Below are 131,974 nucleotides of genomic sequence, written 5' to 3'. Positions count from 1 at the left end.
TTACAGTGGAAGACACCATGTATTGGAGACGACAGTACCATGGAATGATCACCAAGAGCAGCAGCAGCAGTGGAGTGGATCAACCTGAGCTTAGAGTGCTACAGAGGGCAGAGCTGAAGTGACTCCAGCCCTTTGGAAGAGTCCAGAAGATCACCTGTGGATCCCAGACAATAAAACAAGAAGCTGTAACATTGAAGCTGCCTTGGAGACTCCAAGACCTTCAGACCATAGGATATCTCCCGAGGAATGCTGCTAGCAGGGAGTGGAAAAGAAGTTTGTTGCAGTCAACAAAGATGAAAAAGGAGTTGGAGATCTGAAGACTGCTTTGACATCAGACATGGTGATGCAGACTTTGGAGTTTGCCCAGTTGGTTTCCTATCTTGATTGGGGGATTACAGTTAAGTGATTGGATGGATTTCAGAAGAGACTTTTACTTTAGACTTTTGACATTGTTGGTACTGCTATAGATTCTGGAGATTTTAGAAGTTGGATTAAATGTACTTTTTAAATTATGCTATGGCTAGATATGGCTCTCATAGACTCACGGGTTTGAACAAGCCTATGGGGACCAGGAAGTGGAATTCGATGGTTTATATATGCTTGGCCCAGGGAGTGGCACTATTTGGAGGTATGGTCTTGTTGGAGGAGGTATGGCCTTGTTTTAATAGGCATATCATTTTGGACATGGGCTCTAAGACCCTACTCCTAGCTGCCTAGAAGTCAGTATTCTGCTAGCAGCCTTCAGATGAATATGTAGAACTCTCAGCTCCTCTTGAACCATGCCTGCCTGGATGCTGCCATGTTCTGCTTTGATGATAATGAACTGAACCACTGAACCTGTAAGTCAGCCCTAATTAAATGTGTACTTTATAAAAAAAAAAAAAAAAAAAAAAAGGAAAATGTCTGGTTCTGTGGGAGACTCTGTCTCTAGTGAGTAAGGTGGAGAGGAGCAAAGCAGCTTCCCACTTCCTCCTGGTTCCCTCTGCATGCATGGCCACCTGAGCATTTATGCCCATACAACACACACAAGCACATGCACACAAATACATACAACATACATGCACACACATATGCACACACTCACACACGTGTATACATATGCACACGTGTACACACATATTCATACACACACATCCTTTTAAATGAATGCTTGAATTTCAACCCATTTCCTGGTAAGAACTGAAGAACCACTTGTTCCTGAGGCTTGGGGAAGATCCCAGATACCACAGAACTACAAATGAGCAGTCAGAGATGAAAGAGAAGATAGCTACATCTTATGAAAACAGGCTTGACATGCTTCGTAATGACACCCTTGTACCAGGGGATCTGAGATTCAGCAAGAAGCAACATAACTTTTGAAGTGTTCTTTTTGGAGTTACAATACCTAAATTTGGAAAAATAATTTTGACTAGTCAGGCCCCAAATAGTATAAGTAGCTTTTTGTTTTGTTACTGGGGATAGAACTCAGGGCCTGGGACATACTGGGCAATCACTCTACCCCCTAAGCTATTATAATTCTCCACTTTTTTATTGTTTATATCAGTATATACTTGTATTTTATTTTTGTAGTATTGGCAACTCAACCCAGGATCTTGTACATGCTTAGTCAGTGCTCTCTCACTGAACTACATCTCCAGCAAAACTGATCGGCAAATGGGAACCCGAGGGCCTTCTGGACTCTGAGATTAGCATAGGCCTCTAAATTGAAAGTGCCCAGGATCTGTAGGACGCCCTTCTCATCAAGGCTGTGGCCAGTGAAGCAGGCCTAGGCAGCTGTCTAGCCCGTGAACTTAGGCTCACATTCACGGCTTCTGGTCTGCTCTCAATTCCTGTTACATCTGCAGTTCTTTTCCTGAAGGGCCATACTGGACTTCAGACCCCACCATACAGCAGAGACAGCTTTAGAGGGACCATGTGTTGGATAATGCACAATTTGCATTATCCTATTTTGTAACCATCAGGACTTGAGTTCAAATCCTCAGCTGGATAATTGGTTAATGCCGGGTCTGTTAAATCGGATTGGACCCTGACGAACAGTCATGAGTGAGGGAAACCTGTAGCAGAGATGGAAAGAACCACGGGACAGAAAGGATGAATCTGAGCCATTTTGACGATTTAAGAAATCAAGTCTTAGCCAGGCGTGGTGGCGCACGCCTTTAATCCCAGCACTCGGGAGGCAGAGGCAGGCGGATTTCTGAGTTCGAGGCCAGCCTGGTCTACAAAGTGAGTTCCAGGACAGCCAGGGCTACACAGAGAAACCCTGTCTCGAAAAACCAAAAAAAAAAAAAAAAAAAAAAAAAGAAATCAAGTCTTGATGAGCAAACAAACATGGTTGTGAAAGGAGGGAGGGGCTGAGAATGACCTGGAATGTCCTAGGGTCTGTGACTGTGTCAAGGCCTTTCGTTATCAATGCCAGAATGATATGAAAGATTGCTGTCTGGACCAGCTGTGTCCAGTTTTTGATGTCTTAGCCAATGGACTGAAGAAGCACATACAGATTGTATAGTGTCAAGGGACATTTATTTAGATTAAGGAAAGAGATGCTGTGGATTAGATTTGGTGCACGTGAGCAAGGGGCTCCCCAAGGGCGCCAGGTTACTGTTTGGGTACTCAGATGTCTAGGAGAAGCTGCTGGCTGAGGGTGTAGCCAGGATGGTTCTCTGTTCCAGCTGAAGACTTGGGTTATGTAAGCAGCTCTACTGAACATGTTCCTTTCCTATGATGCATGTGGTATTAATCACGTGTGTGCTGATGTATAATCATAGGTATAGATTCCTCTAAAAGTTCATTCAGAGGGCACAGTCTGCCATATTGCAAACATACCCAAAACAAGCATTACTGACTTTACTTGTCAGCCAGCCCCAGCAGTCAGACAGGTTCCAACACAGGAGATAAGGATCATGCAGAGAGGAGTAATGGATGGACTCGTCAGAGACCGTGGCTGGGAGATTCCTGCATCTCTAACTGACTAGCAACCAGGATGTTTCTTTATTGATATCGATTCCACAAAAGAGGCAAACTTAAGATTTCAGAAGAAATAGGCATCATGTCATTTTGTCCCTGGGCAACAGTTACAAGTACAGAGAAAATAGGTATTATCAATCTCAAATCATTCTCGTCTGTGTGAACATTTATGACATATGACATGCTATTCTTCAGTGAGACATTAAACAGATAGAAAAATATCTGAGCCAGTCTAGGCAAGTCCCCAAGCCCAGAACAATGCACAGTGGTTAAAGCTGTTGAATTAGCCTGGCTTAAAAGCTTGGAAGCTCTCCCAGGCTGCAGGCTGGCCCTCTCTGTTCATCTGTTTTCTAGTTCAAAGACCTCACTGTAACTTTCTGTGAGCCAGTCTCCTTATAATTGGCAAATTCTCATTTTTATATTAATTTTATATCATCTATATATATTATTAAAGGTTGTTTTAATCAAATGAATTTTGTTACTAAGTTTTTATTTCCTGGGAGCAGTGTCTTGTAGACTGCATATACGAGGAAGCATGTAATCTGATCTGTTGCCAAATCTATATATTATATAATTTATATATCTAGATGATAATATATATGCAATAACAATTAGTGAAAAAAAGAAGCCTTGAATTTGAAGGAGAGTGGGAGAGGTATGTGGGAGACTTTGAAGGGTGTAATATTATAATTAAATTATAATCTTTAGTTTTTAAAATTATGTGTGTGTGTGTGTGTGTGTGTGTGTGTGTATCTACATGGAGGACAGAGGGTTCTTTGGAACTAGAATTACAGGCAGTTTTGACACCTGATGTGAGTGCTAGAATTTGAACTCTAGCCTTCTGGTTAGAGCAGTAAGCACTCATCACTGCTGAGCCATCTCTCCAGCCCATATTTGTCATATATTTTTTGAAAACAAGGATGTAGATGTCCTAATTAGGGTTACTATTGCTGTGATGAAACACCATGACTAAAAGCAACCTGGGGAGGAAAGGATTTATTTGGCTTACACTTCCATATTATCGGTCATCATAGAAGGAAGTCAGGGCAGGAACTCTAACTGGGCAGGAACCTGGAGGCAGGAGCTGATGCAGATGCTATGGAGGAGTGCTGCTTCTTGGCTTACTACTCCCCATGGCTGGCTCAGTCTGCTTTCTTACAGAACCCAGGACCACCACACCAGGGATGGTACCTCCCACAGTGGTCTGGGCTTTCCCTTAACAATCACTAATTAAGAAAATACCTAATTAAAAAAAAAGAAAGAAAATATTCTACAGATTGCCTATAGCCCAATCTTTTGAAGGCAATTTCTCAATTGGGGCTCCCTCTCCCTTCTCTAATGCTAAATTGAAATAAAACTAGCATTTAGAAAATTGTTTTTAAAACACATGAAAATAGATTTTGTTCTTTAAAAGGCTGGGGAGGAATAGGGGTGGTGGCCTGAAGGGAATTCAGGGTCGAGGAAAGTGTAACTTTTGGGGATTGTCTGAAAGTATTTACACTACTGGTGCAAAGAGTAAGACTAAGAGGAGAGAGAGAGAGAGAGAGAGAGAGAGAGAGAGAGAGAGAGAGAGAGAGAGAGAGAGAGAGAGAGAGAACAAGCACTGTGGTAAGATGCTGTGGTCAGTTATGAGCCATATATGACAGTGGTCCCTTAAGATGGAGTAGAACAGAGCATTTCTCATCACTCAGAGCCACAACAAAGGCTGGAGCAGCATAACATTCCATCTCCCATGTTTTGCTGATGCTGCTGAGCAGAGTGTCAGAACTGCCAATCTCAGTGATTGCCCCAGCAACGATTCCATACTTTGCCCTTGATAATGATAGCAAACAAGAGTGAGTTTGTGAGTTTACTACGTACACTTGGCTTTTGTCTTCATTCTAGAGTCTAGTCCTTCTGATTCTTAGAGAAATTTACTATCAAAACAGTATGCATGGTGCCCCAGTTGCAGCCACATACATCTTAAGTTTATTATGTCTCTAGACCATATCAAGAGGCCCGTCTGGGAACTGCTGGGATGTTTACTCTATGAATCCCCCCCCCCACTCCCAGCTTTTTTTATTTCCAATTTGGACTTGGTAGAATGGCCCTGACAAAGGAGGGTGGTGATATAAAGAAGGGTCCTTCTGCAATCAGTGATGTGGTAAGCTAAGAAACACTCCCAGCATTCACAAAGGTTCCATGTAATGAGTGTCGAGAAGTATTTCCCAGGCCAGGTATGCTGATCTTTTAGTACCAACACTCAGGAGGCAGGCGTACCTCTGTGAGTTAAAGGCCAGATGGTCTACCTAGTGAGTCCAGGTTAGCCACGGCTACCTAGAGAGACCCTCTAGACATTTGCCAGTAAGAAATTAGGTGCATTGGTGCCAACTTCAGTCAAGTATCTCCGAGTTTGTTTCAGGTTTTACCCATGTATGTTTGTCCAGAAAACATGACAATAACGATTCAATGAGCATTCACTATTCTTTTCGTGCTGACTAGTTTTTATGTCAACTCAGCATGAGCTAGAGTCATTCTGGAGGAGGAAACCTCAGTTGAGAAAATGCCCCAGCCAGATTGGGGTGGAAGGGTCAGGCTCACTTTGGGCAGAGCCAGCCTTGGGCTGGTGGTCCTTGAAGCCATAATAAAGTAGGCTGAGTAAGCTCTGGGGAGCAGGCAGGTATGTGGCAGCACTCTTCCATGGCCTTTGTATCAGCTCCCATCTCCAGCTTCCTGCCCTACCTGAGTCACTGCCCTGACTTTCCACAAGGATGGACTGGGATGTAGAAGTTTTAAGCAAAATAAATTCAATTTCTCTTTATGTTGCTTTTGGTCATGGTGTTTTATCTCAGCAATAGAAACCCTAACTAAGACACTTTGTAAGCTACAGCCCCATCACCATATTCTCTCTCTCTCTCTCTCTCTCTCTCTCTCTCTCTCTCTCTCTCTCTCTCTCTCTCTCTCTCACACACACACACACACACACCAATGTGGATGAGAACTCCCGAGTGCCAGATAAAGTTACAAAACTGCAAAGAAGGAAGAAATGAAGGAAGTCTGATAATGTGCTTGCTGCTCGGAACTATTACTGCTGCTACTTGATACACAACTATAATTAGGGAAGGTGCAGGTGGAGGGTGTAACCCGAGGCAGGTAAGACTTACTCAGAACTTCGAAGAAGGTGAGAAGGGGCGATTTGCAAATCTACTGGAGGGAGTTCTTAGCTGATAGCATTTTATTTGGAACTGAGATAATCATCTTTTGAGAGTCAAGACAGGCCTGTGATCAGGGACCTGAGAGGGGCAAACATAGATTAGCCTTTAGAAGGACAGGGAGATGAAGAGAGTGCTGCTCGAGCCTTCCTATGACCCCATCTAAGTACACAGAGCATCATCAGTTCATTAGGAAGGGGGGTAGAAAAATATTTCAGTGAGCTCCTCAGGCTGGAAGCAGGGAGAAGAGAAAGTGGAGGAAAGGTCAAGAGTTGCAGAGGATGCTTGCAGAGATACGTGAGTATCTCTGAAGTAAGTGATGGGACAGGAGCTCACAGACAAGGAAGGGAAACAGGAGGTGTCTAATAGACTGGATAGTGTGGACAGAGAGGGACTGGTCCTCACAGGGAGGCTGAAAAACAAGCCAAGTTGATAAACATTAATGAGAGATGGACAAGAGATGGGTGGGGAAGAAAGAAAGAAATGAAGGCAGTGCGAGGTGAGGTAACCTTTGTACCAGGATAAAGACATCTCCACATGAGGGTGGGACAGAGGGCAAATAACAAGGGAGTGGATAATTATTTCTAATAATAACAATTAGAAATAAAGCAGAGGTAAAGAGAAGGTGGTGAGGTTCAGAGGACGGCTGTGGGCAGGGCATGGCAGGGCAGGGAGCTGGGTGTGGAAGGAGAGTGGTCAAGGCTGCTGGCGAGCTCAGAAGAGTCCCTGAGGATCAGGGTAACTGAAGTGAGGATAAGAATGGCAGCCTAAGGTCAGTGACATAAGACCATTTCCCAGAATGCCTCTCTAGCCCCCAGGGAGCATGCACAGACCTGCTTCCTTCCTTCAGCAGGTGGAGGTGGAAGGAGTCTTGTTTTACTGTAGTGCATTCCAACAACTAAAAACACAAAGCCTTTCTAGAAGAACAAGGAGAAAACAGTAGGAAGATGAATTAAAAGGGACCAGACCAGCTACTTCATGAGCACACAGAGAAACAAAACTAAGGAGTTTGTGCCATCAAACAGCTCCAAAGGAAGAAAGCTTTTCCAGTTGGATGTAGGGGAGGCTTTCTGACCAGGGAGTACGTAAGATGGTCTATGTTAATGATTCTCAGCCTTTCTAATGCTGTGATCCTTTAATACAGTTCCTCATGTTGTGTGACCCCCAAACAATAAAATGGATGCTGCTGGAGGGCGGGGTGAGCAGGGCACAGGAAGCTGCATGGAGACCATGCCTTGCAATGTGTTTAGAGGACTCTCTTGGCTAAATTTGTTAAAGCTCAGTATGTGCTGGAAATAGAATAAAAAGGGGAACAGATCAGATTCTGTAGCAACTGGAAGAGCAGGAAGAGGAGCATAGACTTTATTCATACATTAAACGTTGTCAATTATGTAGTCATCAATCAAAGTTGGTTTCGCTTCTTTTCAGCACTGAGGATAGCACTTGACCTTGCTCAAGCTGGCAGCTCTTCTATCACCGAGCTACATCTCTAGCTTGAAGATACTCTATTTCACATTGCTAACATATGCACGACAGTTTATTATATACTTGTTTATCAATAATTTATATGCTGTTATAGGTTGCACCTATAACATGTCTTTCAAAGGCATGTGCTAAAGGCCAGGTCACCAGATGGCATTTATTTAGAGCATTGCTTCTCAACAGGTCACAAATCCTCAAGGGGGTTGAATGACCCTTTCAGAGGAGTCACCTGAAAAACATCATCATTTACATTACAGTTTATAACAGTAGCAAAATTACAGTTATGAAGTAGCAACAAAAATAATTTTGTGGTTGGGGTCACCACAGCTGTATGAAAGGGTCAGAGCATGAGGGAGTTTGAGAATCAGTGATTTAGAGGAAATTGGTATCTGTGATGACAACATCTTGTCTCTGTTGAATTAGCTTCCTGATCCTTGTCACCACTGTCTAGACCCTCTGGTCTCTCCCTCTCTGCTGTTAGCACCTAGCCTGCATACCTGCCCTCAACTCTCACACTGACTTTGTTTAGGTAATTGGGTGAGAGTTTACCAGCACACATAGCAGCTCCTAGTTTTTAACTGTTTGACTGTCTGGATTCCAGGAACTAGCCATCAACTCCACATGAGATTGCCCATAGTCTCTGAACAGTTGTCTTCCTCCCAAACCCATTTTCCCCCTTTGCCTGTGATTTTGGGCCACTTTAAAAAAAGAACTCTCAGGCCAGTTCCATCTCTGCTAATCTTTAATGCAAATCTAACTGGAACCAGCAGATATCAATAGCCCACTGCCCTGGCTGTCTCTCTCTCAACGTGACCCAGCTGAATGGCTGAGGTAGAGACCAAGTGGCCTGTGACCTGGAAGTATTATTGGCTAGCCCTTTACAAAAAGATGATCCCTGCCTTTGACATATAAAATAAAATAAAATAGTTTTTCTTCAGAAGTGGTGCAGGAGGGTTGGAAACAGCTCAGTGGGACAGTGCTTGCCTAGCATGTGTGAAGCCCAGAGTTCAATACCAGCCAGCTCTGCACAAATAAACAACAATCAAAACAGCAATGCGCGAGATTATAGAAAATTTAGCAAACAAAAGCAAAAACCCTCATATTCCGTAATCCAGACATAAGAGTTTAGCATTTCCTTTTCTATTACCTAGTCATTTTTTAATGTCTTCATATGTTCGTATAAGTTATTTTTAGAAAATCAGGATCATGCTATTGTACAATCTTCCCTTTCATTGCAATGCACTGTAAATATTTAACTGAGTGAATTGTTACTTCTTAAATTTTAAGATTTGTTTATTTTTATTTTATGTGTATGAGTGTTTTGCCGCCGTGTATGTCCATATCTATAGAGGACAGAAGAGGACATCAGATACCCTGAGACTGGAATTTCAGACAGGTGTGAGCCTTGTAGATGCTGAGAACTTAACCAGGGGCATCAGGAAGAGCAAACAGCGCTCTTTTGTTATTTTTAACAACATGATTTTACACTTCTGTGAAGTATTCCTTGGAAGTGATACAACATTAGCTTGCTAGATAGCTTATATACAATAAGTTATAAACAATTTATATTTGTAATTTTTATTCTTTGAAGTAATACTATGATGAACATTGTGGACACTCTTAGTTTTAGCAGGCCATGTAAAAGGAGGTCTGGAGTCATCAGTTCCTGACTGAATATTCTACACACATGCACATACACATGCATATACATGCTTGCACACACACATACATATACTAAGAGTTATAGTAATCTTTACAACCCAGTGCACTATGTCACATATTCTTAGTAGCTCTTAGATCCAGGTAGAGAAAATAGTATATTCCATCACCAATAACATTTTATAGAACTGATGTTTTGAGTCAGGCATAGTGGATTGTATGTTTGTAATCCCAGCACTTGGAAACTGAGCCTGCTCTATGTAACAGGACCTTGCCTCAACAAAGCCAAAACTGACGTTGAGTGATGTATGACATAGGTTGATCATTCGTTTTGAATTTTTAAAAGTTTTTACACTTTACTCGTGATTACTAAAATTTGAACTAAGTGGGTCATTTTCTCTATTGGTGATTGATGTGACAGGGCCCAGCCCACTGTGGATGGTGCCACCTCCAGGAAGATGGTCCTGAGTTGTACAGTAAACAAACCAGACGAGCCTCAAGGATGGAGCCAGTAAGCAGCACCCCTCCATGACCTCTGCTTTAGTTCCTATCTTGAGTTCTTGCCCTGGCTTCCCTCAATGGTGGTGATCAGGACTTGTAAGCCAGATAAAACATTCCTTTCCAAGTTGCTTTTGGTCATAATGTCTATCCCAGAAAAAGAAAGCAACCTCTAACACATCCGTCCCTGTAAGGTGATTGGCAGTGGCAGTACAAATATTTAGAAATATGCCTGAAACTCGGTGAAGAAGTAACTATACGTGTCAGCCAAACAGGAAAACATTGAGGAAAGAAACTTTGAACTAGGGCTAAGGTAACAGAGCAGCATTTCCTCCCTGGGTCCTGGGTCCCCTGGTCTACCCTAGTTTGTGAGGGCATAGCTCCAGGCCTTGCCACTTTTCATAAGGCCAAGCCAAATCCAACAGCAAGATCTGGGGCTGCAACTCCAAATTTGTACCTGACTGCCGCTCACATTCATTTTTCCCTCAGAAGGCTGTCATCCTAGCCTAACCCTTGGCTTCAACCTACTTTGCAGCAAGTAACTGTGTAGCTGCTCCTTTAATGATGAGACATTGATTAATCATTGTCAGGGCTGTTTTGAACATTTCAGAATGTTTGCCAGCTCCAGCATCTGACCTCTCAATGTCAATGGCATCCCCAAGGAAATGTCATCACTTCCAAGTGACTCTCAGGGGTGTGATGTGGTTCTGCTCCACGGCACCTCATCCCATCCTCAGGGTGAGGGACATGCCCTATAAGTGACTTTTTATTTTTAATTTATTTATATTTTATGTGTATGAGTATTTGTTTCCCTGCATATATTTATGAATACCACATGTGTGCCTCATACCCACAGAAGCCAGAAGAGAATGTTGGATCTCTTGGAACTGGAAAAACAGACCAGTGCTAGGAACTGAACTCAGGGCCTTTGCAAGAACAGCAAATGTTCCTTGCTGCTAAGCCATCTCTCCAGATACCCCGGTCCTCAATTCTTCCATGCAAATCAGTCCACCTCACGACTCTCATTTACACCCCCTGGGGATATCAGGGCCACTTGTAGCCTGGCTTGTTTTCATCTCCAGCCTCTCCCTTGTTCTTAACCACATCAATCTATGCCTTGCCACAACACCACAAGTGCCTGCTGTTCTGACCTACAATGCTCCTTCCTCTGCTGTGCCGGCTGGTCTTCCATCAGGATGGAAAGCTGTTGATGGCCATGTTGGAGGGAGTGAAAGCAAGGCGAGAGAGGAGTGTGGCTATCAGGTAGGGCGAGGCTTGAAGATATCTTTTGAACTCCTGGATCCAGCTGCTTCTTAGGTAAGAACAGCTCAATAAATGTCATTCTTGTAATTCGGGTTGTGCACTTGCTACCCACCCTGGGGACCTCCAACACCCAGGCTACTTTCTTGCAGCCACCCCTGTGTGCAGCAAGAGCAGAAAACAGATACATCTTTTGCAGTCCTGAGAGAAAAGAGCCTCTTTGGAATCCTCTGGGGAGCTTCCTCAAGGGCAAACTAGAATTCCCATGATAGAGCCCTGCTAACACCTGCCTATCATGTCTCTCTCCCACGCCTTCCTGTTTCCCTAACAATACTCTGAATCATTTTTCTTAAAAGAGAAACCATTCTTCCTGTTGTTTACTTCTTTGGGCCATATTTGATCTCTTGTTCCCTTCATAATCCGCTTGATAGAGAGGATCTTATCTGCCCTCTATTTCCTCCTCATGACCTTTGTCATTCAGGTTATCCCTCCTAGTGCAAACACACCAGCCAACAGCCACCATAACCTCCCAGTCATCAGCTAAACAGTGGCTTTTCTCAGTCCGTATCCTGTCTGCCCTCCTTACAGCAAGCATCCAGCACAGCTGCCCACGGCCTCCTCTTATATCTGAATGCTGTGACCCCCGTGCTTTTCTTTCTTTTCTGGACCTTTTATTTCTGTAATGTTGACAAACCATCAAGGCAGTTAAGTGGCAATGCCTGACTTGCTTGCTCTTTTAGGGTCAGTGTAGCTGCTGGATTTGTGATTGGTCTTACATATCAATACCCTTCCTGGAAAAGACCAGGAGCGAGGTATCAGAATGGCGTAATGCAAACACAGCTGGCACTGCTAGGACCCAGCCTACTCTGGGGACTATATCCATCGTGCCATCTGGGTACCTGAGAACATCTACAGTCATTGACAGGTCACCTTCCCAGACTCCCTTCTGTAAGTGTTCTGAAACCAGGCCTTTTAATTTGGCTTTGAAGGGAGTGAGCTGGAAAGGTCAAGCCCACTTTATATGATTTCTGCCTTTCTGTGGGTTCTGAAGTTATTTGGTTTGCCAGGTTATCTAGGCTCGGGTTATTTGGCTTGCAAGGCAATCACCTTGTCGCCAACCCCATTAAGAGGTACTTTGAGCATGCATAATGAATAAAGCCAGTGAAAAGGAGACTCCTGTGTTAATCACTGGTCCCTCCTTCCCTGATTGTTAGGAAAAGCCAGAAGTCTCTTTGTTTTTCCAACACCTAGGCACTGCCCCCCCCCTTCCCCTTAGCAATAGTTCTGGTCCTCCATCTGTGGGTAGAATTGTTTTCTCATCTCCCATGACTTCAAGCACATCTCACCCCTTCCTGGTTGTTGCGACACAGAAGGTGCCTTTCTCCTGCACCCCTTCTGTTTCTCTGCTCACGCAGACTTTGGTAAAGTGACACTGGTGCGCTTGTTGCACTGACCACACACAGGGAGACAGGAAGGATGTAGACAAGGAACATGACCACGTTTTTGGCTCACAGCCTTCTTATTTGAGAAAGCTCGTATGGGCATTTTTATTTATGGCTAGATTGAAGATTGGCAAGAGCACCTTTCAGAGTCGTGGTTGCAACGGTTTTATATGAGGTCAGTGGGAAGGCAGAGAAACAATGGCAGCCATTTGTCACCCCACCAGTGCCAGTGTTGCTGCTGGCTTTATGCCTTTCATCAAATTTGACCATTACCTCTCTGCCCCTGTTCTCTGAGGAATGAAGAGACCTGGAATTCGAGTTGTGATGTGGTATTGCTTTGTCAGTGGACAAGCCTCCCCCCACCCCCCAGCTTCAGTGGTGGCTATGTCCTGTCTGCCAAAACCTTACTTCCCCGAATCAAGCCTAGATCTTGAAGTGTCTGATCCTCCCTGGGCACATGGGGGGCGCTGGACCAGCAGCACCAGGCTGGCCCACCCTAGGAGGATGAAGAGCTTCTCCCGAGGCCGACTCCACCGAGGCCACAGGAGAGAAGGCGTGGCGTAGGTCGTGGTAAGTTCGGTGGTCTGAAAGTCCTAGTGGAACTGCCACAGGTCCCACCACCACAGATGCAGGTGGGTCAGCTGGTAGGGCTGCATTCGCTGTGGGTACGGGTCCTACTGCGTTGGCATTGGCTGGCTGGGGCTGCGGGGACACAGGTGGAGAGAGGACCATTTCAGTAGGCAAGATGGTTTTCCATGACAGGAATCCCCATGAGTGTGGGTTACAGTTCCTTGCAGTAATGCTTTTTAGCTGGAAAGAGTCTAGCTAAGGAGAATGGGTAAGATGCTAAGGATGATGACAGGAAGAGCGGTAACTGGCCTATGGAGCGCTAGTCTCACCTGCATTACCTCAGTCCCAGTAGATTTCCACAAACATAGTCCAGTGTACAAGCTCCCCACCCGTAGAGAACCTTCACTCTCTGCCATGTATACTTGGGAACTGCTGGGCAGCCAGCCCATTTGGTCTCTGTAACCAGGAAGAGTACTCCCACCCTCCACAAATAGCAAGGTAGCTTTGCCAGCTACACATGGGGATTGTTTTGCCCTGCAGCCACCGGAGGTTGGGAGGGAAAACATAACTGAAATGTCCTTCGCCTAGCTGATGGGTCCACATACTGCACTGTTAAACAATCCACTCCGAGGCTTAGGGCCAGACAGCAAGTGTCCCATGATAACTAGTCCACTGCAGATGTGTTAAGGGGACACTGTTTTGAAGAACGTCTGTGAAGTTACCTGTGTTTGAAATAACTTGCAGGCCACTGAAACTTCTTCCCCACCAAGATTATGCATGAGACTTGCCTTGCAGAAGCCACGTTGCTGTTTCCAGAAAGACAGAGGTTATTTTAAATGATTCAAAATATGGACCTCCCCGGGGTTTTCAATGATAGTATAATAATATTGAAACAAAGAAACTTCTAATTTTTTTTAAAATTTATCCCCTTTAAGTTTATAATTTCTGGGCAACCCTCTCTTGAGACGTTATACCCATGTAATAAAAGTAAGTCTCTTTTCCTCTCTCTCTCTCTCTCTCTCTCTCTCTCTCTCTCTCTCTCTCTCTCTCCCTCTCCCTCTCCCTCTCCCTCTCCCTCTCCCTCTCCCTCTCCCTCTCCCTCTCCATACACATACACACTTTAAGCTATCACTTTCCTTTCTTTCTTCTTTCTTTCTTTCTTTCTTTCTTTCTTTCTTTCTTTCTTCCTTCCTTCCTTCCTTCCTTCCTTCCTTCCTTCCTTCCTTCCTTCCTTTCTTTCTTTCTTTCTTTCTTTCTTTCTTTCTTTCTTTCTTTCTTTCTTTCTTTCTTTCTTTCAAGACAGGTTTCCCTTGTGTAGACCTGGCTGTCCTGGAACTCACTCTGTAGGCCAGGCCAGCCTTGAATTCAGAGATCCGCCTGCCTCTGTCTCCTGAGTGCTGGGATTAAAGGCATGTGCCACCGCTGCCCAGCTAGCTATCACTTTATTAATCGAATCTTATATCTTATTTTTAAAAACCCTTACTTTGTATTAACTAAAACTTCTGGACTTTGCTAATAAAACATATGGTGTGTCATTCCACATATCACAGTGACTATCCAGAAATGCTATGCGATCAAGAACATGTTCCTGGAATCCGTGAGATGGCGGTAACACGGGGAGAGAGACACTGCTAATACATCTTCAACATGAATTGATGTCATTGTGAAGATGAGTTTGGTGCCCCTGTGTCATCATCGCCTTATTCTGGAGACGTTTTCTCACATCTGTCATTATCCTGCTCCATTTTCTGTTCACGTAACCAGTGGCCTTCTCTGGCTAACACTGGGATCCTTTCTCAGAGTCTGACCACAGATATCTAGGATAGCTCATCTTTACAGGTAAACTTTGGTCAAACCCCTTCTGTTCCTCACTTTAAGCTAAATCTCTACAAATGGATACATCTGGGTTAAAGACTCGGTGTATCCAGGTATCAGACACGTCTAGAAAGTCTGCTCTTCCCGTTCCCAGCAGCCAGGGTGCACTGGGAACTGCACACGGACTTATCTGATTTCATGTGCTTCTCAGAGGTGAGAGAGTTTAGTGTCTATACTTAAAGAGGGAGGTGAGGCACCAGAGAAAAGCCTGGCACAGCCTAGCCCCATAGCAAGTGGACATTTTTTAAAATAAAGATTTGATTTTATTATTCCTAATTATGTGTATGGGTCTCTCTCTGTCTGTGTCTGTGTGTGTGTGTGTGTGTGTGTGTGTGTGTGTGTGTGTGTGTGCACGCGTGTGCGCAAAGGCCATAGGTATCAGAGCTGGAGTTAAAAGTGAACCAGCTGGCACAGGCACTGGGAACTGACCTTGGTCCCTTTGCATGAACAAAGAAAGAAGTGTGTGCTCTTAACTGATGAGCCATTTCTCCAGCTTCACAAGGGGACATTTTATACTTTTTGTTTGGTTGGTTTTTACTTTCTTCAGCCCCAAGATATAAACTGCAAAAAGATACTTTGTTCCACAACCAGATTTGCCTGGTGGCGGGAGCCTTAGGGTCTGACCCACTCACCTTCTCTGGCAGCAGGTTGCATTTGGCTGGATCTGTGACTTCCTTTGCAGTACAGTCAGTGGCAGCTATCACAAACTCCACCAGAGTAGACACTGGGAGAGGCTGAGAATGAAAATGAGAACACGTGGGAAAGACGGTCTGGAACAAGACGGGCAAGAAGAGGTGGGACAGAGGGAGGGAGGGGGTAAGGAGAGGTGGGATAGAGGGAGGGAGAGGGGGAAGGAGAGGTGGGATGGAGGGAGGAAGTGACAGAGAGGGGGAGGGAGGGGGAGGGAGCAAAGGAGAGGAGGAAGGAAGGTGGGAGGGAGGGAGAGGGGAAGCTATGGTCTGGCACAGTTTGAGAGAACACAAATCCACGCGGACTATGTGTGGCCCTGGACAATTGGAAGGATTGCGTTCTGACCATGGGCTGCAGACTTAGGATCTGAGTCCTCTTAAAGTATTGGCAAGAGATCATTGTCCATCGCACGGGGCAGAGGTTAAGTTTTCAGAGAGGAAACGGGAAGCCATAAGGCTAACTTTAGTCAGGCAGGGACGGAAACCCAGCATCTCCTGGCCCTCAACCTTCAGAATCCAATGTTCCAGTCATTCCAGGCTAGAAGTGGGAAGTGAAAAGATGCCCCCACCCCAGTTTCCCACACCAGGATCAAAATGGAAGTCACTGTGCTTTCTTCCTCCTGACGCTGGGAGCCTTGCAAGCACAGCGCCTGGTGCAGTATGGGATGGGAACTGTCCCAGGAATTACAGAATCACCACCTACACTAACATATTTGTAAGTATGTCTTGATTTATTTCCACTGACAGCTTCCTTAAACATCCCAAGTCTGTTGCACTCAAATAGTTGCTTTGGCTATACAATTAGATAGATGGTCCCCTCCCAACCTCAACACCTGGATTTGAAAGGCCAATTAGAAACCTTCCAGTATTTGCCCATACCTTTGTTATTATTGATTCCCAGACTGCAGCAGATGTTACTGGCAGGGTGTAAACGTGTGGCACCGGTGAATGTATTGTGTCTGAACAGAGAGCCCTGCTATTAAGTGTTAGGTAAAGCCAGGAGGCCAGGGTGTTACCTGCCTTCTGCCTGTGGCTGACCTATGTTGAACTGGCTCAGTTTGGGACAGGGTTGCTGAGAGTTTAGGGCTCCATAAAGTCCTAGAACCCCTGCCAGTTCTTCCAACCAATGCTCCCTTTTCTTCTGGTTATCACCCCCACACATGTCCCAAGGGCCACCAAATCGCCCAAATCTATCAAAAGAGTGTTAAGTTTTTACCACATTTTGAGCCCGGGAAATTTCCACCAGTTTAAAATAGGTTCCATTATTCTGTGTGTTGAAGGCAGCCAGGGCAGTGTTGACGGTGTGGACCACGTTGGTATCGTTGAACCGAGTCAGGAGTGGGCACTGTGGGCACAACTTACGCACGTCCTCTGCAGAGTCTGGGGGGAAGATAGCAGGGTCTCAACTGCAGCTCTCCAGTGTACTCACAACAGCTTGCTTATTTAGAAAGGGCTCCTCGTGCTCCAATGTAGCAAGACTTCTCTAAACCTTCAAGCAGCTGTATGAAGGTCACCAAGTCACAGCCACGGGGATAATGTTCGCCCATAAGAACGAGCTCCTTTAAAAGATGGCGTTAGAATCCCCAGGACCCGGAATCCTCACAGAGGAAGTGAGACCTATTTGAGTTCAAAACTATTCTGATTCCTTTCTCATTCTACGAGATAAAAACAAGAGGAAGTGTTTTCTGACCTGGGGTGGAATGACACTGGGTGTGCATCACCCTGAACTGGCCGTCTTGTTTCAGGATGTGAAAGTCACAGTCTCCCTCCACCGCCTAGGAAAGAAATCAGATGCTGGCATTCTGAAGCAGTACATATACTCTGGCTGCTCATTCAAGGACTGTCTTGGCAGGGCTCTGGGAAGTAACCTGCCCAAGGCAACCTTCACAGGTGTTATTGAAACATCGTAATTTGCTCTCCCGGAGGGCTTCAAGAAGAAAAGCCCAAGTGTTGTGAAAATCAGCCTCGGTTGGGGAAGGCACCATCTAGCCCACAGCGGGTTTTAGACTTTGCTCTCTGGCTAGCCAAGATGGCTGCTGGGAGTTGGAGAAAGCCAAACCTGCTCTTAGCTGAACTGTGGCGGCTGGGCACCACCCACCCACCCACCACAAGGCAGCACTCACGTGCTCAGTCAGCTGCCTCACAGAACAGTTTGCCAGCGGGGTGGGGTCCAAAGCATGGCAAGTGGTCTCCAGTGTGTCAACTTCCATCTCATACATCTCTCCGAAGGGCCGCTGCAGAAGGGAGAGGTGAGCAAAGACTCCGCTGATCCAATGCATGGCACCTAGTGTGAACACTAGCCCTGTGGTGGGGCTTGGCTGAGGGGTGGGAGGACTAAGGAGACGCCAGCCCTACCCCTTCCAGCTATGCAACGCTGCAGTGGTTTTTTTTCTTCTTTTTGTTTTGTTTTGGCTTTTTAGTCTTCCACTATAGATGGAGCTGGTGTGAAATGGGGAGGGGGGAGGGGGAGGGTGGGGGAGGAGGGGGCGGTGCTCGGACAGCTGTCCCAGCCATAGTCCTTATTCTGAGCTCTCTTTACAAAGAAGTGACTCTGAGGGCTAGCTTTTATTTTTGAACAGTTTATTATCTTTGCTATCTTTCACTCTGCTTCATTCTTTCTTCTCTCTAGTTGCCCACTTTTCTCCCTTTCTTTGGGTGTTTTGTGTCCTTAAAGGTTTCTCTTGCTCCTCCCTTGGCTCTTTATCTTCTACCTGCCTGGGTCCTGGATGCACAGAGAGTCCTATCTCCTGCTTGCCGCCTTTCTGTTCTGAGGCTAGGAAACTGTCACCACTAGGATGGAAGCATTTTGGGAAGCTTGCAGGACCCTGTGAGGAGTTCAGTGCTTCACCTGTCTATGTATTCCCCTTTCACACCTTGAAATGCCCCAAAGTTTGAAAACTCTCAACCCAATTTAGTTCACTGTTCATTTTCACTCTCCGGAGACCTCAGAACTACCATGGGTAGATGCACTGGGTTTATGTGCAGGGGTTTCTTGATCCACTCGGGCATCCCACAATGAGCAGCTCGCAATCAGCACGTAGCACGTGCGAGTGCTTGCTCACGGCTTTCCCTCCAGCGTGTAAACTAGGCAGAGAGCCGGCCATTATGTCTTTTGCCAACTGCCCTTAAAACTCACCCAGGAAAACCCTGGTTTCAAATCAGCTGTCCCATTGTAAAGCTGGTTGTCAGTCCTCACTCTGAGCATCCTGATGTTTACCTTGTTTTCCTCCTAAATCCTAAGCCTCTATGACACAAACTTGCTCTTCTCATCTTTATGTTAAGCTGAACCGTATGGAGTTTCCAACTTTGCATGTTAAAAGCAGACAAATAGTCAGTGACACATGCCTATGATTCCAGGAGCCAGGAGGCAGAGGCAGGTGGATCTCTGTGTGTTTGAGGCCAGCCTGGTCTACATAGTAAGTTCCAGGACAGTCAGGGCTACAAAGAGAAACCTTTCTATCTCAAAAAGAAGAAGGAAGGAAGGAAGGAAGGAAGGAAGGAAGGAAGGAAGGAAGGAAGGAAGGAAGAGAAAGAGAGAGAAGAGAAAGAAAGAAGAGAAAGGAAGGAATGAAAAGAAAGAGAGAGAAGAGAAAGAAAGAAGAGGAAGGAAGGAAGGAAGGAAGGGAGGGAGGGAGGGAGGGAGGGAGGGAGGGAGGGAAGGGAGGGAGGGAGGGAGGGAGGAAGGAAGGAAGGGAGGGAGGGAGGGAGGAAGGAAGGAAGGAAGGAAGGAAGGGAAAGAAAGAGAGAGTGAAGAGAAAGAAAGAAGAGAAAGGAAGGAAGGAAGAAGAAAGAAGAGAAAGAGAGAAGAGAAAGAAAGGAAGACAGACAGACAGACAGACAGAGGAAAAGAAAAGCAGACAAGTACTGGTGGTTTCATAGTTTCAGTCTGTTAGCATATGGTATCTGTTGTCCAAGGAGAACATGGCTATCAGGTAGGTCTGGAATGAAGGAAGGGAGGATTTAATGAAACAATCTGCATTAAATGGCCATCACACATGGTCACTGATCAAATGCTGCTTTCCTTTTCATCAGAGATAAATGTAATCCAAGAAAGAGAAGTGATTTACAAATTAGCAAATAGGAGCCCAGGTTCTCCCAGCAAGTCCTACCTTCTGCCTGTGGTCTGTGAACTATGCCTCGGGGTCCCTTCCTCTTCCCGTGGGAGCATCCTCTGTGAGATACACGGCTTCAATACTGATGTGGCCTCTCCTGCTCTCTCTTTCCCAATCTCTGCTGCCATTTCATCTCCACTGGGAGATGCTAGCCTTTGAGGCACTGGGTGAGATCCCCTACCCAGCTACGTTCAGCTCACTCCTGGTAGGCTCACTTACCCGAGACCACACCTTGACTTTGTCGATCTGATTCAAGACCTGTTTGAATCCCTGAAGAAGGTGATTATTGAGGTAGTCCACGGCGAACAAAGCTACTTGCTCTGCTTCTGGGTCATCACAAGCCAGTTCTCTAAAACCCAGCCCTGTACCTTGTGGAGCTGATTGGCAGCCCCAGAGCTGAGCAAAACAAAGGAGCAAGACCAGGGACTTCATGGTTGCTCCAGAGAGGCCCTGGAAAATGGGTAAATGTCAGGAGCAGCCCGGATAATCAGTTTGGAGAGCTAGACCAATAGAGGGGCAGAGGGCCTAATTTATCTGACAGAGCCTGCCGAAGGAATTGCGTAAAGGCGTGGGACGATTTCTGTTCTGGCTCCAAATAATCCTTGCAAACAGCAGCTCTGGAAAAGCAAATAAGTTAGGACATCATCTATCCCCAAGAGATCTGCCAAAGTCAATGCTGCTGTGGGCAAAGATATTCCAAAGTCTGCTTGGAACATGGTGATAACAGCAGAGAGAGGAGGTGGCTGAGGGATGAAATGGATATGGCCAGCACAGAGCGCAGCTGCAGTGGCGGTGGGGGTGGGGGCGAGGGTCATCCACGTGAATATGAGCATGCCATGGCACCCTGAATATGAGCAGGCTAGGGCTATAGCATGCTCTGGGTAAATCTTCTAACATTGGCCATTGATCTCCCTCAAGAAGAGTCATAGAAGAAGAAGAAGAAGAGAGTCCACACATGTAGCAAAGATACCGTGAGCCATGGGAGATGCTCAAGTCAGTAAGAATGGAATGGGAAGGATTATAGCATCGAGGGGTGTGACCGGTGTAGCTGTTTGCCTCTTCTTTTCCCTCACCCTCACCCCTGCAGACCTCACCACCAAGCCCTACAGGGAACACCTGCACAGGCAGGCACTGCTTTGTGTCTTCTGTGTGGCCATTCAGCATCAGTAGAACTCTGGTCCCAGCCAAGGCACAAGTGCAACACCATGGAGTTCTGGCCTCTGAGCCATCATTTGACCCAGTTCTGGGTTGGACTCCAGCATTTCAGGTTGAGGTACTACAAGAGCAATTATGAACAAAGGTTTGCTCTGCACTCTTTGCAATCTCAACAAGAGGATAGTGTGCCTGTGGTCCCAGATATGATCTTCAGGAAGTGTGTGCAGGACACTGACAGGTTTCAGAAATGTCATGTAAGGACCGGGAACCAAGAAGCCTTCACACAAAGACCATACTTCAAATACCACGAAGTCGCCATTACATTTGGATGGATTTGTCCTGTGGTTTTTAACATTGCTTCAGAGGGGAAAAAATACTTGTTACAAAAGAAGAGAAGAGAGAACTTCTGATGGAAATCTTAATGGCACCAACTTTGTAGGCGATGACTTGGTTGTGGGTAGAGAGGGAGGGTGACAGGGCAGAGACAGTGGTAGCAGGGCTCATTTTGCATTTGCTTCCAGCCACATGCACATGTACAGACCTGAATGGGAACGCCCAGTTCTCTTGGAGAGGGGCCATAACGCTCAGAGACCTCTAGCTAGTCATTTAGTTTTCTATTAACCAATTTAATGTAAAGGCATGACATAGGAACTCTTTGGGAGAGCTAAGCTTTTCTTCGAAAGTACTAAATCTGGACATTAATGAATATTTGGAAAGACAGGAATGCTTTGTAAGTTATACGCTCAGGCACGTGAACCTCAATTTTACTCTCCACAGAGAGTATTTAAAATTGAAGTGCTGACTTAAGCCTTCTTTTGCGAATACCTAATCTACTCTTTCACATAACTCCAATTCAGATCCTTGGGTTGAAGCCTGCCCTACTAAGTGTAGCTTGTCCCCAATGGGGTTAGAACAAGCCACAAATGAAAAGGGATCCTTTATGGAAACGCCTCATTAGTCAAAGGTGGGAAGGTGTGTACACCTCCCCTTGGTTTGTAAGAGCCTGCTCCGGAATCCTCTGCCAGGAAACCTGACAGCTGTACCTGTGAGCAGCATGCTCTCTTCCTTGTCTCTGCTTTAGTCCTCCCTTCAGCTCCAGGTCCCTCTGGCTCCCGATCCCAGCCAGGAGAGTCTTTCAGGCCTTCTTCCAACACCTTCTTGAAACCTGGGGAGACGGAGCTGCTTTGTCCATATGAGGAATGGGGAGTTTGGGAAAGTAGCTTTCACACCCATCTGCTTGGGCACCCCTGAAGCAATGGTCTGCCAGCCAGCCAGCCAGCCACTCGGGAGCATCTCCCAGTGCTACACCTGTCTGCCTGGGGAGAGATGTAAATGCTATCAAAATGGAATTTCACATGGGGAAAAAAACCAAGATAGCAGTGTAACAAACAGCGGCATTTAAGCTAGCAGTTGGCTGTCTCTCACCCAGCGACGTGATGAGAGAGAGATAGCAGTTGCTCTTAACCGCACACCTCATTTCTCTGTACCAAATAGAAGTGTGTAGCTGTTTCCTTTTCCATTTAGCACTATCGTGTGAATATTGCTTCATGTGATTGAAAAGGCTTAAAAACACTTCTGTAAGGACTCTGTGCACCTCTGTTATTGTATTGACTTGTGTGCACTTTCCCTGAGCGCTCATGTCATGATGGGGGTAACAGTGCTGTACGCACACGGATCTCCATGCAGTGTGGCAAAGCTTGCTGAGAGGAACAAGTTCCCAATCTCGGGAGCACTTCCTAAGGCAGGGCACTAGGCAGCACTAGGGGTGGCACAAGCCTCAGGGCAGAAGCTAGGAATGGCATCAGGGCCTCCCTCCCCAGGTCGCCAGGGACTCTTTAGACTAGGTGATATGTTTGGCTCATTCGAACAAACAGTGTTTGATATTTAGACCAGGCCTGGTAACACAAGTCTGCTAATCCTAATTGTAGCTACTGAGGAGGCTGAGGCAGGAGGATCACAAATTCAAGATCAGCCTGGGCTACAGAGTAAGTTAAATGCCAGGCTGGTCAGCTTAATTGTGATTCTCAGAGAAAAAAAGAGGAAAGCTGGGCACATAGGTCGGTGATAGAGCATTTGCTTAGCGTGGTCAATCACCAGTATCCTGGGTTCAGTCTCCAGTTGATAGAAAGGAGATGGGAGGGCTGGAGAGATGGCTCAGCAGTTAAGAGAAGGAGAGGGGCATGGGGATGGGAAGAGGGGGAGAGGGAGGAGAAGGGAGGAGAAAGGAGGAGAAGGGAGGAGAAGGGAGGGAGGGAGGAAAGGGAGGGAGGAGAGGGTGGATGAGTGGATGAGAATTCACTATTTACAGCTGTGAATGTAACCTCGGACAAAAAAGATTAACCCCAGTTCTCAGCCCAGCTGTTCATAGGTCAGTTCTCTCTGTGGCCCTGCCAGTGGGGGTGGAGCTCAGCACAGAGGAGAGCGCTAGAATAATAAGTGAGGCAGCAGCAGGGGCGATGGTTAGTAACATAGCTTCTCACACACAGGATCGTGAGTACGTGAATGTGTGAGTAGTGCCAGCAAAGTCCAGAAGCCCAATTGGCTGCCTTGGCTGCCATGGGGAAGAAGCAGCCCCAGTGTTGGGCTAATCAGAGGCCAGCTACCGCACTCTGCCCTTTATGCTTCCCATAGGAGCAAAGCTGCATGAAGGCAGACATTTAGCTTCTGATAACCCACTGTTTCTTCACTCCCATGTTCAAAGAAAAACATTTTGGGATGGTCTACAATCTGCAAAGTTAGGTGCCTGAACACAGAGGAAGGAGGAGACATTATCCATCCGGAAGGCAGGCTCTCTCTCTCTCTCTCTCTCTCTCTCTCTCTCTCTCTCTCTCCCACCCCAGACCCCATTGTACTAGTATCATTAACATCTGATCCATTAGGAACCATAGATTGTATAATATTGTCATGTATTGTGTAAATCATCCCAACATCTGCAGACGCAGAGTGGGTTTTATTTCTTTAGCATAAAATGTCAACCAACAGAAGGCCAGTTAGCCCTGTCCTTCTGTCACGTATCTTAGGAAGGTAATTCAGCACTGGTTGATCCAGAAGGTGCTGCCCAGTTATCAGGAAGAACTACAGTTGGATGACATGGGCCTGACCACACAGGCAAACATTAAAACAGTGACCTGGTTCTAATGGTCACAGCTCGGTTTTGTGGATCTAAATCCAAAAGGCTACATTTGAGGGCACATGTAAAGGGGAAGAGCAGAGGCAGACTGGAGTGAGGCCAGGAAGAGATGAAGGTGCCAGGCTTACAGAGGAGCCACCCCTGGGTGCCAGGCTTATAGAGGAGCTACCCCTGGGCTTGCTTGCCCTTCAGTCCTGAGCCTAAGCTCTTCCTTCCTGTCTGGCTTATAGTGACGAGGCAGGGTATACACCCAGAATGGCAAGGAAAACCCTTGAGAAGTCAACAGATCTTTCTTCTTTTTCTCTCTTCGTTCTTCGTTTTCAAGGGACAGACCGTGTCACTGCTGCCACCGCTGGCCACCACTGCTACTGTTTTTATCATTTGGGCTCCTGAGACGGGCTCTAGGAACATCATGGTTCATGCGGCTGGTTTTACCCGATCCCAGAAGAAATAATGGAAGTCTTCCATCCTCTTTCACTTGAGAGAAGGATTTCTATTACATGCGACTCAGTGTGGCCTTGCTACCTAACACATGCTCCATCTCAGAGAAGAGGAAACCAGTTTAGGGTCAAAGGCATGAGGTGTGTGGCCACTGCAGCTGGATCTCACCTCCGCAGGCTGGCAGGATTCTCTTCCTCCTGGTCTAGGAACAGGAGAGTCACACCTTTCCCACCCTCCCTTCTTTACAGGCGAGAAGCGGAGGCTCCTAAAGGTTCTAGAACTTGACCTCTCTAACACATCAAGAAATCAGAGCCTGGATTTGACCCAATCCAGTTGCTTCTCTATTAATCCTGAAGTAGAAGAATATAGAGCCCAGGGGAAGCTGGGGAATTGGCTTCCGGCCACTACTGATCAGCTAGCAACTTCTTAGCAGTAAAACAAACAAAACTAAAACAAAAACAACAACAACAAACCATGGTTTGTGGGGAGGGGAGGCTAAAGGTATATAAAGTGTAATGAGTTTGATTAACAGTGAATAAAAGCTTACAGTGAGTCTGCCTGCATAATTTCAGTAAGTGAAAAATACTCAGAAACCATTTTTTTTTCCTAAAAACACCCTCTATAGACTTTAGTGATGACTTGGATGGCGTTGACATTATCTCAGCCGTCCATGGGATCAGACGGCAAACAAGAGGTAAATCATTAGACGATTTCTAGTTCCATGTTTTTCAGGGAAAGTCTGACCAGTAAAGAGTATCACACCCCCGTCTCCTGCTGGCTTCTCCATCACCCTTTGCCAACTTCAAGGTGAGTGTCACTCTTCAATAGAAGAGAGGTGAGAATGAGCCATGTTGTGTGCTTGCTGGGGTTTGGGCATGAAGGCTTTCAGAAGAGCCATGGCCTCACCCTTGAAGGTTATCCGGGGCCACTGGCACCAAGTGACTCATGGCATCTGTTAAGTTTGGACATTCAATAATCCATCCTGTGGACAGTCTAGGTTACAAGTGGGTGTGTTCAGCAGTGAGTTGATAGTAAAGAGCCTGTGAATCTTTGCACTGATAAGTAGAAAATATTCTCTAGACAAGCCACGCTAGATGGTCCCCTTTCTTCCAGTTGCTCCCTGCTGTGTGTGACAGCCTGGCTCTCTGCTGCCTGCTGTGAGCACACAGAAAGGTTTCTGCCCTCAGCCTGAAATCCAGAAACACACAGCCCTGGGGTGGGCAGAGTTCTCTCCCATATTCAACCTTGTAACCACAGAACCTGCCTCCTGCCCGGCGAGCCCCACAAAGGGCCTGCAGAACAGCCACCGTCTCAAGATTTCCTCTGGTGCCTGGCGTTCACTTGAGAGTCAGATACAAGAACTTGACTCCCACCCTGGCAGCCTGTTCTATTGTTAATGCTAGCAGTGAAGGAGCGTTTTCTTTTTCCACCAGCCTGATTTAAAACCTCACCAGGGGTCCTAGGCTTTCCCCCTCAGCAGTTATGCCGACTAACTGCCTGGTCTCTACACTGGACTCTAAGACAGCCATGTTATAACTGCTCTGCCTTCTAGCTTCCTTCCGTTATCTCTCTTCCTTCAGTTACTGCTCAACTAAATCCATGTTGAGGCGATCTCATCATGTGATTGAGTTGGCAAGATGGACCCCAATGGCTAAATAGTGAGATAAGTCATCTTGTGCTCAGAAGTCAATTAGTTACATAGTTGAGTGAGCATGACTTGTGTAGCATATATGTAATTCAATAATTAATGGATGGAAGCTGGTCAGTTACCATTACAGAAGGTGTTTTTCTGGTTCCCAGAGATTTCTCTGGACTCTCAAAAGGATTACCAATGAAGTCAAAACATAGACATTCCTATTTATGTATTGCCTTGATTAGGTGTCTTGAACATGTGCAGGGGGAACACTGACTTCAATGAAAGTACCGTAAGATGGGACACACCTCTCATTGCTCTTAAATCCAGCAAGGCTCTAGGCCAGTAGCATTTTTCTTTCTTGCTGTCTGATCTCTTGACTACACTTGGGGAGGTGGGTCATCGTTTGTGGCATTTGTTCTTATCAAAAATTCAACAGCAACAGGACACCAGAGAGTCAGCTTGTAGTGAAGGTACAGATCATGGGGCCAAGGTGGCTTTCTTTGTGTGCTGAAATTTGAACCCAGGAGCCCAGTCATTTGATGGCAGCTAAGTGGCAGGCTGCACCCCAGGAGCTGAATCCTGATACTTAGGCAGAGGCAGGAACTGGGAGGTGTGGCTGAACAGGATGTAGAGAGGTTAGCAGCGTGGGAGGCGGGGCTTTAGGGCAGCTGAGTGTGATTATGACTCTCCAAGAGGAGCCAAATGGCACACCAAAGTCTCAGTGCTTCTGCCACTATTTGTCAACTTAGTGAACTTAAATCTTGCAAAGCCCTCGTTTCTCCATCAGTTAAATATGGGCACTAAAACCAGGCTAGTAAAGATAACTCTTGGAGTTCAGGAGATAACATCAGCTCACTGTGTCCACTGTGAAGACCAGCACAGGGTTGGCTACCAGTAAAGAGTAGTTCTTAATGGTCCTAATGCTCCGGCTTGGAGAGTCCACAGAGGAAGTGTGGGGAATGAATGCCAAAGAAGAAGAGGTGCCCTTTGACTTCAGTTAGCCCATGTCAGAAACAGTATGGCCCGATGGCATCTGGCAATGGGAGAAACCTGAGGAAGACAGTGGTGTGTGTGTGTGAGTGTGTGTGTGTGTGTGTGGGTGTGGGTGTGTGTATGTGAAAACAGTAGGTTTTCTTCTTGAGAAAGTCAGCAGGACAAGGTTCAAATTTGTGTGCAGTAGGCAGTAGGTGTGAGTGACTGTTGGGACTTAGAAGACCAGAAAAGCAGGTATAAAGTGCTGGAGCCCAAAAACAAGGCCCCAAGGGGGCAGTCTGCATCGTCTATGAGGGGTTCCAATGAGTACTAAAAAGATGCTTTGCCTGTTGACACTCTGTGTCCCCTTGGAATCTCTAAGTGCATTCAGAGATGGCTTCCCAGGAATTGCCCGTGCTTGGGCACCAGGTCCTGCGCTTAGAAGCAACCTGTGCTTGGTGGAATGCTGCATGGTAGATGTCTCAAAATTTTAAACATTTTTTTTTTCGAACAAGGGAACCTGGGTTCTTCATTTTCATTGAGTCACACAAAGCACGGAGTAGCCCTGTATGGCTTTTTGAGGGGTAGCTCTTTTTCTCAAGGGCTTTCTTAGTCCTTTCTTCCAGATGCTCATCTGCTAGGTACAGGCCCAATTAATAAATTAATTCTGACCATGTTATAAAACTCTACCTCCAAAACAAATGCTGATGGCAGGGGGGGTATGGGGGGCTGCATTTTAAAAGCCAATGGGTTCTTAATGAAAAAATAATGGTTACTGAAATAAAAATAATTACATAAGGGCTGGAAATATAGCTCAGTTGTAGAGTTGTAGAGTGCGTGATGCCCTATGTCCTGTCCCCACACTATAAAAAATTATGTAAGTTAAAGAACAGATCAGATACAGAGCAATAGGCAAGAGCCCCATCCTTTGACTCGCTGCCCCTGCTTCTTTTTATACCAACAGTTCTGGGTGGAGATTTGCACTAAGCAGATGAGGTGGAACTTTGACCCAGGTCTGTACCCTCTGCCTCTCACTGACACAGCTCTACTTCTTGTCAAGGTGATGCATTTCCCACACAAAAACCCTAGTGATCCAGCGGACAGTGCGCATGTCTGCACATCTGCACATACACAGTATCTGAAATCACACCTAGAGACTGGCAAGTCATCTTTCTTTAGAAAAATCTCACAATCTCTATTTTCAATACCTCTATCCTAATATTTGCATTTTAAGTGCTGTTTTCTATTAAGCACCATAATTTCTGGTTAGTACTAGAAATGACTGTGCCCTTTGAGTTTTGTGCTTTCTATTTGACCTGCATTTCCACTTTATTTACTCAACAAATTTTGTCTCCTGACTCGTCAATATTTGAGCTTTTCCTCCTACAGAGGCAGTGGCAGAGATAGTTAGATGTTTTCTAGACCCTTGGGTCTCCACCTTGTCTGTTCTCGGTAGCTAATGATCCACGGTAGTCACATTTTCACTTTCATATGAGTGAGTTTATTAACTACACAGCAAGCAGGTGCCAAAGAAGAAAACTGTGAGCAGCCAAGAGAAAGCTGAGCATCCAATCAGACAACCACACCATCAGCAGAAACTGACTGGGGAAGCCCCGGGAACTAAAACAGGCGGCCGGAGCTTTTGATGGCTAGAGGGTCCCAGGCAGAACATCCTCTCCTGTACAATACTTCCAAGTAAAAGCACAGACAGCCACAAGTAGAGACAACATCATCACTGGGTGCATCCAGCAGAAACCAACTGGGCAAGCTCAGAGAGGCTTCCAGGCTTCCTGGTTGAGCTTTCTCTCCATGGGTGAGCTTCCTGTGGCTGAACTTGTGGTTTCTAAGCTCTTGCCTGCTCCAGGTGCTTTCCAATCAGGGATTCAACAATAGTAACCTCTGTTGGGAGTAGTTCTCAGGGCGCAGCTATTTTGCTGTATTTTCTTCTCTGTTATAGGAACTAAGAGGACCAGCCTACCCCCTAGATAAGGAGTCTAGAGATAAACATTTTGAGATAAACATGTTTGGGTCTGAAATGGGAGAGGGTGCGGCCCTGCTTCCAAATAGTACATGACAATGTAATGTATGTCACACTCACCCCAGGCAGCATGGCTGCTTTTCTGGGGATTGATGGAACAGACCACCTAATGGAAGGATGAGGGGCTGTGGTGGTTTGAATGAGAATGGTTCCCATTCATAGGCTCATAAATTTGGATGCTTGATCATCAGGGAGAGGCACTACTTGGGAGAGATTGGAAGGTGTGGTCTTGTTGGAGTAGGTGTGGCCTTGTTGGAGGAGGTGTGTCACAGGGGTGAAGCCAGGCCCAGTGCCTGTGAATCCGGATGTAGAATTCTCATGCACATCTCCAGAAGGCTCTCCTTTTGGGGAGAACGTGTTTGTTTGAGATAGAGCCTAGACCAAAAGGCTTAGCTTGGTTCAGGAGCCCCTGTGATCAACTGGAAGAAACACCACAGTGCCTGTCACTTGGATTTGTCTCCTGATATAAATATTTGAGTTCTGTTATAAGAACTGAAGGGGACTTCAGAAGTCCAAACACCTTTATTTTGATGTTCACCACAATCTTGGGACAAAGGAAAACAAAGGCACTATCCTACAATTTTTATAATGCTGTATGGTCCTGGTATTCAGGACCTTAGCAGGGACAGGAGCAAGCAAAGAGTCAGGATGATGCCTAGGGCAAAGGCCAGAAGGGCTCAGGGTAGGCAGCATGCCCTGCAACATGCAATGGCTGTCCAGCACCAGGCAGTAGTGTCCAGAGGCAGGCAGCTGTGCCCTGAAGTGGGTTAGTGCCCAGTTACAGGCAACAGTGCCACAGCCAAGCAGTGGTATTCACTGCAGGCAGCAGGACCCTCAAGCAGAAAGTGTCCCTCAAGAGAATGTGATATCCAAGGCAGGCAACAGTACCCTGTTGGCAGGAGACAGCTGCAATGTGCAGAGGTAGGCCAAGGTACTTTGAAGAGAGGAAGCAGGGATCTCAGCAGAAGCCTGTCGTCAAGAATCAGGCAGTAGTTCTCAGGGATTTGAATGCTTTGACTGATTAGAGAAGGGAGCAGTCCCAAAAGCCTGGCAGAGATCGCCATTATCAGACAACCATCCCTGGGCGCAGACAGTGGCATCCATTCAGTGGCATCCTGGGATAAGCAGTGATACCCACAGGGAGGGGGTAGTCTCTAAACTTAGGCATAAGTATCTTGAAGGAGGACACAGAGTCAGGGGTGGACAGCTCTCTGCAGGGTCAGATAGCAATGCCCAGCAACAAGGGACACCAATTCAATTTCTTGGGGGGCCGGGGAGGAGCGCAGTACTCACATGGTCCCTGTGTCACGAGATAACTCTTACACAGTATTTAGCTAAAGAAGTTTGGGAACACCACGTCTCAGAGGGGACAGGAAATGGTTGTCGAGGGCACTGAAACCCAGAAACTACACAAAACAAGTGGGTGACGGCGTTATCTCTTGTAGACCGTCCAAAGCCAACAGTTCAAGGCTAATTTACTTTATGATGCAATGGAATGCAAGTCCACAGTCAGCTTGTTATCCGGGTGTCCTTAAACACCAGTCTGGGGGAGAAGCTACTGACAAGGGAACCTCAGCAGGAAATGAGGGGTACAGGCGACCCTGAGTGGGTGCAGAGAGGCTCAGCCCTCCCCCCCCCATTCAGATCAGCACTCTCCTTTACTGTGAGTAATGTTTCCTCAGTTCAACATGAGATGTCACTTCACCGTATCGGCTGTCCCTGCATTTTGGTCCCCTGCACCTTGTCAGAGCAGAGGTTTATCTCAGAAGCATTCCCAAGCGTATGCTCCCCTCTGTCCGTATCAGGTGAGTTCCCAGTCTCCCTCCACGGTGAAAGCATCTATAGCCACCATGGGGGAGAACACCCCTCCCACAGACCCCCCCCACATGCTTTTCCTTTACAGGCCACAGCATCTTGGGGTTCAGAAAATGGCACCAGGAAACCTGATAACCCACTAATGGGTAATCCTGTTTGTTATGCCCTAACGAAAGCCAGCTGCCAAGCCCGGTTCCTGTGGCTCTTGGTCTCCAGTCAAGAAAAATAGAAATATACTCTGCTAGGCTCTGGGTCAACTCGTGCCAAGGTTTGACTAGACTCAGTCATTTTAAGTGACTCTGCTCCCCCAACCCTCACACGGGGGCAGGGGGGTAAGGAGTCAGAGAGGAAAGAATGGAGATGGGGAGGTGGGAGAGAAGGAGACAGACAGACAGAGACACAGGTGGGGGAAGAGACAGAGAAACGGACAGATGCAAGTGCATACAGACACACACAGACACAAAGATACAGACACAGAGAGAGAGACACACACACAGACACAGAGAGACACACAGACACAGAGAGACACACAGATACAGACTCAGAGACAGATGCACACAGACACAGACACACAGAGACACACAGAGAGACAGACAAAGACACACACACAGAGACACACAGAGACACACACAGAGACAGACAAAGACACACACACACAGAGACAGACACACACACACAGAGGCTGATGCTGGTTGTCAGACCTGAATTTTTCACTATTATCTCAACTGCTCATTTTTTCCTCAATAAAAGGCATTTTGTCAACTATTTAAATAAGAGTGGTTTAAAGCTGATGCCATTCTTATACTTTATGTTCTGATTAGATGTGTAAACAGGCAGGGGTGGGGGAGATTATTTTTCAGTACCCATGTGACCTGTTGGAGCAGCCTGATTGGCACAGGACCTGCTTTTCATGAATGAAGTAGCTAGGATCTGTCTCGGGGCTATGTGTATGTACACACACACACTGATGACATTGTCAGAGAAGAATGTGTGTGGAGGAAGAAGCAGAGGAGGGAGAAAGCAGAGAAGCCACACTCCAGGGCCAAGGTGATGACCCAATGCCAGTGGGAACAGCATCCCCTGACCCAGCGCTATCCTCAGCAAGAACTGGCCTCATGGGTTGGACAGTTCTCACCGCACGCACTCCACGAGCTGTGTGCTGGGAAGGTAGTGGAGTCCAGACACTAGCAGCGGAGGGCATGGTGCAGTAAGGCTGCCCTCCACCACTCACTTGTTGGCCTCTGGGCATCCTTAGTTTCCCAGAGCCTCCTGGTGATTCACTCAGCAGCAACTTAGAAGTCTCAGTGGACCACTAGAATGTAATGTTTCACGTTAACTCCCCCCATCAAGAAAGGTGTTCTTAGCTGTTTTTTATACTACAGTTCTAAAACTGGCTGTGCAAGAGAGTTCACGTGCTCACCTTGATGTATCCCCCCACCTCTGCACCAAAGACTGTGGGCTTTTCATCTACTAGAAAAAAACACAGAGAGCCCCAACCTAAATCAAGAGGAAGGGCAGGCAGACACACATAAACCTGGCTAGCAATTCCAAAGGGGAACTGGCTTAACAAACACTGGAATGGACTCCAAAGCCAGACAGGAAGGTTTCTATCTGTGACTGTGTTTGACAGAGTTTGTCAGCACCTGTCCCCATATTCTCCCCTCAGCCTCCCTTCCCTGCCTCTCAGAGGTTGGTCCTCATGGTTTAGGAGACGCTTCACGCTTCCGGAGTCTCAGCTCCATTTCCCCCTCTGTGAGCTCTGTGGCTTTCCCTGGTGCTGCTCTGACATCCTACAGCTTTAGTTTCTCCTTGTCCCCCCACCTCCTGTGAGCACCAGGGATTTTTCTTTTCTTTTCAAAGATGGCCCCAGTAATGCTTGCAACTTTACATACTTGTAACTTTAATTTTTTCAAACCTTATTTTTAATGATGGTTCTTACAAACGCTTTAACCTTTAACCTCCCTTGTAGCCCACCACCTGCCAGAGGTAGTGGAAAAGAAAGGATATGGGGGAAGTGGACCTGTTTCAGAAAGGTTCCCTGGAGCAACTCCTGTCTGCATTGTCTGGAAATCGGCAGTTCAGTTCACAGGTTGGCAGCAGCAGCTCAGCCCACTCACAAACACTTCATAGATACACCAGCAGTCCAGTTCGGCAGAGTAGTGCCACCAACAACAGTGACATGACCTAGCAGAGACAGCCAGGCCCCTGCCTCAGCCCGAGCCAGCGGGAGGGACCCAGAGGGGCCCCAGGAGAAGTTCTCAGCTGTGTCTCTCTCAGGAAAATGAAGATCAGCGAAGACTCGAGACTCACAAGCGTTGCTCAGCTAGCTGTACCAGCGAGCCAAGATCTCTCTCCATCACACCATGGAGTCCTATTTATACCCTTCCACCTGTCCTCCATGGGTCTTGTCTCAACATGGGAATCCAATCAGTGGGAATCTGCAGAAGTGACAAGAAACTGCAGCACACCACCAGAAGTTTTTTAGTACATTTCTCTCTATGGTGTCCGGACAAATGCAGTGTAAGGCAGACCAATACCTTTGTGTCATTAGCAAAGAATCCTTCATCACATGTTCTTTCATGTGCCTGTTTTAGTAGAACATCCTCTCTCCTGTGTCGGCTTCAGTGAAACGTTCTGAGTCCGCCTTAGCCTTTCACACCTGTGTCCACTTTAAGGAAACGTCCCCTCAAGTGTTGGCCTGAGTGAATCACCATCCAAAGGACTTTCCAAAGAACTCTCATTTCCACTTCACACATTCTTTCAAGATTTGAAGGCTTTTGTTGTTGTTTTTATCAAAAGATCAAGGAAAGCTTCTCTCTTGTGGATGAGCCGTACGGCTGCCTTATGGGCAGAAATGTCGCAGAGGAGGTGCTGAGAGGCTGTGAGGCCAGATCATGAAGAGACCCCCCACCCTGGTCTCTCTTCCTTGGGGGGCATGTGTCTTAAGGCTGTGATTCACAGGAGCTCTGTCCTCCTAGAATCAGCTGTCAGACATATGAGACAAGGCCTTTAAACAACTCCAGTCCCGGCCTCTGAGCTGTCACAGTGACATCAAGTAGAACCAGGCATCTCCAGCAAGTCCAGCTATAATGTGGCCTTGTGGGGAAAATAAAATGTTGCTATTTGAGCCACAATGTTGAATAATTGGTTCCACAGTAATAACAACGGGACACAACCCTTCTAGTCTCATCTGCCTGTCTCACATCACCCTAGGACATCCTGACCTCTCTTCTACAGCAGCTGCTGAGCAGAGAGGAAGTCCTCTGTTCCTAGCAGACTCAACATTCCCTTACCGAACCACAAACCCCTGGGGGATTTAGTTTATTATAATGTGAGGCTTTACAGCGTTTTGTACTACCCATGATGTTAGACCCTTTATTCATTTAGGTAGCTTGTTATCTACTCTGATCACACATGTGGGACAAGCTTGCCGGTGTCATCAGTTCAGGTGATGACGGATGGGTGGTCAAGCCATGCCTCCTCACTGATGTTGCTTCCCTGTTCTGAAACATCATGTTTCATGTAGCCAGCTTACCTGGTTAGCATCAATGTGCTCTGGCTTTCCCTGAGCTCTTCAAACTGGCAAGAGTTATGAGAGCTCCAGGGCTTCCCACACAGCAGGCATTTGGCACGGAAGCTCTTTTCCTGTGATACTCCGTGCCAATAGAAATAGCGGATCCGAACACAGCCCCTTTGTGCCAGCAGATTCTGCCTTCCATGTCGGCTGACCTTATCTTATCTCAGCAGATGCCACCATAATTAGCAAAGTAGGAATCCAACCACATGCCTTCCAGGAATACCCGAGGATGGATCTTCAAATACTTTACTACAGAAAACTTGTCTACCCTTCCCTGTTCTCCCAGTTTAATGATGCAGCTCAAAAGACGAAGCCAACACTTTAATAGTTTTGTTCTTGTTTACACAATCCAGCACTTGGCAGTGGTCCCCAGGCCTGGCATCCATCTCTGTCTCAGAAGTTGTCTTTGATATATATTTTGTTAAAGATTTATTTATTTATTATATGTAAGTACACTGTAGCTGTCTTCAGACACATCAGAAGAAGGCATTGGATCTCATTACAGATGGTTGTGAGCCACCATGTGGTCACTGGGATTTGAACTCAGGACCTTTGGAAGAGCAGTCAGTGCTCTTAACCATTGAGCCATCTCTCCAGCCCTACTGTTTTCATATTTGGTAGAATCAAGCTCCAAATACAAACTCAGCCTATGTTGGGCCTGCCAGCAAGATGGCTCAATAAGTGAAAGGTCTTAGGACCTGGGCTAGATCCCTGGGACCCACACTGTGGAAGGAGAGAACAGACTCCAATAGATTGTCCTATGACTTCCCCACATGTACCATGGTACCCATACATGCACACAGTATATAAACACAGAAATATATAAATAAATGTAACAACAACAAAGCCAAGCCTGCCCTCCTGGAATCTGCCCTCTCTGCATTAGCATTCCAGCCTAAGGGAAGAGTAGGTACGGTTAAGGGGCATTATTTATTTGACTTTGCACTTTGATTGTTATTCGTTTTACAAAATAACTTGATTTTTATTGGCAACCATCAGAATATGGCTTTTAAAACTATCTGTAGCTGCAGGGCTGATTTTAGAGTTCATGCCATTATTTTAGCGCCACCTAGGGACAAAGTTGTTTACTGCAGTGGAAAGAAATGGGGGAGGAGATGCCCAAAACTAAACCTCCCAAACCTTTATAAACAGAGATACAAAGTTACTTCTTTTTGTTTATCTATCCTAAGAAAGGTACTCCAGTTGCCAATGTCTAACTGTTGAATAATTCTAGGAGGTGGGCATTGTTATTAAAACCACCGACAATGGAGAGGCACTGTGATAAAACTGGAAAGTGGACATACTGAATGTGAGTTTGGATGTATACTTTCCCACTGTGGCATGAAAAATTCCCAACTTACTTTCTTTCGTCTTCTGTCAAAACAAACAGTGTTAGAAACTCCCCAGACAGAATGAATACCAGGAAGGAGAAGGACTCTTGGGGAAGCAGTGATGGATAAGACTGCAGCAATGTTTGAAAGCAAAGCATATCTATGGACAAGATGCGGTGTGCTCCGGGTAGTAAGGCCTTCGGCAAAGCGTGTTGGGAAGGATGCTAAACACGTCTGTAGCTTGGAGACACTGTGAAGATGGGGCTGAAAGACGAGATGGCCAGTCCCTCCCATCATCAGAAACACGAAGTTCTAACCCCAAGGCTCCCTGAGGGGAAGCAGCTTCTCGAAGCAGCTTCTCACTGGATCTAAAAGAGCCTCTCCACACACCCCTGAGGGCATGACTGACTTGGCTGGGTGGAACTGGCTTGTTTTTATGGAACCGCTCTACTGCTTGTCAATCTGGAGAATTTCACTGACAAAATCCATGACTTGGTTTCAGTTCTTTGGCAGCAATTTGTTCAGTTTAGGATGAAAAGCTGCCTCAGCAAACAGTGTTCAGATTACAGTGCAGGGGCAGAGACAAGGTTGCCCAGTGGAAGGACTAACACAGTGTATCTGCCTGAAATGAGAGACACTAATTACAGCTCTTTGCTCCCATGTTGACCTAGGCAGCCTGGGTCTAGACCCACTGTCAACAGAAATATACTGTGAACTGCAAATGTGCTTTAGCAAATTTAGTAGTCACATTTTGAAAAGTTTTAAAATAATCTTAGGTGAATTCTAATAGTATATTCTCTTTGTAAAACTGTACTTTACCCAACATAACTCAAAATAGTATTATTGTCGTGTAATGTAAGAACCGAGATTTCTACATCTTACAGTTAAATCTTCACAATCCAGTGTAAAGAAGCAGGGGATATAGATCAACTGGCAAAGCGCTTGCCGAGTATGCACAAAGCCCTGGAGTTGACTGCCATTTCTAGTGACCTGGGCATGGCCTGGCAGGTGGAAACCAAAGGTTCTTGCTCAAGGCTGGACTAGCGAGTTTGAGACCAGCTGAGCTACATGAGACCCTGACTCTAAAACAAACATCCAATTTTGTACTTCATTATAACATCTCTTGAACCACACATGGCCATACCTCCCTCAGGCACTCAGTCCTCCAGGGAGACTGTCTTATGTTATTCTTAGCTGCTTTAATAGGGGGCATGTGCTTATTATACCATTCAGAAATATTTTGTCTCTCAGTGGTCTGGGGTTTTCATTTTTTATTCCATTTATTTGCTTATGCTGTTGGGGGAGGGTATATGTAAGGTTTCCTTATGGATAACGTGGAAGAACTGGTCCTCTACTTCTCCGGTGTGGATCTCAGGGATGGAACTTAGGTAGTCAGGCTTGGCAGCAGGTGCCCATTACACACCGAACCATCCTCCTTACTGGGTCTGGGCTGTTGACATAACATCTACACAGGAACTGTACTGATGCTCACTGTCTGTGACCTTATTCAAGCCTTGATCACAAGTACTGGTGCAATTGTGGTGTGAAAAATACTGGAATTTCAGGATGTGAACATTAGGTAACTGTTTTTCTTTCTAATTTCCTGGAGTCATTGAACATACTTGCCTTTTCAGCTCATCACTAGAACTAAACTTTTATTAAAAAAGAAATAAAATTCTACCTCTACAGGTAGTAACCCTAAATTCTTTTTCAACTGGGTCATAACTTTAAAAAATATTATAATGATTCTGTGTGTGTGTGGCTGTATGCCTGCATGAACTATGGCACAGATATTGAGGCCAGAGGGACTTTGGAAGTCCATTCTCTCCCTTCACCTTTTGCATGTCCTGCTTTATACTCCAGAGTAGCTGGCCTGCAACCTTCCCTGTACGATTCTCCAGACTCTGTCTCCCACCTAGCAGTGGAAGCATATGAGTACAAGAGCCACAATATTTGGCTTTTGGTGGGTTCTGGGGGTGGAATTCAGGCTCCTGCAGCAAGCCCATAGGACTATCTCCCTGACTTCTGAGCATGCCACTCATCTATGATGGGAATCTAATCACTTAGCCAATAACTGAGGAGGAGGAAAAATAAGATGGAATAGCCAAACTAGATATTAAGAATGCACAAGAGCTTAGGTTAAAAACTCACCCTTTAGTTGGGCAGGGTGGTGCACGCCTTTAACGCCAGCACTTGGGAAGCAAAGGCAGTTACATCTCTCATTTCAAGGCCAGCCAGGGCCACACAGAGAAACTATCCTGAAATACCAGAACCAAGCCAGACAGAGAACAATCACCTAGCCCTTCTTCACCTCAGATAACAGTATTCAGAGGGGTTAATTCTGGTTCCAGGCTAGATATCCAATCTGCCTTATCAACTTCCCTCACAAATGCCAGTTTTCCCTTGCAGATCTGAACTGCAAGGAATACCAGTTCTTCTCCTATCATCTTTAGCTTACATCCATTTTCTTTAATTTGTTACTATTTATTGTCTGTGTGCATGCACACACGCAACACGATGCTCCTATGGACGCCAGAACACAACCTTCAGACGTCTGTTCCCTCCTTCCACCACATGGGTCCCAGGGATTGAAATCAGGTTGTGGTGCTCGGCGGCCTTGATCCACTGAGCGGACTCTCTGGACTTACATATTCATTGTAGTAAGTACATTTTCAGGAGCAAAACTCCCTAGGTTCAAATTCTGGCCCCTACTTAAAAGCTTAGTCTATCCATACAAAGAAAACCTAGCTAGCGCATAGTAGGCCCTTAACAAGCCTTTTGTCCTTGTCAATGAACAGAGCAAGTTTTCACTGTTCCTAGCCTGCAGCATTCATTGCTGCTGCAGCTTCCTCCCAACTCAGCATCCTCCAGAAAGGGCTCAGGAGATAAACAAAAGACCATATCTGGGAAAGCAGAAACTTGTAAGAAGTCTGAGGAGTGAGCAGCTGTTGGGCAGGATGGGAGGGATGCAGAACTCTGCAGGCAGCCTCAGAGTTTTGCAGATGGTCTGCAAGCTGTGCAGTCCCAGGGTAGCTGGTAGCAGCGTTCCTGAACTGTTTGTTGCCTGTGCTGGGGTGAGCTTCTGTTGATGCAGCTGCTTTCCCTGTCATCCCTGCTGCTGTACCTCCTCACCACGCACGCTCCTGTTAGCAACCCCAGGAAGAGCTCGAGTTCACCAAGCTGGTCTTTTGGTTTCATCAATCATTATTTTGGACTGTTCTCTTTATGGGATGAGTAGACATGCATTGGTGCCCACAGGGAAGAGCTCTTAGCACAAGCAAGTGGAAATTTCTGGCTTGAAGGAACTTTCTGTGATGACGACTACAACCTCTTAGGGCTCCAACTCCTTTGCAACATCTTGAGTGGATAGATATTGTCAGTATATGATGGGAACTTGCTGTCTCAGAGACCACAATACCCTTGGAGGGCACTTACTTGTGCAAAAATCATGAGCTTTGCCGCCTGGCATTGCGACATGTCACAGTTTAACTAACGTAAGGTTTATGCCACTTTTGACATAAACCTTTCTAACTCAAAGTGAACTGAAGCTCAGAGCCCAGCAGTAGAAGGAACTCCTTAAGTCGCAACAGTCTAGGCAATGAATAAAGATCAGCAAAGACCCCCAGTTCCATTTCTTCACAGCGAGAGCAAGGTCTGTGTGGGCCTTTCTAGCCTCAGCTTAGTGGACTGGCTCCTGGAAAAAGCACATTAGCAAGTACAACCAGGGTTCTCCTGGGCTACCATAGGCAGCATTCGACAGATAATGTAAAAATACCCTATTGAACTTGCATTCGTGTATAACGTGTGAAAGCCCACTGGCCTGCATGTGTTTACAGATGTGCTAAAGGCACACTGAGCCCGTGTATGTGCATACAGTGTACAGAAAGCCGGCTGAATCCAGGCCTGGGTTTCTGCGGTTTGTTGGACTCTTGACAGTCTCAACCACCCCAGCTGCTGCAGAGGGCAGGGCGGCTGGACTACACCAGTACTTCCAAAGCAGCTCCCACACTGCCACAGCGACCCCCAGTCGCACTGAAATACTCAGCTGCGGCAACAAGTCCTGTGTACGGAGCAACGGAGGAGGAGACTGAAAGGCAAGTGTGCTGAGCCTGCTGGCGTCTGAGTCTGGGCCACTGGAAGACAAAGCCACCTGCAATTCTGCTTCTAATATTTATTCTCTAGAGCTGCCATCTTAGCTCATAAGGCTACCTGGGATAGACACAGAAAAGTACTTTCTAAACAGTAAAATACCCATATCAGATTTTATTATTACCAAAGAAAACGGGAAAATATGTTCTCTCAAAGACAGTGAGGTCTTTGTGTAACTTTAATTCATGTAGCTCAGTCTCTAGTCTACTCGGTTTCTTCGAGCTCGTTGCTATAGACACCATGTGTTTAGTGGGGCCTGGGAGCCGGGCTCTCATCATTCCTCTGCATGCTGTGTGTCCATCCTGCCTGATGGGAAGACTACCCATCGGCTCACAGGAAAAAGAAACAGGAGTCAAGAAAAAAAAAATAACAACAAGATGTATTTAAAAACAGACTTCTCCAGTTGGCATTTTGAAATAGCTAACAATTGTCTCTAACCCTCATCTGGTTTCCTTTGCTCGGGCATCCTCTGAGACGTTACTCCTTGAACCTCGGGCAGCACCAGACGTTAAATCCCCAGAGGGGGAGGTATTAGGTAACCTTCTGCTGGCCATTGTTGTCTGAATGCAATAGACAGATCCTCAAACCTCTAGTTCATGTCAGGACGATCATCAGGGAAAAAAGGACTAAGCCAAACTTGCATATTGAAAATAATGAAACACACACACACAAAAAACCCCTGCAGATAATAAATATCGCTGATCCACCTCTTTCAAAGTCCAGTTCTCTTCGCTCCTAATAGCCCTGCAGCCCGTTGTACACCTTCTGCACGGGGCCCTGTTTGAGAAGCTGCTTGATACCTGCAGAAAGAACGAGTAAATGACTTCATTAACGAAAACGTAGCTTCTCTGGAGCTTCCAACTTCACACGTGGACACCTCCAATACATGTGTGATGTCTTATTTCTTTCTGTCAAGCCTTCCCCCCCGCCCCCATCTTGTGAAGCCCTGGGAAATGAGATCAGGTAAAAGGGGGGAAGAAAATCACCCCAGCTGACATTCCACTCCTCCTTCCTTGCCCTTTTGCCAGCTTTCACCGCTTTTACCCATTTCCTTATCATTTTAAACACTTACAGCAGGGCACGTGCAGTTGGCGCAGAGAAGTTCACCCTGCACCTCCTGTCCCTCCCACTGACATCGCATCTTCCCTTCAGTTTGGCCTGGCTTCTTCACCTAAGTGACTCGCTTCACAGCCCAGCTCACAGAGCCCTCAAGTGAGCACAGCGACAGCGGGGCTTCTTTGCTTTGCAGAAGGCCTGCAGCCATTTCTCCCAGCTTCAAAGGGTTTTGCTATTCTCCTTTCAGCCAGTCATCCCATACCATGTACCATGCACACGCACACCACACACACACCCATGCCCCCACACCCGTACCTTCTTTTGCTTCGTCTGTCAGCTGTTCTTTTGGAAAGTCCACATCAAAAGTGATTATCAAAGAGCCCTTGATGTTATTGTTATCAAAGTTGGGCAGCCCTTCCCCTTTCTTCCACAGCTTGGCTCCTGGCCTGGTGATCTTGTCCCGGGAAATATGGACCTGGAAAGCAAAAGGAGCACAGTGGAGCAGGACAGGCACACACTAAGTCCATCACACAACTTTTACTGGGCACTGGGGACAATGCTAGTAGTGTCACGGCTCAGCATAAAAGACAGGTCGAAGGGCAAGGGTTGACAGGCACAGAGAGACTCAAAAATACAGCTGGAGGCTCAGCAGCAGAGAGGACAGTGAGAGATGGCCTCTGGCTCTGATGACCCAAGAGCACATGACTACAAAGCTGGAAGGGAGGGTGTTTACCTTGTGACCATCCAGGTGAGTTATGTCCATCTCAAAGCCAACCAGAGCCTCAACCAGTGAGACGGTCACATTTGTGTACAGGTCATCTCCTCTCCTCTCAAATATCCGGTGCCTGAGAAGGAAAAGGTAAAATCCATCAGGGTTTATAGTGCTAGAGAAATCCTGGAGACAGACGCACACATGGCATTTCTGAGATTACAGAGCTGTGTCAGTCTTACTGAACTCGAATGCTAAGTACCTTACAATTAGCACAAGTACACACATGTAAGGAAAAAGCATTGATCATTAGGTTATAGAAAAGAAAGACCATGCTTGGCTGGGTTTTCTGTGATTTCCCAAGTTACAGATAAGGTGAGACCACTGACTTCAAGGCCAGCCTGGGCTACAAAGTGAGCTCCTACCTCTCAACTCCCTAACCCAACCTGACCAAAGGTACCAACCAGGTTTTTTGAGGGAACACAACTGTTCTAGTTCCTCAAGGAAGCTCTGAGGGAGACAAGGCATGCAAGAAAAGATCACCCAATGCCGAGTGCCGGAGGGGGGAGCCGTGGGAAGAGGAGCCAGTCCTCTGTCACCTGGTGGGAACAATGTTTCAGTGAAGCCTAAACACAGATCTCTTACTGGTTTCCAGCCAGTTAATAAGAAAGAACAGTCAGTTGGAAAGGCCGAGGACCGGGTATAAGCAGCACTCCGCACTGGAGGAAGCCCATGAAAGGAGAGGCTGAGGATTAATATGACCGAATGGCCTTGTTATGGGAAACAAGGGCAGCATGCCTTATTCCTATTGCAGACTGCCTCTCATTCATAGCTCTTTTCACTTCTGGTGGTTTGTTTGTTTGTTTTTGAGATAAGATATATTGAATCCCAAACTAGATGAACTACTGTCTGCCTTGTGTCTGAGCCACCTGGAAGCACGGCAGGCATGGGAGCCAGCAGGGCCCACACTGGGCAATGTGCACGTGGACAGCGCTGGACCAGCCCTCAGCTCTCTCTTCGATTCTTACCCGTCTTTCCTTCCAGCAGCTTTTGAATTTATAAGTCCTAAGTAAATAACTGGGGCTCAGGGCCAGCGCATCACCTCCTATTTTCAGTACTATTACTGAGTTAGAAACGATGACTACGGTATTGTAGGCATAAAACAGAAGACAAAGTGAGGACTCCCTAGCACTGCAATCACTGGGAGTCCTCTCCCTGCTGGCACTTACTTGACAACTTTGATTCGGAACCGTAAGTCTCCGGGTTCCCCATCCACATGCGGCTCACCTGGTCAGGGCAGTCCAAAGAAGAACAGAAGTTACACAAGCTGAACGTGTATTTGCATGTCACTTCTAGTGACTTTTAAATCCACTGCCTCAGGCGATGTCTCTGTCATATCTGTCTGGGAAGGCAATGCCTTCACTCCCCCCACATACCATGTAGCCGTTATGTTATGGGACAAGGCAGAAGTGAGCTCTGATAATCAACACCAGCATCTCACCTTCTCCAATAAAGGGGTACTCCATGCCATCTCGCACCCCAGGCTCTATTTCCACTTCTAGTGTTCGTTCTTCATTCACTAGTCTGAGACAAAAGGGGAAAAAGAATAGTAACGGATGCCCAGGTAAATCAGCTCCGCCTCTGTGCTCCTTGGGAGCCTTTTCTCAGACAGCCCACTGTGCTGTTTGCCAAGGCTATCTGGGCCTGAGTAGAACATCCAGAAGTTAACACTCAGAGCAGAGGGACTCTGCATCACACAGACATAAAGGTTTGAACTTGAGGTCAGAGCTGGAGGGAAACAAGCATCTGTCACATGCAGACACAAGACACACATTGAGAGCCTGTCACTTACTTGACATTAGGGCACTCGTCACAAACCACTTCCTGGGTCATTTGGAAGCGTCCCGGTCCCAGCTGTGTGGTTCTCATCTCTTGCCGACAGTTGCATTTACGTTTGCCAGGAGCCTGCCTGGCCACAGGCTTATTTCTAACTACCTAAGAACACATGAAACAGCTTTTAGTTTTCCTCTCTGGGGTTCAAATCAACCCTCACACAGGGCGGAAGCAAGTGTATATTTAAATGGCTCTGATCTCAGTCTGAAGCTGTAGGAAAGGAGAGATGGGAAGAAGAGACTAAAACCAGGTATTAATACCAGCATTTCCAAGACACACCAGGGCCACTGAATTGAAGCAGTTCACAGGGTTATTATGTTGTTGAGAAATCTGAGTTGTTTAAAGCACCACCCCCAGAGCACAGCCGTGGCACTCAAAAGCTGCCCTGTGGCTACCTCCCAGTTCTGTGAGCAATCTCCCCAGACCACCTCTTTCTGTTTTAGGCAACCCAGCCCAGGACTAATCCCCAGCGCTGTCACCGTGACACACTCATAGTCATGTCCTCAGTTACATGGTGAATTTGTGGCCAGCCTGGGCTATGTTATCCTCATCCCAAAAATCAAAACCAAAAGAAGTACTTGGAGGCAGGACAGATCATGGTTAAGAGCACATCTTGCTCTTGTAGAGGACTGAGTTCCACTACTTATATCCACTACCCTGAACACCTGCACTCATGTGCACACACACCTATACAGATACACACAACATCTCATGGCGATGTGCTCATGTAGTGAAGTGACAGAGCGTCTGGAGAAAACGCCCAGAGCAGTGCTCGCATGCCTTACAAGCACACACAGCCACCTGACCGCAGCTCTGTAGGGAGCTCTCACTCTTCTCATGCACAGCGAGGAACCAGCACCACATTTGGTTAAGTGAGACGACACAGTTTGAAAGCGCGCAGCCTAGCTGCAAAGCCCATTCCAAATGTTACAGAAAGACAACCTCAGGCGAAAGAAAGCCCAATTTTACTAGAGAACACAGAAGAGCTTTCTCATTTTAGAGCAGACTTTTAAAATTAACAATTGAAGATCAGACTTTTTCACATTAAAATGAACACTCGTACTAATTAAAATAAATATTAAATACTGTGTAAAGCTAAGTTATATTATAAATGGATAGCTATATCTGCATTACAGCTCACAAAAACTTAAGAGCAAAAATAAAGCAGTCTCAAAAATCAACAAGAGACAGACAAAGCGGGGCACATGGTGAAGTGGCATCTCACAAGAAGAAACAAACAGGGCCAATGAAAGAGATGCTTTGCCTAGTTGGAAATTAAGAAGCACAAGCCAAGACCACAGTAATCCCATACCCACATAATAACTAAGAGGGAACAGGGGCTATTCCGTATGGACAGGGGCAGAGCAAACATGAACTGCCGTGGCATGCTGACTGTTGACTTGGACAATTTCAAACATACTATGGCACCTTTGTGTGAAGCATAAATGTGTGGACCCAACCCAGCAGTTCTACTTTCACACGTATCCATGACAGAGACATCCCTGCTCACGTGTAACTAGAGTACGTACAGCGATGCTCACGTGTAGGGCTCTTTGGGAGTTTCACTGAGTTCTCAGGCTAGGTAGTGAGCTCAGTTCGTGACTACTCTGAACTAAGGATTCTGATGGTTTCAACCATGTGTCAGCCACTCCCTCTCATACTCTAAAAGACACAAAGCACTTGAAACCCTCTGCTTTGTGGTCAAAAGTACACGTTCTGTGGGTCAGTATGGGCAGGTGTACTGTGTGAACTCACTTCCACAAAATTTCCTGCGTACACTTCTTCCAGAGTGACTTCTAGATCTACGATGATATCACTTCCTCTTGGAATATTCCTGTCCTGCTGACGAGGGGTTCCTCCAAACATGAAGCCGAAGTCTCCAAAGAAGCTGTGGATACAGGCAAACTCATCAGGAGAAAGGACTCGGATCCCAAGTCTCACAACTGTTGATTTTCTTCCCCTTGATAAAATATTGTTCCTGCCAGCACACTATACAAAGCAGATATTTTTAATATACTGGGTCCAAATATAATACAAATTTTAATTTACATAATTTAATTTACAGGTTGCTGCCCCACCCCCAAATTACTGTTTAATACAATACGTCCCATACATAACAGCCAGACACTAATGCACAGTATATCAAAGGATTCAATGGAATAATTCATTCAAATACTGAGGAAAATCCAGATATTATAGACATATTGAAAGGGGGTATAATATATATAATCTGATGCAATTCAGACTTTTTGGTTAATGTAAGGACTTTCTTTTTTGTTTGTTTGTTTGTCAAGACAGGGCTTCTCTATGTATCCCTGGCTAACCTGGAACTTGCTCTAATGACCACTCTGGACCCAACCTCAGAGATCGACCTGCCTCTGCCTAGGAGTAAAGGTTTGTACACGATGCCCAGGCTAATTTAGGAAATTCCTGAAGGTCAACCCTGAACATCTTGAATGGACTGCGTGTGCTCACTATGTCTGCTCTTTAGAGATCACTAGCCTTGATGAAGAAGCTACCGCTCTACAAAAACCTTGGGCACCTGTTTAAAGTTGAAAAGCAAAACCTTGGGGCAGTCCCCGTCCTTAGGGAACAGTAAGTCTTGGCCTGCACAAGGTCAAATGTTTGAAAGTAACAGAAGAATGGCTGTGAGATGGATAAAGACGTGTTTTTCAGTCGTACCTGAGCCTGCTGCTGAAGAGAAGGCGGAGCAGGACAGAGCGCTCCTCTTTCTGACATCTCCAGCATCATTTTGATGGGCAGGGGAGAGGCTCTTCCCCGACAGCTCAACAGACAGAGCTATTGTTTGTAACTGCACTCTTACTGGAGGGGAGGCTCTAGAAGCCTTTTGAGAATCTGCAGAAATGGACGTTCGCGGCATACAAGTGCAGACTCACACATTTTCCTGTTTATAACTACAGAGCTGAACTCTGGAGTAGATCTCCCAGTTAAGACATTATGATGCATGGAGAGTCAAATGTCTAATAAGGAGGGGTTGGGTCAAAGTGAGGAGAAGTTCTTATTAGAATTGCAGCTACCCCGAATTCCCAGTGAGCCAAGAGTGACAGGAGATGAAGAGATCCTGTGAACTCCTTCTCTGATGGTGCCTGTCATAGCCACCCCTCTCCTGTCCGCAGGATGACAGAGAGGCAACTCTGTCCTCTGTCTCCAAGAGCAATTCAGTTAGTGCCCAGTGGTCCCGTCCCAGGAAGCAATACTCCGCAAACGGGCAAATTACTTACTGTGAAAAAATGTCCCCATGGGAGCTCTGATGGCCATCTTTCAAGCCTTCTTCACCGTAAGTATCATACTGTTTTCGTTTTTCACTATCTGACAGAACCTGGGGATGAGTGCCAGTGGAGAAAATGTCATGCTCTAAGTCAGTTAAAGAACATTCATGTTTACAGCTGTTTTCCACTCTGACCCCGAGTTTCTAAAGCTTCCCAGAGAGTGTGATTTTCATTGTGTATGGTATTAAGGTTTGTTTGAAGTTGTTATTTTTGTTTGTTTCCTGGGGATTTTTGAGCTAAGGCCTTGCTATGTGACTCAGGCTTGCCTAGACTTCCAAATGTAGCCTAGACTGGACTCAAATTCATGTTCTTGTCCTAGCCTTCTGAGAAGGAGTCTGGACATGTGCACATATCTGGGAGGCTGTTAGAGCAGACTGGATTCTTTGGGGCACTGCCTACTGCGTGCTGCCCGACTGATCCTTTCAAGTTGTGCTTTAAAAACCGCATTTAAGCATGAGACTGTGAAGGTCAAGAAGGTACCAGGAAAGAAGGGAGACTGACTGCTCAAGTTGGTTTTCTAGGTAATTTAATTCCAGGGCTTATTCTGTAAGCTCTGTGCAGTACTATGTCACTAAACTATAAACTAGAATATACCCGTGAAAGACCATCACTAGTAACAAATGCACTAAATTACTGTCTTAAAAACAGTTGCCTCTCTCTGGCTCCTGCACAACACACTGTACAGAGACGTCTGGCACGCCAAGACAACAGGATCATGGCCCTGAAGAAAAATCCAGAGCTGTTTCCACAGCTGTGTTTTCATACTGGTTTTTTTTTTTTTTCATGCTTTTGTATGTGTAGAAATCCATTTGTAGAAGAATGCTGTCTGCCTTGAAGTGTCTAAGTTTGTGATGTCTTGAGTTCAAACTGTTAAAAAGAATATCAATAAACACTACTCTATAAATGTACCTTCAAGTCAATTTTACTGCTTGAAAGAACTTTGCGTAATGTTTGTATGATCCAAAGAACATAAGAAAAAAATTAATTTCTAAGCATGTAAAAATTTGCCTTCAATGTGCAATAAGAAAAAAATGTATATAGGGGACCAATAAAAACTAAGTCTAAAATATTTATGTAGGAAACTCCCACAATGAAATCCACACTCTCTGTTAAGTTTAAAACTTAGTTTTAAAAAGGGCCAGGAAGACGGCTCAGGTGCTAAAGCATTTGGTGCTTTTGCAGAGGACATGGGTCCCAGAACCCATATGGCCGCTCAGAAACATCCATAATTCCAGTTCCAGGGGAAGTCAATGCTCTCTTCTGATTTCCATGGGCAAGAGGCATGAACAAAAGTGTGTCTATGGACAAGCAAGCAAAATGTTCACCTATATAAAAAACAGTTTATTAAGAATCAAAACAAACGCCGGGCGTGGTGGCGCACGCCTTTAATCCCAGCACTCGGGAGGCAGAGGCAGGCGGATTTCTGAGTTCGAGGCCAGCCTGGTCTACAAAGTGAGTTCCAGGACAGCCAGGGCTATACAGAGAAACCCTGTCTCGAAAAACCAAAAAAAAAAAAAAGAATCAAAACAAAACAGAGCTCAGCCTGCTCTTGCAGAGGACCCGAGATTGACTGCTAGCACCCATGTTGCGTGGCTCACAACCACTTGTGACTACAGCTCTGGAAGCATTGGACGCCTGTGGGCCTCTGCGGGTACCTCCTGGGCTCACATGCACACACAATATGCATATTATTATGCACAAATAATAAAAATAAAGGTTGAAAAGAAAGCATCAAAGGGTTCTTTTATTTTAGAAGCCTGAAGCATATGTGCATGTGAAGCACACGCACACATAGGTGCTTCTGAAAATCAGAGAGCGTGAACTCTCTCTCTGGACACCTGCAGACTCCTCACTCTGGAGCTCAGGCTAAGCTTAACCCCTGAGCTCAAGGGATAAGAGTTAGTTAGCTCACGTTCACAGGTGCTTTCTCCAATGCTGAGCCTACTTTAAGTGGGGCTAGGGGTGGGGCAGGCCGTTGATTACTCAACTAACCTGCAGACTTTCAACTAGCTAAAATGCTAACAATAATCAATCTTGCTTCAGCAGAGGGGAAAAAAAACCCTTTTGTTTGCTAGAGTCTTTGTATTCTATTAATATTCTGAGTTGTGCACACTGATTTACCTGGAATAAAGGCAAACAGGCTTGGCTGAGACAAGGAAAAAGAAAATCAACAACGTCACAGACGTAGTTAGGGTCAAATAAACTTCAGTTTGACGTGCTAGGCAGAGCCTGCCCAGGTCATGGATAAAGACCACCGCAGACTCTTTATCAAGGACAGCAGCCCACAAAGCCAGGCGTGCTGAGGCCAGCGTAGTCTACATACTGAATTACACAGTGAGACCTTCCTTGCCTCAAAAAAATAGGCACTTGTGCATTGCAACGCATTGAAAAAGAGTGCAAATCCAGCTTTCTTAGAAAGTATTTTTGAGTACTGGGTTTCTAGGAAATAATGATAATATTCACAGGAAATGGTACAAAATATGAAATCTGTACCTCATAAGAAATAAAATGTAGTGTGTCATTTTAGGGGCTACCAACTCACTCAGGTTTACACGTGGTCCCAGTTAAGAATTTCTGTCAGAGGGGCTGGCAAGGTGGCTCAGCCACTAAGAACGCTTGCTTCTCTTGCACAGGACCTGAGTTTGGTTCTTAGCACCCACATTAGGCAGCCCACAATCACCTCTAACTCCAGCAGGAGAGCTGCTACTTCTTTTAGCGTCTGTGGGCACCCGCGCATACCTGGCACACACATAAATAATGGAGTCTGCGGATAAGGACTGTTCAACCCGGGTCCACATACAGTTCTCACTTCCGCACTATCTGCTTTCGAACAGAAATGACCTGAGGGAGGTTTCCCCGGATGCTGGTCTTTTCCGCATCCCCTGGTGGTGTTCCCATTTCTGTTTTCACGACTCACCTCATAAGCAGCACCTAGATCCTGGAATTTCTCCTGGGCTTGGGGGTCATCAGGGTTCCGGTCAGGGTGGAGCTGCAGGGCCAGTTTCCTGTAGGCCTTTTTAATGTCCTTTATGGAGGCACTTCGAGGCACCCCCAAGATCTTATAGAAATCTCGCCTGAGGGGATGGACCGGTAAGATTTCATTAAAGAGTTCTTTCTCTATGACATTTTTAAACTTGATTTCTTATTCTTTGGTCATTTTCACCTGACTCCTTTACTCTCTCTCATACCCCCACTCACACTGAGCCCCTCCTTCCTCCCAACAAGCCCCTCCCCCCTTTCATATAACTTATTTGTGACCCACTGAGCTGAATTAGGGAGACTTACATGAGTGTGGGTGGGGAGGTATTTACTGGAGCATGGCAACCTACCAGTGCCTGCATCCCTAAAGAAAAATGACTCCCCCCAGCCAGCAACCATTAACTGTCAACAGCTCTTCCCTTGGGGAGGGAGGGGTGAATCTTTCTTTTTCTTATGATTCATGTGTTTGTTCAATTCATCTCTCTAGCTCCCTATTACATTAAAACAATTATGTGTATGTGTTTGTGCCTGGTCGTCTACATGTGAAAGTTGAGAGCTGCCTGATGTGGGTCCTGGGAACTGAATGCAAGTCCTCTGTAAGAACGGCAAGTGCTCCCAACAGCTCAGTTATCTCCCAGGATGTAGTACATTTTCCCCCTTTCCATTTAGGTCCAATTATATAAGCATGTAAGGATAAAGACAAAGGTGTATGTGACATGTGCACATATATAAAACAATGAACAAAAAAGGGATATACTGGAATTTACAGTCTTAGGCACTGAAATGATCACATTGGAACTATGATTTGGAGATAGTTCAACACTATGTGAAGAACTGGTGGCAATTTTCTTTTAGAATTACCTTCAGCAGAGCAACTATTCCTATGCTTTATGGCTCCATGCTATTTCCAGCTAACAACCAAACAATCCAATTAACTCCCTCTTTACTCCCTATAATGGCTCCAATTACTTTTTTAAAGAAGAATTTATTTTATTTTTAATTGTGAGCATATGTGTGTGCTTGTGTGTGGGTGTGAGTGCAAGTACCCTTGGTGTCAATTAAAGCTGGCTCCCCAGGATCTGTCAGCTGGCCGTGTAACCCAGTTACACGTGGGTGCTGGGGTCTTCCACTAAGAGCAGGAGTGCCCTTACCTGCTGAGCCATCTCTCCAACCTCACCCCAGTGACTTTTGACTCTAAGGGTCAAATAATTTCAAAAGATAGTTATCTTTATTCACAAAGATTATGTCACATAAATGTCCTAAACAGTAGCACTATCGGAACATTAAAAATGGACTGACCTAAGGAGTTAAAATAAAGATTAAGCAAACCCCAAATAATAACCCTGAAGCAAAGTAGCATGCATCTGGATGTAAGGATTATGGTGTATCTTGCTGGAAGAGAAAAAATACATTTCATACATTCACTGCTAGTAACTCCACTAATTTCCTGAGATCAAGTCTTTATGATAGACATCTTCTAAAGTCCACATGCAGGAGCCTCTGTATCACTGAAGCTGAGAATATGCATGATATAAACTGGAACATAAAATAAAGAATATTGCCAGGAGCTATGCTGGAATCAGCCATAAAAGGGTTCTTTCTCAAGAAGTGTTAATAGAAAGCTAGAGTAAGACTATAAAAAGCATTCCAGGCAAGGGCCACATCCGGCTCATGGAAGAGGCCAGTGAACACCCTCCGAGAGGTGAGCATAAGTATGCCCACAACACCTACTCTTTTTGCCAGAAGTTTAACCACTAGAATTTGAGTCTGAAACTAGAATAGAAACTGAAAACATTATCTCAACAATGGGGCTAGGGAAGTCATACAATAGTCACTGGCATAGTATGGGGGGTAATTTTAAAATGTATGGGGAAAATGCACTGGGGAACCAAGACATAAGACAGAATATTAAAAAATACATTTTATGGTCTGGCATGTGGCTCAGAGTGCCTGCCTTAAATTCATTAAGTCCTAGATTCATGAATCCTAGCATTCAGCCTTATAAACTCCTAGTCACACTTCTGAAAAGTTATCTAGCTATTTTAATCATTCTGTTAGGTTTCTCAGTTGATTTTCTTAGACAGGGCTTCATGTAGCTCAGACTGGCCCTGAACTCAGTATGTATCTGAAGTTTGTTTTGAACTGATCCTCCCACCTCTACCTCTCAAATGCTGAATTTATAGGCATATAGAACCATATCCAGCTCAACTACATACATTTTGTTGTTGTTGTTATTCTGTTTTTCAATACAGGGTTTTTCAGTAGCCCTGCCTGTCCTGGAATTTACTCTGTAGACTAGGCTGGCCTCAAACACAGAGATCTGCCTGCCTCTAGGGATGAACTTATTTCTGTTGTTTTGTTAAATAAGCATGTTGTCAAACTACCTTGTAAATATTTAGGTTATATCCATAGACTATATATGAATATATATATGGAAATATATGATATAATATAAGTACAATCTATGATACAACATGTAAGTATGTTATATTAACACACACACACATACACACACATACACACACATACACACACATATATACATGGTTATGTGTCATATTCATGAATATAAGGTTATATCCATGCCACTCTCCTCTTTGGACAGAGAGACCTCTTTCTTCAGGGGCAGTAGTTAATGCAACAGAATAACTGTTCAACAGAATAACAGAATAACATGGAGAGTAAGTGAGTGAGTACTGAGACATCAATCTTAAATGGAACGGTGTTTCAACCTTCCACCCCTCTCCCACACTCCCCAAGGTTCATGGGTAGAGGGTACAGAAAGAATGTAAACACAGAGGATGGGAAGGAGTGTTGTCAATTTTTTGTCTTCTGCAAATGGTATTCATGAATTCACTCAAGATATGGTTACCTGAACAAGACCTACCTGAGCAAGCCAATACAATTAGTCACCATGTCAGAAGGCAGCACTAACTAACTGGACTCAGAGTTACATGAGGTTAGGAAGGGAACATATTGGGGTGTACCCAGGGCAAGTATGTGTGTGTGGGGAGCAAGGAGTTGTGGGTAGGTATATGAAACTGTCAGAGAGTAAATGAAAGATTTAAGAGTGAAAAGGTTAAATGACAGCTCGGAAAAATACAAGAGAAAAAGGGGGCTGATATAGTTGAGTGGCAACGTAATTCTCTCCAGAGGCTGCTTTATGAGTGACTACAGTATTAACAATATTAGTATTTTCCAGGAACGGTCGTTCATGCCTGTAATTCTAACACTTGGGAAGTGGAGACTGAAGGATCGGGAAGGAGTTCAACGCTACCTTCAGCTACATATTGAGTTGGAGACCAGCATACCTCAACTCCTACATGCAAAATTGTATGTTGATGTACCTTGGGTACTCCGTGGCTTAATCAAAGACAAAACAATAAAGTATATGTAAGAAATGTCAACTTTGAGAAATTTAAAGTATGTCACAAAGAAGAAATGAAAAGATTTAAGCAAGCAAAACAAAACAAAATAAAGAAAATAACTTTAAAAGCTACGCTAAGCAGTGAGTTTCCCATTGTGAACAACCTATAAATTGTCAAAATCTGACATCTATGAGCTTCTGGTGTGTTTTTATTTTTGCAGTTACATATTTATTTGAAACAGTGCGTGATATAGGCCAGGCAAGTCTGGAACTCCGTCGGTAGCTGAAAATGACCTTGAGTTCTGACCCACCTATTTTCATCAGCCCAAAGAAGGGATTGAGGGTGAAGGCATTCTAGAACACAAGTCCAATATACCATATCCTAAGTCATCACATCTATAGGGTCGTGCATGCATTTAAATGCTGGGAGAAACTCTAAGCCTGGTCTTTCTCCCTGAAAGTTAGCACAGTTATCCCTGATTTCAGGAACTCGACACAGTTCCGTCAAGCTTGTAGGATTCCTAAGAGTGGCATGAGACTAGAACCCCAGTTTTTATCGCCTGTTAGAGAACTGTTCTCACTCAGACCATCCAGCTCAGGAAGGAACCATGGTGAGAGACAGCGGGGCAAGAAGACAGTTCAGGCTCGTTAGCCCAAGAAGGTGGGAAGTACGAGGACTCTCTCAAGTGTCTTGCTGCTCTCTCAAGCCAACTTTCTTCAGCCTGCGCTTGGCTTCCTTCCTTGCTCTCCTCATTTGACATGGCATCATGGCCCACCCACTTTAGTGTCAGCCTTTTGGAGGCTTGTTGCAAACTGGGTAACCCACAGTCCCACTCTGGAACTCAGCCGTCAAGGACGTATCCATAATCTCAACCCCAGCTTGACACTCGCTTCCTTCATTCCCATCAAGAGCCCCATCCCTCAGACTTCCGCGTCCCTTCTTCTGCTCACAGCCACTTAACTCCCTTCAATCCCCAAACGTGGTATTGGGCTCTGCAACCAACCCCCGCTCTTCTTGGGGGAAACCTGGCCCTGCATCGCCAGCCTGGCCCACACTACCCCCTTGTCCCTCGACCCGGCAAGTGCCCCTCCCTCACTCCTCGATGTCACCCGCGTCCTTCTCAGCAAGAGCCGCCCCTCGGCCTCTTGCTGCACGCGCGGGAGCCCCCTTCCTCACCCGGCGATCACAGTCCCGATGAGGTACAGCAGCAACAGGCAGAAGGTGCTCAGGTTCTGCGGGGCCATGGCGTCCCCTGGTCCTACCCTCTCAGCCTCCGGTGCCGCTGCGTCGGCTGACCAGCCCTTCCGGCCCAGGGAGGCCGCCTCACGCCGGGGTCTCTCTCTTACCCGGCCGCGGCGACAGGTAGCGCGCCCCTTCCTCAGCTGCCACTTTCCGGGAGCCCCACAGCCGGCGAGCAGCCAGGCGTGGGCCAATCGCCGCCGGGGACATCACACGCGGCCGCCACTCCGCAGCCAATCAGCGCGGTACACTTCACCTCCGAGGCGGCGTGGGAAGCCAATCAGGTAGCAGAATAGCCGTCGTGTCCGCCGACCAATGGGAAGAGAAAACGTCAGAGGTTCGCGCCGCCCGGAAGCTGCTGAGGACCGGAGAGAGTTAGGAGCCGAGAAAGAGCGCGCTGCTGTAGGAAACCCGAATGTCCACCAATCGCGAGGCTCCTTCCCTATTCCGACCAATTGCTTGAGAGAGGTCTTACTACCAGTCTGGAAACGGACGCCATGTGCACACGTGACTCGCGAGCGCTCCCCGAAGTGCAACCCCAGGAGGTGTCAAAGTACGTGGGGCGTCTTGCCTGGGGATAGGCTCTCCCAGTACTAACTATTACAGTCTCGCTACCGTGGAAAAGAGGGACCTGGTACCTTGTAGAGACGCCGCCGTGGAGACCGACTTAAGTTCAGATTCGGCTTCCAGCATTCCGTAGCGGTGAGGCAGCCCCATCTCCACCCCACTTTCGAACCTGTTTTCTACAAAACTAAGGCAAAGCGTTCTCTGGCAGTGTTGGGAATTAATTAAACTATTTTATTTCCCTGCAAGTTTCCTAGCAGAATTGCACACAGCAAGCATGCAATCAATAAAAGGCACTAGAGCTTGTTCATCGGTTGCTCTTTTCTCCAGTTTTGTTTACCTCAGACAACTAGTTGTTCAGGACAGCTTCTCAGCTTAGCTTCCTGCATAACCTATTCAGATTTTTATCAGTGAACCGTAATGTGTGCATGTCCACTATAGCTCCACCTCTGAGTCATAATTATCTCCTGCTTGCAAAGGTCTCATAACCGATCTCCCTGCCTCCAAACTTCATATCTTGATACACTATTTTAAAGTTCTTCTGCTTTCCACCCTATGATTGAGTGCACTCCGGAGCGCACTAGGGAACCTGGAGATCACAGATTAGACTAGGCTGGTGGACCCAGGAGCTCGAGATCCCGTCTCTGTCTCTTGAGTGCTTGGAATTCAGGACGTTGTTGTTGCAGTTGCTACAATGGGCGGAATTCAAGACCCCCTGTTTGTATGGCAAGTAAGTGGCAAGCTTTATGGACTGAACTATCCCCAGCGCACTCCCACTTTAAAAAACTATGTCAAATCATCCTCTCCTGCTTAAAACCTTTAGTGGCTTTTCATTGCACTCAAAGTAAAAGGCCAAGTCTATGGTAACTTAAAAAGCTGTCTAATTTAATGATATATATCCTCACCTATTAAATATCGTAGCATGTTCCAGAATAATCAACTCCCTTCCTTTTAAAAATGTTTCATTGTGTATATTCATTGTATATGGTACTTTCTTGTATAGTCAAACTGTATAATGTATATATTCTCTTACCTTTTTCTCTCTGTGCCATTATTCCTTTTGTTTCTCCAGGTGGTTTGGCTTTGCCATATACACATATGTGATTTTAAGTACCTATATAAAATCTAGGAACCACACATTGAGATAAAACATGTATTTGTTTCTCTGAGACAAGTTATCTCCAGTTATATCCATTTTCCTGTATACAACAAAATTGCATTCTTAAATTTTTGCTTGTGAGCCTAGCCTTTAATGGTTAAGCCATCTTTTGCATCCTGTAACTGCATTTTCTATGGTTGAGAAAAAGACATTGTACATAAGCCACATTTTCTTTATTCTCTTGTTGGACTCCTAAGTCCATCTGTAACTTAGCTATTGTGAATAGTGCTGGAACAGACATTGATGTTTTGCCAAAACCTCAATGAGAAAGAAAAAGGTTTATTTTGATGTGCATGGGTGCTTTGCCTACTTGTAACCTAATGCATGCCTGTTGCTCAAGAAGGCCAGAAGAGGATGGAGAATCCCTTGGAACTGAAGTTGATGAGAGCAGCCATGTGGATGCTAGGAATCAGATCCAGGTCCTCTAGAAGAACAGGAAATGTTCTTAACCTCTGAGCCATCTCTCGAGCCTGGCTTGCAAGTGTTGTATTGAGAATTTTCACATTCATGTTCATTAGGGAGATAGGTCTATAATTTTTTCTTTTTCTTTTCTTTTTTTTTTTTTTTTTTTTTTGGTTTTTTGAGACAGGGTTTCTCTGTATAGCCCTGGCTGTCCTGGAACTCACTCTGTAGACCAGGCTGGCCTTGAACTCAGAAATCCACCTGCCTCTGCCTCCCAAGTGCTGGGATTAAAGGCATGCAACACCACACCCAGCTATAATCTTTTTTTTTTTAATTTTTTATTATCATTGCTTTGCTTTTATCTTTTTACTATTATTATTATTATCATCTTTTCTTTGCTGTGACTTTGGTGCTAGTAGTAGGCCAATACTGACTTTATTTTCAAGAAGTTATTTTTTGGAATACTTTGAGAAATATTGCTGTTTTTCCTATAGGTTTGGTGGAATTCTGCAGTGAATTTATTTGGGATATTTGAGCTTGTCTTAGTCACTGTTCTTTTGTTGATCAAAGCAGCTCTTATTTTAAAAAGCCTTCAATTGGCTTCCAGAGACTTAGTTTAGTTCATTATCATTATAGCAGGGAGCATGGTAGCTTGTAGACAGGCACTGGTCCATAGGCAGGAAGACAGAGACAGGGACAGGGACAGGGACAGAGGGAGGGAGGGAAGGAGGGAGGGAGGGAGGGAGGGAGAGAGAGAGAGAGAGAGAGAGAGAGAGAGAGAGAGAGACAGACTGACTGACTGACTGACTGACTGTAGGGGAGTGTACTGTTTCTTTGCCTTACAGTTCCAGGTCAGGTAAAAAGGTGTCAGAGGTAGGAGTCTGAGGCAGCTGGCCACACCTCATCCACAGTCTGGAGCAGAAAGAAGTACTCGTGTCGCCTGCTTGCTCACAATTCTGCTACCTTTCTCTCTTTGAGCCCAGCCTAGGGAGTGGGTCAGCTAATAATCAAGACAGTCTTCCTCATTCATGCCCACAGGGCCAACCTGATGGAGGTAATTCCTCAGTTGAGACTGTTTCAGGTGACTCTGGGCTTGGTTAGTTGACAGTTACAAACGGACCATTGCATCCACCTTGCTACTGTGCTCTTGTTTGGTCACTTACTTTCCACCCACTGATGTGAGCTTTGTCTTATGTTTTTACAAGACCCTAAAGTGAGTTTTAAAATAATTTGTGATGTCTCTGGTTTTTAAAATGCATGTAGGTACTTCACTCGTAGAACCAATATTTTTTTCTGGTTACAGGAGATGCTCAGTGGGGGAAAAGTATTTACCATGCAAACCTAACTACCTGAGTTCAATACTTGAAACCCTCATAAAAAGCTAAACATTGGTGGCTCACATTTGTGATCTTAGAATTCCCACTTCAAGGTGGGAGGCAGAAAAAGGGGAAAAGCTTGAAGACCAGCTAGTCTGTAGCACAACACAAAGAGACACAAATAAAAGGAGAGGGTTGGTAAGATGGCTCAGGTGACATGCTATCAAGTCTGACTACCTGAGGTCAATCTTTGGCCCCCAAAGGGTAGAAAGAGAGAACTGACTCTTGTCTTCCACGTGCACATCATGGCCTGTGCACACACACACACACAAACTAAATGTAAATTAAAATCTTTGAATGAGTAAGACTCTGCCCTCATCTCCCACCTTGATAGTGCCTTCATTATGCCTTAGGTGTTGGTATGTTGTATTTATATTATTCTAATCTATTAATTAAAAAATGTTTTAGGTGTCTTATTTTAAAGTTATGTGTGTCTTTGTATGTGAATGTGTGAGTACAGGGGTTCTCAGAGTTCGGAAAAGGCTGTTGGATCTCCTGGAGCGAGAATTACAGTTGTAATTATAGTTGGGTGTAAGCCACCCACATGGGAGCTGGGAGCCAGACTTTGGTGCTCTGCAAAAGCAGTGTATGCTCTTCACACCTGAGCCATAGCTCTGGGACTGTCCCCTTCCCCCATTGTAGTTCAATGTCTATGAGTTAGTGTGTGTTCTATAGTTCCTCTTGAGGAGGTTTCTAGTTTTAGTCTATTGATGACAGATTACATAATGAGATTATTTCATTTTTCCTGTGTTTGTTAAGGCTTGCTTTGTGTGTTGTTATGTGCTGCATCTTACATGTTCTATGAGATATTGAGAAGACTGGGGTGCTTGTAGTGGTCTGGTAGGTCTATGTGATCTAGGATGCTGTTGAATTCTGCTGTTTATTTGTTGTCAGGATAGCCTGTGTACTGACGAGAGTGGGGTCTTTAACTCTTCCATTATTGTGCTAGAGCTAATCTGTGTCCACATCTATTCTCTGTCTTTCTTTTATAGAATATTTACTTTTTAAAAGTTTGTTTATTTTTATCTTATGTGCATTGGTAATTTGTCTGCATATATGTCTGTGAGGGAGTCAGACCCCCTGAAACAGGAGCTACAGGCAGTTGTGAGCTGCCATGTTGGTGCTGGAATTAATTTGGGTCCTTTGTAAGAACAGCCAGTGCTCTTAACTTCTGAGCCATCTTCTCAATCCTATCTGTCTCTATTTATAGTAGTATCTGTTTTATATAATTGGGTGGTCTGTGTTTGGGGAATATATGATTTGTAATAGTAACATCTTCTTGATTGATTATTGCTGACTAAAAGTGACCTTATCTTTTCTGAATAGATTTGGTTTGAAATATATTTTGTCAGATACTAAATTACCAACACCCATTTGTTTCCTAGGTTTGTTTTTTTGTTTTTTGTTTTTTTTTTTTTTTTTTTTTGAATACCTTTTTCCATTCTTTCTGTCGTTGATGGTGAGATGCATTTCTTGGAGGCAACAAAAAAGGTAGATCTTACCTACCTCTTTTTAATCCAGTCTGCTAGCCTGTGTCTTTTGATTGGGGGATCAAGATAATAGAAATTCAATTATCAATGAAAATTAGTATTACTCTCCATCATTTTGTTGATTTGTAGTGTGTCTTAGAGTTTTACTGCTCTGAACAGTCACCATGACCAAGGGAACTTTTATACGGACAACATTTAACTGGGGCAGGCTTACAGGATCATAGATTCAGTCTATTATCATCAAGGTAGGAGCATGGCAGCATCCAGGTAGGCATGGTGCAGGCGGAGCTGAGAGTTCTACATCTTTATCTGGAGGCTGCTGGTGGAAGACTGACCTGCAGGCAGCTAGGGTGAGGGTCTTTTAACCCACAGCCACAGTGGCACACCTACTCCATCAGGGCCACACCAATTGTGCCACTCCCTGGGCCGAGCATGTACAAACCATCCCATATTTGTAGGCATTTTCCAGTTCTTGTTTACTTAGCTTCTGTTCCATGGTTTTTCTTTTCTGTTGGCCTTCTGGCTATGTTTATCTTTCTTTCCATTGTGACAGATTCCTTCTGATACCTTCTGGAGCATGTGCCTTTTGGTTATGAATTCCATCATCCTGTTTTTATCATGGGAAGGCCTCCTTTCTCCCTCCACTGTGACAGATGGCTTGGGTATCTGTGGTCTGGCAGTTGTCATCTTTCAAGGCTTAAAATATATGATTCCAAGTCTTGCCCCATGTGTTTGGGGTACTGGATACAATTCTTAAACTCCTCTGAGAATAAATGTTGTCTGTAAAAACAATCATTATCCAAGTGTGGGTCCAAAATACAGTAATAGTCACAAAAATCAAAAGCAGGTCATCTCTTGAGCTCTGGTCATTGTGGGTGCAATGTGGCACTGATAGTACCAAGTAAGAACTAAGATAGTTCATTAAGGTAAGTTTGCTGTGGGTGGGAATGGAAAGAGGAAAAGCAGAGTAAGATTAGTGTGTGAACTTTACCTGGGGGCTTTGCACTCCACCCAAGGAACAGTTCTACCCAAGTGTGTTTCTAATTAGAATTACTTAGAGGAACATGGGCAATTTTGCAACTGGAACACTCAAGAAAAGTTTTCTCCTAGCTGCTGTTAATTGTCTGAAGATCCTCTGGGAGGCAGCCTGGTGAGCCTCTCCACTAGCAACTGTTAACTGCCATACAGCCTCAGAGGGGCAGCCTCCATAACAGAACACTAAAAGGCAAGTCTCTTATAGCCAGTCACAGGGTATGCACATCATGCTTGGTAGACAGCATTCCGTGGCATAACACCCCCTCTGCCGAGTCTCCCCCCTCCGCATTCGTGGAGCCTTGGGTGAATGAGTAGGTGCTATAGGTGATATAGGTATAGATGGTGTAGATATTGGTGATATAGATGGCCTATTTAGGTGAATGAGTAGGTGCTATAGGTGATATAGGTATAGATGGTGTAGATATTGGTGATATAGATGGCCTATTTAGGGCTGAGCACCCCACAGTCACTCCTTTCTACTTTGGCCACTTTTGTTTCTACAGCACTGTTGCCCACTTCGAAAAGTTTTGTGGTCCAGAGATGACAGCAGCAGTAAATTACTGGGCATAAGCATAAACATGTAAAGGCAATTTGAAGGCCCACCATGTTCAGTTAGCAAATCCACAGCAGTGGCTTCTGCACTAGGGCCTATGATCGTCCCGGCCATAAACTTTTGACTGAGTTTTAGTACTGGGTTTATAATACCAGCCATGAATTTCTTTCATTTCTTTCTGTGGAGCAGGCCTTAACTCTAATTGAAAAGAAGCTGGTTTTATCTACAATGGGCATGCTACTCCTGTATCAGAAGGCATATGATAGGGAAGACCGTTGGTGGCAATTTTCAGCTTCACACAGCACCTTTCAAGCACTGTGAAAACTAGCCAACAGGGAGGAAGCTTCCAGCTTAATTCCAGCTTGATTTCTCCGTGTCCAGCAGCCAACCTGTGTGACGTCTTCAGCAAGAGGGTCTTTCTGTCTAGTTCTGTGGGCACCCAATAGCACAGGTGACAACTTGTACAGCTTGGGGGCCCTAGAGTTCTCATTAATAACCTTATGGCATCTGAGAGTATCTTTTTCCACTAATTCATGACACTTCAAACTCTTTAACTATTTCCTAGGCTTGTTGGAAAGTTTTCTCATTCCCTTGCATGTCATCTGTACCTTTACCCAGTTGTAAAGTTTCGAAGCATTGCAGCTGTGTGTGTTTGCTCTAGCATCCTGTGTGACTGATCTCCTCTCTTCCTCTTGGTGTGCTTAGGCCTTTCGGCTTCTTTACTGAGTTGGTAAACTAGCATTATAATACCTATGAAATAAAATCTTTCTGCAAAGTGTAGTCAGGATCACTGAAGGCCCTCCACCCATCATCCAAGCAAATGCTAGTTGATCTCAGGGTCAGCAGCTAAGGGGGCACTAGAGAAAAATGTTAGTAAGGTCCAATACAGCATGAAAATATTTCAATATTTATTCTTTCTTCAGAATATTGGGTACATGAGTAAGGATGAGAAGTAATACTTTAGTTTGTCCTCCATAAGCCCCATTCATACTCCACGAGTACTCCTCCTTATCTTGGGGCATTGCAGTGTATCGTCCTGCTTCCAGCAGGCTCAGGGGTGGGGGAGGGGTGAGGACTGCACTAGGGCTAAGAGGGACTATGGCCATCATCTCATCTGATTCGTTACTCTTGGTATGATAGCAACTATTGGTGGTCAACTTGACAACATCTGGAATTAACTGAAAACACAAGCAGCTGTGAGGGATTTTTTTTTTCTTGATTGGATAACTGAGGTGGGAAGACCCACTCTAAACCTGCATCATTTGAGGTAGGAAGAACTACCTTAAAACTGGCTACATTTTCTAGTGACAGCCTATATAAAAGACATGAAAAGAAGTCTTTGGTTTTTGCCTGCTTGCTCTCATTCTCACCAGCAAAGTCCCATGACCTGCTGCTGAGGCCTTCCTTCATGGAATCAGAGCAGTGATTTTCAATGTGTAGTGTTCTACCATTTACACACTCTGTATAATTTTGTTCTGGAGAAGCTTAACACCTTCCAGAGTCTCACAAGCACTGCATTTGGCTATTTTGTCTTTGGATATTTCAGGTCATTACAAATGTGCATTTTCTTTTGAGTTATCCAGTATCTTAGTTTGGTTTCTATTGCTATAATGAGCACCATGACCGAAAGCAACTTGGGGAGCAAAGGGCTTATTTGACTTATAGTTAACAGTCCATTATGGAAGGAAGCCAAAGCAGGACCCTGGAGACAGGCAGAAACTGAGTCAGAGACCATGGAGAAATGCTGCATACTGGCTTGCTCAGTTCTCATACAACTCAGCACCATCTGTCCAAGGTGGCATCACCCACAGTGAAGCTAGACTCTCACACATCAATCTAGAAAATGCACCTGTAGGTCAGTCTGGTGGAGGCAATCCCTTAGTTGAGTTTCCCTCTTCCCAGATGTGTTTAGGTTTGTGTTATGTTGACCAAGACCAGCCTGTACTTGGTAGTAGAAAAAATAGGCAGAGAACAGCAAGGTCCACCTGAAGGTTTGCCACTTGTGATGTAGCCCCCAGCAAGAATTCACATTCCAGAGGTTCCATAACTTTCCTAGACACATTTCCAGCTAAGAACCAAGTATTCAAACCCATGAGCCTATGTTACCACTCATAGTTACTTGACAGCATTCTACCCTTGGCTCCCATGGGTTTATGGCCATCTCATGATGCAAAAAGCATTTAGTCCAACTTTCATAGTTCCCATAGCCTTTTTAACAACACCAACACAGCTCAAAAGTCCAGAGTCTCTTTTAGACTCAAGGCAATCTTTGAACTATTATCTACCAAACAACAAAAACCAGATTACATACTTCCAACACACAATGGGACTGAGTAGACATTCCTGTTATTCCAAAAGGGAGAAATGAGGCATAGTGATAAAAGATCAAAGCATTACTAAAATCCAGCAGAGAAAATAACAAATCCTTTAGTGCCATTTCTGGTACCTGGGACTCCAGTTTCCAAGGCCAACTCTGCCCCTCCAGCTTTGCTACCTGCAGCGTACATGTCCCTTTGGGGCTGGTTCCACTCTGTATGCAGCCCTCCTTGGCATATGTGCCAGGATGATGGCATCTCAAACATCTTGGGGTTTCCATTACAACCCAGGCTTTATCTTAACAGCTTCACACAGTGCGTCACAAGGACTCCTTGCAAGAACTTCCAGCCTGCCACACATATTGCCTGCACTCACATGCTCTCTGAAACGTCGAAGGAAAAAAACACCTCATGACCTCCTCAGCCTTGCATCTCTCATGCATCCAAAATCAGTGTGACGTGGATGATTGCAACCTACTTCTTCTCCCAGCTCAGGATGGAGCCTGAATCTCTTGGATCATTTATAATGACTTCAGTATGCTGTAGCTGGTAGAAAGTTACCTATGTATTTGCTAGATATGAAGTGGAGACCAGGACATTTTTCTCTCCTGTCCAGGGTTGGAACCTTAGTTGAAGTCTTCAGGACTCCTTCCTTTCCTTTTGTTGCTTTTCAGAGCAAGGGGCTTCTCTTGAATAGTATTAATTTCTTAGCATTTACCACCTCTGTTTTCAGGACATGCCTTGGGGGCAAGTTTAAGCTTCTTACTGCTTTTTCCTCCTCTCCAAACCGCACATATATTTCTTTCTGCCTCACCTGTTTTTTATTCTAGGCATGCATCAGAGTGATCAGTAGTAAACATGCAACAAGCTCAGTGTTAGGCTGTCTTGACATTTTAGTCTATTACCCTTAGAGTCATGCTTACTCAAATTCATAGAAAGGGGCAGAATGCAGCCAGATTCTGTGCCAAAATAGCACACTCTTGGCCCCTAGTCTAGGTCCTAATAGAGTCCTCGTTCCCCTCATGAGCATCGTGAACTAGGCTCCACTGTCTTGGTCTTTCTGCGTTGCTGTCCACTAGAACAACCCATTACATTCCACTTCAAACATTCAGTGCATTTCCATCCTAGAAAACCTCAACATTCTACAAAGCAAAAGCCTAAAAGCTATGTGGTCAGCAGTGACACCACTTCTTCGTACCATTTCTTGAGTTAGTTTCTTTTCTGCTTATTGTGATTAAAAAAAAAAAAATCCTGGCTAAAATACAAGTTAGAGGGGAAAGTGCTTATTTTCACTCACAGTTCCCAAGCGATAGTCTGTCCTAGCAGGGAAGGCATGATAGCAGGAACAGAAAGGTGAATCCATGCTCAGGAAGCAGTGGAAACACTGGGTGTCTCTCTCACACATACACTATAAAAATCATTCCCAATTTAGACAGTTGAGTGACAGAATATTCCTGATTATCATAGTTTCTTGTATTGGACTATTAAGGCCTCCATTTGCATAATGTACTAGGAACTTTCCTCTCTGCATTAAAAGCTAGCCCTGATTGTTGTGTATCTTCTATCACTGATGCCTCCTCCTCACGGTTTACTTACTATGGGTTCCAAGTTTTGGGATCCCATGAGGGGCAATGTGGGGACTAAGACTGAAGTTGTTACCAGGGATCAGGGCATAGCTGTGACAGGCCTGACCATGCTTCTTCTTGGTGAAATGTGGATTTGGGGACTCTGATTAGAAAAACAGTTGTTAAACATGTTAAAGGGGGCTTAATGGACCATTCTAGTATAAGCGTGGAAGACAGTACTGAGGGAGATTTGAACTGTGGGGGTCCAGTTCAAGAAATTTCATAGGGGAAGAATATTAGGAAGTGGCTTAGATACAATTCTTGTGACATTTTGGCAAAAAAAAAAAAAATGTGTCTTGCTTTTTGCCCTTATCCAGAAAAATCTGCCTGAGGCTAAATTGAAGAGTTTTAGATTACTGGCATTGGGACAGAGATTTCAAGACAGACTAGTATTGACTCTGTTGTGTGGGTGGTAGTGGTCACTGTTATGCAGATCTATAATGAAAATGAGCAAGCCAAGAAAGGAAAAATACAAAATGTACAGTTTGAGGAGAAAAGGAGCACCAGGGAGTTTAATGGAGCTGAGTCCAGTGCTCAAGGAGTTAAAATGCTTTTTAAGGAAAGCCTGGTGCTAAATGGAATAAAGGGAGTGGTGACCTCAGGCCAAGACCCTGCTCAGCTAAGCTTCCAGCTTGTGGAAAGGAATTAAGCAGTGAACCATCTAAAACAGAGAGCTGATGAAAATGTAATTAATTGAAGGAAGGGCTATGTTCCAGCCCTAGCAAACAGCAACTTGGCAGTTTGGCTGTGTGGTTCTGGCTTTAGAGTCAAAGATACAAGAAAGGGTCTGTGGAATCTCTTATGACTAAGAAAGGCTGTTAAGGCCAGGTATGTGTCAGAGATGCCCCTTCATGGAGTCTAAGAGGGGCCATTATGTGAAGCCATGAAGGTGAAGCCTGGTTTGCCTTGGAGACCTCAAGATTTTGGAGATGCCTGAGTGGTAGGCTACCTGCCAAAGAGATCTGCTAACTGGGAGTGAAACCAGCCAGGGGATGGGGGGAAGGAAGGAGGGGTTTTGTTGTAGTCAACAAAGCTTAAAGGAGTTGGAGATCTGAAGAACACTTTGACATCAGACATGGAGATGCTGATTTTCGGTTTTCCTTTGGCCCAGTATTTTCTCACTGTGTTCCTATTCCTCTCTTTTGGAATGATAATATACATTCTGTGCCATTGCACATTGGAAGTGTGCCATCTGCTTTTTCATTTTGATTTCATTGGGAGTTACAGTTAAGAGATTTCCATGAGCCTCATGAAAGACTTTGAACTTGGACTTTTAAATAATTTTGAGACTGTGATAGACTGTGGGGACTTTTGAAATTGGACTGAATGCATTTTTGCATTATGATATATGGCTACAAGCCTGTGGAGTCAAGGGAGTAAGAGTGACCTCTATAAGCTCATATGTTTGAATCCTTAGTCATAAGGGGGTAGCACTACTTGGGATGGATTAGGAGGTGGGGCCTTGTTGGAATAGGCGTGGCCTTGTTAAAGGAGGTGTGTCACTGGGGGTGGGCTTTGAAAGCAGTTTTCTCTCCTGCTGCCCATGATTCTGAATACAGAATTCTCAGCTACTTCTCCAGCACCATGTCTGCCTATGTGGCGTCATTCTTGATGACGATGGGCCAAACCTCTGAAACTGTAAGCAAGCCCCAGCTAAATGCTTTTCTTCAGAGGAGTTGCCATAGTCGTGGTGTCTCTTCATAGCAGTAGAACACTGTGACGGCTATTTCGGATAGATCTACTCCTACCCCACTCCTTTCCCTGCCACCATAAGAAGTGTCAAGCCAACACTTCCCTCTTTTTCTTCTAATTTCTCCCTTTTGACCACAATTTTTCTGAGAGGACAGCTCAACTTACTTGCATGACTTACTGTCTAGATTACTGTCTAGATTAGGGCCCAGGCTAGTTTACCTAAAGCCTTGTCCCATATATGCTACTTGGAGATGATTGTAGTATATTCTCTAATCCATCAGCCATTTTGGGGGTGTCTCAATACTCAAGTGGACTCATTTGTCATGAGGCATGCCACTCCATAACTCATTGAGGAAAATGGCCACCTTGAGATCCACACTACTACTCCTTCAGACATAGGAGATTTCGTGGTATGCCTTTTACCCACAGCATGGATAGTGGAAGTCCTGGCATCCTGTGCCACATTTGTAAGTGTTGTTCCGGTGGAGTCTCCACTCTTAAACAGCCAGCTTCAAAGACAATGCAAGTGCTCCTCACAAAGTCATCTTTGGTTCCGTCATGTTGCACGTTTGAGCAGCAAGCATTGTGTGAACTTTTTCTGGGAGTACACATGGATATTTGTTCATGCCAGTACGAGTCTAGAATGGTAACCAATGAATTTTTTGGAGTTACTTACAGGAACATGAGTGAGGGGGTTCAGTAGGAGCACGGGCAGCTTATAAGTGACTACACCTTGAGGAAAGTCGCTGCCTCTCAGCAGTTGTTCACTCACTGCCTATATAGCTTCAGAGAGGGCTCGACTTCTGAGCCTTGCCATCCTAGTAACCATGACTGCCTGAGTAGCCTCAGGGAGGGCCAGGCCTCATGAGACTTTGCACCCTCCATAGTAGAACACCAACATACCCAATCTTGTGCAGTTCTTTTGCAGATGAACACAGCTAATGAGAATTTAGAGGCCTACAGCCACGCCATACTTAGAGGATAGCAATCCTCTAATACACAATTAGTCCATAATTAGAGCTAGTAATTATGATTAGTGTTGGGTTGATTAAAAAAATAAAAGGCAAAGTAAATAGAACGAGTGAGATGGTCCAAGAGGGAGATGGTGCTGCTCAGGCTAAGGGTGGGATGAAGAGGGAGAGTAAAGAAATGCAATCACATAACCGAAAATTAACCTCAGGCGACTCAGAGACCCCACCAAACAAGTGTAGCAGTATCTCTTTGCTGTCCTGTTTCCTTCTGGGCAGCCCTCCCACAGGGCTGCTTTCTCTTCACACCTACATTTCAGCTGTCTCACCCTCCTGCCTCTGTCTTCATAGCAGGTGGTCTTTCCTACACTCCTCTTGTGGTGGAATCCTTCTCCCTCTCCTGTGTTTCTTGCTGGAGAATCCTAAAAGTCCCGCCTCTATCCCCCTGCCTAGCCATTGGACACTGGCTTTTTATAGACCCAACTGTTTTATAAAAACCCAACTGTTGACAGGGTCCTGCAGCAGATGTGAGAATTCCCATGTAATCATAAATCAATTGTGCAATGAACAGGTCAGCCTGTGTTCTTTTGATAAAGCCTTTCAAAGTGATGGAAAAGAAAGTAAGAGAAAAAAAAATCGGGATGAGAACAAACCAGCACTGGACTTTAAACTGATCCTGTCATTGACTAAAGGGGAGAGAGCTGGTCGGGCAGTCTGGATCCTCCGTGTCTCCTCTTAGGCTCTCAGATGCCAAGCACACCCATAGACAGCCATTTGCAAGGTTGGGCTATAGACACTGATCCTGTTGGTTGGCTGTCCTTCTCAGGAGGCATCATAAACACTGGGCAGTTCATCACGGACCAGGTTGTGGATACTGTTGTTAGCACAGTGCTGAGCCTGTCCGCAGGACCAAGGGGCAGATACTGTCAGCTCCTTTCCCATTGGGCATTCCACTTGAAACCAGGCCAACTCTGGCTCTGACCACGTTTGCACTTGCTGGATAGGTCTTTTGCAAAGTTCCTTCCCAAGAGTCTAAAGGAAATCTGCTCTCCAGGTTTCAGAACATTTGTTTGGGGTTCCCATACAGTGTTTGGAACAGAGATCATAAAATGACTTTTGCCCTTCTTTTCTTGAATACCCAGAAGAGAGGGGTTTTCTGGTGTCTTAGTCTACTTTCTGTTGCTATGGCAAAAACATAGTGACTTAAAGCAACTCGGGGAGGAGAGGGCTTATTTTACTTACAGCTAACAGTCCATTTTATGTAGGAAAGACAAGGTTGAGTCAAAGAAGGAGCCAGAGCAGAGGCCATGAAGCGCAGCTTACAGGCTTGCTCCAGTGGTTTGCTCAGCTTGCTTGCTTATACCATCCAGGTCCATCTGTCCAGGGCTGGCACTTCCACAGTGGACTAGACCCTCACTTATCAATCATTTGTCAAGAAAATGCCCCCACAGACATGGCCACAGGGAGGCTCTGTTTTCCGCTCTGGCCCCTGTCTCTCACTGGGAGGAGAGAGCTTGCCTAAGAGGGACTGTTACTTTTTATGGTCTATTTATCTTTTGTAAGAGGAGCTATTACTTTTTATGTTCTAGCACACCTAGAGAAGCTATGAAGAACTAGGAAAACAGGAATGTTGACAGCCAGTAAGAGGAAGTTTTCTTAGGATTGGGTTGCGTTCACCTGCCTTTTCACCCTTGGTTTAGTTTACCAGAACGTTTAAGAAGACAGGAACTTTACAAGGACCTACCTCAGAGTAGCTATAAACTGCTGTTAGTGTAATTACCCATCAATAACAGCCTTGTGAGGACCACAATTGTATGGAAACTTCCTACTCCTGTCGTAAAGGGCACAGCGCCAGAAAATTCCCAGCCCCAGTTATCAGTTAGCCTCAGGTCTCTCTAGCACTAGTCAGCCAGGGCTCTGTGGTGGAAGGCCTGGCGCTTGCGCACTGAGTGGAGGTGGCCGTGGTAGCGGCAGCTGCTGGGCGGGTAATGGGGAATGCTCTTGCTGCAGCTGCGGAGAAGGGTGGTGGTGAGTGCTGCCCTGGTAACGGTCCTGCGACCTCTAGGGAGAGTTGGTTGGCTGTCCCGAAGCCCGCAGACTCAGTTTGCGCCCTTGGCCATTCTGCCTCCATGCAGGGCAGCAGCGGAGCTGCAGACCCCGGGGAGTGTCCCCGGGCCCTTGCCTTGTCCTCCGGACCCAGCGGCCAGGTCGCAGCCTCCGGGTTTGTGCCTACTAACTGCCCCTGAGTCATAACAGGTCTTCAGCACCCTGTGCCCAGTGCCTCGAAAACACTCTGTCACCGTTTTTGAGAAAACCTAGGGGGCTTCCTGATAGAGCTGTATTCCTTCATTCCTGGATTGATCCGGACTTCCGCTCATACCTCATTTGAGTTGACCTTTCCTTGTCCTTTGATCTGCTGCTTAAAGAGCCCTTGTGCCTGAGGGTTGTCATCCTCTTCTGAACAACTTCCCAAAGTACCTTTGTAGCCATGAATTTCTCAAAGCAGACCAGAGCCCTAAATCAAAGTGTGCCAAACTAAATACATGAACTTAGACAAGTTCCCTAACTCCTCAAATCTTGAGGGAATTGAGGGAAATGTTGGTGAGTGTGTGAATGAAACAGGGGCGGTAAGGTAACACACTTAGCATCCTGCTGACCACATAAGCACCCTGCAGGGCACATAAGTGCTCTGTCAATTATTTCTTTTCTTTTTAAAAATACATTCTTATTTTTATGTGTATGGATGTTTTGTCTGCCTGTATGTGGATGCTGAGATTGAACCCAGGTCTTTTGGAAGAGAAGTCAGTGTTCTTAACCACTGAGCCATCTTCTTTTCAAAATGGAATAATACAATATCTCTCATTGGCCATATGAAAAGTCCTTTTCAAGTGGTGTTAATGCTAAGGACTGTTCCCTGTGATGGATGCTTTGGTTTAAATGATGATGCAGTTTGAAAGTTGTTTTGAGGAGGGTGACTATATGTCAGGAGTTCCAGGAATTACATTTTTGTAAATGCATGTCTAAAAGTCCTTGGGAAGCAATTCATGTGCAGGAAGATGATAATCGGCATTATCTGAAATAGCAGAAACATACAAACTTTTTAAAGTGGAAATTTTAAAGATAGAGGAGAGTAAGAGGTAAATAGGTCCCTCTGGCCACCATTATCGACAACCAACAATATTTTGCCCCATCTTGTTTTTTATGAAAAATTGGGAACTATTAAGTGTTGGAAAATAAAATGGAATACATTAGGAATCCTAGACTACCTTGAAAATAATACAAAATTGTGTATATGTATCATAAACATGAAAATTAAAAATCAAAGTCTCGTTAAATCTAGACAAAAGACAAGTACCAGAAGCCAGTAACTAATTTCCCTGAGGTAGGGGAGCATGAGTGACCCCACTGGTATCATATGACTGTGCGCAGCCAGTCTGTACACGCTGTACCGGGACTGAGCACAGCAGACATCAGAGCCAGTTCACTGCTACAGAGAGCTTACCCACTGATGCCTTCGCTCTCCTGGCCCGTTACATACACTCACAGTCTTGGGTGCTATTGTAAATGTTATGCAAGCATGCTGCTTGTTGTGGAGCCTTATCTTACATGTTCAAATATCTGAGAATACTTTTAAATTTTAACTCCTTTTGTTTATTTAGTTGGGGATTAGAAGATAACCTGCAGAAATGGGTTTCCCTCTTCAGCATGTGAACCTGGAGGGTTGAACTCGGATGGTCAGGCTTGGTGGCAAGGTCTTTATCCCTGCACCATCTTGCTGATCCTATATCCAAATCATTGTTAACCAACTGTCTTTTGTGTGTAATTGATATTACTGTAAAAAGTGTTATATTGTGTCTACTAGTGCTTCATACCCAGGATACAGCATAGTATCCTGTGACATTGTGACATCTCTCCTTCGTAACCACCATACCACATCACCCACCACACTACCCACCATACCACCATACCACACCACCATACCACACCAACCACCATACCACACCACACCACCATACCACACCACCATACCACACCATCCACCACACCACCACATCACACCACACCACCATACCATACCACCATACCACACCATCCACCACACCACCACATCACACCACACCACCATACCATACCACCCACCATACCACCATACCACACCACACCACCATACCACACCACACCACACTACCCACTACACCACCATACCATGCCATCCACCACACCACACCACACCACCCCACCATACCACACCACCACATCACACCACCCCACCATACCACACCACACCACACTACCCACTACACCACCATACCATGCCATCCACCACACCACACCACACCACACCACCTCCACTACCATCACACCACCACCTCAGCAGCACTCCCTTTCTTCCTTTTCTAGGCAGGAATATAACCCAGACCTCATGCATTTACATACTTTTAAACAACCATTTCAAACAAACTTAAATAAGGTAATTTCCTCATAGGTATTTGGTTTTTTTCTTTCTCAAATAGATTGCAATGGAATTTGACCAAAAATCTATTTTGCTTTTGATGCTGCTGTTAAGCCGAGGATATGATATATTTAAAGATAATTAAGGAAGGATCCACTTTTTAAGAAAATGGGTAAATGAGATTTGTTTCATGTTTGTAAAGAAACTTTGTTTTCTAGGTATGCAAAGAAGCCTGTTTGTCCTGATGTCTTCAGAGAGACTATGGATCAGTCCGGAGTTCTCCTCTGGGTAAAGGCAGAACCTTTTCTAGTGGGTGCCTTGCAGGAGCCACCTCCGTCCAAATTCAGCCTTCACTACCTTAGAAAGATAGCCACCTATGTGCGAACTCGGGCCACAGAAGGCGCCTACCCACACCTGTACTGGCCAACCTGGAGGCACATTGCGTGCGGAAAGCTGCAGTTGGCTAAGGATCTAGCATGGCTTTACTTTGAAATATTTGATAATCTTTCTGTGAGGACACCTGAGGAGCGCCTGGAGTGGTCTGAAATTTTGTCCAACTGCACAACCGAAGATGAAGTTGAAAAGCAAAGAAGTCAGGTATGGACTGATGTACATATAGTTCCTCTGAGAAATAATCCATTCTTAATGTTTGTACTAACAGTGTAGTTTGAGGGTTCAGGTTGTTGGCAGTGGTGACTCTAAAGTACTGATTTTAGCATTTCCAGTTTGGAAGTGTTTTGATGTATGTGTATTTGATGCGCTTAATTAGTTCTTAATACTATCCACTCCTGAAGAAAGCATGAATTGGAAAGTTTTCCACTGACTTTAAAAATATTTTGGGGCAAGAGAATGTACCAAATTGCTGGTACGTTACAGGCAGCGGCACCTACACCAGAGTCTCTTTAGCAGTCTGTTGCCTTCGCTTTACTCAGCCACCCCATTCTAACCAGAGTGTGTGAAAATGACATCTGCTGTAGGCTAGAACAACATACCTATCCTGACGGTTATTGATTTACCCGTGTTCTGTGGCTAATAAGATAAGCAACAGACTGGGCCAATTTTAAAGAGCTTTAGTATGGCTCATAGTGCTGGAGATCCGAGGTTGAGAGGCTACATATGTGGCTCTAGGATTCTTGCTGGTAGAGACCTGCAGCAATATGGGAGGCCATCACGTGAGAGACACTGTTTGCCTGTGTGTGTGACAGTCTCTCTTTCTCCTACAAAGCTACCAGTATTGAATCGCAGGGCTCTGAGCTGATATCCTGTTTAACCCTCAGCTCCACTCAATACTATAGCCACATTTTTTCCCCTCTTGGTCCCTCAGCATGAGGATTAAATCTCAGCATGAATATTCAGAATGGACAAATCATATTCAAGCCAGGTCATTCTGCTTCTGCCTCTTGCTCCACACAACTCATATGCTGACAGATGGAATCATAGTCTGTGAATAGTCCCTAGATCTTAACTTATTAAAATGCTAGTCACTCACTCATTGGAGGTCCAAGGCAAACTTTTTAGTTATGAGGCCCTACAAATCAAGTTTTCTATTCATAGTATGTCATGGAATAGGCTGTGCTGTTGGTAAACATTGCTATACCAAAAGGAATAGCTAAACAGAAAGGAGTAACTAGCCCAGAGCACATCCAGACACTATCAGATCAGACACAAGTTGTTAAAACTCTTAAGTTCCCTTAAAACCACCAGCAGCTCTTCCTCTATGACTCTGCTAGGCTCAGCCCATACTCCAGCTCTCAGCTTAGAGTCTCATGACTGCGGCTTTCCCAGACTGACACTGTAGACTGGTAGTTCCCAGTTCCAGAGTCCTGGCGGATGTCCCATTATTTCTGTTCAGGGTCTGTTGGCAGTGAATAGTGTATAACAGGACCCCTCCTGTTTTACTCTCAAATCTGTGTGGAAACTGCTGTGCCTCCATAGCCCTAATGTTCCACGTGCCTCCAGCATACATTACACTAAATGCTGGTGATTACTCATCTGGATCAGTTCATCAGCTGTACCTGGGCCTGCTGGACATAGCTAAGGTGGCTAAAGTGTGTTCTTCTGGAAAGCAGGGAGCAGCGTGTGAGAGCTTACAGAGAGCGCTCGGAGCCTGTTCCCGAGACAGTTCTGTCTTTGAAGGCTCTGAGCCTGTGGTGGAGAGGTAGCTCTGCAGACCTCTGAGGTGCCCTCCAAGTCCCTTTCCTCTTGTCCCGGTGCTTCTGGCCTCACTTTATCCATGCTGATCCCTCCTGGATGCACCTCTCCGTGGCACTTCTTTGCTCCTTTCCTGGAGGAGCTGCAAATCTTTCAAATCCTTTTACATTGAGAGATTCTATTTTTAGATGGTGCTTCTAAAGCCTTCTTCCTGCAGTTCAGACATAACCCAGGGGCAGCTTGGCAGCTTTGCTGTTTCAGTACTTTGTCTGCCAAGCACCCCAGTTTGTCACTTTTAAATTCTGCCTTCTATAAATCTCTAGGTGGGTATGGACACAACCCTCTTGCAAGAGCTAACTCAGAATCCTGGAAGAACTGCATCTTTTCTAAAGGCAGTACTCAGCAAGACCTAGAGACTTCCTACTTGGGCCCACAGACCTCTCACAGATCCACTGTCTCCTCACATTGCCACACTGGGCATCCAACTTCAACTCGTGACTCACTTACCCAAACCACAGAGACCAGCACCTCTGCCATCATCGACTCCATAGCTAGTAGGAATGACTGGTATGCAAAAAGGTCAGAATACAAATTCAGAAAAGGGCTTGAGGGTTTTTCATTCTTATGATAGAAATGACTTCACAGAGTTATTAATTATATATAGTACATTAATTATAGTAACAGCGGCTTAGGCTGATAACTGTTTCTTATTTGATCAACAGTCCTACACAGCTGCACTTGATAGGATGAATCTCTGGGCTCTTGTGTGAGCAATGACTCAAGAAACCACATTTCTGTATTTTGGAGCTACTTAGTGTTAAATGGCTTTGCTGGGTGGGGGAATGAAACATTGAAATATAAAGGCAACAGTTTATTGTTCATTTTACACAGAGGCTACACTTGAGCCATAGCTCTCCTCCAGGGTGTGCTTGACAAAGTCTACATCTTCTCCTGTGGGAAGAAATAGCTTCTTTGTAGATCAAGCCTATTCTTGTCACAGATGGGAAGAGCTGCAAAGTGGAGGGAACCGGTGTCTTCCTCCCATGATGAGCTTGACAACAGGTCTTTACTCTGAAGCCATCACCATGGTAACAGCCACAGGGCCATCTGTCACCTTCCTAAATTTCTCTAGCATGCATTATTATTTTACTTGTGTATATGTTAAGAGCACATGCATTCTAACTTTTTAGAAAACTTTATATTGCAGTATTGTTAGCTAGAGGTGTGGTACACACCTCTGTAGTACAGACCCACAGAACTAAATTACCTTGTATGATTGAGGCTTTGTTAGCTTTGACATTGCCTGTTTTCCTTGCCTTCCGCATTTGATGGTCACTGTTCCCTGTGCTTTTGTGCACTTACTGTGGTTGGACCATGGTGGGAACATGGTCTCCCATGATATCCCTTGTTGGGTTTTAATGCTCATCATGACAGATTGAGAGGACACAGGCTTAGTCTGAGCAAGGTCTCGGATTACAGGTGTAATCCGAGCTGCTAAACAGGCAGGAGGATCATAGGCTCAGGGCAACTGGGCTACAGAGTGAGTTTATGTCCAACCTAAACAACTTGGTCTCAAAATAATAAATAAATAAAATGCATGTATATTATCTATAAAAGATCCTAATGACTCCACCAAACACTTTCAGAAAAGAAGCAGAATACAAGAAAAAAACATACAAAAATCAGTAGTTTTTCTATTTTCTAAGATTGAACTTGCTGAGAAAGAAAGAAGAAAGCAATCAGCCAACCTTGGAATAAGCGTAATCAAGGAGGTGAAAGGCCTCTACAGTGAACACTTTAACACTGAAAGAGGGGATTGAAGAAGACACAGAGAAGAAAAATGGCACCAACCCTCACAGATCAACAGAAGTAAAAAATATATATATATATATATATATATATATATATATATATATATATATATATATGGCAACATTACCAAAAGTGATCTACAGGCTTCACACAATTCAAAGTTTTGATGAAATTCTTTGCAATATGAGGAAAAATTATCTTAGAATTCATATAGAGGCACAAATGACCCTGAATTGCCTAAGCAGCTCTATGGAGAAAGAGCAAGGCTGGAGATACCACGATATCTGATCTTAAGTTGTAGTAAGGAACCATAGTAACAAAAACAAGCATGTAGACTTATAGACTAGAGGACCCAGAGAAAAAAGCAAGCACAGCTACAGCCATCTCATCTTTAACAGACACGTGAAAAACACATTGGAGAGGTACTGTCATCTTCAGTAAGTGGTGCTGGGAAAAGTGGATATCCATAAACCAGACCCTCTGCTCTTGGAACAAAACTAACCAAAAATGTACCAAAGACCTGAAACTCTAAAACTGTTCAAGGAGAAAGCATATGATGCAGCGTAGCCAGGACTTGCTGGAAAGGACTCTGGAAGCCTGGCAGGGCATAAGCTAAGAGTTGCTAATGGGGGCTGTGTGAGATTTCAAACTGCACAGTGAAAGGAGATTTCAGAGGAGTGAGCAGACATCACAGAATGAGAAAAATGCAAACCATGCATCTAATGGATTGATATCTAGTATCTAGATAGCAATCTAGATTCTTGAGAGCCATGTTATACTGCATAGCAGTCAAAATATAGACTCAGCTTAGTTTTCCACAGCAGAATAAAGAAAATGTGTATATGTTTAATGGAACTGTAAAAGAAAAATGGAATGAGATAGATCTTACTATTGTATATGATTTATGTGTATGATGATGTCATAACAAAGCCCATTGTTTCAGGTAATGAATATGTGCTAACAAATTTTTTTAAAAATAATACCCCAGAATCTAGTCTAACTATAGTGTTTAGAGGTAGGTACCATTGGAAAGTGATTAGGATTAGGTCAGGTCATTGGAGTAGATGTAATGCTGGTGCATTTCTCTGTGTGTGTGTGTGTGTATGTGTGTGTGTGTGTGTGTGTGTGTGTGTGTGTGTGTGTGTGTGTGTGAGAAAGAGAGAGAGGGAGAGGGAGAGGGAGGGAGAGAGAGAGGGGGGGAGAGAGAGAGAGGGAGAGAGGGAGAGGGAGAGAGAACAGCTAGCATGCCACTTGCTATTGATACTCCCAGGCCAGCTTGTGACTCTGCCAGCAGAGGCCACTACCAGATAGATGCCCCTTTACCTTGCACCTCCAAAGCTGTGAGCCAAAATATCATTTTCTTTTACAAAGTAACCTGCCATGCATATTTAATGATACAAATAAAAGTACACTAATATCAGATACAAGGAAAATCATGTTTCACTTTCTATGTCTGGCTTACTTAGCATATTTTGTTCCCATCTGTGGATGGGTAGGGCTATGTCAGTCTCTGGAAAAATGGGAATCAAAACAGTTACAGGTCACAGTACAGTTGCTACAGCCTGCCAATAGGACCTGAGGCTTTGGCTTCTGTTTCTTCAATTTTGTGGGCCAGTCTTGAAGTGGCAAATAAGAATTAGTCTCCATTTCCCTGACTGTAACTCGGAGCATATTAACTGCAGCAGAGACTGAAGGTGAATGCGACCTGGATGTGAGACCCGGGAGAAGAGAAGGCTCGCCATCTAATCAGTGTCTGCAGCATCGTGCTAATATATTCCTAAAGAAGGTTTTGGAAACTGAAAAGAAGTTTGTCCCACAACCAAGACAGGGGGACACTGCAGTTAGTCCTTAGCCACATGTTTCTTCCAGTATCTGACATATGCTAGGTGTAGCAGTAGTGTCTGAACATGGAGATGAAGAAAATGTAAAGAAACTTCCAAGTTTTTTGAATGCTTATTGTGTACCATAGTTTTTGCTAGTTACTATGGATATACAAACTGAAAAAGCAAGACTCTTTCCAGTCTCGAGGAGCCTGGCTGAAGCAGTAATGATACACTAACAAACATTGTTAAAATAGATGTATAAAATGAAGGACTCTATGCTCTGAAAGCCAATCTGCCACAGTAAGTGTAAAGTTACCCCATTATTAATGGTGGTCAGGGCCCAGCTTAGGTATTTCCAGGTTCTTGGTATTTTATCCAAGAACTGAAAATAATAGTGCAGACTTATAAAAGAAGCAAGGTAATTTTATTTGGCGCAAAGCAATAATACATATTGAAGAAAGATACATTGTCAAGAAAGACAGCAGGCCACATGAGTGAAGACTAAGGGCCCAGAAATGTAGCCTGGGGTCTTTTTATGCAGTGTGACGAAAGGACGGGCTGGTTATCAAGAGGAGTCGGGTGGTTCTTTATTTTGATTTTAGATTGGATCACATACTCATCTCTCCTACTGGACATCTTCCTCCCCACAAAGCATCTGATTTGGGCCATATGCACGCCCAATTATGCATATGCCCATAGGCATAGGACGGTATAGGGACAAAAGTTGCTGGAGAACACAATTTTACCTTCTGCACACATCCAAAACCAATTGCGGCTGGATTGGGCCGTCTATTATTTATACCTGTATACACTGGTGCCGTGCTTCAATAGAAACTGTAAATTCCATTGTTGCCAGGGGCAGGGAAACACACAGTATTGTTCAGATGTGGGAGCATGAGTAACCTGCTACAGAGGGAGCTGAGGCCCGAGGTCGCCAGGTGCACTATATGAAGAAGGTTGTCTGTGTATATTATGTGCAGTTGAAGTATTAAGTGCTAAGTGTACAATTATATGATGGGGGTGTGCATTACCCACAACCATTTAACGGAGATCCCAAGCTACACTAGCACAGTGCTTGTCTGCCTCAGTGTGACTCCTCTTATGTACCACTCTTAAAGCACCGAGGAGAAGAGTTGTTAAGTGGATGCCAAGGGTCAGGGGAGGGAGGGGTCAAGGTGATAGGGAAGACAGGTTGTGTTGATGGGAGTGTTCTCCTTCTGGGTTGTTTCAGTGTCGATATCCTAGCTATGACATTGTAACTTTAAAGGTAGAAAGCTGGGTGAAGAATCTGTGAGAAGTTTAAGGAGTGCTCGCCTTGCACTACCACATTACATAAACTGGGTGTGGTAGTGCATGCCTGCAACCCCGGCACTAAGGAGGTGGAGCCAGGGAGATGAGAAGTTCAAGACCATCCTCCACTACGAACTAGAGGCCAGCCATGGGTATCTGAGGCCTTGTCTTTTTTTAAATACACAGACTCACAGTTGACAGTTGATTGAGTATTGGGTATGCTTGTTCCCTATCACTGTGATAAAACACTGCCCCAAACCAGCTTGGAGAGGAAAGGGTTTATCTACTTAAAGGTTACAGTCCATTCAGGGAAGTCAGAGCAGGAACTCAAGCGGGAACCTAGAGACAGGAACTGAAGCAGAGACGAGAGAGGAGTGCTCCCGCCTGGCCCCCTCTGGCTTGCTCACTGCTTTTTTTATACAACCGAGGACCACCTTCCCAGGGCTGGTACAACTCACAGTGGGCTGGACTTCTTAATATCAATCACTAATCAAGAAGATATCACACAGACTTGGCCACAGGTCATGCTGATGGAGGCAGTTCCTCAGTTCAGGCACTCTAGTTTGTGTCAAGTTGACAGAAACTAGCCAGCACACTGGGCTCGAAATACTCAAGATCTGAGTGTATACTCAAATACGTTACCTGACTGGAGTATGAAATGCATGAGCTTCAAGCCACACCCTTCCTCAAATAAGATGACAGCAGCAGAAGAGTAGTGGGTTTGCATTCCATTGTGTATGGTTTTGCTTGTTTTAAAGGTCTCGCTGTGTAGCCCGGAATGGGCTCAGATTCAATGCTCCTTCCAGTGTTAGCTTGCTGAATGCTGAGCTCATAGATGTGTGCTACCACACCAGCATTTTCTTTAAGTCAAACAAGCTTTTGTAGGAAGTTTACAAGAGCCTGAGGGGCATCCCCTCTGGAGTGCACATGCATGCGGAAACTGCCAAGTTCTTTTGCCACGCCAATACCAGCTTTAGTTGTTTCCTTGGTTAGCCTGTGGATCTAGGTTAAACCATGATACTTGGTTGAACCCTCCTCCCATCTGTTCATTTACTTACTCTAATAGCTGAGGCTGCTTTTTCACCTGTAACATACGTACGGAAAGTACATTGGTTTCCAGAAGTGACTCCAGTTATGTAGTTTAGAAATTCCTCTGTCTGGGCATCAAATGATAGCTGTTTCTAAATTGGATATTTTTAAGATCAAGAAGCTATGGAACCCTAGTTTACTGTATACTGAATTATAAACTAGTTGGTGGTGTTTTAAGGTGTATCCATCTCTTATTTCCCTAACAGCTTTATGTGGACACGCTGCAATTCCTGCTCTTTCTGTATATCCAGCAGTTAAACAGGATCTCTCTGCGGACGTCATTGATTGGGGAAGAATGGCCCAGTCGCAGAAGCAGACCTCAGTCTCCTAGCCCGAATGAAAGGCCCAGTTGTCACAATAAGGTATTATTGCTCATGGTGTATAAAGGAAATGCTTCCCCTTCACTGAAAAAGCCTGTTGGGATGACGCCAGGCATCGTAGAGCATGCTTGGAGGTATCGTTCTTGGGAGGCGGAGCAGGGAGATTATCAATTCAAGGTCAACCTGGGCTATTGAGCAAGACTCAAAAAAAAAAAAAAAAAAAATGCTTTCCCCCCTCCTCAAGTTGCTTAAGTAATTTTAAGTGTTTTAACAACCTGTCAAACACAATGAGTCTTAGAAAGTGTCTTACTGGCTTTTCTATGGTGAAGAAAAACAAATATTTTCATATATTTGCTTTTTTGTATGTGTTAAAATATGTTGAAAAATTTGAAAATGTAAACCATAGTACCATATGAAAGCTCCTTTAGTGTGAATATATACACCTGTGGATGTGCCATACATAGCATGGTGGAGGTCAGAGGACAACTTGTAAAGGTGGTTCTCCCCTTTTGCCATGCAGGTCCCAGAGACTGAACTCACGTCACCAGGCTTAGCCAAAAGCACCTTTATCTGTGGAGCCATCTTGCCGACCCCAGTCACATCTTGTCTGGCTAATCAGTATTTCACAGTTCAGGGTCCAGTTCACTGAAGTCTTTTCTTTCCCAGCAGCCTACTTAGCACCTTCAGGCACATTTATAACCAGCCAGCAGGGGGGCATTTCCTGGTCAATTTGAAATTGGTTTCTCTGTGTAGGTTACCTAGAGTGTAGTGTCTTCAGCAGTGGGATCTCACCATGTGGTTATGGTGAGTCACCAAGGGCAACAGCAGTGGCATGTGTAGTCTTGGAGGCTTCTGAGGTCTCCCTGACCTGTATCTCACAAGGAGGTATCCAGTACCCCTCTCTAGTTCCCTGCCTTCCACTGAAGCTCCAAGTTACACACAAAAAACAAGACTTGAAGCTAGGACTGACTAGGAGCGAGGACATGCTAATCTTTCTGGACGTACGTATGTTACCTCAGCCAGTATAATTTTTCCCCAGTTCCATCCATTTATCTGCAGATTTTATGATTCCATTTATTTAACAGTTGACTAAAATCCCATTGTGTATCACACTTATCTTAGCAGTCTACCTGTTGATGAACATCTCGGTTGATTCCTTTTTCTGGCTGTTGTGAATAGGGCAGCTAAGAACATAGATGTGCAGGTGTCTCTAGATGGACATAAAGTCCTTTGCACATATTCCCAGGAGCAGTACAGCTGGGTCATATTGTAGATCTACTTCTTGGTTTGCTTCTTAATTTGTTTTTCTTTGGTTTTGGGGAGTGGGCTAGGGTTTTACTTTGTAGCCCCAGCTGGCCTGGAACTCCCTATGTAGACCAGACTGGCCTCTAGCTCAGCAACATCTGCCTGTTTCTCCTTCCCAGTGATGGGATTAAAGGTGTGCACCATGATGCCTGGCCCTCGTTCTAGTTTTTTGAGAAACCACAATAGTCTGCAAGTATGTGTTTGCATGCGCAGTATATAGGGAGAGCACACTCTGTCTGTCACAGTCACAGTGTATAGGGAGATCACAATCTGTCTGTCTGTCACAGTCACAGTATATAGGGAGAGCACAATCTGTCTGTCACAGTATATAGGGAGAGCACACTCTGTCTGTCACAGTCACAGTATATAGGGAGAGCACACTCTGTCTGTCACAGTCACAGTATATAGGGAGAGCACACTCTGTCTGTCACAGTCACAGTATATAGGGAGAGCACACTCTGTCACAGTCACAGTATATAGGGAGATCACAATCTGTCTGTCACAGTCACAGTACATAGGGAGATCACAATCTGTCTGTCTGTCACAGTCACAGTATATAGGGAGATCACAATCTGTCTGTCTGTCACAGTCACAGTATATAGGGAGAGCACAATCTGTCTGTCACAGTATATAGGGAGAGCATACTCTGTCTGTCACAGTCACAGTATATAGGGAGATCACAATCTGTCTGTCACAGTATATAGGGAGAGCACACTCTGTCTGTCACAGTATATAGGGAGAGCACACTCTGTCTGTCACAGTCACAGTATATAGGGAGATCACAATCTGTCTGTCACAGTATATAGGGAGAGCACACTCTGTCTGTCACAGTATATAGGGAGAGCACACTCTGTCTGTCACAGTCACAGTATATAGGGAGATCACAATCTGTCTGTCACAGTGTATAAGGGAGAGCTCACTCTGTCTGTCACAGTCACAGTATATAGGGAGATCACAATCTGTCTGTCACAGTCACAGTATATAGGGAGAGCACACTCTGTCTGTCACAGTCACAGTATATAGGGAGATCACAATCTGTCTGTCTGTCACAGTCACAGTATATAGGGAGAGCACAATCTGTCTGTCACAGTATATAGGGAGAGCATACTCTGTCTGTCACAGTCACAGTATATAGGGAGAGCACACTCTGTCTGTCACAGTCACAGTATATAGGGAGAGCTCACTCTGTCTGTCACAGTCACAGTATATAGGGAGAGCACACTCTGTCTGTCACAGTCACAGTATATAGGGAGAGCTCACTCTCTCTGTCACAGTCACAGTATATAGGGAGAGCACACTCTGTCTGTCACAGTCACAGTATATAGGGAGAGCTCACTCTGTCTGTCACAGTCACAGTATATAGGGAGAGCTCACTCTCTCTGTCACAGTGTATAAGGGAGAGCTCACTCTGCCACAGTCGTACTAGCACCTGTCACCATTCATGCATGTCCTGATGCTGGCCTTTTCTGACTGGGTGACATGGAATCCTCATGTACCTTTCATCTGCACTTGCCTTATGACTGCAGAAGTTGAGCTCTTTTAAAGATGTTTCCTATCAATTTACATATCCCCCTTTGGGAATCTTTTGTTGATTCCTATTGCTTGTTTTTAATTGTTTTTTTTTTTCTCTTTAATTTTCTGAGTTCTTAGTATATTGTAGACTTCAGTCCTTTGTTAGTTAAGTAGCTGGCAAAGGTTTCCTCCCATTCTGGGAGAAGGAAATTTCCTAACAATTTCCCTCATTAGACAGAAGCTTTTTAGTTTCCTTGGGACCCCATTTGTTAATTGTTGGTCTGATTTATTTCCTGTGCTATTTTAGTAGTATGCAGATTTGATGTAATCAGTAATAAATGGTAAAATTGCTTTTTTTTTTTTTTTTGAGGAATGGTCTTAAAGTAAATTTACTTATCAGTACAAGTCAACCCAGTTTTCTACAAAAATAAAATGTAGATTTGCATCAAGCCCCCCGGAAAACCTGCATGATCTCTCCAGATTTAACTCTGGGATCTCCTAATGTAGTTAGGATTTTCCAAGTTGTCCTTCTGGGATGGTGTAGCCAGCACTGGAGCGTGCAGTAACCCATCTTGATGGGCCATGCCATTGTGTGCATCAAGGCTTGTGAATGCCGTAGTGCGTCACAGCATCTCTTATTCTCTGTGGGCTCCCTCTGGACAGTACCATACGCAAGGCTGCACTGTACCAAACGGACCTGGCCAAGGCTCCTCGTGCTCAGAAGGTTTGAGTTCTGCTATCCCTCAGCATACACTCAAAGCTTACGAAGAATCCCAGGATACTGAGAATTCTTAGGCATAAATGAAAGGTTGGTTTGGGAAAAAAACCTTGTCTTTGCTTCATGTATTTTCTGAAGATTATTCTTTTTTTTTTTTTTCAACAAACAAACTACCACCTCAGTGGCATTTTGCTTTGCTTTTCTCTCTCTCTCTTTCACCTTATGTTGCTTTGTTTGTTTGTTTGTTTTTTAAAGATTTATTTTATTATATATAAGTACACTGTAGCTGTCTTCAGACACTCCAGAAGAGGGCGCCAGATCTCATTGTGGATGGTTGTGAGCCACCATGTGGTTGCTGGGATTTGAACTCTGGACCTTCGGAAGAGCAGTCGGGTGCTCTTACCCACTGAGCCATCTCACCAGCCCTTTTTTTTTTTTTTTTTTACTTTTTTGGTTTCCGAGACAGGGTTTCTCTGTATAGCCCTGGCTGTCCTGGAACTCACTCTGTAGACCAGGCTGGCCTCGAACTCAGAAATCCTCCTGCCTCTGCCTCCCAAGTGCTAGGGATAAAGGCGTGTGGCCGGCCCTGAAGATTATTCTTAAAGGAATCCATTATTGTAGACCTGTAACTTTACCCATTTTTAGTGTAGGCCATACCCTCCAATGCATAAGATCAAAGTACTTCACGTTATATGGGAACAAATCCACTGCTGATTTTTTTTTCTGGTTTTAGCAGCTCACTGTTAGAACTTTAGTTCAGTACAAGGGAGTCCATTATTACTAGGTTCCACAATACAGTACAGATGCGTGTTTTAGTGTTCTCAAGGAACAGTAGCCACATTAAAAGGTGATTTATTAGACTGTCTTAGAGGATGTAGTTCAGGCAGGCCAGCAATGGCTGTCTCACAGTGGAAAGGCCAAGAATCTGGAAGTTGCTCAGTCTGTTAGGCTGCATGTCTCTACCGTCCCAGTTTGGTGTTGAAGGGCTGAAGGATTCCTGGAGAGCTGCTGGTCTTCAGCCTGTGCTGGAATCTCGAAGACGTTAGATATAATACCACCTCAGCAAGGGTAGACAAACATGGTAGCAAGAGTGAGGGCAAGCAGGCACAAAGCTTCCTTCTTCCTGGGGCTAGCTTACAGTTTCAGAGGTGTAGTCCTTTATTATCATGGAGGAAAGCATGGCAGTATACAGGCAGGCATGGTTCAGGAGAAGGAGCTGAGAGCTCTACATCTTGATCCTCAGGCAGCTGACCCTTCATCTTCTGCCCAGTGCAAACTTCTGCTTTCACCTTAAAGTGAATTTCTTAATGTTTTATTGTCAGAAAATGTTTGTACACCTAATTTATAGACCTACATCCAGGATTGTGTAAACTTCTCAGGCAAGCAAGTAGGAGTAGGAAAAAGTCTAAGAAGTCCTGTGTTAGGGGCTGAGAGAAGCTCAGGAGGTAAGAGCACTGGTTGTTCTTGTAGAGGACCCAGGTTTGATTTCTAACACCCATTCTACAGATGGTTCCACATCTTGATCTGTAGGCAGCAGAAGGAGACTGTGTGCCACACTGGGTGTAGCTTGAACATAGGGGACCACACAGCAGCAGGCAGTCTGGTCTTTGCCCATTCTGCCACAATGCAAGGCCTACAAACCACAAGAATGACTGGCAGGGCATCTCCAGCAGTGCAATAGTAGGGCTTAAATCTCAGGAGTACCAACAACTGTCTTTGGATTTAAGGGAGGGAATTCATGCTTGGCACTGTAGACCGAACCAACTGACTTCTGTGGCTACAGAGGTCACAGGCCTCAAAGGAGAAGCTACCTCTGCCATTGTCCTAAGCCAGTATAGTTTAATTGTGTTCTAAACACTTATCTTTATATTCACAGATAAGTATATTGCTGGCCCCTCATCAAAGCAGCTTTTTGATGCAAATGCAGACTATTGTAGAGATTCAAAGGGAGTCAAAATAAAAGAAATAAGTGATTGTGGTGTACCCAAGCCCAAATGGTACATCTCGAATACAGTCCCTATGCCTAAGGCTCCAGGAAAATTGAGTAACATATTCACTGTTATACCTTTGACTTTGTTTGTTGGGACGAATCTCATTAATATTAACAAAGCTGGTCCCAAACTCCTGGGTGTACTCTAGGTAATCCTGGGTGTGTGTCCCAGGTAATCATAGTGATAACATACACTACCGTGCACTGGTCTCATTGGCCTATTTTGAAATGAAGACCTCGAGCTATCAGTCCTTTAGACTGAAGGACTTACTAGTTAATGATGGGTACTTATGTGGCATTACAGCCTATTAGAATAGCCCACAAGTGACCTGCAATTCCGAGAGATTAGAAACTGAAGTACAGATGGCTTCTCATCGGAGGAAAAGAGACGTGTGTGAGAGCATGGCCTCTGAAAGAGGAGCAGATGGCTTTCTAGTTCCTGTTCTTTAACGAGCCCTTGGCAGATGCCAGGTAGGGGAGCTGCAATGGACAAGTGGGCTTCCTGGAGGCAGCCCACCTTTTTGCATGGCTGTGATGGGTGTACCTTGGGAAGGCATGGTCTCAGGGGTGTCATCTCTGGATCGCTTCTTGCTGCTAATGTGTGTTCTCATGTTGTCATTGCTGTATTCCTCATTTCTCTGTATTCCTGTATTTCTCTGACCTGCTGTGACTGGGCAACAACAGACCCTTCTGCCTGTAGTACGTTATGATTGGTTTGTGGATATTAACAGCCCACCTTATTGGACAAATTTCCTGCAGATCAACATGAAGATGGACTTTTATGAAATAATGTTGTTTGAATGAATTGTTGATTTTATAATTCCTGGTAATGATTTTACAGAATTCCTGGTTTGATTCAAATAATTTTAAGAAGTTAAGATAGTTGGTAGAAAGTTTAAGGTGAGAATAAAAAATAGAATATTCCTCCTCTTATAAATAATAAAGGCTGCATATGTCAGAAAAGGAGTTCAATGAGCATTCATGTGCGACAAGCACATAAATTGCACTAGAAAGAAAAATAGGCTTGGAACAAATTAATGATCACAAAAGACATTCGTTCTAGGTTAAGTCCAGGGATGAGGCCACGGGTCTTGGTATGCACCATGATAATTACGTCATGAACAAGGAGTGTGTAATTCTGTGTATAAGAACAGAGGATGAATTAGCTAGTTTAAATATTCAAGACTTCAAAAATAAATCATAAGATAGATGGCCTGTTACTTGGCGAAGATAAATAAAATCATTGCTTTGAACATAAGAAATAAAAATTAGACAAAACCCCATAATAGTTCTGGTCTCACCATATTAGATAAAGGGGTATTGAACCTGTAGTGCTGTGGAGTTAGTTCACACATAGTACATACACCAAGGTTACTTTTACACAGCTACCTACTTTCTTTTGAGGGAATGAGGCATCATATCAATGCAATGTAATTAAAATGTCAGATGTTTATCTTACAGGACATCTTTGTTCAGTTGAGCGTTTTTTCCTTTGTTTGTTTTAGAATTGGAATGACTACAGTCACCAGGCTTTTGTCTGTAATCATCTGTCAGAGCTCCTCGAGCTGCTTCTAGACCCAGAGCAGCTCACTTCATCCTTTCACTCGACCCACAGCAGTCTGCTCTCACGGGATGCTGTCACGGCGCTCAGCTTTCTCATTGAAGGCACCGTGAGCAGAGCCAAGAAGGTCTATCCCCTTCATCAACTTGCACTGTGGCAACCACTGCACGTAGCAAGTGGCTTCTCAAAGAGCTCTAAGACTTTCTCTCTCTACAAGCTGGAAGCATGGTTGAGGGCCTCTTTGACCACAAATCCGTTTGGTCCATCTGCTTGCCTCAAGTCTGGAAAGAAATTGGCTTGGACTCACCAAGGTATTTAAAGAATGATGCTTTACCTAATGTTAAATTCAGTAACAGGGAAACCTGCTGTTTGCTGGTGTGTGAATGATCAGGTGTCTTCTAGCCTGGTGAAGTGGCACATACCTATCTATAATCTAGCACTTGGAAGACAGAACAGAAGAATCACAGGTACAAGGGCAAATTGGGCTATATGGTGAGATTCTTCTGTCTCTGCAGTGCACACATGTGGTACACAACATACATGCAGGTAAAACATACATGAATATAAGGTAAAAATAGAGGGAAAAAAAAACCCAAGTGAATGTCTTTGTTATGGTTTTATTGCTGTGAAGAGACACCATGATCATGGCAGCTCTTATTAAGGAAAATATTTAACTGGGGCTGGCTTACAGGTTCAGTCCATTATCATCATGGTGAGAAGCATGGTGAAGGCAGACATGGTGCTGGAGAAGGAGCTAAGAGGTCTACGTCTTCATCTACAAACAGCAAGAGAAACCTCGAGCTTCTGAGACCTCAAAGCCCATCCCTAGTGGCACACTTCCTCCAACAAGGCCACCTCTCCTGACAGTGCCATGCTCTCCCTATTGGCCAAGCATTCAAACACATGAGTCTGTGGGGGTCATTCCTACTCAAACCCCCACAGTAAGTAAGCAAGACGTGCCTCCATATAAAAGAGGATCTGTCTTCTGTATGTGCCCTGCACAGTGGAGCAGGACCCTCAGGTGATCTGGGTCTTTTGTCACATTCACAGAAGCTATAATCCGCCCTCCCCCAGTTCTCTCTTCCCTCTGCTCTCAGATGCTTGCTTGAGGCTTTTTCATTTCTATTTAGCAGCAGGATTTGGCATACCAATAGATGACACCTCAGAGTTGGTGTAGAGATGAGTGGCTTTTAGCTGCAAGACACAAGCAAGGAATATACTTCCTTCTTTCTAAATTAGAAATTATATGAACAGTAACAAGGGACCAGTGTGGACTGTGTCACTGGACAGCCGTGGCTCACAGCTAGGTTCCACTGCTGTAGACTAGTGGGCCCATGTATAAGTTTCAAGAAAAGAACCAAGAAAACATTTCAGATATCTATGCTGCTAAGCTATGTGCCAGGCCAGATTACTGAGAAAATAAAATATAGTAGTCTTTCCACAATTTCAGAATTGCAAAGATTCCACAGAAAACTTCCATATATTTTTCTTTAAATATATTGGCTTAGCTGGGTATGGTGTTGCATGCCTTTTGTCCTAGCACTCAGGAGGCAGAGGCTGGTAGATATCTGAGTTTGAGGCCAGCCTGGTCTCTGAGAGTGAATTCTAGAACAGCCTGGTCTACATACTGAGACCCTGTATCAACCCCCTTTCCCCCCAGAAAGTTGACTCTTTTTCAGGGTTTTTTAGGACATGCTAAGGGATTGAACTTGGGGCTTCACGCATCCTAAGCATGCGTTCTACCATTGAGCAACAGCTCCAGAAAGAATCACATCTTTTTTTCATATTTTTATAACACTGTAAAACAGAATGATTGCACATTATCTACAAAGTCTGGTCTTTTTTTTTTTTTTTTTTTTTTTAAGTGATCCAGGAAGTCTATATCCAACCCAGCCATTCTGCCATGAATCAGAGTCTCCTTGAGATTCAGGGATCTTATAGACATGTAGGTGAAACTGTGTAATCCTTAGCTTTATAAAAAAAACACATAGGCTTAAGGGAGCTTTACCCTTGATAGGGAAGGCACTGTGGGAAAATTAAGACTATCTAATCTCATATGACTATATTAAAATTCTAGTAGTTTTATAATAAAACAATATTTAAACTTTTTAATGTTATTTTTCTACATAACCAGGTTTTATGCATATGGTTATGTGCAATTGAAAACTAATAAGTCTCTTAAAAGAAGAATTTTAGCATATCTGTATATCCTTTCCACATTGGACTGGGTTAGATTGTCTGCGTGGCTAGTGGGAAGTGCAGATAGAGCAGCAAGACAAATGGTGACAAGGCTGTGTCGGTGGGGACCCTGTGGGGAGGTGCGTTCCCAGTAGGAATGATCTTAGGGAGAGAAGATGTGAACTCAAGTGGGAGTCCTGGGATGATGCTGTTAGTTGATGTACTGGTTTTGGGTCAACTTGACACATCTGGAGTTATCACAGAGAAAGGAGCTTCAGTTGAAGAAATGCCTCCACGAGGTCCAGCTGTAAGGCATTTTCTCAATTAGTGATCAAGGGGGGAGGTCCCCTTGTGGGTGGTGCCATCTCTGGGCTGGTAGTCTTGGGTCTATAAGAGAGCAAGCTGAGCAAGCCAGGGGAAGCAAGCCAGTAAGTAACATCCCTCCATGGCCTCTGCATCAGCTCCTGCTTCCTGACCTGCCTGAGTTCCAGTCCTGACTTCCTTCGGTGATGAACAGCAGTATGGAAGTGTAAGCTGAATAAACCCTTTCCTCCCCAACTTGCTTCTTGGTCATGATGCTTGTGCAGGAATAGAAACCCTGACTAAGACAGCTGAGAAGGATGTAGAGTTTGTGGTATGGCAGTTTGAGGAGGCCATCATGGTTGAGATGACAGTGAGCATCCTGAGGAGGAGCTGTTTGGATCTATCTGCCACTAGTGTAAGACCTTAGGCATGTTACCTAACTTAGTAGGTAAAGGAGAAAACTCATCCTAGCTCTACCAGAAATCTTGAGGCTATTATAGGTTTACATTTGTTAAAGATGATTTTGAAAGATTACAGATATATAGAAAAAGAACAGTAAACAGTACTTTATCATTAACTCTTACATTTATTTCTTTATATGTAATGGACAGACAGTAGGCAGGAGCACATGTAGATGCATATGAGCTTATGGTCACATGTTTTCTTTGATTTGAAACTATCTTATTATTTGTGTGTTTTCTTAAACAGTTGAAGGTTCGACCAAAAGAGCCAAGATTGCTTGCAATGCTCACATGGCTCCTCGGTTGCACCGCATCGTGGTGATGAGCCAGGTTTACAAGCAGACACTGGCCAAGAGCTCAGAAACTCTAGTAGGAGCACACGTCAGGGCTCATCGCTGCAGTGAGTCTTTTATATATCTGCTCTCCCCCTTACGGTAAGCGTAGATCCCTAATATTTTGATATTTTCTTTGGACTGGGGGTTTTGTTTTTGTTTTGAGAATGAATTTTATTCTAGGTAATTGATTCAGAAGAATTTAACTCATTTAAAATTTTTCAGATCCATGACAATTGAAAAATGCAGGAATAGTACCTTTGTGTTGGGTCCTGTGGAGACAACTCTTCACCTACATGACTGTGAGAATCTAAAAGTCATTGCTGTTTGCCACCGACTGTCCATCTCTTCTACAACAAGCTGCACCTTTCACATTATGACACCTTCACGTCCACTTATTCTCTCTGGAAACCAGACAGTAACTTTTGCCCCCTTTCATACCCATTACCCAATGCTGGAGGACCACATGGCCAGGACTGGCCTTGCTACAGTGCCTAACTATTGGGACAACCCGATGGTGGTGTGCAAAGAAGGCTCTGACACAAGAGTCTTCCAGCTCTTGCCTCCTTCCGAGTTCTACATATTTGTTATTCCCTTTGAGATGGAAGGGGACACAGCAGAGATACCTGGGGGTCTCCCCTCTGCCTACCAGAAAGCACTGGCTCAAAGAGAAGAGAGCATACATACCTGGCAGAAAACTGTGAAGGAGGCTCGTCTGACAAAGTAAGTGTCTTCTAGTCAGTGTTTTGCCATTTGTGCAACACTTGATGGGAAGATAAATTAATTTGGATAGTTTATAGTATCTAGCCACACAAATTAAAATGTCGTGTGCATCCTTTCTCAGGGCTTGAATCCAGGTTAGTATTCTAGATGCTGTGTGGCTAGAAGATGCTAAGGTAGGTACTCAGGTATTAGGCTCGCATCCTTGAAGAAGTTGAAGTTGCTCTGTGGCACAAGCCTGTGATCCCAGCACCTAAAGCTTGGGGCAGGAGGATCACAGATTCCAGGTTAGTGGGAGGGAGTGCGTCACAATAAAAATCACACAAAATTAAAATCACAATAAAAATCACAATAAAAATCAGCTTACACTTAGTTGGCAGAGAGAAGATGTGCGTGAACTAAAGCAATCTTGTCTAGAGAATGGGATGTGCTTCAGCCTTAACAACTTAGCTGTTAGCATCCTCTTGTACACTGCTTTCCCACCATACCACAGACTTACAAGTCACATTCTTGAAGATGGTTGTACCAAAACTGATTCTTGCTAGTTCTTGTCACTTACTCCCTTAATCAATGCTAAAATGGGAGAAATAATGAAAGTATGTTTTTAAAAGCTAGATTTGCAGTATAAAATACTGTGTTTCATTCTACTTAGGGGGCACCAAAGTGGCTTTTTAAAAACTTCATGCATGGGACAATACATAGCTGTGAGTATTATGTTATGCCCAGGTTTTTATTTAAGGGATATTGGTCTTTGAACTCCAGAAGCCAGAGACCTGGCATGCAGTTTACAAAGAGTTCAAAGACAGCGGTGTGAACAATTAAGGAAGATGTGTCAAGGAGATAGAATTTGTAATGGGTCCTGAAGGATGGGAACTTTGCATAGCAAGTGAGGCCTAGTCTGAACATCTGAGAGTAGTGGAGGAGCAGATATCTGAGAAGCAGAATCCAAGGTAGGATTCAGGGTGCAGCACAGTGGTCCCTAAGCTTGGTAAGTGACCTGAGTCAAATTATGCTGTGTTTTGATGATCAGACCTCGAACATTCCACTAGAATTGCACAGTAGAAGCTTTGCAGTGTTTGCTTTAAGCTGTGAGATGAAGCCCAGAATGGCATTCATTTATTCAGGAGCGTCTGTAAGGCCAGCGGTACACAGACTCTCCACTAGAGGCCATGGCAGACTTAAATAGATAGAACTCTGGGCTAGCACATAGGCAGTCAGACTGTGGTTCAGTGTCTGGGGGAGAGCAGAGAGGGGGACGGGGAGGATGGAAATACTCGGGCTGCAGGCCAGGCTCCATGTGTAAGTGTGTGAAGACGAGAATGTGAAAAGGAATCCTAAAAACAGAGTCTGAGCTTAGTAAGTTTTTATTAACCAATGTTTCTTCTCAGCAGACCACTGTGAATAACTTAAAATTACCCATGCTTGAAATAAGTAATCGTTCTTTACAAATACTTTGGTGGACAAATTTCATTTGTTAGAGAGTCTAAGAGAGGAAAAGGAAATACTACGGTGCTCGACCACGGTGGGGGTAACTTCTTCTCTCTCCATTTGAGCACAGGGTCAAGTTATTTTTGTAAATCTCAATCTAAGCTCCCTCAATGTGTGTGTTGTATGTGTGTGTACATCATACTTCATACCTATATATACAATAAACACACACACACAGGATCGACAACTTATGCCTTAGTTGGGGAATCTATGTAGAAGTACTACAGTTCCCTGTGTAAACCCTGGATGTGGCTCTCACCTCATGAATCATATCAGCAGATTGGTGACCTCACTGTACTCAGAGCTTTCTGAATAGGAAGTCGTCACTCTAGTATATCAGTAACGATGGAGATGGAAAGCTTAGGGAGATTTGTAGAGTCTGGATCACAGACTGAGTACTTAGAATGGCCCAAGCACTGATCTGATCAGCTCTATGTTAACTCACTGACTATTTCTAGTAGCTGTACCCAGTTGCAGATGAGGACTAGAGAACTAAGATTAAGTACTTACTTAGTCACAGAGGATTCAAGTACGACCTTGTTGGCCTTGTTCCAGAGGTGCTTCTTGTCTCTGTGTCCTTATTATCTTCTCAGATATGACACCATATAGTACAGTTATAGAATTAGAGTGTATATTGAGATCGTCATTGAAAAAATATTTTTAGAAGACTTACTGTATAAATGTTTCCACCATTTAAATGCCTAGACTCTCTTACACACGTGGAAAGCTTAGGGAGATTTGTAGAGTCTGGAATGTGGTAAGCAATTATATTCTAGCATGGAATGGTGTTAGAAGTACTGTAAAAGGAGCTAGTGTAACTTTGGGAATAAAGGTGCACCTTAGCTTACACTAGGGTTACATCCAGAGCAAAACTCATTGTAAGCCAAAAATTCCTTTACTGTACCTAAGCTTGTGCAGTGGGAGCACTGAAGAACATCCACTTTCCTGACCGTTGGCGTGCAGGCCTACACTTCACAGGTGCTGCTCAGCATTAAAAAGTATTATATTGCTGATTACTAGCCTGAAACACACACATGTGAAGTAGAGTTCTGCAGAGCAAATACACTGTTTTAATCTTGCCATAAAGTTAAGCCATTTAGTTAAATATGAGTTGAGAACTTTCTGCGGAAAAAAGACAGAAACCAGATTGAAGGCAAACTGCCAGCCAGATCCTGGTTCACACTGTGAGATTTGTGGAGGGTTGTGGGAAGCAAGTGGCCTTGCCGAAGATTAAATGCCATCTGCATTCAGGAAAAGTGACTGCACGGTTGTAACTTAGTCATTTATCTGTAGGACAGGTTGGGATGAGGTAGATCTAACATACAGAGTATCAGCATCCACTCCCCCAGGAGACAGGGCCTGCCAGTCATTGGTACCGTCTTGGTCTCACCGCTGGACTTGAGCGGGATTGTGCGGTTGGGGTTGTGGAGTACCCTGCCCTCCCTTTGGGTGGTAGTCATTCCCAAATGCCCTCTCTATTGTTGGTGTCTTGTAGATCCAGTGGAATTGTGTCCTGCCAGGCTAATGTGCAAGTTGTCCCCAGATGTGGGTTCTGCTTCTCTTTCTTGCCTATGTCATGCTGTCACGTTAGGGCTTTGATTATTTCTGTCCAGTAGTCCGTTCCACATAATCCTGTTGAAGGTCATATTAGAGAGGCATCTCTGTCCACTCCTTTCCTACAGTAATACTCCGGTAATGCTGCATTCTCAGCTGACACAGCACTGTTCTCCAACAAGGGTTTTCTTAGTACTTAACTTCATGCTGTATATTTATCTTGCTTCTTTCCTGTCTTCCCCACAAGGGCTTATAGTTGACAGGGACATATGCAGAGACCATAATCTTCTGACCTGGACCGCAGGACGGTCTCTTTTCCTTATGCATTTATTCCCGTCAGTCAGAATACTGGCTCATTCGTTTTGTCCTCAGTAAGAACCTGCAATGTATTAAGCTAACATTGTGTCTCACTGTGCCTTGAACACAGTGAGAACTGAAGGGTAACTGCACGTAGTCATTTAGTTTTATTGAGATTTTAGGGAATCATAATCTGCTGGGGTCTCTAATCTTACAATTTTTTGCTCTTAATCCCAACTTCAGGGAGCAGAGGAAGCAGTTCCAGGCCCTAGTGGAGAACAAGTTCTATGAGTGGTTGGTTAGTACCGGACATCGGCAGCAGCTGGACAGCCTTGTGCCCGCTCCAGCAGCCTCCTGACAAGTGGCTGCATAGGACCACATGGAGCCACGGGTAGGCATTGAGAACACGGGCACCTACGAGACTGTTGGGAACCCTTTGGCATGCAAAACAGAAAAGAGAACACAGCGTATTATGTCCTTGCCCCTGTGCTCGTCTGTCCCCACCCATGGGTAGACACATACCCACATTTGTTTTTTATGAGAAAGACTATTCAAGTGGAGTCTATCTCAGAAATGTGGGCAAATAAAATGGCCAAGTTATATCTTTCTTTGCAATTTGTGTACCGCCAAAAATTTACCGTTTTCTTCATCAATTATGTTTTTGTTTTTACTTATGGGTGTGTGCACCTGAGATGTGCCTAGAGAAGGCCAAGGTGCCAGCTCCCCTGGAGCTTGAGTTTGAGGTGGTTGTGAGCTGACCAGCTTTGGTGCTGGAAATTGAACTCGGGTCCTCTGGGAAAGCAGTCTATGGGCTGAACTGCTGAGCGCTCTCTCCAGCTCAGGTATTAAGTTCTATACCTCATCTCTAATGTATTCTTTCCTGTCTCCAAAAACTAATAAAACTGATCTTAAATAATGTCACATAGAGCATTATTAATAAATTAGATAGAATTAATCCAAATAAATAGTTTATTACTGAACACTAGATGAAAGTCATGAATTAACTATGTAGAAGAGAATATAGAGATAAATTTGCTGAGAATTATTTAATCCAAATACTTTTTTAGCATATTTTTAAAAGATTTTTCAAAAAAATATGAGTCTGAGTGATTTGCCTTCATGCCTGTCTGTGCACCACATGTATGCCAGATGTGCGGAGAGCGGAGCACACCAGTTCTCTTGGGACTGGAGTATCAGACAGTCGTGAGCCATCATGTGGGTGCCTGGAATCCAACCTGAGTCTTCTACAAGAGCAACAAGTGCCCTTAACTGCTGAAACAACTCCTCAGCCCTCAACTGTTTTAAAATAGAAATTAACTTGCTGCTTTCAAGTTTTTGAAAACTGAAATTAAAAACAAAAAAATAACCAAAATATACCATAGTTTATTGGGGAAAATACAGAAATGGAAATGTTCACTAACATACAGAGATGCTCACTTACATACAGAGATGCTCACTAACATACAGAGATGCTCACTTACATACAGAGATGCTCACTAACATACAGAGATGCTCACATACATACAGAGATGCTCACATACATACAGAGATGCTCACTTACATACAGAGATGCTCACATCATACAGAGATGCTCAATAACATACAGAGATGCTCACATACATACAGAGATGTTCACTTACATACAGAGATGGTCACATACATGCAGAGATGCTCACTAACATACAGAGATGCTCACATACATACAGAGATGTTCACTTACATACAGAGATGGTCACATACATGCAGAGATGCTCACTAACATACAGAGATGCTCACATCATACAGAGATGCTCACATACATACAGAGATGTTCACTTACATACAGAGATGCTCACTTACATACAGAGATGCTCACTAACATACAGAGATGTTCACTTACATACAGAGATGCTCACTTACATACAGAGATGCTCACTTACATACAGAGATGCTCACTTACATACAGAGATGCTCACATACATACAGAGATGCTCACTTACCTATAGTGATGCTCAGATACATTGAGATGCTCATTTACATATAGAGATGTTCACTTACAAATAGAGATGCTGGCTTACAAATTGAAAATGTGGCAGCTGAGGTGGTTCAGAGGGAAGGGCCAGATGCATCATGAGCCTGGTGTCCGATTTGGGTCCCTAGGACTCACATAAAGGTGGAAGGAGAGAAGTGATTCCACCAAGCTGTCCTCTCTTCTCCATCCGCACTCTGGGTGAACAGGCATGCACACACACACATCATGAACTTATGCATAGTAGTAAATAATGAAGATTTTCTATCCCCTCTCCCAGCAGGTCTGTGGGCAAGCTAATGGGTACTGGGCGAAAGGGTCATTTTCTTCAGTGGTCTAGCCTTTTCTTTAGGGGTCTAGCCATTGCTAAGCTCCTTTGTTCCAATAAATATATATCCCCTGCAGAGTGCAATGGCGCTGGAAAACAAGCTGGTAACATTGGATGTTTAGGTAAGCATTCCCATTAGAAATTCAACCAGATAAAAAGATTTTCATATTCATGCTGGTCATATGCTTAAAGAATTTCTGAAAGAGTATAAAAAATGTAAGCAGCATTTGTCTTTCAGAGACAAGCCTGGGGACCCAAGGTAGGAGAATGCTTATTTTTAGAGATACAGCTCATATATCATGAAATTCGCCTGTTTGTTTGGGGCCTTCTTTTCTTTTTCTCATTCTTTTGATGGTACTGAACAGGGGGCTGAGGGCCACACACATGCTAGGTAAGCATTCTATCATTGAGCAGGCTGTGTCTGCTAAGTAGCTCAAGTCGGTCTTGTGCTTGGCCCATAACCAAACTGACCTTGAGTTTGCAATCATCTTACCCTTCCAAGAAGCTGGAATTATGGAAATTATACGTACCATCAAGCCTGGAACATCACCTTTCTAAGGTGAAGAAGTCATTTGTATTTTATTATGTTCACAAATTTATACAACCACCACCTTTTAAAAACAGAGTATCTCAAAGCACATAGTTAAAGCTTCCCCCACCCCGTCAGTAGTCATTTCCCAACCTTTAACCCCCACAGCTTTCCTTACCTCCAGGCCCTGGCGAACAAACATTTCCCTTGCTTATCCTAGATATTTTTATAGATGAACCAGGCAGTCAGCCTCTCTGTCAGGGGCAGTTCTGCTGTGTCAGGACTGCTCCTCCCCCCACCCCCCTAGATTTATTAATTCTATATTATACTGTTGCTGCCTTAAGACACACCAGAAGAGGACATCAGATTCTATTACAGATGGTTGTGAGCCACATATGGTTGCTGGGATTGAACTCGGGACCTCTGGAAGAGCAGTCAGTGCTCTTTAACCGCTGAGCCGTCTCTCCAGCTCAAGACTGTTCCCTCGTATGGTTGGGTAGCGGTCCATTGTGAGGACATGTCAGTGTTGATGAGACGATTCCCACCTTGCCTCTGCTTCAGCTAACACTGCTGTCATGTTTATGACAGGGCTCTGCGCAGCCATGCTCTCCTGGGATGCATTCCTACTCAGCAGTGGGCTGCATGGACATGTGCTTACCTGCTTAGGGGACTGTAGTTTTCTAAAGCTGCAAACAAGCCATTGCCTTTCTAAAGAGTATTTTTCTTTCCTTTAATTTGTTCATGACACAGGGTCTTCCTATGGAGTGCAGGCTGGCCTTGAACTTGTAACAGTCCTCCTGCCTCAGTGCCAGATGCTGGGATTGTAGGTATGTACGTACCATCATGCCCAAAACATAATTTTGGGGGCTGTATGTTTTGGGGGCTGGAGAGATGGCTCACTCATTAGAACACATGATGCTTTTTTTTTTTTTTTTTTGGAGAGGACCCAGGTTCAATTCCCATCACCCACATGTTAACCTACAACTGTCTATAACTATAAGGGTACATGTACATGTAGTGCATATATATACATGCATGCATACATGCATACAAGCAGAATATCCATGCACATAAACTAAACTTAAAATAAGCATAATTTCACAATATATAGTTAACAAATGTGGGGCTGGGATTGGAAATGCAGCAATTGTTCAAAGAACCAGACACTGTCAGGGGTCGGGATCAACATTCCTGTTAGTCTCTTGTCTACCGAGTTGGGATTCTTAGAGTTTCTCCCTAAGTTAACTAACACCGAAAAGGATACAAACCTTATTTTAGCACTCTGAATTCTCATGATCTACATACTTTACATGAGTTTATACTTGAAAGTAGTTTTCGCGCCAGGCGTGGCAGCGTACGCACGCCCTTTAATCCCAGCACTCAGGAGGCAGCAGCAGGCAGATATCTGAGTTCAAGGTCAGCCTGGTCTACAGAGTGAGTTCCAGGACAGCCAGGGCTATACGGAGAAATCCTGTCTTGAAAAAAAAAAAAAAAAGAGAGAGAGAGAGGGAGGGAGGGAGGAAGAAGTTTTCTTATTTGCATAGAGCATGAACATTAATTTACCTACATTTAATTTTCTTTGCTCCTCTGCAGGGCTCTGGAAACGTGAGGAGGAACAGGCCCCTGAAGCCTGTTGGAAAGGTATCCTTGCTGCCAGCAAGACCTCAAGGCTTCTCTGTATTCAAGACCTTTTGCTGGTTCCTGTTCTGTACTCACCTAGGTTGAATTTTAGCCAAACTTCCGACTTTCATAAAGCATCTTACTGTAGAAGGTCAGGAGGTCACACGGCTGGGGCTGAAACGGAGCACTGGGCACAGCAGCTCTGTGTGTATGTGAGTGTCTCAGTGACCAGTACAGGCTTTCCGGCTGACTCCACATTTTAATTTGTACGATGAAAGGATTTTGTCCTAGCTAAAAAGTTAGCCAGGTGTGGTGGCACATACTTGTAGTCCCAGGGCTCAGAAGGCAGAGGCAGGCAGATCTATGCGAGTTCCAGGCCAGCCTGCTCTACACGGTGAGGATCCTGTGTCTCAGAAACAAGCAAACAAGCACACACAAAAGAAAGGAAGAAAAAGAAAGAACAGTTGTGTGGTTCTTTGTAACTTGCTACTCTCTTTTTTAAAAGAGTGACAGAATGGTCAGTTGGTGCATAAATATGGCAGAGATAGTTTTATAAAATAGTATTTTAGGCCTTATCATATAAAACACATGGAATTTTATAAATTGTTTTATTTTTTATTTTCTGCTTCAAATTTCAATAAACTCTAAAAAGTAACTTTTTCTCCTGTTGTTAAAAAGATGTTTCACTTTTAATCTTAACAAAAGGTTTCTGCTGTTATTCTTTTACTGTGCCAGAGTTGGTTTTTGTGGCTGGAAAGCCCTGGTTGAAGATGGGTAAGTGAGATGAGTCCAGTCAGCAACACAGGTTATTTAACTAGTAGTTATCACAGAGCAGCCACTAACATGGGTTATTTAACTAGTAGTTGTCACCACAGCGCAGCCGCTCTTATTCCTCAAGTAAAATTAACTCTCTTAATGCTTGTTAAGCCTTTGACGCTTTGGTAGTTTTTACTTTAGCATGAAATTGGAGTAAGCAAAGCATGACCAAATGAAGACCCATGGGTGATGGCATTAAAGGATTCTGATACTTTAAAGTGCATAAAATTGAGGGAGAAAATGCCTTTTGTGGTTTGTTATTCGCTTCTCATTAATCAACATGTCAAAGCACATGTTTAAAGATTTATTTTTAATATTATTAAGTGCATAAATTGTGTGTGTGTGTGCGCGCGCGTGCGCCGCACTCAAGCCAGATGAGTCAGAGCTCCTAGAGCTATAGCTGTGAGCTACTCTGGGGCTGCTGCTTCTGCTGCAGACTGAAGTCCAGTCCTCCACAGAAGCAGTAGGTGCCGCTAACTCCTGAGCTCTCCAGCCCCTAGACTTGCCCTTTCTAAGCTGAACATTCTTGTGGGTACCACATTTATAAAGATAAATGTGGAGATCTCTTGGAGATGTGTTTGTGGAAAGGTAAAGTGGTAAAGTTGGACTTCAAAGAAGACTGAGTTGGCTGGCAAAGTTAAAAGCGGGGAAGGGGGGAAGTTGATGTCGTATTTCTCTGAGCTTGTATAAAGTCTTCATCTCATTCCCAAAGCTAGAGATGAGACATTTGCTTGCCTGGTGTAATGGGCAGAGAGAGCATCTGGCTTAGAAAGTTGTGGACACGACACTCCTCTTGTGAGTCATGATAACTGAATGACATTTGCAAGGATAGGTGAGCTGACCTTGGAAAGGCAAATCTATAATTCCTAAAGCAGGACAATCGCTGTGACCTTGAAGCCAGCCTCAACTGCACAGTGGATTCCAGGCCAGCCAGAGATGCATAACATATTAAGATTCTTTAAGGAAAAACAACAACAAACAAACAAGAAAAAAGGGAGGGAGGGAGGGAGGGAGGGAGGGAGGGAGGGAGGGAGGGAGGGAGGGAGGTTAGGTCACTGAACTCACATGCTCTGTGAGTAGAGCACCCAGCTGCTACTATTTGCCGTACTTGGACTTCTGCTCTCTGTCGTTGCCTTTAAAGCTTAAGAGTAGTCGCCGACATTATCTTACTCCTAAACATACTAGCATGCACTTATCAAAAACAGACATTTTTCTTACCTAGTTTTATGGCAGTAATCAAATTTGAGCCAAACATTGATATATCTAACATAATCCACACCTAAATGTTTTTTGTAGTGACTCCCAACCACCCCCCCAGGATGAGCATTCATGACCCTTAGTTCTTAGTGAATTTGTTTACCCAGAAATCAAGGGTGGTCTTTGGCTTCTTCTGCAGGCCCTCTGTTGAAGGATAAAACGATGTTAGGAATGTCCAAGAGGTCATTGGCTGAGAAAACAAACTGCACAGAGAAAATCTTGGTTTTGAATTTTTTAAATGTTTGGCTGGGTTTTTGGTGCCTTGATTCAGCAGAGCCTACAATGCAGTAGGGCTGGGTGAGCATTACAGGGGCCGCAGAGCTCCCCTTTATTTCATAATCCCAATTGTTTTTCTAGCAACCATCAATAGACTCTAAATGACTGACTCAAATTTTGGATCCAATTCTCATGACTAAGCAGATGTTTGATTTGAACTGCCCTCTATAAATGTCCCTCTGCCTGTGGTCCTGGAGCTGCCCTGGATCTCTCTCAGTAGTGCGGGAATCAACCTTTGCACACACAATGTCTAAAACTGGAGGCAAGGTAAGTAACCTGTTTCTCATCCAGGGGCACGTTCAAGGCAGAGCTGTTGCTTCACGGCCCTGAGATGAGTAAACTAGTGCTTGAGGGACAATCCCGGGGAGAGAAGGTGGAAAAGGCTTGTTTTCTAGTCAAACAGAATCATCTACCACCACGTTAAAGATTTACTGTTAGTGATGGATACTGTGCTAGGTAACTACATGAACCGTTGCAAGGGCTGCCTTCCGGCAACTGGAGATGTAAACCTCACAGGAGTGGAACTGGCAAAGACTACAGTAGAAAACATCAGTAGTCAGCATTCTGTTCTCCGTAACTTAGCCTCATGTGTTACTGTTCCAAAAGGCCAGGGGAGAGGCCAGTCCAGTGAACTCAATCTTACAATACTTCTGCATTCAAGTGGTTCTTGTTTCTAGGCAGAATCTTCACTAACGTTTGACCCAACTGCGTGTCGGAAGGTGATTGCTCAGGGAGGGGGTTTGCTTCTGTAGTAGTCAATAACTCAGGAGGGCTGAGGCACTGTGCAGTGCCTGATCCCCCAACTGGGCCCCGCCAACTCTTTGCTTTTAGACTTACTAATCTTGGAAGAGTTAGGAGAAATGTGCAGTGAACCCAACTGTTAACATTTGGTGAGTCTCCATTACACCATTTGAAAAGTAGCTGACTTCATTGCATTGATGACAGATATTTAAATATGTATCTCCTAAAGACAAAGTTTCCCCCTTGAATAAACAGACCCCCGACATCCAGATCATACTTCATCTCTCCAGTTGACCCCAGAATGTGGGTGATAGAGCACGTACAGTCACATGGTACATGCAGTTAGTTGATTATTTGTCTTTGTTCCGGGTCTTTCCCTCTCCTGAGCCTGTACCGCAGCATCTTCAGCTTTTGTTGTTCCTGAGACATGGACGCTTTACAAAGCTCAGGCCAGGTCGGTTGAAGAAACCCCATCTAGATTCATCTTACAGTTTCCTCATCTTTAGACTGTGGCTAGCAAGACGTTATGCAGGTGATACTGTATGCTTTCCAGTGCATGGGGTTAGGAGGTGGCTGTTAACCCAAGATTCTGTGTCTGAGCGCTTTTTCCTCAGTTGACAGATACAGCACACATCCATCCAGACAGATGTCCAGTGCTGTAATATACATCACTTGGGTCCTACTGAAAAGTCTGAAGAGCCTTGAGGGAGGCTGATGCATAGACGTCATATAAATAAATACCCGTTCTTTCTCCCTACCCTTCTGTTCTCACCATCTTGTCACTGGATTGATCAGAGGCACCATGGGCTCAGCAAGAACAACAGGTTTTGTTAGGCATATTTTCATTAACCACTGAGATAATCGAGATATTTTTCTTTCTGCTTGGGTTGGTACGCTATTTTTCAAAACTAAATGTGACAGGGATTTTATAGTGATTTCTAGGAAAACCAGCATTTTTTTTCCTCTTCCAAATTTTATGTGAATAGACCTCAATCTCTCCATTGGCTATAGAATGGATGGATATAGACTGGATGGCTTCCACATTTCTTTTATAAGTAGGAATTGTGCATAGATGGAGCAGCCTTCATCCACTGAACAGAGAGTTTGGGCTGGAGCCCAGAAATGACTCCATTAAGAACAAATGCACACTTGGTTTGACATGGAATGGCTGGCTAGCCTGGGAGGGTATCCAACATGGTAGCCCTGTGCATATTTCATATCCCGGACATTGGTATAAGGCAAATGTGCAGATGAGGCATAAGTGTTGGGAATCAATGAACTAAAACACATCCCATATTTCCTTTAGCTCCCACAAAATCATTTTTGGCTCAAAAGTCAATTCAGCATAGAGATGAAGTCCTGTAGAACCTGTCCGTTCTTGGAGAAGTTACTGGATTTTCTTAAAGATCCCTTCATCAGTCACAATACAAAGGCTCATGAGTGCGAGGCCAGTCCCACCAAGTGTTCAGAGAGCAAATGTTGCCTTGTTAAGTCACATCACATAGGTGGGAAGATGGAAGAAAGAGAAAATGGCCCACATGAAAAGCAAGAAGCTTACAGAGCACTCTACAGGCTATAGCTATCCTTGAATAGGTAGTGGCCTTTGGAAGTTATCTCTGTCCAGAACAATGAGAACAGCTTGCTGTTTAAAGTATTAATCCTTGGCTGCCTACATATGACCTGCACAAGGACAACATTAACAGATATGCTAAGGTGAAAGGATGAGAGCTCAGGGGACCTCAGCCCTAACCAAAGAATTACAGGCAACTAAGGAATTCGGAGAGCGGAAGAAACAGGCTGCCCCAGAGGAGAGCACGCCAGTTGGTTACCCAGTACCAAACAGCCCTGAAAACACTTAACATACAGACTAAACCAGATGTATTTTAAATGGTTTTTCAAATGTGTTTCACAGTTTTGCACATGGGTAAAACATACTTTGGTCACGTTCATCTCCCATTCTCCCATTCCTCTTCCACGCCCAGCAAGCCTCTTTCCTGTATCCCACTTCCTAGCTTAGGGTGTGCTAAGGTGTGTGTGTGTGTCTGTGTGTGTGTGTCTGTGTGTGTGTGTGTCTGTGTGTGTGTGTGTGTGTGTGTGCCCCATTGCATGTCACTAGGGTTTCTTGCCTGAGCATGGCTGTGAGTTGTTTACTTGAGCAAGACAGCTTAGAGGGGTGGTTCTCAACCTGTGGGAATCACAGATATCATGTAGCTATTTGCATTCTGATTCATAACAGTAGCACAGTTACAGTTACAAAGTAGCAACAAGATAATTTAATGGCTGAAGGTCACCACAACATGAGGAACTGTATCAAATCTTCAGAGCATTAGGAAGGATGAGAACCAATGTCTTCTCCACCCAGAAATATGACTCTCCTTTTCCCAGCAACCATTTAATTCCCTGTAGCTCCTCCAGCTGGGTAAGCCCGTTCTTCATTGGCAATTTTTAGTCAAGTATTACACTTGACTACTATTTTACCCTTGGGTCACCCTCTGTAGAAAGGCACTGTTACTTTGTTTTGCAGATTTGGAAGACTTGTGTTTGTGTGTGTGTGTGTGTGTGTGTTTTTTTTTTTTTTTTTTTTTTTTTAAGGAACAGGAAATAGAGGTGAGAGAATCGGGACAGGAAGGGAACAGGAAGGATTAAGGCACAATGAAACAACTCTGGGTGTGCCACCTGCTGAAGAGTCACCCAGGACTGAAGAAAGGATCTTGTGCCCTTTGGGAATCTGTGCATTCTCTCCATCTAATGAGTCACCACCCCCTGGGCTCCTTCAGAGCGTTCTCCCATTGCGGCTCCCTGCGTTATCCTCTTGCTCTTGGCGTTTACAGGCACGAGGGAACCCCAGACGCTCACTATTCCCTAGTTCCTATGGTAGGCTGTGTGCCTCACGTATTTTAGGCATCTGAATGGTCTTGTGCTCTTTGCTTCTGGAAAGCTACTTACCCTGCTAAGCTCACCAAAAAAATTTATGAGGACGCTTTTCTGCCAAGGCGATAAATCAAATCAGCCACAAGGTGGCAGCATAACGCCAAGAAATTAACACTTCTCCCTTTCCTAATAATTAGTATTTTTCTGATTGGGGCATTACTGATCGACAGTGGGGGATTTTTTTTATTTCACAGTGATATTCAGAAATAATTTATGAACCCCAGTGTTCCTATCAGGTGTCCCCAATTTCAACCAGAAAACATTCTGAGCTCTGGTTTGAATTACTATACATTTACAGTGAGTATAGTATTTGGGTCATGCTTTTGGACCAGTGGGAAGCCGATGTCCCCAGGAATGCCTTACCTAACATAGCAGGGCTGAATCAGCATGAGTAGTTCAAGAGCACGGGCTTATGTCTGGCTCTCCGTGGCAACTTGTTCCCAGTGCCACAAGACACTCCAGGTCCTGTGGTAGAAACTGGTAAGACTGAAGCAAAGAACACTTTTGCCTCGCTCGCTCTCTCCGAATTACAGTCATGATGTGTTCTCGTCTGTACCTGTGCCCATTCATGGCATGGTCATCTTCACGGAGCATTTGTTGAGGCGTTGTCAGCTGTTGCTGGGTCCAGGTGATCTGTAGTCTTTACCCTTGGGAGAATCTAAGAGGAATCTGGTGGGAGGGTCAGACGCATAAACAGACATTTATAATATACTGTGGTAAGTAGAGGGCTATGGGAACTTTAAATATGCCACTTGGTCCAAGACTACTGGCTTCTATTAGGACATTCTTTTATTCTGTTCCATTTTAAGAAAGTTCTTGTCCCATTTGTTGACAAGATTGCCAGAAGCCAAATGTGAGGTAAAGTAGAACTGTGTGTTTTTCTTCACAGTAGAAGGAAAGCCATTCTAATGCGACAGTGTGCTTGTTGCTTTTATCTGTGTGCAAAGCCGCCCCGCTCCTCAGCTCACTCAGTGCTCTGTGTGCAGATTAGTTTCTACGAAGACCGAAATTTTCAAGGCCGCCGCTATGACTGCGACTGCGACTGCGCAGACTTCCGCTCGTACCTAAGTCGCTGCAACTCCATTAGAGTAGAGGGAGGCACCTGGGCTGTGTATGAAAGACCCAACTTCTCGGGGCACATGTACATCTTACCCCAGGGCGAGTACCCTGAATACCAGCGTTGGATGGGCCTTAATGACCGCCTGGGCTCTTGCCGAGCTGTTCATCTGGTGAGTCTGGGAGCTTGCTATGTGGCCACAACCCCACATCTTTCATCTTTCCTTCCTTTCGGGTTTTTTTTTTTTTTTTGGGGGGGGGGTTGTTGTTGTTTGTTTGTTTTCTTGTTTTGTTTTATCGAGACAGGGTTTCTCTGTGTAGCACTAGCTGTCCTGGAACTCACTTTGTAGACCAGGCTGGCCTTGAACTCAGAAATCCGCTTGCCTCTGCCTCCCAAGTGCTGGAATTAAAGGAGTGTGCCACCACGCCCGGCTAAGATTTTGTTTTTATGAGTGAGTGTGTGTGTGTGGGGGGGGGGAGGTGTGGGTGTGCTCTCACGCATTTGCATGCAGGTACCATCAGAGGCTGGGAAAGGGTATTGGCTCCTCTAGAGCTGGAGTTAACAGGCAGATTAGATATGGGCTGCTGGATGGAGCTTTTGGGAACTGAACTTGGTCTGTTGGTAGAGCAGCAAGCACTTAACTGTTGAGCTATCTCTCCATCCAACCCCCTCTCCCCACAGCCCTTTCTTAAGTCTTCCTACCTCTTCTTCGTTGAATGAAATAAGAATCTTAGTTTACTTCATCAGTAGACTAAATGACATTACTTCTCAGCCTCGTGGCTGAGATCAAGTAGAGACTAAATACTAATTGTTTAAGGACTCTCTCTCTCCCTCATAGATGTTTACAGAAATTGTGCTAGTCCACCCTTTTGGTATTTCATGGTGGCGACAAGAGTTCTGATGACCCGCCCTTAAGGATGAGAGGCTGTGCACCAAGCTGTTCCCCGAGTTCCTGACATGCTAATGACTTCTATAACAATGGCTGTTCATTTCTTTTGGTTGGTCTTGTTGTTGCTTTCAGTCTAGCGGAGGCCAGTATAAGATTCAGATCTTTGAAAAGGGTGACTTCAACGGTCAGATGTATGAAACCATGGAAGACTGTCCTTCTACCATGGAGCAGTTCCACCTGCGAGAGATCCATTCCTGTAAGGTGGTAGAAGGCACCTGGATTTTCTATGAGCTACCCAACTACCGTGGCAGACAGTATCTTCTGGATAAGAAGGAGTACCGGAAGCCCATCGATTGGGGTGCGGCATCCCCCGCTATCCAGTCGTTCCGCCGCATTGTGGAGTGATAGCCTGGAGTGGGACCATAGAGTTCTCCCTAAGGGCTGAACTTGAGGGCTGAACTCTGCTGTCTGGCTTGTGGTCCAAATAGACAACGTAAATAAAAGCATTGGAATGCATCCCATCGTTGACTATTGTGCCTCTTCTTAATTGTTTTTAGGGACCAGCAATTGGGCTCCCTCCACAGTGGGCATTTACACGAAGCAGTTCATCTTTCAGATAAGAAAGTGCATTCAAGTAAGACTGCATAGAAGGTTAGGAAATCTCCCTTTCACATAGAGGCTCTTTCTGTTTGTGTTTTGCATTAACTCAACAACACCAAACATCGGAGCTGCCCTTTATGGAGCGCACCTATACTAATGACCTGTTTCTTCTCACCCCACCCTGTAAGAAGAGTAGTCTGTCTACACGGTACAATTAAGAAAACTGAGACTTAAGGAAACATTTTAAAAATGGATGGCATCCACCATGTGGCCAATAGCAGTAGAGCTTTGTTGAGGACATTTCGCTTTCGGAAGCCACTGTTTAATTTCCAGCTCATTTATTCAGCTCAGTAGCTGGAGGTCTGAGTGCAGTGTGAGTGAGGGAAGGACCCCAACCAATGTAAAATGTGGGGGTGTAGGCTCCCACTGCAGCTTCTCTCCGGAAAGAGGATCCTTATGGACAACAAGCAATAAAACCAGGCCTGTTACTTGTGAGTGGCCAAGCCGCGGCCTAATGTCCCTCAATTAAGATCCAGATGTTTTGGGTTTGCAGTAAAAGAACTCGCTGCGGTATTTGAAAGGAAGATGGACAGTCTTGAGGCTCACTGAGTCCTGGTGCAGACACAGCATCCATCCCTAGAGTGCTCAAGGGTATTTGAGAATTCAGGGAGATGCTCAAACCACCTGCCTTTAAAAGAGATGACAAAGCTCATGTCTTCTAGGGCCTTTCCCCCAAATGACACATTAAATGCCAATGCATGCTACATGTCTATAATTCACTGTTATCTTCCTCTTCTCGTGTAGCCAGTAGGACTTTGAGAAATGTAAATGTAAGGCAGATGCACACTAAGGGGAAAGGATGGGACACTGCACACAGCTGCTGAGGGCCTCAGCCCCGGAGTTGACTGGACTGTCAGTTCTGGACTTTGCCGCTCTGCCAAGAAGCTAACTCACCTCATCTCCCATACAAGAGCCCCACACCAACTGTTCACCACTGAACACATTGGGCCAGAAAGGACACTGAAAACATTGCCCAATACCCAATGTTACTGACATGGTTTTTAGAGGAGCTGTCTCTGGCAATGACCTCAAAGATCTTACCAGTCACATCCACTGGGGAAACTGAGGCTGTGGTAGCACACTTATTGACCGCCTCCTCGTCCATAGCAACCATTGCTTTGTTCCTTGGGCATTCATCGCAATGTGTTCCGAGCCATCAGAAAATGCTGACAGCAATCCAGGAGAGCGCTGTCATGACGGCTACGCACAGTCTGAGGGAGGCAAACATAAAACAACAGGTTTGTCAGTTAATGCCCTGATTCAGAGAGTCGGTCATTGCTCTTCAAGCCACAGGTGCACTTCTTAACTCTGCTTAAAAGGAATTTTATAGGCATTTGATACTAAAGGCCAAAAAGCCAATTCTATCCTCTATTCATAAACCCCAGTCCTTCTGGGTAGGGCTCTTTCTCACTGCTGTTAGAGTCAAGGGCTGCCATCAACCTCACTCTAACAGTGAAGTGATTATCCTGAATTTACGCCACCTACCTTTAATTGTTTTCTTTGAAACAGCACCTCAGGAAAGCAAAGGCAGAGCTATCCTAAAACCATGTTAGCTTTCTTCTATCTCAAGCAGTCTTCTGAGATAAGACTGAGTACTTCCCAAGTATGGAGCCCACTTCCTCGACATGTAATGTCAAGGGTTCCTACGTCAAGCCTCTAGGGTAGAACTGCCAGATTAAACACAGAAACAGTATTAATAAAGACCAAATACTGGGATATAAATATAAATGTGACCTAAGTGCCATATGGGGCATGCTAGAAATGATCACGTGTCTGATACTGTGACATCACCCTTATTTGCATTTGCTATATTCGGCTGTCCTGTTACAAGAGTAAGGCAAATCATAACGAACTATGTGAGGCTAAAAGCACATGGGACACTGTAGGCTTCAGAAATGGGGGGTACGGGCCCCACAAAGGAAATTTACATGTGCTGTTTTAAGAAAGAATTGTAAGCGTGTATGTCTCCCATGGACGGACCTGTGGACCCCTAGTTTGCAATGTTGGCTGTCAGAGAGAATTGAATACTACAATCCCCCTCTTACACAAAGCCAGCATCTGCCGCTGCAGCTTTCAATCTGCAGTCTTATCTCTTATCCATCTAGGTCTCCACCCACAAGACATAATGATGCCTCTTAATGATGTACCAGTTTTGCTATGAGTTCATCTACATTTTCCTAAGGACTGGCACGAAAGCTAGAGAGGCAGTTAATCCACTCTCTGGGAGTGGATCCCAATCAGTTCAGAGTCACATAGTCTAAGATGGATAACTTTTTGGCTAGCACCTGTTCTGTGGGCACTCGAATCAGACAACATACAAAACGTGTAATAGATGTTTTTATTAGCCTTGTCTTTAGCAGTTGTAACAATACCACAAACACTGAACAGCAAATGCTGAATTGCTGAGAGGAGCCGTATGATCAGATCCTTGTGAGCCTCCAGCACCAGTGGTCTTGTCGATGGGCAGCACAAAGCCTAGTTTCCTGTGTGCTTGTGTTTCAAGGCACTACGTATGTTGTGGATTTAGTAACATGGAACTCATAACCAGTGGCACCAGAACTCACACCCGATGAGCAGTTGCTTTCTCTGTGGAAGTCTGTCTCGGCCTCTGAGTGAGTGGAACATTAGATAACAAGTTGCTAGCATCCCTGGGGGCATTTCGTAAGAAAATCAGCAGGAAGCAAGAATACAAAGACCATGGCATTAGGTGGTCCTGGAACAATGTGTGAGAACCGAGACAAAAAGGCATCTTCACTCCACCTGGGACCACATGCACTGGGTCACTGATCACTGCTCCTCTTTGCCCACATCCACAAGTAGCCTCAAAGCCACAGTGATTTGTAGTTGAGGATTACAAAGTATCTGGGGCTTAGAATTTTCAAATACAGACTCTGACATAGTACAGATCCACTGGACGGCAGTGGCTACTGCGTTCATGCTAGTCTCTACTACTAAGTAGCTACTGCTTGTCTGGATTAATTGCATAGTCTTTTATGTAGTTAGCCATTTTTATACCTTTCTATTTTATCCCATAATTTTTTCAGAAATGTGCATATGACATGTACATGATGTGGGTGCATGTACAGATGTGTGCTCATACATAGGGATGCATATATACATGTATGTGCATGGTTTTTTTTTTCCCAGACAGGGTTTCTCTGTGTAGCCCTGGCTGTCCTGGAACTCACTCTGTAGACCAGGCTGGCCTCGAACTCAGAAATCCGCCTGCCTCTGCCTCCCAAGTGCTGGGATTAAAGGCGTGCGCCACCACACCTGGTTGTATGTGCACGCTTATGGAGGTTCTAGATTGTGGTTAAGTATTGTCCTTGATTCCCATTCAAACACACATACATACACCCACACTCACACCCACACCCCCACACACACCCCCCACACGCACACAGGATCTTTTGCTTACCATGTATCTATATATCTATGTCTATGTCTATGTCTATGTCTAGTCTATGTCTATGTCTATGTCTAGTCTATGTCTATGTCTCTATGTCTCTATGTCTCTATGTCTATGTCTCTATGTCTATGTCTCTATGTCTCTATGTCTATGTCTCTATGTCTATGTCTCTATGTCTTTGTCTCTATGTCTATGTGTCTATGTGTCTATGTCTATGTGTCTATGTCTATGTGTCTATGTCTATGTGTCTATGTCTATGTGTCTATGTCTATGTCTATGTCTCTCTGCCTCTCTGCCTCTGCCCCTCTGCCTCTGCCTCTCTGCCTCTGCCCCTCTGCCTCTGCCCCTCTGCCTCTGCCCCTCTGCCTCTGCCTCTGCCTCTGCCTCTGCCTCTGCCTCTGCCTCTGCCTCTATCTATACAGGTTCTTTTGCTTACCATGTATCTAGCTAGTTAGCTTGATCCAGAACCTCCCTGTCTCTGGAGTGCCAGGACTACTGGTATGACTGCCCAAACCACCGGGCTTTTCTATGGCATCTGGAGTCCGGAACTCTATCCCTCATGCTTGCCCAGCAAGCACTGTACCTACCAAGCCACCTCCACAGTCCATGTCTGTTATTTTAGCAGGTGCTTCATAATTGGGGGAAGTATGTCAGAATCGTCTAACCTATCCCATAACCTCGAGAAAAGCCACGTTTAGCTGCCGCAGGAGTCTGGCCTTCTCTTGCCTGTCCCATTAGTCTCTTCCCTGGTTCTAGTTCTGGGCAGCTTCCAAAGCCAACATGGCTGTGTCTAGAATCCACACAAGTCAGAGCTTTTCAAACCTACACGTTATCCTCATAGTAAACACAACTCAAGCAGCTGTGTTGGTATTCGCTGAGACAATATGGAGAAGCGCCTTAGCTATACCTATAATGGAATAAAGGCAGCTACCCTAAACCCTTTGCTGAAGGACATTCTCGGGAGGGGCCTTTCCGTGGTGAAAGGACTCAGAACCCACGGGGCTTCCAAGATGATGACTCAGGGGTCTACCAGTGACTTCACATCATTTCTGGGCTGTTTATGGGAGAGGAGGAGTCAAGGGGTGGTTAGGAGGAACCAGGGGAGTAGCGGGAAGTTTAGAGGCTTTTGGCCACATGATGGGGTGGCTACTTGCACAGAAATGGAAAGTTAATCTTCCTTTCTTTTTTTTTTTTCCTGCCAGGACCGGAAGCATCCTCTTGACCCCATCTCAGATCTTTCTAGTTTAGTTCTATTTTTCCAGTACCTGTGGCTCCTTTTGTGAGCCAGCAGCTATAACACAGTTGGTGACTGTGGAATGAATAGCTTTCTGGGGAAATCCTGAAACAATTTGCCTCTTGGGAGTGAAGTACCCAGCAGGCAGGAATTTGTCCCCTTTGTTCACTTAACAGCCACATCAGCCTGCGCACTGAACCATTGGGCCAGAACAATGGTGGGCCCTGGCAGTAATGCTGACCACATGGTTTCTGAACACACACTGGCTCCTTTGCCCAAGCTCACAGTAAGCCCTGGTAGGCTGGTCCTGCAGAACCCAGGGCTAAGTACAGAAAGACAGATCTTCAAACTATGTTTCTGTGAGCAAGTGTGGGAAGAAAAAAAAAAAAGAGCCAGGAGGAGACCTGCTTGTGAGGGGATTATGAACCGGAGTCACTCCCAAAAACTCCTCTAAGGGCTAAGCACCCTGGCAGTTGGGAGAGAGTCACATGGTCCTGCCTCCTCAGTGTCTCCTGGCAACAGCTTGCCTCACACTGTCTTGGGGACCCCCTTGACTGGCTGGACTTTGACTCTCCCCGTGATTATGTGGAGAGGAAGGTAGCTATGCTTGCCACTTGCTGCAGGAATAGACTGACTCACAGAAAGGCTATGTGTCTGTAGGGACAACTCCAGCCTTCCTGGGCCCTCGAGTCAAGAAGAGCCCTTTAATGTAACCAGTGTCATGCCAACCATGTCTCTGTGTGTGAGAATTTAGCCTCACATTTCCTGTAAGCATAATGGTGCTCTCAGTGTTGATGACCCTTGAGGTGTGAGTGAACGTAACGGGGATTAGCGCATTGGCCTAAGAGAGGAGCGTCCAGTGGAAAGACAACTGGATTAGCTCGTTGTCCTTTGTATTGTGTGTCTTCTCCTGCCCGCTGCCCTCCCCTTCTCTGGTTTCTAGAAACCAGAGAAAACTCCTCTAATTATACTTCCATAATAAAGAAACATGGCAGATCTGCCCAAAGGAGGGGGCTTGATAGCCTGGCCTGTGGGTGTATCCTCTTTTCAAAAAAAAAAAAAAAATCTAATCTATGAAAAGAAATCTCAAAGTTGGAAAACAAGAAAAGCAAGAGAAAAAAATTCACTCTGAAATGACCACCTATGTGTCTCTTTAAAGGCAACACTTGAAATTTGAACTGAATTTCAAACATTCCTAAAACTCTGTTTATTTAGGAGCTGTAAAAGCGAGAAAACAAGTCCAGGATGCCAGAGCTTGCCGTCCCCTCAGACTTGTCAAATCAGAAGTCAGTCTGTGACCTTCTCACACTGTCCTTAGGTCCTGGAAAAAAGAGCCTTTTGCCTGATAATGTTTGGGGATACATCTGTGTGTACAGCACACGTCAGTAGTTCTTTTTTTTATTACTTAGCAACTATTTTATAGATGTACCCTTTTTTATTTTTAATAATTCAAGAGTAAAGAAAATGGGGCTGTTTCCAGATACTCTGCTTTTGTTTATAGTGTCTTTAAAGTCTCTGGAACCATGTGTCTAGCCAGTCTAATTCCACAAAATAACTGTTTTCCCTACCTTCTTTTAGAGTGATGTGCTGAGACCTGTCTGGAGGTCCCAAGTTGGTGAGCTGACACACCCATACATGCTTGCCTTGATTCATAAAGCACTTGCTAGCTGTATCCTGTCCTGGGCTCAGAGGGCAGCAGCTGGGGGCCCTAGCTGAGATCTGGCCTCCCTTCCCATCTTGTCCCAGCAAATCTGAACACTCCTAGGGCACAGGCTGGTCAGGAGAGTGCGCGCACGCTCAGCTCCTGGTCGTGTGGTGATTCAGGAAGTGACTGGTAGGACACCGATTGGGAATCCAGGCTGGCAGTGATTGTAGCTTAATTTATAGTGTGCAAATATGTTCAGGCATGATACATGGGCTTCCATTCTTACTCTTTACTCGGGTCCATACTTATAAAGAGGCTCGCCCTGACTGTCACCGGGGAAGGCATCCAAACTTCTTTGCATGCTTCCATGAGCAAATCATCCCAGCATTATCAGTGGCCCTCTACTGGCTCCGAAGAACAATTCTGTAGCTAGAGGTACCTGCTTCACGAATGGGTGTAGTTTCTGCACTGGGAGAGTCTTACCTCATCTTTCCATCTGGTCCCCTGACTGATGACAGCTGTCAGGGCAGGAGAAAACAATGTGTGCTTGGCAGTCCCTCTCTGTGTCCCCAGTCAACTCCTTCATGCCCTCCCCACTAGCAACTGTTTCCTTCTCAAAACCCCGTCACATGGCCAGTCTCCCCAGATAGCACCAGCTCCTGCTTAACAGAAAAGAGGGAAGGGCAGTGTTGGTTTGCTTGGCTTCCTCCCCATTCCTCTCTCCCTAAGGCATCAGAGTTTGAGGACATTTCATTCTTGGTTCTCTTCATATTCCACTCTCCCTGGACTAAGCTCTATGACTCCAGAGACTCTTCTCTCCTCTCCTTTCATCTCCTCTCCTCCCCTTTTCCTACCCCTCCCTTCTCTTCTTTCTTCTTCTCTCTTTCCTCCCTTCCCCTCACTCCTTTCTCTTTTCTTCCCTCTCCTCTCCTCTCCTCTCCTCTCCTCTCCTCTCCTCTCCTCTCCTCTCCTCTCCTCTCCTCTCCTCTCCTCTCCTCTCCTCTCCTCCCCTCCCCTCCCCTCCCCTCCCCTCCCCTCCCCTCCCCTCCCCTCCCCTCCCCTCCCCTCCCCTCCCCTCTCCTCCCCTCCCCTCCTCCTGTCTCCTCTTTTCTCCCCTTCCCTCCCCTCTCTTCTTTCCCTTCTCTCCTCTCCCCCTTCTCTTTCCCTCTTCTCTTCCCTCTCCTCTTTTCTTTTTTTCTCTCCCCCCATTCCCTCTCCTCCCCTCCCTTCTCCTCTCCCCTTTCCTCCACTCTTCTTTCCCTTCTCTCCTCTCCTCCTCTCCCCCTGCTCCTTCTCCTCTTCTCTCTCTTCTCTCTCTTCTCTTCCTCTCCTCTTCCTCTCCTCCCCTCCTCCCCTTCCCTTTCTTCTACCATCCCTCTTCTTTCTTCCTCTCCATCTCCCCATCTGCTCCTGATGATCTGAACACTGCCAGGGGAATAGTTAACAGGGCTGCACTGTCCTCTTCCTCCTCCATATTACCTCTCTTTCCCTCTTCCCCTACCTCTCTTTCCTCCTACCATTAACACACTGACTTCACGTTGTCCCCAGCCCTTTCTTCTCCCATACTCCCCTGGTTACAAAGCTCTGTCGATTCCATCCTGAAGGATGTCACAAAGCCATCCTCTGTCCCTCACTTTCCTGACTTGGGCATCTGTGGCAGACTTGGATGTGGCACCTCAGCCAGCTCTAATCTGTCTGCCTCAAGCACTCTTCCTAACACATACGGTGCATCATCTCCTTGGTAAACCCTTCTCATCTGTTGGGGTCACGTGTGAGCAGAAAAGAACTGCAACACTCAGAGCCATTGCACATGTCCTTCATGCTGTTGTAGAGTTTAAGACCACCAGGAAAAGACCCCAGTCTTGATCCAGGTTATAACTAACCACATTATTAAAGCTGCTAACAGGGCCACAGTCTAACCCAAATCAGAGACAAGCACCCAGAGTTGAGTGAAAGAGGGGATTTTAAAGTACCAAACCACAAGGGCTGTTCTGCTCTGCCAGATTAGATGGTCAAGGTGGCTTTAAAATAGTCCTTGAATGTCTGCATATGCAAGTCACAGAAGGCACAATCAGTGGTTAGTCGGATCCTAAGAGCAGATGATCACGGCCATACATTTCCGAGTGAGGGTCAAGGATTCAGGGTTGCTGGGCCTTATCTTCCAGGACCTTGAGTCAGAGACAAATGGCTATTAAGTCCCAAAACAAATGCCTAGCACAAAATGGAGGTTTGTTAGCCATCACCGTATATGACACTGTACCAGTGCCACAGTTCATTACCTCAGCTAAAGCGGATGACTTCCGAAAGCACAGCTTGGAGTGGGACATCTTCACAATACCTGGGCCAAGGACTCACCTCACCCCCTCCTCCAATAGCTTGCACTCAGGGAATGGTTGGTAACGTTTCAAGGGAGTTGTGTTAGGAGCTAGTTTTGCAGGCAGCAAGGGAAAAGGCCCTTTGTGGAAACTACAACCTAGCTGTGCAAATGCACAGAACAATGCATGTGAATGCGAGGAACAATGGCAGAGTTAGCACTCAGCAGGGCATTATCCAAGGGCAGAGACCAGAAATGCCTGCCTGCAGAGGCAGTCACTGGCTAGCTAGTGGCCAGCAGGGGGCCAAGGTCAGCTATATCCAAGAAGGAATTAGAGGTGGACAGAGGGACACCTCAACCCTTAGCTGGTGCACAGCATGGGACCATCTCTCTGCTTGGGCCAGAAGATCACGCAGACTCAAGGAGAGTTTGGTTGACTCTACCAACAATATGTTCAGGAAACTGACTAGTCTCATAGAAATCCCCCCAGTCTTTGCCCAATCCCAACCAAAAGTCTTGTAAGAAAAAAAAATCTCCACCGGGCTAGTAAGGTGGCTTGGCAGTTGGTGGTGGCAGTTGCCACCAAGCCCGATTACATGAGTTTGATCCCCAGAATCCGCATGGTGGAAAATGATTACCAGCGCCTGCAGGCTGTCTCATGACCTCCACACACACACAAATAAATATAATTTTTAAAGTTTTTTTTTAAATCTCTACAAGAACCCCTCATGGCAACCCTCTCAGGAGCCCACCTTCAGATACCAGTCTTGTGCTATTACTTTGTTTTCCTTCAGGAAGCCGACCTTACTTTTCTTACTCCCATGTGTCCGAATCTTTAATCATCATCGGCGTGAGGCACAGGTGGAGTTTGGCTTCTGCTGTTGTGGTAAGACATCATGACTGAAAGCAACTTGGGTGGGGAACCGTTTACTTCATCTTACAACTCTCAGTTCATACTCTGTCATGGAGGGATGCCAGGGCAGGAACTGAAGCAGAGACCATGGGGAAACATTGCTTATTGGCTTGTTCCACACGGCTGACTCAGCCTAGCAGCTGAGTAAGCTAGCACCCAGGAGCACCTGCCTAGATGAGGCACCTCCCACAGTGAGCTGAGCGTCCCATATCAATCCTCAGTTTAAAGACATGCATCACAGGTTCACCCACAGGCCAATCTGATAGGGACATTTTCTCAAAGTTCTCACTGCAGAAATGACTCTAGTTTCTAGTGTCAAGTTAACATAAAACTAGCCAGCATGCGTGGTCTCGGGCTGATTTTGATAGCCATTGAGAATCTGACATCTTAAGTCCCTAGGTCACACATGCCTGAGATGAGAAAGCTATCACTGCTCTTAAGAACCCACACCAGAGTCCTGCTGTTTCCTGTGGTGAATACCCTCCTTAAGCTTACTGCCTGTGATTCTTCTCATGTGCAACCACTCAAATGTCCCCTCAGGAGTTCTAGTTATACGCCTTTCTCCCACATCCCACGTCACTTCACCATCACATCTGCCTTTTGTGTCCAGAGTCACAGCTATCCATCCACATCTCTCTTTTTCCCTCAGAATATGAGCTTGTTGGAAGTGAAGAGCTCTGCCATCTCTCTTACAGGGAAGACACTTGTGCTGTGGACATTCATCATGAACCTGTTACGTATTATCATCATAAGCTGCCAGTCTCGATGGACTAAGCTTTCTGTGGACCTAAACTCCTTATCAAGCCTTGGAGTAGGGACCCTGATCATCTTGGGAAGACAAGAAGATACTACCCATCCTCCCAGTTTCTCTGTATCCTTGCACTTCATCTGCAAGGAAGACATCCGTAAACGGGAGCAGCTTGCTTAGCTGTGGGGTCCAAGGAAAGCTGAGTCCCAGGCACAAATTTTGAGTGAGTAGGGGAATATAACCATATGTTGGCCCCAGGGAGGGAAGTAGTGACCAGAACTTCCAGACTTCATTAGTCCTCCTGCATCTGAGTTGGAGCTCCTGGCTGTAATGCTTGAGAGTTAGGAATTATCCCTAGGCAGACTTAGTGATGTGGGCTCCCTAAGACAGATTCAAGGAAACAACGAAGACAAGCTTCAGGAATCAGACACAAATGAGTGGAGCTGCTGCTGCTGCTGCTGCTGTTGCTTCTTTCACCTCCTCTTCCCCCTCCTTTTCTCCCTTCTCCTCCTCTGTTCTTCCTCTTCTTCATCTTCTTCATTTTCTTCTTCTCCTCCTTGTTATGTTTATTTAGAAAACCATTCTAGCGTTATGGTTATCCATGCCAGAAAACTTGGATACAAAGCCTGATTTTACTACTTTGCCAGCTGTGTAACTTACACAAGTTACTCTTTCTGGGCCTTGAAGTAGTAATAGGAGAGCAACTTATTTTCTCTAAATCCTTAAATCCATTTAGGTCCTCTGCCATTCTCAGCCTGTGCCTGAGGATGGCCAACAATGCCATGCCATTCATGCCCCCCAGGAACATCCCAAAGCAATAATGATAGAAGTTAGTAGACATATACCCTTTCTTCCCAGCAACAGGACTGAGCTCCACAGCAGGACGACGTGGCGACCTGCTGAGGGACAGATTTCTCCTCTCCTACTTCCTCACTCTTTTACCAGGCCTCCCTGGGATGATCTCCCACATATTTCCCTACACTCAAATGCTGGTGTTGGGATGTGCTTCCAGGCAGATGAAACCCATGTTGCTCCTCTTAAGGGTGAAGAAGCAAAGGCTGAGAGAAAAAGAGAGAGTGACAGCGAGAGACAGAGAGAGGGGATGGGCAGGGGGCAGGGTGGGGGTGGGGGACAGAGAGACAGAGAAACAGGGTTAGGCACAGCATCTCAGCGACAAAGCCCAGATGCACACAGTCTGTCCACCTCGCCTCATAAGGCTCTGCTGCTTCCGTCTCCAGGTTTTTGAACTTCTACCAACATCTGCCTGCAGCTGCTGCTTTAATGCTCTCCCACTAGCAAATGGAAGCTTCCCAAAGGCAACCAGGCAGCTCCCAGTCCCTCTGCTATTCCCACTAGTGCGGACGTTCACAGTAGTGAACGGCACACAGTCCCCTTTCACCTTGGCATGGGCATTGGCCTGGAGTTCCCTAGTTTAAACAAATAGTGCAATTTTAATAAATGTAAACTCGAGTTTAAAATAAAATCTCCCAAAAGGCAGATGACAGTGTGAGGTGGGGACCCCCCCCCTCCAGGGTGCTATTAGCAGTTTGGCATATCCTGTCCAATGGGAATACTAATGGAACTCTAGAAGCCATGCCAGTCTGATTAAGACACCGTAACTGTGTAACTGCAGAGACAGAGGTGTGAACTGCAGCACATGGACAGATGTCCCAGCAGGCCCTGCTGGGTTACCCTCCCCTTGCAAGTAGCCTCCTGGCCTCCTCAGGAGGAGCACAGCAGGCTTGCTGGGGTCGTCCGGTGTTTGAACTGCTGGGCATAGGGATCCATCTGGTTAGCAACTCTTGCAGATAAGGGAACGTGAGAGGACAAAGCCTGGGCACTGAGGACAGAACCAGGAACAGGATCCAGGTTTCTTTTGCTCCCAGACAAGTGTTTCCCTCCTAAGCTGTGGTGATTCTGTGTTCCATCTATGAGCCTGAGTTTTCACCTCTGAAAACGGGCAACTTAAGGAGATTCATGGATATCAAGATTCTGAGGATTAGATGAGATCACGAATGGAAGCTGTGTCACAGATGGGCAAATGTAAGAATGCGGAGTGGAAAGGCCTAGAAAGCCTCTGGACCAGTGGCTCTCCACCTTCCTTCCTAACACTGTGACCTTTTAACACAGTTCCTCATGGTGTGGTGACCCCAACCATAACATTATTCTCCTTGCTACTTCATAACTGTACTTTTGTTACTGTTATGGGTTGTGATGTAAATTTGTGTTTTCTGATGGTCCTAAGTGGCCCCTGTGAAAGAATTACTTGACCTCCAAGGGACTCACAACCTACAGGTCGAGAAGTGCCACCCTATAAAGACAGACACCGTCGGGTGGGATCCTTTCTGCTTACCTGAGCACCAGCTTCTCCCATTATCTTCCTGCCCAGTAAGTTCCTGCTCTGTAAAGTGGCCTCAATTCTAGATTCTGCTGGGTATTGCAGGGCTGGGCATGGAATTCAGGGCCTTCATTCTGTAAGCAAGTACTGGACCAGCAATCTACATCCCTAGCTCTGAGGGCCCCTCTCCCCCCACTTTTGAACGGAGCTTGGACGTTAGAAATAAAAGGATGTTTTCGTAACAGGAATTGGTTCAGATTAAATGTGAAAGGTCTTTCTTTTTCAAAGGCTGCCTGTCTACCATTCCCAAGGGTGTCAGCAAAAGTACAAACTTTAGCACAACGGGCAGGCAGGAATGACTTCTCACGTGGTGGACAGAATGTCAAAAGCTGTCAGAGGAAAACCCTGTTGCTCCAGGGATCAAAGAAAATGGGCTGTGCTATTTATGGGGCCTTGTTTACCGATGTAAAACAAACCCTCCAGACTTGCCAACCTTACAGTGGGGAGCAAAGCAGATTAGCCCTGCAGGGGTTCTGGCTAAAAGGGATGGCTGCCTATCCCCAGGGACAGGCTCAACCAAGGCTCCCAGACTCTAACCTGTTCGTTCTGTTGCCTCAAGTCACTCTCGCCCGCCGGCTGTTTCCAGAGTGGCCCTCCACAGCACTCAGGAGTGAGCCTTGTAATCTTAGACCTGTACCCCAAGAGGTGACAGCAGTGCCCGGTGACAAACAAATCAAGTCCTCTTGCCTCTGGTTCCCCAGCCATTGCCTGGAAATGGAACAGGATGAGACAGTGCACATCTGGGGTCCCTCTCAGAAGGACATCTGCTCTCTCCATCTGTTTGTAGCCAGGACTCCAACATCTCTCTCTTCTATCCCTTACTAGATAACGAACATATAGCAACTAACATATAATTCAGCAAATCTGTATATTCTCCACAAAATTAGAAATGCTTCCAGCGGTCATTGATCCCTGATGGCCAGATAAACAGTGAAGACTGCAAACTTCACCCTCTGAGACAAAGGCCTTATAGGCTTGTCTGTCTCCAGAAGGGCTGCCCTCTTGGGCCAACTAGTCCAAACTGGTCAGATGCATCAGGTCTGTGCTAAACATATTTCAGCTTCATATGAAATTATAGCCTCATCAACTCCATTTTCCTTAAGTTAAGACAAAATTAGGGCAGAGGGGGGCCACCTTGTGACTCAGACCCTCCCAGGAGAAGTAGATACCTGCTTCAGCGTCCCCTCTCCACTTTGTGGGAAATGTTTTTCTCGGTGTGCCTGCCTCCTTCTCCTCCTTCTCTCCTCCCACCATGCTTCTTCATTTTGATAGTTACCTGTTGCTTCCTATTGTCTGAGATCCTCTCCCTCCCCCGCCCCCCTCCCTCCTTTAATTTCATTTTTAAAAGGAAGAAGAAAAGAAAGACCTCCCTGCCTCTCACAGCACTGCACTGATTCTGGATTCCCAGGAAGTTGTTTCTGGAGACTCTGAGCAAATGTTACTCAGTGTTCTTCTCTTGAGGGGGGGTGGGGGGGGGCTCAGCCCGTGCTGAGCGGAGCCTGCTCACCTCATTCTCATTCTGGAGCACACTGCCCTGCAGCTCCACCTGTGCCTCCACCCACACGGCGCGTTCCTGCTTGCCAACTTCCCTCTGTGTAAGCCCCTTCGCCCACTCAACTGCAGGCCTCCTTCCGGACCGCCCCTCATGATGAGTAGTTTGTCAGTTACTATACATCAAGCTGCCTCCATCCAGCAACACAGAAAGCCCCATCTGTTCTGGGGAGCCTTCCAACAAGAGCCTCCACCCACCCACCGCCCACAACTGCCAGCAACAGGCAGACTGTCCTGCAAGTGTCCACCCTCCAGGCCCGCGGGAGGCTCAAGACTGAGCACCCCAGGTCTTCGCTGGGGGAACAGGGCAACAGCATGACTGGCTGGGGGCCATGATGTAACAAATGTAGGCCTCCTCGCTATCGGAGCAGCCCTACCCTGGCATGATCTGAGTGCTGAGCACACTGTGGTGGGGAACAAGAGCGGGGGGGGGGGGGTTGTGGGGGCGGTGTAGAAACTTCATTCAATGTAGATCTGGGGGCTTGGGGAAGGTCAGGGGTCCAGTGCTTTCCTAGCATGTGTGAAGCCCTTGGCTCAAAGCCTGGTGCTTGTAGCGGTGGGTGGGGTGGGGTTCGGGGGGGGGGGGCAGTTAGTTGAGGCCGGGCAAGAAAATGTGTATTCTTTCTCCAGCTCAGGACCTTCATCCATCACGTGATTACTACTTTTTTCTCAGGCTCTGTTCCCCACTGCACTGCTCAGCAGGTCCTGTTATGAGAATCATGTCTTCAGCCTAGACAAGTTAAGACATTTTCCCAGAAATCCACAGACAAGAGGCCAAAGCAGTGCGCAAGATTCTGAGCTCCAGCTGCCTGGATGAGAATTCTAGCTCTCTGTCTGCCTGTGTCTCTCTCTCTGCCCACGCCCTGCTCCCCCAGCAGCCCCTGTCCCCGTGCGCGCGCGTACACACACACACACACAATGTATTTTGATGATATCCCGATTATCCACTTTACCCATCCCCATACTGAATTCCTTTCGAATAAATGTTCCTCCTTTCACACATTTGTTGTTGTTATTTATTGTTTTTGCTCCCTTTGGTATGTTTCGGTTTTGTTTTGTTTTGTTCTGGAGGGTGGGGGTGGGTGGTATTTAATTTGAGTACCAGTGGTAGCACCAATAAGGAATTTGACTCTACCTCCCAAGTAATTACTAACAGCTTATACTTTATCAGAAACGTGTGACACCTTGAGCCCCAATTGCCATCTTTGATGGAATGTTGAGGAGCCCAGGTAAGCTCCGCTATTATTAGTTCACGGACATGACAGGCCCGCCTTCCCCAGAAGGCTATTCCATATCGTTCTTCCCCATCCTTTGTTTCTTCCCTCCTGCCTTTGTCCTCAGTACTCTTTGAGCCTTGGGTGGGTAAGACACACAGATGTCCTGTTCAGGGCTGATACCCAACAGTTGCCTGTTCTCAGCCCTTTGACCAGTTTTGAGTCTGAGCATTAACCACTGCCCATTGCAAGCAAGAGCTTCTCTAACCAGGCTGAGAGGGCACATGCATAAATATTTAGGAGGCAGTTTGACAATTTCCCTTTATCAAACCAAAAATAGTAGATTATTGGGGCCTATGACCTCCCTAGCCAAGGGTTTTTAACAGTGCCAGGTATGAATTTCTGGAGGCATAAATTTTTTCCAACCTTCTTGAATAAACATTCAACCTTGTCTCTAGCCCACACCCACCAGAGGTAGTGGAGAAAACGCTATTAGGACATGGGGGAAGTAGACCTGTTTAGAAGTAGTATTTTAGGGGTGAGTCTAATCTTCGTTGTCAGGATATCAGCAGTCCAGTCCACTAGCAAACACCAAACACAAATCAGCAGCCATAGTCCAGTCCTGCCAGCAGACACCACACATGAACCAGCAGCTGCAGTCCAGTCCTCTCGCCAGACACTACACACCCAAACCAGCAGCTTCAGTCCAATCCTGAAGACATGGGGAGGCTTCTCAACCGCCTGAGGTTGTGAACTGGCAGGAAACCATAGGAACTTCTTCACAAGAGGTTCTTTGGTAAGTTTCTCTCAATGGCATTACCACAAGTGGAGCTCAGCACTGCAATGTAGGGCAAGCCAATACATGCGTGTCATGTGAAGAATAGCGAGGTAGAGCAAAGAAAACCAATCTTGAGCTCCCACTGACTGTGGGGTCATTTTTATATTCCTTCTGAACATTATGAGTCCTTTCACCTGTGTGCCCCAGCAAAACATCATTTGACATAAATGACTTTCCAAAGAAACCAGAAATTTCCACTTCAGATTTCCTCTGTGAAGTGGACTTAAACTCTATCAGGAAGTAGTTGGTTACTACTGTAATCCTGGAATCAGGATTGAACTGAACCACTAAGCCGCTATTTTGCTACTGGGCACAACTTTCAGAGCAAGGCTTGTGACATGAAACTGAAATCTGAGATCAGTGTTAAAACTCAATCTTTCTGTAAGTGCAAGTAACTAGGTTTATTTTGCATCTTTAAAACAAGTGTGATGAACACAAAGTTTTGCAACAGAACATCACATAATAATATAGTTGTGACCATTTCTTGCTTTTATTTCATGTTTTTAAGATGTATGCAAATGAAGTCATGGAGAAGAGACCGCCTGCCTTCTGGTAAGTGTGGCCTTCCTTCATCTGCAGTCTTCAGAGCTGCCATGCCACATTGTTAGACAGTAAATCAACAGTCTCAATAGAACTAATGGAATATAGCCAAGCCTGAGTTTACTCAAGACTCTTGGAGATGGGTTCATGGGTGTTTGCTGTTCCTCTCATCCGATCAGTAAAGGCCATATCATAAGATAATCTGTGGTCAAAAGGAGAAAGAGGACAGGACAGGGCTGGCCTTGCCCATTCCTCCTGATGCAATCATGCTGGTCCACCAGAACAACTGTGAGGCTTTCTACGTTCTACCTTGGTTAAGTAATGCAATGGTCGGTCCATGGAAATTTCCCCAGCTGGAGATGAACTGGAGGAGCCTGATTAGGATGCATGTACATGGTGATTGGTATCCCAATTGCAGTTGCCTCAACTTTGCCCATTCATTAGGTTTAACTTATCTCTATGCCTAGGTTGTACCCTAGGCCCTTAAAGTGATCATTTGTGTGATGGATGCCAGTGGTTGGTTCAGTTTCTTAGTGATCCTGGGGTGACGGCAAAATTACTGTATATTTCACCTTATCAGGAGTTCCCTATCATTAGCTATTACATTCTTAGTGGTTGTGACTTAGCCATGGATTCTGGTGACAACACAGCGGACTCTCCTTGAGCACCTCTCTATGACTCTGTGAGCTCATTCTTACATCTACTCATGATTTTTCACTCAAACCAAATAGAATTGAAAACAAGAACAGAGGTGATTTTCTAATTCTGCATTCCTTTCACATTTGTAACTAGAATTCTTCTATGATAATAAAGAACTCTTCTCACCCCAATCTATTAAGTTACTCAGCAGTACAACCCTGCCAGCCAAGGCAGGGGAGATGCCTAATCTCTTTGCAGGAGCTATTTTACTCAAGAATGGTTATATCTTCTTTTATGAGACCATGGGAAGAGATGGCTGCAGTGTTGAACATTCTCAGAGGAACATGAGGGGTTAGGCATGTTGTTCTGTTCTGAGGTCAGGTCTCAGAAAGAACACTGAAGGCTGGAGAATGTGCTCTTGGGAACATGGTGTTAATTATCAAGAAAAGAAAAGGCACTGTGTGGTAAAGAACTCAGCTGAGATTAAATGTGACTTTGTTTTAGAACCAAGGATGTCAGATTCTTGCACCAGGCAGTACTCAGCAGGAGAACAGGTTTTGCCCTGTCTGGATGGCAATGGTGTTGGCCTGGTAGGTACTACAGACAAGTAGGTGAGAAACCGAGGCTGTGATGGTTTCAGAGCTCACTGATCCCTCTGCCATGTGCATGGCTCATCCGTTCCTAGCCAACCCCGCTTTCTCATTCAAGTCTTGATGGCAGCACCAGGTCCCCTCAGAGCTTCCCAGTTTTCCATGCCTGTACAAATGAAAGACCCACAACGTGAGGACTCCCTCACGTTCTGACTCAGGAGAGGCGACACCCCAAAATCACCCACAAGAAACGATCTTGCTGCAACTGCAAGAGGATTTTTATTCGAGAGCGTTCTCGGGCCCATGGTCATACACCACGCAGGGGTAGAGGACCATGGCGCCCGAGTAGCTGAGTAAGGGGGTATTTAAAGGAAGAAACCACAATTCATGGAGGTGGGGAGGGCGTTGTTGGAAAATACCAAAAATACCAGTTAAGAGTCACAAGGAAGTATAAAGTCACAAGTGTCAGGTTATCTCTCAAGGCAGTTTCTAAGAGCCCCTAACAATCTAAGAGCCCCTAAAGATAGCACATTTGCATTGCAGGTTCCAGTAATGGTCAGGGTGCCATTCTTTGAATTGAACCCAGGAAGCTGGTAGGTGGAGGAATGTCGCTATCTGTTTTATGACCAGTACCTGGAACACTAAGCCACAAAGGCTACACTCCCAAGCCTGGGCCCAAAAGCCTCGAATTTTGTTTTTACTTTGCTATACTTTTTTAATACTTCTTCATTCCCCACTTCTTCTAGTTAATAGTTCTAATCTTAGAACTAGACACTATCTTCTCCCTGACATAGTTGATCCTTTAGGGCATGGTACTGTTATCTCAAAACTAAAAGCCACACTGCATTAATTCTTGTTTTAATAAAAGTGACTTGCCTATTTAACACACATGGACCTATAATTAAAAACAGAAGCAAAATCAAAAGGGGTCCCATAAAGGTAGAAAGTAGGGTGGTCAAGAGTACAAGATAAGGGCCTTTCCACCAGAGTCTCAAGGTTTTCTGCGTGGAGACGTCTAGCAGGTCTTCTGGAGCAGGCCTTCTGGAGCTGCTTTTTCACTCGCTGTCTCACTCACTGGAGCACCTTGAGCCTAGAGAACAAAGGCTGGGAAAGCAGCATGTCAGCACTATGTACAGAGGCTATTTTTACCAGTGGAGGGGGCCCCCTATAGAGTAATTTATAAGGGGGTCAGTCTAAACTGTCCAGGGGTGTTTCTAACCCTGAAGAGCAAAGGGTAGGAGAGGAGAGCTATCCAATCATTAGCGCCAGTCTCCGCTGTCAATTTGGTAAGGGTCTCTTAATGGTTCTATTTATTCTCTCTACCTGTCCTGAGCTTTGGGCCTGCATGCACAATGTAACTTCTAACCGATCTCTAATATCTTGGCCAGTCCCTGATTTACCTGGGCAACAAAGGCAGGTCCATTACCTTGGGAAGATTTCTTTTAGGATCTTTAGTCCTGGTAGGAAAAGCTTCTATCCATCTTGAAACGGTGTCTATAAACACTAACAAGTACTTGTTGCAATATCTAGCTGGCTTAATTTCTGTAAATTCTACCTCGTCATAGCACAGGCCTTGCAGCTTTTGGCTATTTCTTCTGTCAAGTCAGAGAGTCCTGTAACATAGCAGTCAAAGGACCTAACCACACCTTTGAATTTCTTGGCCCCCAGGTGGGTCAGATGATAGTGCTCAGGGGTGTATCTAAAGCTGGTAGGCTCTTTGACTGCCAGGATCATTGTTCCTTGAGTCACCTGTTTGGCGGTTAGATCTGCCATCTGATTTTCTTTAGCCACAGCATCTGAGGTCTTTCTCTGCAGATGTCAACAGCCCTCTTTGTCTGTATATTGCTCCGTACAGTGGCAAAAGCATACCTGCTGTCAGTGTAGACTTTTCTTTTGCCATTTATGGACCTTGTCTCAAAGTCACAAGTTCAGCTTTCTGGGCCGATGTCCCTTCAGGGAGGCTGCTGGCCTAGATCACTTGCTTTCTGTCCACCACCATACTGCTGTCCCCACCTTCTGCTTACCTTTAACCTCGAGGCTACTGTCATCAGTGTACCAGCTCGAACCCTCAGGCCAAGGCTGATCTGATCCTTCAGATCATTTCAAGTACCAGTTTCTCAGCACAGTGATGAGTAGGTGCAGTCTCACGCAGTGGGACAGCAGGTGGAATGAAGCGAAGGTCACTCGTTCAGTCAACAAAAAGTTCTGATGTGTCACAGGAGCATTGGTAGTCATCCATCAGTCAGGGGGCTTTTGGATAATGCTTTCAAGAGCGTGGGATGCCATTACAGCTAGTTACTGTCCCAGAGTGAGCTTATCAGCATCCTTGACAAGCAGATTATGGCAGCAATAGCTTTCAGGCAAGAAAACCACCCGCTGGCAACAGGGTGTAACTTCTTGGATAGGTAAGCCACTGGCCTTTTTCAAAGTCCCAAAGTCTGAGAAAGGACTCCTCTGGTGACCCCTGATCTCTCTTCAGGTGATCTGGGATCCACACAAACACTTCCCCTTCCTTGGTTAGGAGGTACAATGGGAAGCTAAGGTCGCCAACCCAGGTGTCTAGAGTCTGTAGAAGCCAGCAAGTACCCAAGAATTTTCTTACTTGCCTTGGCGTAGTTAGCCACTACTTCCCGTCTCGAAGGGTGTATCTCAAGTAAGTAACTTCAGTCTGACACAGCTGAGTCTTTTTAGCTGAGGCTCGGTCTTCAGTTGCCCAGGTTTCCTGTCTAGATCCTGTCTTTTTCTTTCTCTCCTATCAAATTTCTCTCTTGTCTAAGATCCCTCCTGTTTTCTCTTTCTTCTGCCTCCCGCCTCTCTCTCTCACACACACACTTTCTCTGCCTCTTTCACTAGATCGCCTAACTGTCTCCCTCTTTTCTCTGAAGCTTCTTTCTGATATCGGGGGCCAACTGCCTTATGGAGGCCAGCCAGGCCACTGAGGCCTTCTGGGCTTCCGAGGTAAGATTAAAGGGAGTGGACTGCCTGAAGGCTTCCATAAGTCTTTCAAGGAACATTGAGGGAGGTTCGATCAGCCCCTGCATTACCTCTTACCTTAGCCAAATTAGTGGGCCCATCTTGAGGCACCTTGGAGACCAGAGCCTGGCGTTAGATTTTCAAGCTCTCCTTACCTTCAGCCATGTTGCATTCGCAACTGGGGCGAGTCAAAAGGAATCCCATGTTGATCTCATTTTGTAGCTGTGTAAACCGCTGTTGGCTTCCGGGCCATTTTTCTAGCTTCTAACAGAATTCTCTCTCGCTCTTCGGTTGTTAAGAGCATCTGCAACAGCTGTTGATAATCATTTCAAGTAGGCTGATGAGAAAACATAAGGAACTCTACCAACCCTGTGAGGCGTTGGGGATCCTGAGAAAGGGGGTGGTTAGTTTTTCAGTTATAAATACCAACAGAGGAAAATGACCAGTACTGAAGGGTTTAAAGTTTGGGTGGGTCCACCAGAGTCCGCCCGGACTCTGTGCTCTGCAGTTCCATGTACCCGCAGCGGTCCGCCTCTCGACACCCCGAGGGGTTTAGGGTTCCCTCGGCAGCTGGGGTTGAGGCTGTGGATAAGGGGAAGGTTGTGGACTAGGCCACTCAGGAGGCTTCATAGATTTTGGAGGAGCCGAATTGGCTGGTGGCTGCGATTTGGGAGAAACCTTTAATTTCTCTTGTAACATAAGAGTACAACCACAATTTTGAGAAGCAAAACCCAATTTTAACAGTGAAAACAATCTAGTTTTTTCTTTAAAAATGAACTCTAAAAACATTACTTGCTATAAATTTTGGCTGCCTGTTCCTGCACACAAACACAAGAAGGTGTAGCCGCCAATATTTCAAAAAGACACTACCCTAAATCTTATCTTTTATAAATCGGATTTCTAGGATAAGAATTACATAGAATATTACTCAATTTAGGCGTATCTTTAGAGACCTGTTCCCATGGATTGTCTCATGCTGCATGTTGTAGTTCTAAATTACTCTAACCCAGAGTTACCAGTTTTAAGTCAACTTTTTGTTACCAATGTTACAAATTTTTAATCATAACTAATAACTTATGAGCCACTAATCTATAACCAAGACATATAAAAACATATTTATACTTTTGAAACTATTTAGAAACAAAAATGAAATGGCCGCATACATTTGTTCATTTAAACCAAACAAAATTCTTAATTTTTCTAGCTGTAATTTCAAGAGAGGAGCACCTTGTCACCTGATGAATCCAATAATCACAAGCACAGAGATTTTTGTAGGAAAAACAGCCATTTGTTCCCTTACCATAGAACTTAAGAACTTGAGAAGCTGGTGGTCCCTATAAGAGCAGCGTTTATAATCAGCTCCTAGCAGGGCTTCTCTAGCCACACTAGATTCCTAACTACAGGTGCAGGGCTCCAAAGACCAATTAAAACTGTTTATTTTATTTTATTTTTTACCAAATTATCCCCAGATAGTCGGAGAGTACTGCTTTTCTCAAAACCCATTCTCTCACATCTCAGGTGTAAACTATCTCTAGTCAGGGTATAAAGCACCTATGAGAATTACCTTTGCTTTTCTAGATTTTCACATAGCTCTAAACACATACACAAAAACACATAAAACAGAAACCAACAGATCCAGACACATTCGACCCTTTCTTGTCCTCTACAAGCAGGCAAGAGAATTAGACGATTTTGGAGGGGGAAGCTTCCGCTTCAACAGAACTCGGTCCCTCTGACCGATCCGGAGACGGCCAGGCGTCCCTGGCTCTCCTTACCTCCCAGGGCGTCCCCCAGGGCCACAGCCTGTGGTCCTCCTAGCACGTCTGCCGACCACAGTCCTCCGGTCCTTACGGCCCAAAAGGACAGCTGCAAATACCGACCGCGCGCGCATTTCAGACCCCATCACCCCATCGTCTACAAACACCAGCATCCATTTCTACCTAGACGACCAAAACCAGAGAAGCACACTTGTTCCTCACTCTGCCAGGTGTAAAACCAAGGCACGAGGTGGGACTCGAACCCACGATCTCGCAACCCGAAAACCAAGACACAAATTTCACTCTGCCAGGTGTAAAACCAAGGCACGAGGTGGGACTCGAACCCACGATCTCGCAACCCGAAAACCAAGACACAAATTTCACTCTGCCAGGTGTAAAACCAAGGCACGAGGTGGGACTCGAACCCACAATCTCGCAACCCGAAAACCAAGACACAAATTTAATAAACTCAGATGGATCCGAACTCAGACTTCGCCATGCTTCAGAAACATAGGACAAGACACAAACAACCCAACACAACAAGCACATGTTCCAATGTTCGTTTCAGAAAACAGACACTCAAAACAGAGACACCGGCCGGCACACACACAAGAGGGGATCCCCATACCTCCAAGTCGGTTCTCGGGTGTGAGGGGTGGTCGCGTTTCCCGGCCAATGCACCAAATGAAAGACCCACAACGTGAGGACTCCCTCACGTTCTGACTCAGGAGAGGCGACACCCCAAAATCACCCACAAGAAACGATCTTGCTGCAACTGCAAGAGGATTTTTATTCGAGAGCGTTCTCGGGCCCATGGTCATACACCACGCAGGGGTAGAGGACCATGGCGCCCGAGTAGCTGAGTAAGGGGGTATTTAAAGGAAGAAACCACAATTCATGGAGGTGGGGAGGGCGTTGTTGGAAAATACCAAAAATACCAGTTAAGAGTCACAAGGAAGTATAAAGTCACAAGTGTCAGGTTATCTCTCAAGGCAGTTTCTAAGAGCCCCTAACAATCTAAGAGCCCCTAAAGATAGCACATT

General features: G+C 45.2%; 4 protein-coding genes and 1 long non-coding RNA gene across 8 annotated transcripts; 3 read left to right on the top strand and 2 right to left on the bottom strand.

The window, feature by feature from the left end:
* Nucleotides 1-12,554: 12,554 nt before the first annotated feature.
* Nucleotides 12,555-20,260, bottom strand: Ahsg (alpha 2-HS glycoprotein). The gene is made up of 7 exons (XM_021184608.3): nt 19,962-20,260; nt 17,754-17,864; nt 17,321-17,405; nt 16,847-17,010; nt 15,574-15,675; nt 13,789-13,872; nt 12,555-13,198 (listed from the first exon to the last, which is right to left on the bottom strand). Exons 1-7 carry the CDS (start codon nt 20,172-20,174, stop codon nt 12,920-12,922), a joined length of 1,038 nt encoding a protein of 345 aa, XP_021040267.1. The 5' UTR covers nt 20,175-20,260; the 3' UTR covers nt 12,555-12,919.
* A 3,011-nt stretch (nt 20,261-23,271) lies between these two features.
* Nucleotides 23,272-35,368, top strand: LOC147000607 (uncharacterized). The gene is made up of 2 exons (XR_015045783.1): nt 23,272-25,275; nt 28,041-35,368. It is a non-coding gene; the product is annotated as an uncharacterized LOC147000607 (long non-coding RNA).
* Nucleotides 35,369-40,338: 4,970 nt separating this feature from the next.
* Nucleotides 40,339-54,730, bottom strand: Dnajb11 (DnaJ heat shock protein family (Hsp40) member B11). Its single transcript, XM_021184857.3, has 10 exons — nt 54,458-54,730; nt 49,852-50,008; nt 46,887-46,984; nt 45,400-45,532; nt 43,604-43,746; nt 43,253-43,335; nt 42,981-43,038; nt 41,776-41,887; nt 41,358-41,517; nt 40,339-40,786 (listed from the first exon to the last, which is right to left on the bottom strand). Exons 1-10 carry the CDS (start codon nt 54,523-54,525, stop codon nt 40,722-40,724), a joined length of 1,077 nt encoding a protein of 358 aa, XP_021040516.1. The 5' UTR covers nt 54,526-54,730; the 3' UTR covers nt 40,339-40,721.
* A 148-nt stretch (nt 54,731-54,878) lies between these two features.
* Nucleotides 54,879-101,345, top strand: Tbccd1 (TBCC domain containing 1). 4 transcript variants are annotated; one of them, XR_015045781.1, is made up of 10 exons: nt 54,879-55,073; nt 72,371-72,749; nt 80,524-80,679; nt 87,668-88,034; nt 90,913-91,099; nt 91,223-91,720; nt 95,300-95,447; nt 97,470-97,514; nt 98,672-98,748; nt 99,515-101,345. XR_015045781.1 is itself a non-coding variant. In XM_029470441.2 (8 exons), the coding sequence occupies exons 1-7, from the start codon at nt 55,018-55,020 to the stop codon at nt 95,412-95,414; spliced, it is 1,758 nt and encodes a 585-aa protein (XP_029326301.1). In that variant the 5' UTR covers nt 54,880-55,017; the 3' UTR covers nt 95,415-95,447; nt 99,515-101,345. The 4 variants fall into 4 exon arrangements, 2 of the variants coding, with proteins under 2 accessions (XP_085688597.1, XP_029326301.1); XR_015045782.1 differs by lacking the exon at nt 98,672-98,748; XM_029470441.2 differs by lacking the exons at nt 97,470-97,514; nt 98,672-98,748 and having other exon boundaries at nt 54,880-55,073.
* Nucleotides 101,346-101,416: 71 nt separating this feature from the next.
* Crygs (crystallin gamma S) lies at nt 101,417-108,024 on the top strand. The gene is made up of 3 exons (XM_021185128.2): nt 101,417-102,157; nt 106,549-106,791; nt 107,641-108,024. The coding sequence occupies exons 1-3, from the start codon at nt 102,062-102,064 to the stop codon at nt 107,911-107,913; spliced, it is 612 nt and encodes a 203-aa protein (XP_021040787.2). The 5' UTR covers nt 101,417-102,061; the 3' UTR covers nt 107,914-108,024.
* Nucleotides 108,025-131,974: the final 23,950 nt, after the last annotated feature.

This window comes from Mus caroli, unplaced genomic scaffold (genome assembly GCF_978045245.1).
Source record: "Mus caroli unplaced genomic scaffold, Mus_caroli_1 scaffold_17, whole genome shotgun sequence".
NCBI classification, from domain to species: domain Eukaryota; kingdom Metazoa; phylum Chordata; class Mammalia; order Rodentia; family Muridae; genus Mus; species Mus caroli.
Note: the sequence above shows the minus strand (reverse complement) of the source record. Positions and strands in the feature narration are given on the sequence as shown.

Coding starts and splice junctions, on each gene's coding strand:
- Crygs (XM_021185128.2), top strand. CDS start 102,062: ATGTCCCTCTGCCTGTGGTCCTGGAGCTGCCCTGGATCTCTCTCAGTA. Junction 102,158..106,548: donor TGTCTAAAACTGGAGGCAAG/GTAAGTAACCTG, acceptor CTCTGTGTGCAG/ATTAGTTTCTACGAAGACCG. Junction 106,792..107,640: donor CTTGCCGAGCTGTTCATCTG/GTGAGTCTGGGA, acceptor TGTTGCTTTCAG/TCTAGCGGAGGCCAGTATAA.
- Ahsg (XM_021184608.3), bottom strand. CDS start 20,174: ATGAAGTCCCTGGTCTTGCTCCTTTGTTTTGCTCAGCTCTGGGGCTGC. Junction 17,011..17,320: donor CCAGTGTCATTCCACCCCAG/GTCAGAAAACAC, acceptor TCTTCCCCCCAG/ACTCTGCAGAGGACGTGCGT. Junction 13,199..13,788: donor GCAAGTTATTTCAAACACAG/GTAACTTCACAG, acceptor GTGTCCCCGCAG/CCCCAGCCAGCCAATGCCAA.
- Dnajb11 (XM_021184857.3), bottom strand. CDS start 54,525: ATGGCCCCGCAGAACCTGAGCACCTTCTGCCTGTTGCTGCTGTACCTC. Junction 43,747..45,399: donor ACGCAGGAAATTTTGTGGAA/GTGAGTTCACAC, acceptor ATGTGTTCTTAG/GTAGTTAGAAATAAGCCTGT. Junction 41,518..41,775: donor CTCACCTGGATGGTCACAAG/GTAAACACCCTC, acceptor TTTGCTTTCCAG/GTCCATATTTCCCGGGACAA.
- Tbccd1 (XM_029470441.2), top strand. CDS start 55,018: ATGTGCACACGTGACTCGCGAGCGCTCCCCGAAGTGCAACCCCAGGAG. Junction 72,750..80,523: donor TTGAAAAGCAAAGAAGTCAG/GTATGGACTGAT, acceptor TTTCCCTAACAG/CTTTATGTGGACACGCTGCA. Junction 91,721..95,299: donor AAGGAGGCTCGTCTGACAAA/GTAAGTGTCTTC, acceptor TCCCAACTTCAG/GGAGCAGAGGAAGCAGTTCC.